We start from the raw sequence: 144,179 nt of genomic DNA, 5'->3' as shown, positions 1-144,179 counted from the left end.
GGGGGCCCATGCAGCTCTCTCTGGGGGGCGCGGCCGCAGGCGTGGGCGCCGTGCTGGCCGCCGGCCTGCTCTGGGCTTGTGCCGTCGGCCTCTACATGGGCCAGCTGGAGCTGGACGTGGAACTGGTGCCCGAAGACGACGGGACCGCCGCGGCGGAAGGGCCGGATGAGGCGGGCCGGCCGCCACCGGAGTGAGCCGCAAGGCCGCGGGGAACGGCCGGGCGCTGGACTGCCGGGGCCCGAGGACCGGGACATTAAAACCTGACCCTTCCCTCGCTCCCGATTCCGAGTGGTGGTTGCTTTTGCGGGGATGCTGAGCGAACGAGGAGGGTCGGGGCGGAAGGCGCTGGGGGGCACGCGGAGATACCTAAGAAGGAAGAAAAGGAGAGAGGAGCTCCTTGACCCCAGAGAGGAGCCACAGAGCGGGAGCAGGCGTTTAATTCACTGGGGCTGAGAGCCCTGGTCCCCACCCATCCCCCAGGTCCGGCCACGTGGGGGGCTGTTCCAGTCCTCAGTCCCCCTTCCGCTGCACCCTGGTGCCCAGGGGCCCCGGGTAGGGCAGGCCCAGCGCGGGGTAGAAGGCCTCGGGGAGGGGGGGGCCTGGGCCCAGCCTCTGCAGGTGCGGGTACACGAGGCCCAGCTCGGCAGGGCCGTAGCGGATGGTGCCAGGCGCGCACAGGCCCCGCACCACGGGGGGCAGGAAGCCGGTGTGCAGGAGGGAAGGTGGGGGGTCCCCAGGAGGCGCCAGGCCCCACGGCCCCACCAGGTCCTGCTTCAGGGCCCCAGCCCGGATGACCGACGTGAACTCGGGCCTCGTTGGGGCCAGGTGGCCAGACGGCTTCTCATCCCCACTGTCCTCCGGGTCTTCAGTCTCCCCCGGGCCGGGCTCCACTTTGATGGGTTTGCCCCGGGGCTGGGGGGCCTTGTCCTCCTGCGGGGGGACGGCCTGCTTTCCTGCCACTGGAGGCTCTGACACTGCAAGAGGAAGATTCTGAAGGGCTCCGTGTGTGCGTGTCCCCAGCCCTCAGCCTTCCCATCTGTGGAATAGAACGGCGCCCCGTGGTCAAGACCCGTGGATCTCTGCTGGAGGGGTTTGGTCCCCTTAGGGGACACTTGGCAAAGTCTGGAGGCATTTTTGGTTGTCACAACTGGGGAGGAGGATACTCCTGGATTCTAGTGGGTAGAAGTCAGGCATGCTGCTAAATGCCCTACAATGCATGGGACGGCCACCACCACAAAGCGTGACCATGCCCCAGATGTCAGAGGCTCTGGTCTGGACGCAGGCTGTCCAACAGGACTTCCTTCGAGGATGGAAGGAAGTTCCATATCTGCACTGGCCACCTATGGCCACCAAGCTCTTCAAACATGGCGAGTACAACTAAGGAAATGGAATTTTAATTTTAATCTTACTGTAAATAGCCACATGTGAAGCTAGTGGCTTCCGCACCAGACAGCACAGGTCCCAGAGGCCACTCGGAGCCTCCCAGGTGGGAGGCTGAGCTCACCTGTGGGTGCTGGCTCCGGGCTGGATGTGTCCTCATGGGCCACGGTGGCCGGAAGCTGGAAGGCGTCCAGAGGTATCTGGCCCCCCTCGGCTTGACTGGGACAAGACAGATGGGATTGGGAGCTTGAGTCCCGGGCCACCCAGCCTTTGGTGAGGGGAGACTCCCTCCTGCCCGCCAGTCTTGTGAGTGTAGACTTCCCCATACCCCTCTGAGTGTAGACACTTCCCCCCGCCCCCGCCCGAGGCACTTAGGACTCATCATTGGACCCCAAACTCCAAGTTGGCTTCTAGCCCAGCTTGGCCCAGTCTCCCGAGGCCAAACCTTTGCAGCCCGTGGCTGCCTGCATGTCACCACCTAAGTGTCCCCCGGGTACCTCATGCTCATCTGACCTCAGCATCTTTCTTCCAAACCTGCTGCTCCTCTCAGAGGCTCAGACCCAGGCCCCGCAAAGCCAGAGATGGCCAGACGGCCGCCTCCCCTCCTCCACCTGTGCTGCCTGGCGTTTCCCAGGACCTGCCCCTGGCCTCCCAGTCCCTGTCTTGTCCCACAGACCTCCCTCTACATGGCAGCCAGAGTGGTCTTTCCAAGAAGCAGATTTGACTGACTCCAGCCCTAAACCCTTCCATGGCTCCCCAGTGCCCCCACCACCATCCTAAGCTTCGTCTCTCGAGACTCTATACTCCAGCCCAGAGCACCCCCTGTAGTTCCTCGGACGGGTCCGGCTGTGACCCTGAGCCTTTGCCTGTGCTGGGCCTCGGCCTGGAACGTCCTTCCCTCCTCCAGCTTCTTCCCATCATCTGTGGTGGCCCTCCCCTGGTAAGAGCCTGCCATGGCTCCCCAGTGCCCCAGAAGCACCCTGGGCCTGAGGCCACTTCATATCTGCCTCTTTCTCCCTGGAAGCGCTTGTCACTCTGCCACCCACCCCTAGCCTCCTGCAAGCTCATTCCTCCTCCAGGCCTTTACTCTCACTGGACCCTGTTCCCCTTCATGTTTTCACCACCACTGCCTACATCTGTCCTTTTCTAGAAGCCCTCCCTGAAGAGCCCCCACCCGAAGGTGGGGAGAGCTGGCAGAATCTTCTGGAGGGAGTTCTGAGCTCCCCGTGGGAGAGGAGAGGGGTGCAACCCTCACCTGAGCACGTAGCTGACCCAGAGCACATGGCGCTCTCCAGGGCTCTTCCCGCTCATGGCCACGGTGGCCACGGACTGCAGCCACACGAAGCCCCCGGCGCGCTGCAGCCAACGGTAGTAACCGGTCATCACCTGGCCCTTGTCCAGCACTGGGCCCAGCCCAGGGACCGGAGACACCGGAAGGGATGGGGTAGGGGCGGGATGAGGTGAGAGGGGCAGAGAGAGACAGGCAGTGGGAGAGAGGTGGACAGGGAGATGGGCAGAGAGGGGGCAACAGGGAAACAGGAAGGGTGAGACGGTGTGGAGAAGAGAAAGGCAAAGTACAGAGAGGGAGGCAGAGAGAGCCCGAGTCAGAAAGACGGAGCGGTAACCCGGCATCAAGGCTCCTGGATTGTGAAGGGTGGGTCAGAGCGACCCCACGGTTCCCCTTACTCCCCACGCCCCCATCCTGAGCCGTTGCTCAGAATCTCCTTGCTGCTCTTCCTGTGCTGAGTGGAGCCCCCAGAGGTGGCAGCAGGAGGGACTGTGGTCAGCCCAGGAGAAGGACTTCCAGGGAGTGGGACAGTGGGGGTGCTCAGGTCTGGGGTGAGGGGTCCTCACGGTCCAGGTGGCTTTGGCGGATCCTGGTTGCATCCTGTCCATGGACAAACTGGTAGCAGCTGCGGCCCACTAGCTCCGAGGGCCCCAGGTCCATGTGGTCGCTGACTCTGAGGGCAGGGGGCAACAGAGAGGAGGGAAGGGGTCCCAGACCATGGGGTGGGGAGAAAGAGGCAGGGTTGGCTCTGGAATCCCTCAGGGTCCAAACCCTGGCTCTGGAGTGCTCTGGGTCTCAGTTTTTCCCTCTGTAAAATGGGTGGGAGAATATTTAAAATAGTAGTGTCCCTCCTCGGGCAGCTATGGGCATTCAAGCAGATGGCACTCCTGGGTGTGGGGTGGCCCGGCCACTCCGGAGGCGCTTGGTGAGTGGAGACTATTTCGCTATTTAATTTCCCCCCACTGCGTGGTGAGGGAGAGTGGATGAGAGATGAGAGGCCGGAGAGGCAGAGAGAAATAGGAGCAAGGAAGGGCGGAGCTCTGCAGAAGGGAGGGCCTGGGTCTCTCGGAATCGAGCACAGCCCCGCCTCCATCCCAGAGGCCCCGCCCCGGGCCCCGCCCCAGCCTCCGCCTTCATTCCCTCTTCCAGTTCGCCCTCCGCGGCTTTTCCTCCTCCCGCGGCTCCCCAGGGCCCCGCCCCCACCCCCGACCCCGAGCTCCTCTGACTTCCTGCCTACCCCCCTCTCCAGTGCGCCCCCATCCTCCCACCTCAGCCCCCAACCCCGGTACCTGCTCTCACAAGCAAGGATGGTGAGACCCAGGCTGAGTCGGAAGACGATCATGTGTCCGTGCAGCGGCAGCTCAGCCAGTGGGGCCGGGGGCAACGTGTGGCCAAGGGCCACAAGGCCCAGGGCGCGGGCCCGAAGGCGACCGGTCACATGGATGACCTAAAGGTGGCAGGCGCGATCGGAGGAGGGCAAGGCGGGGCCAGTGGGGCGGGAGGACCACAACCTGGCCACAGGGCCTGGCTCTGGCTGTCATCCCCAAGAACTGGGGCCCGTGGACAGCTGGCATGAATACAGGCGCTCTCCTCGGGCCAGGGAGGGGACCCGGGAGTCAGAGGCTGGGGCGGAGAGCTCACACCCACCTTGTACCCTGAGGCCTTGACGTGCAGCCCCCTCTTGGTGAGGGTGGATTTCATGCGGATGAAGAAGGAGCGCTCCTGGACGCGGGAGGAGGGGGGCACCTCGGTGGGGCTGGCCTCTGGGACGAAGAGTGAAGGAAGGTTATGGGGTCCTGAAGAGGACACACACGGGCCACCCCTGCCCTCTGCAGAGCTATCCAGACACAGGGTCATGGCCACAGTCACACAGACGCACCTACTGGTTCTACAAGCCCACTGACATCCTACATCAACCTCCCCTCCCAGCAGCACCCAGCCTGGTCTTTCTAAAGCTCAGATCTGACCCCATCCCTCCTCTGCTCTGAACCTGCCATGGCTCCCTAGTACCCTTGGGGGAAAGCCCAGCTCCTCCTCAACATGGCCTAAAACTTTGGCAAGAACTGCCTCGTCCTGACATCATCTCTAGCCACAACCTCCAGGTCTCAGATCAGACATGTCCTCCAGGAAGTCCTCCCTGACCCCCAGGCTGGGTCAGCTGCCCCTCGGGGGTCTCCTACCCCAGCCCTGCCCACTCTGGGTCATCACTGTCTGGGGACAGGGTCAGTCTCCCCCACTGGACTGTGAGCCCCGGGAGGGTGGGGCTGGGGCTCTTGTCACCACTGTGTCCCCAGCCCTGCCCAACAGAGGGCTGAGCACAGAGTGGGGGCTTGGGCTATAGCAACAAATAAGCCACACAAATACAGATTATTCTATAAACCCTGTGAAATTGTCTTATAAATATGCTCACACTCAGATGACCCTGTGCCTCAAACTGAGGTGTAAATATAATCACGCTCCCTAACAGACCCACACGTGTCACAAACATCTCGCCAAGCTTGCAAGCACTGCTGATAGCTCAGATGGTTTGGGTATTAAGCAAACCCCATATAAGAAAAGCCTATTTATGAGAAAGATAGCCTCAGTCCCCCAATATCTCAGAGCTAAAAGGGTAATCTCCAACACCCTCCCCAAAATGGAGTGGAATTTTCCACTGGAGAGAAGGACTGGAAGCACAGGCGCTGGAGTCAGACAAGCCTGGGCTGGAGTCCAGCTCAATCACTTACAGTTGACCTGGGACACTTACCCTCTCTATGCGGTGCCCCAGGTTCCTCCTCTATAAAATGGAGATAGTCATAGCTCCTGCTTTATGGGCTTGTGGTTAGGATTTAATAAAATTATGTACTTAAAGGCAGGGCACGTGTAAATGCCCAATAAGCACACGTTGTTATTATTATTTACCAAAGCCTGGTTCCATCTGTCACCCACAGGCACCCACCTCCACTCTGCAGCCAGAGGGGTCTTTCTAAAGTTCAAATCTTGGGGATCCAGGCAATCTTAGGGAGCCACGTTTCGCTACCTCAATTTAGACTCTGATTCATTTTACAAAAACTTGCTTGCAAAACTCTAACAAGAGTGTTTTTGTATAAAGGAGACATCGTACCCAGCATCCCCTAAGCTACCCTCAGGCCTCTTTCTTTGGGGATGCTGAGAATTACCGATCTCAGGGGTATCCGCAAGCGAGGAGGACGAGGAGGGCGAGGAGGAAGAGGAGGGGACGGAGGGCGGGGTGGGGGGCCCGGGGGTCGGGGCCCGCAACCCCAGTTGCTCCAACACCTCGGAGTGGTCCCCCGGATGAATGTAGTCGAAGAGGCTGCTGCCCGTCAGCTCCACCTGCCGGCGAAGGAGGGGGATGCAGGGGGCGGGTGAGGTGCGCGCGCAGTCACTCGCCCGCCTGTTCTGCCACAGGCTCACTCGCCTGCAAGCAGTGTGTGTTTTTATTAGGAAAAAAAAAAAAATATATATATATATATATATATATATATTTAAACCCTTTTAAAGGAGGATAAAAACTTAGGCACTTCCCGTGCCCTCCCACTTCAAACCCAGAGATTATTAAGGATTTTCTGCCCCTGCCTACAGTACAAAGAAGCTGTGTATGTGGTTGGGATGGGGGTGTCGTAAGCCTTCATATACGCAGCTCTTGCTTACTCACTCACCCCCATACAGCAAACAACTGCGCCCTGAAATGACTCACAGGATGGAAATCAGGACACAAGCAGCGGAATGGCTTTCAAACTCTTTAAAGAGTTAGAACCTTTTAATTAGACAGACTTTTACATTCAATTCATCCCTCAAATCTCTCACAGTAGTCCCCTTATCTCCACACCTCCCCAGTCCCTGCACCCATCTTCTCCCTGCTGTGTTTCTGTCCCAGCGTCCTCACTGGTCTTCTGGCCTTCAGTCCCCATGTACATACCTCTCCCTAAGTTACTCCCCTGACCATGGCCCTCCTCTCAGAAACCTCCCATGGGACTTCCCTGGTGGTGCAGTGGTTAAGAATCTGCCTGCCAATGCAGGGGATACGGGTTCGAGCCCTGGTCCTGGAAGATCCCACATGCCGTGGAGCAACTAAGCCCGTGTGCTACAACTACTGAGCCTGCCGCTCTAGAGCCCGCGAGCCACAACTACTGAGCCCACAACTACAGAAGCCTGTGCGCCTACAGCCCGTGCTCCGCAACAAGTGAAGCCACCTCAATGAGAAGGCTGCGCACCGCAACGAAGAGTATCCCGCTCACCACGACTAGAGAAAGCCCGTGCGCAGCTACGGAAAGCCAACGCAGCCAAAAATAAAAATAAATAAAAAAAATTTTTTTAAAAGAAAAGAGGGGCTTCCCTGGTGGCTCAGTGGTTGAGAGTCCGCCTGCCGATGCAGGGAACACGGGTTTGTGACCTGGTCCGGGAGGATCCCACATGCCGCGGAGCGGCTGGGCCCGTGAGCCATGGCCGCTGAGCCTGCGCGTCTGGAGCCTGTGCTCCGCAACGGGAGAGGCCACAACAATGAGAGGCCCGCGTACCGCAAAAGAAAAGAAAAGAAAAGAAACCTCCCATGGTTCCCACTGCCCTGGGCTTGGGGTCACATGCTTCCCTCTATCCCTCATTAAACACCCCCCCGCACACACACACACACACACACCAGCTTTTTTTTTTTTTTTTTTTTTTTTGCAGTACGCGGGCCTCTCACTGCTGTGGCCACTCCCGCCGCAGAGCACAGGCTCCGGACGCGCAGGCCCAGCGGCCACGGCTCACGGGCCCAGCCGCTCCGCGGCACGTGGGATCCTCCCAGACCGGGGCACGAACCCGCATCCCCCGCATCGGCAGGCGGACTCTCAACCACTGCGCCACCAGGGAAGCCCCACACACCAGCTTTGAGCCTTTCCCCCCACTCTTCCTCCCTCCCTTCGTCTTGTCCATATTCTCCCTTCAGGGTCTTCCTCCTCCAGGAACCTCCAACAACTCACTGAAGAGCTGCTCACGAAGGCCAAATACCAATGCACCGAATTTCCTAAATTTACCATTTGTCAAAATCTTTGTAAAAATGATAAAAGTTGACAGCAATTTGTACTGATTGGATTGGCAAGGCCTAAGGTGCTGCAAGGAGCCACGACTCCAGGGGTGGGGGCTTTTGGCTTCTCTTTGCCCTCCTTTTACCTTTCAGCCACCAGCTGCAGGAGCTGGAACAGAAACAGTGGGTTGAAATAAAGGCAAAATGAAAACTAGTCAACTAAAATGCCACAGAAAATCTTCCAGGCTGGAAAACCCAAACCCTTCCAGTACGAATTGCTGTAATCCTTTAAAAGTGTTAAGAATAAACAAGTTGTGGTAAATACGGTACAGTTGGCAACCACTCATAGGCAAATTTATCTTTCTGCTATTTTGCTTTCTCCAAATCGACCTCTTACTTTAATAACCCTTCTCTGCCTGGGAGGAGGAGCCATGTTAGGTGCCATGTGGGGTTCCAAGGAACATACTTTGGGGACCAAAGATCTGGTCCTTTTTTTTTTTTTTTTTTTTTCATGCTGGGATGGTGAGGCCAGGAGAGAGGAGGGCCGGCAAAGGAGATGGCAGCTGAGCCAGGCCAGGCAGGCTGCTGCGGGCCCCTTACCTGTGAGAGACCCAGATAAATGGAGACTGTCTCTGAGATGTAGAGGAACTTCCCTTCCTGGTTCAAGGCAAACACGAAGCCGTCCAGGGACTAGAGTGGGGAGAGACGGGGTCGGGGAGAGGAGGGCCTGGCATCTGTAAGAGGTTCTGAAATCTGGATCTCCGCCTGGGATGGATTATTCTGGGGTAAAGCGCTTCAGTGGCCCTGGGGGGAGCAGGAGGGGGAGCCTGAGCATTCTGCCTCCCAGTTCTGGGGCTCCCCGAAGGGACCGATGCTGGAGAAAAGGGTGAGGTTCTCCCGAGACGGCCACCAGGTGGCAGCAAGGAGCAGCAGGCAGGGAAGGGGCCTCACCTGCAGGATGTGTCCTCCCAGGTGCTGCTCGAAGACTTCGGAGACCAGCGCCACGGGGCCTCTGCGGCCTGGGGCTGGAGAAAGAGGGAGGGGTGAGGCCAGGGCCTGTTGGCCCTATGAAGAATCGAATAGGTGGTGTGAAATAAAGAAGCATGGGGGGTTTCCCTGGTGGCGCAGTCGTTAAGAATCCGCCTGCCAGTGCAGGGGACACATGTTTGAGCTGCGGAGCAGCTAAGCCCGTGCTCCACAGCTACTGAGCCTGCGCTCTAGAGCCCGCGAACCACAACTATTGAGCCCATGTACCACAACTACTGAAGCCTGCGCCCTTAGAGCCTGTGCTCTGCAACAATAGAAGACACTGCAATGAGAAGCCCATGCACCGCAACGAAGACTAGCCCCCGCTCGCCGCAACTGAAGAAAGCCCGCGTGCAGCAACAAAAACCCAACGCAGCCAAAATATTTTATTTATTTATTTAAAATGAATAAATAAATAAATAAATAAATAAATAAATAAATAAATAAAAGAAGCATGGGGTAAGGCCTGTTGAAGGAGGGGGTGTTTGAGCTCAGACCTGAAGGGTGAGAAGGAGGCAGATAGGAGACAGGAAAGGAGAGAGACAGAGAGACAGAGAAAGAGACATTGAGAGACAAAGACAGACAAATAGATGGACAGAGAGATATAAGGAAATAGAGAAAGAAATAAGGGCATTACAACTGAACAACAAAAGGATGAACAACGCAATTCAAAAATGCGCAAAGGGTTTGAACAGATATTCTTCCAAAGAAGATGCACAAATGGCCGATAAGCACATGAAAAGATGTTCAACCTCATTAGTCATTAGCAAAATGCAAATCAAAACCACAATGAGAGATCACTTCACACCCGCTAGGATGGTTCGAATTTTTTTTAAAAAATAGAAAATAAGTGTTGGCGAGGTTGTGGGGAAATTGGAACCCCCGTGCATTGCTGGTGAGAATGTGAAACGATGTGCCACTCTGGAAAATAGTTTGGCAATTCCTCAATAAGTCAAACATAGAATTACCATATAACCCAGCAATTCCACTCCTAGGTATACACCCCAAAGAATTGAAAACAGGTGCTCTAACAAATACTTGTACATGAATGTTCATAGCAGCATTACTCCTAATAGCCAAAAGGTGGAAACAACCCAAATGTCCATTAACTGATGAATGGATAAATAAAATGTGCTATATTCATAGAATGGAAGATTATTCATCCATAAAAAGAAATGGAGTACCGATCCATGCTACGACGTGAATGAACTTTGAAAACATTATGCTAAGTGAAAGAAGCTGAACAGAGAGGCTACACAGTGTAGGATTCAATTTATATGAAACGTTCAGAAGAGGCAAATCCAGAGATGGAAAGCAGATCAGTGGTTGCCAGGGGCTGGGGGAAGGGGCAGGAGGAATGGGGAGGGACTGCTAATGGGACAGGGTTTTTGGAGGGTGATGAAAATGTTTTGGAACTAGATAGAAGTGCTGGTTGCACAACATTGTGAATGTGCTAAGTGCCACCGAATTGCACACTGTAATATGGTGACTTTCATGTTATATAAATTTTACCCTAATAAAATTTTTTTAAAAAGAGAGAGGGGTAGAGACATATATAGACATAGAGAAACTGAGACAGAGATAGGTAAAGACAGACAGACATAAAGAGATGGAGGGACAGAGGGAAAGAGATGCACAGAGACAGATACAGAGAAAGTGGCAGGAAGACAGAGGTGGCGAAGTAGACAGAGACAGAGACACAGGCCGACCCAGCCCCCGCAGTGAGGAGCGGAGGGCTGCAGACATCCATGCTGCGCGTGGGCAGAGGCCCTGCGTTCCTGGGCTCTGTTCCCACCCAGAATGCCCTCCTTGACTCTGCAGAGAACGACCCCCGCAAGGGGTCCGTGCCCAGATTGGGGAGCCAGTGACCTCGAGGGTCCCCAAGCACCTGGCTCCTGCAGGGCTGAGGGTCCAGTTCTGGTGTTAAGCCCCAGGACTGTTCCTCCCTGGCTGTGTGCCCTGGGACCAGTGCCTTCACTTCTCTGTGCCTCAGTATCCTCCTCTGTCAGGTGGGTTTGACAAGCGAGCTGATCTCACAGGGGTGTTGAGCATTCAGTTGGCTTAGGGGACTGAAAGGGCCTACCAGGCGCCCGCATGCAGCAGGTGCTCTGAAACAGAGCTGGGATCAGTATTAATAGCGTGATTACTATTGTTATTTCCAGACCATCAAAACACCAGGCGGCGAAACGCCGTCCCCTCCCCCGCAATCAGGACGCAGCTCCCAAGCCCCGCCCCCAGCCCCTTAATGTTTGGTCACGCCTCCTCTCCCAGGAGCACCCCCAACATCCCCACGGCTGTTCACACCCTTTTTCCACCCCCGCCTGGAACTCCAGGAACAATAACTGGGGGGTGGGGTGATGGGGACCCCTCCCCCGAGATGCAGCGGGAACCAGCCGGGTGACAGGCGGGAACAATGCCGCCTGCTAATTGTCGCAATTTTCCCCTGTCATTTTTGCTAATTCCTTCATTTTCCCTCTCACAGGATCAGCCCAGGTCAGACTGAACGGCTGCAATTAACAGCCTTAATGGGCACGTCGGGAGGGGGGTGTGTATAGGGGGAGGGCTCAGCCACTTGCTGTTCCCCCATCCTTTCCCCGGCCTCTGTCCACATCCCTGACTGATGTGTCTTATTACCCCCGGCCTCCCCCTGCCCCAAATCCACCAACTCCCTGACTCCTCTCTCTGTGTTCCCTCCTCTCTCCCACAAATACCTCAGCTCCTGTGTCCCAGATTCAGCTGTGGGCGCTTCCCTACTCTCAGATCTGGCCCCTCCTCACATCCGGAGACCAACCATCATTCGCTCATTCAACAAACACTTGCTGAGTTTCTTATCAGAGCCTGCCTCTGCTGGAACAAAAATGTCCCAGTTGTCATCTTCCCCCACACACAGAGGGGGCGCTGAGGGGCCGAGGGGAGAAGCCAAGACTTCTCCCAGGGGTCCCCCTCCACCTCCCATTCTCAACTGCCCTGAGGGATTTGCTGCCCTGGGCTAGGGCAACTAATGAAGGGCTGGGACTTCATTAGCTTTGGAAGTCTGGGAGAGGGAGCCCCCTGCCATAATCAGAGTGCCTTGCTGCCTGGGAGCAGGCCTGAGGACTGGAGTGGGTGCATTTCTGCCTGTACTTTCCTCAACTGCATCTGTGAAATGGGTCTAGGGCTGGAGCTGAATGGGTTCATGCGTGCAAATGGCACACAGCCAGGTACACAGTAGGTGAGTCCTGCACTATTCTTCTTAGAATAAGCTCTACTTCGGGCACCTCTACCTTTTGGGGAGGCTTCCTTACCATCCACCTTGACCCTCGCTTTCTTCCACACCTTCACCCATATTCTGCAAGTCCTGAGGCTGGACCCTCACTGCATCACCTGAATCCGACCACCTCTCACCCCACTGCCCCCACCCTGGTCTAGCTGCCCCACCTCCCGCCTGGACGACTGCACTTGCCTCCTCACTGGGCTCCCAGCTTCTGCCCTCACATCCACCACCTCTGTGACTCCCATCTCACTCGGGGTAACAGCCAAAGTCCTCACCATGGCCTGAGAGGCCCTGCAGGACCTGGCCCCTGACCTGCTGACCACTTCCTGCCTCACTTACTCCTCTCTGGAGCCCCTGACCTCACAACTGTGGCCTGCATCTAGCAAGCTGATTGCTGCCTGCCTCAGGCCCTTTGCACTTGCTGTTCCCTCTGCCTGGAAAACTCTCCTTCCAGCTTTTCTCCTAGCTTTTTTTCCCTCACCTCCTTCCAGTCTCAGCTCAAAGGTCACTTACTCAGAGAGGCCGTGCCTGACCTGTGAATTGTGATGTCCCCCTCCTCTTCTCACGCAGTTCTATAGTCACCCAAGAAATATTTAGTGACCCCTTACTCTGCCCCAGGCACTATTCTAGGCTCAGCACACAAGGTGCTGTAGGGGGGAAACACAATAAACAACAGAAATAAAAAATATATAGTATTAGATGATGATTAGTACTATGGAAAGAAATAAGGCAGGAAAGGAAGATAGGACATGCTGGGAGCAGGGGGTTGTCTTTTTTTTTTTTAAGCACCTACTATATGCCACGTGCTATTCTCTCTCTCTCTTTTTTTAAAGTCTTTATTGAATTTGCCACAATATTGCTTCTGTTTTATATTTTGTTTTTTTTGGCCCTGGGCATGTGGGATCTTAGCTCCCTGACCAGGGATCGAACCTGCACCCCCTACACTGGAGGGCGAAGTCTTAACCACTGGACCACCAGGGAAGTCCCAGGGTTGTCATTTTTAATAGAGTGGTCAGGGAAGGCTTGACTGAAAAGCCCACATTCTAAGGGAAGGGAGTTCCTGGTGGAAGCCCAGCAAGTGCAAAGGTCCTGAGGTGGGAACAGGCTTCTCTGAACAGCAAGGTGGCTCATGTGGGGGAGGGGGTTGAAGAGGCCAGAGGGGTAGAAAGGTGATATCAGGGAGGTGGGGGGCAAGGGACCTACCATGTCAGGTGTGTAGGCCCACCTTTGAGGGCAGGGACTTTGTCCTGTTCCCTGCTGTGTCCCCAGCACCTAGAACGGTGCCTGGCACAGGGAAGGTATTCATTGGGCATTTGTTGAATGAATGACAAACACTGATAGGAGATCAAGGCTGTCTCCTCCCCAGACTTAGAGCCCCCTGGCTAGACTTCAACATCTGTCATCCCATTTCACAGATGGTAGAGTAAGGCCCAGAGAGAGGCCGAGACCTGCAACATAAGACCCATCCCTGGAGACCCACAAGCATGCCAAGGATGGTGGTTGAGAAGGTGGGCTCTGGAGCCAGGCCACTTGAGTCTGAATCTCAGCTGGGCCCCCTCTCAGCTGTGTGACCTTGGGCAAAGAGCTTCACCTCTCTGGGTCTCAGTTTTCCCCTTTTATAAAATGGGAACATAGCATTGCCTCCCTCCGAAGATTTTTGCGAGGATTAGCAAGTGAATTTGGATGCAGCACTCAACACCGTGTCTGACTGGTATATTACTGCTGTTATTTTTGAGGAGAACACGGGAGCCCTCTCCTTTACAGAGAGCTTGAGGCACAATGCTTTGCTCTCTGACGGCAGCTAAGTCACTGTCCTCAGTTTTCCCATCTGAACTATCGAAGCAGGTGCTTGGCCTCTTGTTGGGGACCCGGGAGAGCAGAAGATGCTCCGAATTTCTTAATTTTGTGGGTACAGGGGGAGTCCACGCAGTTCCTCCCCCGCGCAAAGTCCTGCCCCTCCCCCTTCCCACGAACAGGCAGGGAGGTTGCTGAGGTCAGTGGTCTTGAATTAGCCATCCCGGCAAGCACGGATGGGGGAGGCCGGACGCCGGTGAGGCTCTCTCAGCGTCTTCCCCCTTTCTCTTCCCGGGGCTTGGGGACAATAGACAAGATGTTTATCCCCCGCCGGCGCACATGTTGTTCGCGGTAATGACAGTAATCAGCGGCGCTAATGCCGCATTCTCTCCGCGCCAGTCAATTCGCCTAATTACCGCCTGGGAAGCCGGATTATTTAAATTTAAATGGTGATTTATTGCGAGTTTAATCAATGCTATTTTCTCTCCCCCCTCCCCCCTGAGACCAGGGCAGGAGGGGAATTGGAGCCCCTCCAACCCCACCTTAAGGACAACCCTTCTTGGGGGGGGGGAAGTAGCCTAGGGTGCCCTGTCCCTGTCACCTGCGACCTCAGATGAAGACAATTCGCTCTCTTCTCGTAATGAGTAAAGAAATAAAACATAAAATAGAAGTAATAACAATAACATAACACTTCTATATAATGAAGTCTGAATAATAATGAAAGTAGATATCTATCTATCTATATATATCTGTGTTTTACATATTCTATATTTTAACATATTACTGATTGCATTTCGTTATTGTGTCTTGGCCAGTAGGATGTCAGCCTGTCCAGGGCAGGCACTTTTATGCAGTTTGTTTCCTGCTGGATCTCCAGGGCTCAGAACCGTAGCAGGCACACAGTAGATGCTCAATAAACCTGCAGGTAACCATTGATAACAGTGCTTGCTAGACATTGATCGTTTACTCTGTGCCAGGTGTGTTTAGGGTCTTTACACATATACATATTACCTGGTAGATCTTCTTCTCTTCTCAGCCCTGCGGGTGGGGGAGGGGCTTCATCATGATTCCCATTTCACAAGTGAGACACAGAGAGGTGAGGCGACCTGCCCAGGGTCACAACGGTGGGGAGTGGCTGAGTGGGGACAGGGACCCCCGTCTTTCTGAAGCTCGCCATCTTACCTGCCATATTATCCTGTCTCCTTCCCGCATCCCAAACTGGGAATTCAGACTCTAGAGGTTCCCTCTGGGGTCCCTCAGGTCTGAGTGCTGGAGTTTCCTGCCCATTAGTGGATAGGAGGCCCAGGCTGGGTCCCCCCTGTCACGCCCATGGCGCTGTGATAATCTCCTTTGTGATAATAATGATTCATTTTCCCTGATAACAATAATAGCATTAACTGGTGGTATGATCCAGTGTGGCCAGGCCTGTGATTAGGCCAGAGTTCATGAAATCGTCCCTACCTGGTGAGCCCGTTTTAGAGATGAATAAACTGAGGCTTGGACAGTAGAAGCCGCCTGATAGGAACACACAAAAGGTCTGACTCCAAATCCTGTACTCCCTCCGGGTGCAGGAGCTGGGCGAGAGCTGGCGCGCACCCTCAGATAACGGGTGCCCTGCACCGGGGGAGCGTGCCTGGACCCCCACCCCCACCCCCGCGCATGCGCACTCACCTAGGCCAGCCTGAGGCCCCGCGGACCTCAACCCCCAGGGTGGCGCCCCGAGAGCGGCGAAGCGGCGCAGGCGGAGGTAGGTGACGCTGAGGCGCACGATGGACGCCTTGTCCAGCTGGCTGGAGATGGCTCCGGGCAGCGGGAGTAGCTTGGCCAGCTCGAAGAACTCCAGGTTCTCCTTTCCGCGCCGCGAGCGCGCCGCGTTACGGGACTTCTCCTTGCGCTGCGCCTGCAGGCTGGGCGGGCGGCGCGGAGGGGGCGTCAGCGGGGCCCGGAGACTCAGGGGTCTGGGGTTGGGGGACGAGCCTCGCCTCTTGGGGCCCCGGGAACGGGACGGGATGTTGAAAGTTGATTCAACACTCCGGAGGTGGGGCAGAGCCTGAGTGTGACTTCTACACCCGGCCGTGGAGCAGAACCTGGGGTGTAAATTCTGAGGGAAGGAGGAGGAAGAGGAGAGAGAGAAGAATGTTGGGTAGGAATTCCGAGGAAGGGGGCTAGGAACAGAACGCCAGGTGTGTGGGGTGGGTGTTACAGAACAACAGTTGAGCAACTCCGGGTAAGAAATTCTGGCCCGAGGGGGCGGGGCAGAAGGTGAGTGTGAATCCTCCCGGGACACCGCCTTGGGGGCGGGGCCACAGCCCGAGGGGCGGAGCTTTGCTCACCAGGGTCCGGGCGGGGTCTTGACCACGAACCCCGGCAGAAAGTCCCAAGGGACGCTGCCGCCGCGACCTCCCCCGCACCTGACCTCGCCTCCACCGCCACTGCTGGGGTAGGGGGCCGCCATCTCCGCGGAGACCCGCTCAGGCGGGCTCAGAGCAGCCTGCGGAACTCGAGAGCCGCGTCTCCTGCAGCGGGAAGGAGCGGGAGGCAGCGCTCAGCGCCCGAGGGGGCAAGTGGGGCACCTGCTAGGGAAACCGAGGTCCGCGTGGGGCGCAGGGTCCCAGCAAGGAGCTGCGGCTAGATGCTGCCTCAGTTTCCCCTCCCTGGGGGCCCCGCTACACAGTCTGCAGCTCTCACCGCGCCGGGCTCTGGGAGAAGCTCAGGACGAGGACGTGCCCCGCCGCCGCCTCCCCCGCGCCGCCCGCTAGAGCGCCCGCCTCACGCCCGCGCCGGGCCGGCTCCCGCATACCAATAGGCGCACGCGGCGCGCATACGGATCCGACCGGCCCGCGCGCTGCGTGCCAAGCATGCCCAAGCCAGGCGGGGGGCGGGCGCCTCGCCGGGGCCAGGGCGCGCCCGGCTGCAGCCCCCAGAGCCCTCTGCCCCGGGGAATCCGCCCCCAGAAGCCCATCCCAGGAGTCCGGTTCCTTGCATCTGCCGTGCGCCTATTTCCCGGGCTGGGCTAAGGAGGTAGGGGGGACAGAGACCAGGGACCCCACCCTATGCTCTGCCCAAGGATCAGCCCCAGCCCCTCGGGGTGATGCCACATGTCCAGGCAGCCAAATCTCCGCAACCACAACTTCCTCCCTGAAGGCCCGGACGTGCGAGCCTCAACCCCAGATGCAGTGGCCAGAGCCTCAGCCCGAGGACGCCCCCAGGATGGACCAGACACTCGGGGCCCAAGTGTCCTAGTTTCCAGATCCCCCAGAACAAGGAACGTGTTGAATTAGGTCTTCATTCCTCCAGGACTAGGCATTCAGGATCCACCCCCGCTCCCCATATCCACACCGTCCCCAAGCCTCCCCAACCAAGTGTCCCGATGCCCTAGACCTTGGCGTCCAGATCCCCCAGCCCCCTATTTCTCCAGGACCCAACATCTGTGCGCCCCCTCCCTCAGCCTCGGGATACAGGCGTTCCGATGCCCTAGCTCCCAGCACGCTGGAGTTCCGGTCCCCTTTTCCTCCAGGACCCAGGAGTTCCCTGTCCTCTCATGCCAGCCCCCAGGCGTTCCCTTCCCGCAGTACCCACAGCCTCTTTACCTGGCCACAGGTCAGGCTCCGGGCACGGCGTGGGGCCGGCCGGGCGGCGCAGCAGAGGAGCGGCCCCATAGACCCAGGGGCGGGCCGGGCTCGGCGAGTCGCGCGGGCTGTGGCGCTAGGCTCTCAGCGCCCACCGAGGCCTCGCAGACTTCGAGATGCGGGGACAGCGCTGGCGGGCGGGGGCGGGGCCTGCTGGAGCCACGCCCACAGACTCCGCCCTTGGGTCCAGCCCAGCTCCAGCCACTCTGGCCTTTTCCGCGGTAGGGGGTTCCAAGCAAGGGAGTCCCGGGCTGCTCTGATGTCCGAGTCCCCTCACACCACCAGAACGAGAACGTCGAAGTCAGCTTCCCCACCCCGAGAGAAGAACACCAGAGTCCGGGCACCATCTCTATACCCCACTGGGAGGGACTATCATCCCATCTTCCCCAAGAGAACCCGGCACCCCAGCAGCCCCTCGGGATAAGGCGGGCACCTTGCACCTGAGTCTCTTTTAGGGGTGGAGACCCAGACGTCGGTGCCCCCTCCAGGGGCACAAATCCAGGTGTTAGAGACTCTTTTCCAGGAGAGAATTTAAGGGTGTCAGCAAGACTCCCTGGACAAGAAGGTGACCTTGCACCCAAGCTCTGCCCCCCTCCTTATAAGAGCAGGATTTGACAACTGGACCTCCCAGGGACTGGGACACAGGTATCCGAGGAACTTCAGAGACCAGGATCCTGGGGTCTTATACCCACCACTGCTCCCACGGGAACCCTGATATCAGAGCTTCCCATTAGACCATAAATGGGAACTAAGGAGTTATAGCACCTCCCACAGAGAACTGGGGACCCAGGTGACTGAGCCAGGCCTTTCCCACTCTGGTAGGAGATACTACACCTCTCTCTCCCAAGCCCCTTCAGCAGCCTGGCATGGGGGTTTCCAGGTGCTTAAGTGCTCCTAGGAGACCACAATGCAACTAATGAAGGTGGGACAGGAGTCTTAGGAGAGGCAGGTGGGTGGAGGCTGGCAGAGAGCAAGAGTTCCTCTGTCTGGTTGGATAGAGGAACCAAGGCACACACCTTTGAACCCTCATGTGCACTGGCTGATGGGAACACTCTTCAAGTGGCTCTGGATAACCACACTGAACAACTTGGGAGCTAATCTTTTATGTTCTGCTAATTTTTTTTCCCCACAGCAAGGTTCTGAGCTGGGCTCTATTACTAAGCCCATTTTACTAGGAAAACTGAGGCATAGGGCTTCCCTCGTGGTGCAGTGGTTGAGAGTCCGCCTGCCGATGCAGGGGACACGGGTTCGTGCCCCGGTCCGGGAAGATCCCACATGCCGCGGAGCGGCTGGGCCCATGAGCCATGGCCGCTGAGCCTGCGCATCCGGAGCCTGTGCTCCACAACGGGAGAGGCCACAACAGTGAGAGGCCCGCGTACCGCAAAACACACACACACACACACACACACACACACACAAAACTGAGGCATAGAGAGACTAGATAGCCTGTTGGTGATGGTCTGTCAGCTAATAATATTTTCCTGTTTCTTCCCAGAGAGACTTGTTAGGGTATCAGGGTAAGGTATTCAAGCTCAGAGCACTGGCTCTTAACTCCTGATGCTACTTCCTGGCTGTGTGACCTGGGCAGGTGCCATGCCAGGCCTTGAGAAGTGCACTCATACTATACAATTTATGATCACACACACACACACACACACACAGATCTTGTTGAGGTTAAGAGCCTAATTTCTGGGGTTCAGACTGCAGCTCTACCTCTTACTGCTGTGTGACTTTGGACAAGTAACTTCACCACTCTGGGCCTTCTCCCTTGTAAATCAGGGATAATTTCATTTTAGTACCCACCTCCTAGCATCATTGTGAGCATTAAATAAGTTCAGCCAGCAGTTCTCAAAGTGTGACCTGGGCACTGGTTCCTGAGACCATCTCAGGGGGTCCGCGAGGTCAAATTTTCATACCGAGACATTTTCTGCCTTTTTCACTTCATTCTCCCATGAGTGCCAGGTGGGGTTTTCCAGAAGCTGCATGGCATGTGATATCACAGCAGATTGCATGCAGAAGCAGCCAGGAGGATCCAACTGTCTTCTGTTATGCTGGACTTTGAGGAGGTTTGCAAAAGTATAAAATAATGACATTATTCTCACTAAAATTTTTCATAAAATATGTTATTTATGTTAGCCTGTAATGTGTTTATTATTGCTATTTAAAAATGAATTTTGAATCATCTTTAAGAATTTCCAGGTTTATTTTTATAAATTTATTTATTTATTTATTTTTGGTTGCGTTGGGTCTTCGTTGCTGCGTGTGGGCTTTCTCTAGTTGCGGCGAGCGGAGGGGCCACTCTTCGTTGCAGTGCACGTACTTCTCATTGCAGTGGTCTCTCTTGTTGCAGAGCGTGGGCCCTAGATGCGGGCTTCAGTAGTTGTGGCACGAGGGCTTAGTTGCTCTGCAACATGTGGGACCTTCCCAGACCAGGGCTCGAACCCGTGTCCCCTGCAATGACAGGCAGATTCTTAACCACTGCGCCACCAGGGAAGTCCCAAAAACTTCCAGTTTTAATTTCTGACATGGCTTATGAAACAGAAATAAAAGCTCTTTGGTTTTCCCTAAGAATGTAAAGAGACAAAAAAATCTGAGAATCGCTGAGTTAAGCCATTTGAAGCTGAGAATAGAGCCAGGCATTAAATATGCTAGATGTGATATGTACATACAAAGACACATCGCCCTCATATAACCAGACGCAAATCATGTTACCTCTACACCACTCAGGAAGTCATTGAAAAACACACACCATTTGGGGTCTCAGCTTCCCATCAGTGAAATGGGTGGGCTGCTCTGTGCTGTCTGTGCCCTTCTGCAGCTCTGGTAATACAGTTGGGAAAAAATAGGACAGCTTCTGGGTCAGGGTGTGCATCAGGCGGGGCCCCAAGAGGAGACACCTGGGGCCCTCCAGCTGGGAACCGAGGGGCATTTCAAAAAGGACTCTATTGTTTTTTGTTTTTTGTTTTGCGGCACGCAGGCCTCTCACTGTTGTGGCCTCTCCCGCTGCGGAGCACAGGCTCCGGACGCGCAGGCTCAGCGGCCATGGTTCAAGGGCCCAGCCGCTCCGCGGCATGTGGGATCCTCCTGGACCGGGGCACGAACCCATGTCCCCTGCATCGGCAGGTGGACCCCCAACCACTGCGCCACCAGGGAAGCCCCAAAAAGGACTCTTGACAAAGGTTTGGGGGAAATCTAGGTGGGCTGGTGTTACCATCTGGGGCCTGAAGGGGTAGGGAGGGGGCTGTTAAGGGACCCTGGGACTGTGGCAGTCGAGATCTTCATGGTCTCATATCCTACACCTCCTGCCCTAGCCTGGGTTCTCAGCTGCTCAGCTGCATTCAGCTCTCCTTGGCCTTCCTCAGCTTTTGAGATGTTTCCCATCAAAGCTCGGAGACCCCACCACTCCCAAAGCTGCCTGGGTGGAAGAGATGGGGGAGGATGGTATATGTCCTTGATAGGTGGTGAGATCCCTGTAACCAGGGGGAATCAAGGAGAGGGACAAGGATTTTAGTAGGCAATAAAAATATGGATGTGTGTGTGTGTGTGTGTGTGTGTGTGTGTGTGTGTGTGTTTGGAGGATTCCAATGACTTCTCCTTAAACAGTCTCATTTTTCCTTATTAAGAGAGTATGCTTTTAGGGACTTCCCTGGTGGCGCAGTGGTTAAGAATCCGCCTGTCAATGCAGGGGACACGGGTTCGAGCCTTGGTACGGGTAGATCCCACATGCCGCGGAGCAACTAAGCCCGTGCGCCACAACTACTGAGCCCGCGTGCCACAACTACTGAAGCCCACGTGCACCTAGAGCCCGTGCTCTGCAACAAGAGAAGCCACTGCAGTGAGAAGCCTGCGCACCGCAATGAAGAGTAGCCCCCGCTCGCCGCAACTAGAGAAAGACCGCGCGCAGCAACGAAGATCCAACTCAGCCATAAATAAATACATTTATTTTAAAAAACTATACTCTTTTAAAAAATTAATTAATTAATTTTATTTTTGGCTGCGTTGGGTCTTCTTCATTGCTGCGCGTGGGCTTTCCCTCTAATTGTGTTGAGCGGGAGCTACTCTTTGTTGTGTTGCGCGGGCTTCTCACTGCGGTGGCTTCTGTTGTTGCAGAGCACGGGCTCTAGGCACGTGAGCTTCAGTAGTTGTGGCTCGTGGGGTCTAGAGTGCAGGCTCAGTAGTTGTGGCGCATGGGCTTAGTTGCCCCGCGGCATGTGAGATCTTCCCGGACCAGGGATCGAACCCATGTCCCCTGCATTGGCAGGTGGATTCTTTTTTTTTTTTTTTTTTTTTTTGTGGTACGCAAGCCTCTCATTGTTGTGGCCTCTCCCGCTGCGGAGCGCAGGCTCCGGACGCGCAGGCCCAGCAGCCATGGCTCACGGGCCCAGCCGCTCCGCAGCATGTGGGATCCTCCCGGACCGGGGCACGAACCCGTGTCCCCTGCATCGGCAGGCGGACTCCCAACCACTGCGCCACCAGGGAAGCCCTGGCAGGTGGATTCTTAACCACCGGATCACCAGGGAAGTCCCAGAATTCTTTTTAACTAAATTTTTTTTTTTCTTTTTCGGTACGCGGGCTTCTCACCGCTGTGGCCTCTCCCGTTGCGGAGCACAGGCTCCAGACGTGCAGGCTCAGCGGCCACGGCTCACGGGCCCAGCCGCTCCGCGGCATGTGGGATCCTCCCGGACCAGGGCACGAACCTGTGTCCCCTGCATCGGCAGGCGGACTCCCAACCACTGCGCCACCAGGGAAGCCCTTAACTAAAATTTTAAACCATGTATGCGTCTGATGAGAATGTATAAGTAAACATAATGCAATTCCTCAATCCTAAAAAAAGTATGAATACCTACTATGTGCCAGGGGCTGGGGAGACATCAGTGAACAAAACAGACAAGGTCCTTATGTGTGTATATGGGGGCCAAACAAGTAAACAAGTAAATTAAAAAGATGATTTCTGCTCATACTGAGTGCTGTGAAGGAAATAAAACAGGTGAGGCGAGAGAGTGACTGGAGGGTAGTTATGGCGACAGGAAGCCTTCTCAAGGGTGGTGACATTTGCTGGGAAGCCTGAGATGAGATGAATCTATAGGAAAAGTGCTCCAGGCAGGAGGAATGGCAAGTGCAAAGGCCCTGAGGTGGGATGGAGGAACTAGGGAGAAAAAATAAAAAAGCCTGCGTGTGTCTGGGTCAGCTGCGGTGGGCAGGGACTTTCGGGGAGGGCTTTGGTTTTCATTGGGACTGGAGGTTGTTAGGTTGGGGAGGGGCCTGATCTAATTCCATTTGTTTATTTATTTATTATTTTGGCTGCTCTTTGTGCAGCATGTGGGATCGTAGTTCCCCAACCAGGGATCGAACCCACACCCCCGGCATTGGAAGTGCGGAGTCTTAACCACTGGACCGCCAGGGAAGTCCTGATTCCTATTTTCTTTCTTAAGTGTGATGAAGACATTTATTTTTTATTTTTATTATTATTTTTTTTGAGGTACGCGGGCCTCTCACTGTTGTGGCCTCTCCCGTTGCAGAGCACAGGCTCAGGACGCGCAGGCTCAGCGGCCATGGCTCACGGACCCAGCCGCTCCGTGGCATGTGGGATCTTCCAAGACCGGGGCATGAACTCGTGTCCCCTGCATCGGCAGGCGGACTCTCAAACACTGCACCACCAGGGAAGCCCAAAGACATTTATTTTACCTCTAAGAAACTCACGTTACAACCTGATTTCGATACTATTCATTTAAATAGGGTACAAATTTAATGTAATAAAAATATGTCTGAATATATGAAAAAGACTGATTCCTTTTTTTAAAATTTTTGTTTTATCATTTTCATTTTATTTATTTATTTATTTTTGGCTGCGTTGGGTCTTCGTTGCTGCACGCGGGCTTTGTCTAGTTGTGGCGAGCGGGGGCTACTCTTCATTGCGGTGTGCGGGCTTCTCATTGTGGTGGCTTCTCTTGCTGCAGAGCACGGGCTCTAGGCACACGGGCTTCAGTAGTTGTGGCATGTGGGTTCAGTAGTTGAGGCTCACGGGCTCTAGAGCGCAGGCTCAGTAGTTGTGGCGCATGGGCTTAGTTGCTCCGCGGCATGTGGGATCTTCCCGGACCAGGGATCGAACCCGTGTCCCCTGCATTGGCAGGTGGATTCTTATCCCCTGTGCCACCAGGGAAGCCCCCCTGATTCCTATTTTTGAAGACAATTTGGGCTGCTGGGTGGAGAACGAAGTGTAAGGGGTGAGAGCAGAAGCCGGGAGCCCAGCTGAGGGGGCGACTGGAAGAGTCCAGGTGGGAGGTGATGGTGGCCCCCAGGGAGGCAGTGGGTGTTGGGAGAGACGGTCGGATACTGGAGATATTTCAAAGGCAGGGCTGCCGGGATTGGCTGGCGACCAGATGTGGCGATGACAGAAAGAGAGGAGGAGTCAAGGGGATGTGGTAGTTCTGGCTCCAGTGCCTGGAGGATGGAGCTGCCCTTGAATAGGTGAAGCAGGAAGGAGGGCGGGGGCAGCAGGTGTTGGGTCTGAGCTCCCAAGGGGGTTATAGCGAATGAAGTCCCTCAGAGCTGAGTCTCATTGCTCTTGAGACCTCCTGGCACAGACCTGTGACTCCCTGAATCTCCAGCATCCTCCAGGCTTTCAGTTTCTGGAAAGTCCTACCACACGTCTGATCTTCATCCTTCCTGCTTTCACTCCTGCACTTTGCAAGCTTATAGTGAGAGTTCCTGGAACCAGACCTTGCTGGAGGCCAGGATTCTGAGAGTCAGGCTGTCAAGGAGCTGTCTCCCCTGACCACCAGGGGTGCTAATGGGGTACAGCACCCAGGAGTGTATTCCGTCAGCGGAGGAGCTCGTGTTCAGGTCTGAGAGTAAAACTGTTTTCGTTTAAAGCACATTAAGTGGACAATGAAGAGTCATTGGAGAACTGGGCAGCCCAATGTGGCCCCAGAGTTGTTCTGTTTTTGGTTTTGATCCAGCCAGCAAACATTTATTGAGCACCTATAAATGTGTCAGAAGCTCCAGGGATCCAGCAGGGAAGAAACAGGCAGAGATTCTTGTCACTGGAGCTTGCATCCAGGTGGGGGTGTCGGACAACAGATAAAACAAGGAAATATCTGCATCAGATGGAGCTAAGTGCTAGAGAAAAATAAAGCAAGGGAGCGTGCGTGCATATGTGCACGCGCGCGATTTTAGGTAGGCTAGTAAAGTACTGACAATTACTGGGGAGAATAAAGGAAGGGGGAAATGAAAGAAAACACCACCCATCCACTTGATAAATAGCCCCACATCCAAGTGTCACCCAGCCTGACACTTGGGTGTTGTCCTGGGCGTCTCCGAATTTATTCCAGCCCGAGCTGCCCTTCAAGGTCATAAGCACAATACCGATGACAACAATAAGAATACTAGTGTCATGGGGAAGAGTTGTAGGGGGTTGAGAAGTGCCCCCACCCCACCCCAAGCGATATGTCCACGTCCTAACCCTGGAACTTGTAAACGTGACCTTATTTGGCAAAAGGGTCTTTTCAGATGTAATTAAGGATCTTGATATGAGATCATCCTGGATTATCTGGATGGGCCCTAACTCCAGCGACCAGTGTCCTTATAAGAGACAGAAGAGGAGGGAATCCCCTGGCAGTCCAGTGGTTGGGACTCCCTCGCTTTCACTGCTAAGGGCCGGGGTTCAATCCCTGGTTGGGGAACTAAGATCCCACAAGCCACCATGCAGCCAAAATAAATAAATACATAAATAAAAAAGAAGAGGAGACGCCCAGGAAAAATACAAATACACAGGGAGAAGGAAGAGGAGGCCATGCGAAAACGGTGGCAGAGATTGGAGGGAGGCCAAGGAACATCTGGAGCCACCAAAGGCTGGAGGAGGTGAGGAACAGCTCTCCTCTAGAGACTTCGGAGAAGCACAGCCCTGATGACACATTGATCTGGGGCTTCTGGCTGGTAGAGCTGTGAGGGGAGTCATTTCTGTTGTTATGACCAGTCTGCGGTCATTTGTTACAGTAGCCACAGGAAGAGCCGTGGGCTTTGGGGTTCAAATCCTGGCTCCCACTTACTAGCTTGTGATGTTGGACAAGTCACTTGGCTCTTTTGTGCCTTGGTTTCCTCATCTGGAAAGTGGGGATAAGAAAACAGGGCCTGATACCTTGTAAGTGGCCAAAAATTATTAGCTTTTTTTTTTAAAGATACTTTTTTCTTCTTTAATCAATTTTTTTTTTTTTTTTTTTTTTTTTTTGCGGTACGCGGGCCTCTCACTGTTGTGGCCTCTCCCACTGCGGAGCACAGGCTCCGGACGCGCAGGCTCAGCGGCCATGGCTCACGGGCCCAGCCGCTCCACGGCATATGGGATCTTCCCGGACCAGGGCACGAACCCGTGTCCCCTGCATCGGCAGGCGGACTCTCAACCACTGCGCCACCAGGGAAGCCCTTTAATCAATTTTTAAAAGTTGAAGTATGGTTGATTTACTGTTAGCTTTTATTTTTATTTTATTATTTATTATTTTTTATTTTTTGCGGTACGCGGGCCTCTCACTGTTGTGGCCTCTCCCGTTGCGGAGCACAGGCTCCGGACGCGCAGGCTCAGCAGCCATGGCTCACGGGCCTAGCCGCTCCGTGGCACGCGGGATCCTCCCGGACCGGGGCACGAACCCCTGTCCCCTGCATCAGCAGGCGGACGGACTCTCAACCACTGTGCCACCAGGGAAGCCCTTATTTTTAAAAATTAATTAATTAATTATTTTTACAGGAGGTCCTTATTGGTCACCCATTTTATTATTTATTTATTTTTGCGGTACGCGGGCCTCTCGCTGCTGTGGACTTTTCCGTTGTGGAGCACAGGCTCCAGACGCACAGGCTCAGCGACCATGGCTCACGGGCCCAGCCGCTCCGTGGCATGTGGGATCTTCGCGGACCAGGACACGAACCCGTGTCCCCTGCATTGGCAAACGGACTCTCAACCACTGCGCCACCAGGGAAGCCCTATTTATTTCTTTTAAAATGTATGTATGTATTTATTTTTGGCTGCGTTGGTTCTTGGTTGCTGCGCGCAGGCATTCTGTAGTTGCGGCGAGTGGGGGCTACTCTTCATTGCGGTGCACGTGCTTCTCACTGTGGTGGCTTCTCTTGTTGCGGGGCATGGGCTCTAGGCACGCGGCCTTCAGTAGTTGTGGCTGGCGGGCTCTAGAGCGCAGGCTCAGTAGTTGTGGCGCACGGGCTCCTTTGCTCCACGGCATGTGGGATCTTCCCGGACCAGGGCTCGAACCCGTGTCCCCTGCATTGGCAGGCGGATTCTTAACCACTGCGCCACCAGGGAAGGCCCCCCCCCCCCCCCATTTTAAATATAGCATTGTGTACATGTCAATCCCAAACTCCCTGTTAGCTTCTATTAATATGATTTGTCTTGCTAACATTTATGGCAACTGCACGCTCTTTAATCCCCACCTAGGAGGCAGAGTTCCGGTGAGCAGTATCTCTCAAATCCTCACTTTCTTCTCCCTCCTCAGCTCCTGCAAATCCGACGCAGTCTCTCCCATGCTCAAACTACCCCATGGCTCCCCAGGGCCCCCAGGACAAACTCTGAGCCTATTACCTCGCCCTGAATAAATGGATGGAGGGCTGGTTGGATGAGTAGCTCACCCCCCGCTTCTCAGCCTGCTCCTGGGACACTTCCAACCCCGTTCTCACCCTCGCTTAAAACGTCACCGACCCGGCTTCCAACACTTCCCAGGCCTGACCACGGCTGGGCAGGGAGGCGCTCTGCTGACCCCTGGTGGCCGCATGGAGTAACACGCCGCGTTCTCCACTTCCGGGCAGTCGGCCTGGAGCTGGTGAGAGCCTAGTAGCCTAGTAGGTGCTCGGTGCTGGCTGCAACTCGGGGAACAGACGGTGATTAGACACACTTTGTGTCAACCCTGGAGTCATCCCATATCCTCTCTCTCACAGCCACGTGCAATATTGAGCAGATCCTGTCGCCCTGACCTTTAAGATATCCGGCCTCCCACCTCCTCTCTCCATGTCCACTGTCCTGGCTTTGGTCTCATCCACCATCACTTTCCTCCCCACTCCAGGCTGTCTTATCGATTTCTCCTTTTGCCTGGGGCTTCACAGCACTGTTACTGAATCTGTTTTTTACCTAAAATTTTGATCATGGATTTTGGGGAGCTGACTTTGATTTTTTAAAACATGAATTGAAATATATTTTATCTTGATCACTGAGTTTGTGTCCCTTTAAGTTTTGTATCCGAGGCAAGTCATCCTGGTCTCTGCCTGCTGCAATGATGTCACGTCCCCAGAGAGGTCTTCGTGACCATCCCAAGTAACATCCCGTCTCCCCCTTAATACCTTATCTACACCCGACATTATGGCATACATTCATTTCTTTGCCTGTTTACTGTGTCTGTTCCACTAGGGGTCAACTCCCAGCTGTGTCTCAAGGGGCCTGGCACAGAGTAAACACTCAGGAAATATGGGTTAAATGGGCGAATACAATCTGAACGAGTAACAGAAAAGTGCTGTTGCAGAAGAGAACATTTTTTTTCCTTTGAAAGCAAAGGAGTTCATCTTGGTCTGGGGGGAAGGGGTGACTTTCCCAAGGAAGAGTCCATGGACCTGAAATCTAAAGGTTAGGGAGGGAGTTAGCAAGGAGGGGTGGGCAATGTTCCAGGAGGGAACAGCATGTGCAAAACGCCTGAGGTGGGCAGGCCCTTGAGGAGTCAGAGGGCTGGACCGAAGGGTGTAAGGTAAGACTCCCTGGGGGGTTGGCGGAGGCTTCACAGGACCTGCTGAAGAGTTTGCCTCTGAAGGCACTGGGGAACCCCAGAAGGTGTTAAGGGAGGGGTGGCAGGGCCAGATCTGTTTTGAAAAGCTTGCTCTGCTGCCACAGGGAGATGGAAGAGAGGGGGTGAGACTGGAGGCTGGGAGACCTGGGAGGAGCCCAGGGAGGAAGCTGGTGAGATTCAATCAGGATGGTGGCAGGAAATGAGGAGGAGGAAAGTGGGAGGGTCTGAGAGCTACGTGGAAGGTAAAATGGAACTTGATGGGTTGATGGGAGAGAGTAACACCCTGAGGAGGTCTCCAGGGTCTCTGGCTTTGGGGAAGCATGGGGGATGAACAGGTTTGGAGAAAGGGGTCCGGAGTGTGGCTGTGGGTATGTCACGGTCAGCAAGTGGAGTATCACAGGCAGGTGGATAGGAATGTGGCCCTCGGAGCGGAGGTCTGTGCTGGAGCCACATGGGAGAGGTCGGCTTATAGACTCAAGTCAAGGGCAAGGTTGAGACCGACCATTGCGTCCTACAGACCGAGGACCTTGGTGGGCGCCTTGTTCAGGGCACCTTGGTGGGCATTCTGAGAGGACATACGGGGGAGCCACAGGCCCTGCCCCCCCAAAGCTCTCCACTTGGGTGGATGGGGCTGAGAGGTATAAGTATACAAGTACACGTGACTTGAGACAAAGGTTTATGTCAGCACACATATTGAGTGTCAACTGTATAATTGTTTTGAAAAAGAACAAATGCTGAAGCATTTATGGGAGTCACACGAATCCCCATAGCAGGCAAATGGTTGTTGGGTGAGTCAATGTGTAAAAGGGTCTGGGAAGAATTTCTAGAGGAAGACTGGCTTGGAAGGACAGGCGAGGATCTGATGGGCAGAGCTGAGGTTTGGGGGTGTGTGGATAGAAGGAATTCCAGGCAGAGGGAACAGCACAAGCAAAGACTTGGAAGCCGGAAGGAGCCAAGTGCATTCAGAGGATATGATTTTGACAGATGCTGGGGGTCTGACTGGAGGAGTGGGAGAGGACAGGCTGGGTCCAGAGGGAGGGGCCCCTGGCTGGCCCGCGGTAGACCTGTGAGTGACTGCTGGCTCCTGTCCATGGGCAGCGACTGCCTGGAGGGGCGTGTAGGGCCTGAGCTCCGGTGGGGGAGGGTTGTGATCAATGACTGCGCCTGCCATGGGCACGGGAGGGGAGAGGCATCTCGTTCGGTGACTAGTCCCCACTGCTGCTGCAGGTAACGCAAAGCCAGGTCTTCCTTCTGGAGTAACTTCGGGGTACGAAGGCTGAGGACGGGGAGGTCACTGAAGGTGTGGGAGTGTCCATCAGAGTCCAGGTGAGCCAGAATTAGGACCTGGGCCAGAACGGAGGCAGTGGGAACAGAGAGGTCACGGCTGCAGGTGGCATCTGGGAGGTGACCTAGAGAGCCTAGAAGGAAGGAGGGGTGAGGAGGGAACAGGGATAGAGCGGACCGAGTCTGAGTGGCTCAGGTGTCTTTGAGGGGCAGTCAACCTCCATCCCTGGAGCTGCTGTCCTGAGAGGCTGACTCTCCTGGGTCACCCAGGGTAAACCCTGGCATCTGACCCCAGAGCCACTGGCATGGCCTCCGCTCAGAAAACGGGGAGTGACAGGGAAGGACAGGAGCTGCCGTTCGGTGTCTCCTTGGCCTGCTGGGTCCCCGTGGCCACAGGGGTCTCTGGGTGGTGCTTTGCATGATGACCTAAACTGCAGGGGTGACTGTAGACGTGGGGGGAAGCAGATCGCCCTGCTAGAGGAGAGGAGAGGAGAGGAGGTCAGCGCTGGCCCTGCGCAGGCGGGAGCTCCCGGCAGCAGTCCCAGGAATGGAGGCGGAAGGTGCCAACAGCTACCCAAGGGGCCCAGCTCTGCTGGAGAATGCCTGCTCCCAGGGGCGCTGTGGGACCCTCTCCCTCCACGGCCAGAGACCCACCGCGCTCCTCCTGAGGGTCTGAGGATGGAGCCAGTGTCCCCACAGGGCCTGAGGGGGCGGGAGCCTGGCCTGCTGGCCTGCTCGGGGTGGGTGTGCTGAGGGCCCGGGGAGGAGGGGCCACCTTCATCTCTCTCAGGTTTGGTTTTTTACAAGATTGATTTATTAACTATGATACATGTCACATAAGGCCTTTTCAGTTTTTTACACCATTCCCATTGAGACAAGTACAATACTCTGTAGCAAATACATGATTTTAAAAAACAAAACCAAACAAAAACACCTCAGTCAGAGATGCCTCAGCCTTAGTTGATGGCTGACCATGCACTAATCAGGTTGGAGCCTCAAAAAACCCACGTGTTTAAAAAAAAGTTTGGAAATTAAGCAAACATTCCTAATACCAACTAGAGGATGTCCTGGTTAAAGCCCCTAAAATACAAAGAAATAATTGTTATACTTTCTTTACATACAGTTCTTCACTTTTGCTGCGAAACAGAATTTTGGGCACACAGCCAGACTACTAACACATTTCAATACCATTGTTTTTTTTTTTTTTCCTCAGGAAACTCAAAATATTTGTTAATTCAACATATATAAAGATCATTTAACATGTGAAAATACAAGTACCAGAAAAATAAGCTGGCAGCAGCACTATTCCAAATTTTCAAACAAGTTTTATTCCCAAACAATTCAGACTTTTTAAAAATTTCTTTAAATGTACACAGGGAACATGATTCTTTTTTATGCAAACAATAACTTACGCCCTGTCTCGACTACATTGAAGTGTAACATCACTGCTGTTGGAGCTTGCCAAGGGGGGTGCTGCTGGGCAGGAGCGGCAGGCAGTCGCCTCTGACCCTCGAGGAGTCTGCAGGCGGGCGGCCGGCTGAAAGATGGCTCTCAGAGGAGGAGGTGAGAAGAATCCTTCCCTTCTAAGACAGTGGCGGCAGGCCCAGCCCGGGACCTTAGGCGAGAGTGGCCCTTCCCCTCATGCCAGGCCTTCTCTGGTGCGATCACCAGCAGTCACGGATGTGACTTAGGCTTCCGGCATACACGACTCAGTCGTCCTTTCACCTAAGCATGAACGAGCGGCTTGAACCTGCCCAGCAACTGGAGTGAGGGCAACTCTTCCATCCACTGTCTGCGGAAACCTGTCTCCAGCCAGCTGGGCCCGTTCCCAGGCCCCGCGGCACACCATGCCCATCGCACACGAGGAAGGTGGAGCGAGGGCACTTGTCCACAGCAACCCACCCAAATTCCTGGAGCGTCCTTCTCTTGGAAAAGCAGAGCCCTCAGTGGCAGAGCCAACACTTCCTCCAGCAAACATCCCCCCAGCAGTGCGGTTCTCCTCGCAGGAGAGGATTGGGGAGGGCACAGATGGAGATGACCTTGGATTACAAATGCAGCGGACTGGTTTCCGAGTTTCAGGGCTGAGGCCGGAACACCCGTGGCCTAGGGGATGGCGTGCCTCCAGGTCTCCCCCACCCCCGCCCCCCGGAGGAGCCAAGGTGCAGGGACGAGGGGAGTCGTGCTCCCCCAGCCCCTTCTGGCCGGTGTGCTGCCCCTATGCTGTCACCCTCTGTCCACCCTGGCAAGGACACACACATTCTGCTAGAAGAACTTCACCTGCAGCATGCATTCTGCTTTAAGCAGGAAGACCAAGATGGCAGTGGGATGTAGGAAAACCCAGGAAAACAGTACTCAGTATTTCACATTCCTCCTCAAAATGTCAAGTGATGGGAAGAACTTGACAGAACGCAGGAATAAATGCGCTGTGATACCCACATGCAACACAACCAACAACTGAGGGCAAATTCATAAGCCACGCCTCCTAACCCTGGACCACTTCCCTCTGCGGAAGCACCAGCGTTGCAGACCCGGAATCAGCCTTATACTTACAGTCGAGGGCTGTTCATTCCCAGCTCTGGGTGTCTACACTCTCGTGGATGTAGAAGGAACACTGGACAGAGAGAGAGCTTCCGGGCACACCGCTATTTTGCTGTGAGGCGCAGAACGAGCCCCATACCCCCACTGACATGCTTACCCATTTTGGCAAAGGATAATTAATGCCTGCCACTCCCTCAATTCCTAGAGCTGTGGTGCAGCTCACACGAGAATGACTTGTCAGAGAACTTTCCAGAGCTTAACACACTAGATGAACGGGAGGTGGGGGGAAGCATTCCAGTTACGGGTAGCCTGCCCCAACACACTGCCACACTCCCCTTCGTGGGGACCCTCCAAGTGCCCATTTGGTCCAAATGCTGACCACCACCACCCCACCCCCAGAAGCCAAAGCCTAGGGCCCAGCACTGCTACTGGTACCAATGCCAACTCGGAATGAACGTCCTCCAGCCCGAGAAGCAGAAAATGTAAGTAAAGAGTTAGCAAAGGAAACAAAGAGGAACCCCTGGAGCTTCCTGTCCAATTGTGGCTTTCGGGGCATGAGCCACCAGCCCGCACCTGCACAGTTAAAGCCCTGGCAGGACATTGGGGGCAGGCACGTGAGGGGGTCCCTGCAGCTGCCCAGGGTGGCTGGCCGGGGGCACTGTGGGACCGGAGGCTAACCTGTGGAAGCCTGGTCTCTGCTACTCCCACATGGGTACTGATGCAATGCACAGGTGTTCGCCCTTACTGTGCCCTTCCCCATCCAGAAAAATCACCTACCACTTACAGGACTGTGCAGTCTCAGGGATGGGGGTGGCCTGGGAAGGCGGGACAGCTGGGGGCTTGCCCAGTTCCTGGTGCAGAGCCAAGGCTGCAGCTGGCCCAGTGTGCCAGCACGAGGGGTGGTCGTGTAGACTGGGCAGTGGGAGGGGTCTGGGCCACTGCTGTGTTAGTTCACACATGGGACAGTGGCCCCAGGCCACCCCCACCCCGAACTGGGGCTGACTGGGAGGTGGGCATGACCGAGAAAAGGCAGAGATTAATGGAGTAATTTCCTCACCTGCCTGGGGCTCAGAGCTGAGGGAGTTGGAGGGCCAGAGAAGCACGAGTCTGCCAACCTCAGTCAAAACTAAACAGAAACACTGCCTTCCAGCCAAGCCCCGACCTATAAAGCATGAAGCACAGATCCACCAGAAGAGAAGAAATCCGGCATCCAACATTTACATAAGACATTCGTGTACCTTGGATTTGTTTTTCGACTTGTATCCCTAAGGAGGCAGTAAAACTTGCAGGGATGATTTAGTTTTCCCAAGCACCTTATTTTGTCAAACAAGAACTAGAAACAGTGAGATATCCAGCTTATCCGGAGGAAGAAGTCAGTGAGCAAAGGGCCTACCCCACCCTCCAACAGCCAACAGGAAGCATTTGGGGCTGGGAGTGGCTGGGATTGTTGCGAGGCATCTTTTACTTTGTCAGGTCACCCGGCTGAGGCAACCCAGGGCATCCTCGAACATACCACAGGTGCTGCTTCTTAAAGTGCAAAGCGACCCCAGAGGATTATGCAGCGTGTGGGCCTCCACCCCACGCCCAGGGTACCTTAGTGTCAGGCTTCTTCACTGCAGAGGCCATGGCCCAGCCACGGGAATGGGGGGCAGCCAGTATCTGTAGCAGCCTTAGCAGGGTTGCTGTGTTTGGAGGGCGGAGGTGGGAATGAGAAGGGTTCTCAGGGGCCAGTGGAAAGGCCAGGAAGGGCGGGGGAAGGCCACGGGAGGAGGATGGTGTCAGGCAGGCACGATGCCCTCCTCACGACTCTCACGGTCTTTGTACCTTTAGCTCCTCTGGGCTCTGACAGCCAGGGAGCGTGAAGGATGGCCCTACATGGCACCAACAGACCACCGTACTTCAGAGTTCCCCCCACACAACCCACTTCCCACAAATACCCCTGCTGGCGCAGTATGAAAATGATTCCACTTTAACACCAAACACACTGAACCAAACCCCAAGTGCACCCTGGCACCCTCCAGCTGCCCCACCCCCGCCCCCAACCTTGTGCGCGCACGCGCGCGCTCACACGCAGCAGCAGCCTTTCTGTAGCACTGTAGTGTGTTCCGAGGCAGACCGGTATCTAGGCTGGTCTCCCGAGCTCTTCCCACCAAGGGCTCAAACCGTCTTATTGGGGTGGTGGGGGACATCTAGTGACAGGACGTAAGTGGGACCCCAACAGGCTCTCGGGCAACCACCCCATGGCAGGAACCCCTGCTCTGCTGTCACCAAGACAGGGGTCTGCATCCACCTGTCTGCCTCTCGGCAGAGGTGGTGAGAGAGTTAAATCTCAACGTCTGTAGTTTTCTTTTCTTTTTAAAAATCATTGAAGGGGGTCTTCCCATTTTTCTTCGTGTTCCTTTGTTTTAAAGTGAACGTATCCCCAAAGCCTGTGAAGCGAGGAGGGGGTGCGTGGGGGGTGGAAGCGGCGACACCCTCTCTCGGTCCAGGCACGAAGCTACCCTCCCTTTGTTCTGATCTGTGCTGAGGGCAAATGCCCTCAGCACTGTACCTCGGGGTGGCAGAGCCGTGGCCTACATGTTCCCAAGGAGGCTGCTCGGGCAATGCGGGTGGGGTGCAGATACTTCCCACAGGTGGGAAGTGGCAACAGACGGGAAGTGTACTCTTTAGGGGCCGCCGGCCCTGCCCTGGGGCAGCCTGAAGCCCCAAATCTCCTCCTCCCCTGGCCAAAGCCCGTGCTCTGTCCAGTGGGCGGACGCCCTGAGGCTGGTGTGCGCAGACAGGTAGGGGAGGGGGTCCGGGGAGCAGCGAGCGTGTGGAGGGCCACAGGGCCACTGCCTGGCTAGTTCAGTCCTCAGAAGGGTCCAAGTCAAAGGGCAGGGCCCCGGCTGCGGCCTGCAGCCAGCCCCAGGTCTGCAGTGCTGGGCTCGGGGCACTGGACGGCCCAGCCTCTGGCGGACTGTTGGCTGGTGGTGCTACCACTGAGATGTCGAGAAGGTGAGAGGAGAGAGGGGACACCCTCCCCACCCCCGCCCCCAGTAGACCCGGTTTTGTTCAAGGCCAAACGCCACCCCGTCAAACAGAGAAGACCGTGTCTCCTTTCGCCCTGGGCCTCAGGGGCTCACAGCGTGTGTTCGGCTTGAAGCTGGGAGGGGAGCAGTGGCTGCATCGGGGACTGGGGGGTGGGCGGAGGAGACTGGGGCGGTGACGGCTGACTTGTGACAGGTGTGGAGGTGAGGAAGGGAACGGTGGAAGCCAGGGCAGAGGGGGAGCTGGGCGTGGCGCCGGGAGGCTCGCTGATGGGCCGGTTGTGGAAGAAGAAGGGGCACTGCTGGATGAAGAGCTCGATGATTGTCTGGTAGGTCCGGGTGGCCGTGAGGGCGTCCATGGTGCTGAAGTCGGGTCTCATCAAGGTGGGCCAGAAGCAGATGGACAGGTTCTCACTGGTCATGAGATTCACCTTGTTGTTGTGGCTGACTCTGTAGGCGACACCAAACTCAAGGTCAGAGCCCCGCAGCAGGCCTGGTCGAGGATCTCGACCGCCTGTGCTCATGGTCACTGCCGCACCAGCTGCTCTCCTGGCCTGCCCACCCGCAGCCCGAGAACAGAAAAGGCCCCAGCACAGCTCTCCAGGGCCCTGGCCTGCGAGTTGAGGCCCGAGCCCCTCCACGCCCCGTCCTCTGTTCCAGTGCCTCCACACGGCTCTGAGGCCCAGCTCACGGGAGGCACCCCGCCCCCCCAGCCCCATGGGTGGGCAGGATGCCTCAGGGACTCTCCCGCAGGCCCCCAAAGTGGGGCAATGCTCTGGCTGTACAGAGAAGAAGCGTGTGTATCCCAAGCCAGGGTTCATAAAACGCCACTTTGTCAGGAGAGGAATAGGTCTGGCTGGAAAACAAACCTACTCTGTGTGTGAATAAATGTGGGAACCATGCAGCTAACTGGTTTCCTGACTGTGGCTCCCTGCACTTGCTTGACTGCAGTTCACTCTTTTACACTGCATACCTGTCTCAGCCCAGCGTTCTGTCACGCCAGTCAGGAAACACGAATCCTGGAGAAAGGACTTTGGGTGTGCGGGGGGCCATGCAGGCCTCTCTCAGACAGAACCAGGACAAGAACCCGAGGGGGAGGAGCCAGCACGCCAGCAGGCTGAGGACGGAGCCTTGCTCAGCCGCATTCTACAGCCAACTGGCCCCGACTGGAGGTTTTCAAAGGAGGGAAGACCAAACAGCAAGCCCTGCAACGTACTTGTTCAGGTGAGAGATGACATATTTAAAGACTTCATGGTTTTCCTTCGGGAATCTCTTGAGTACCTCCTTAAGGGCGTGTAACTTTTGCTCCCGGTCATTGATTTCTGAGGAAAGAGAAAACCAAGACAAGGCTGGTGGGCCTGGGGCTCAAAGCAGATCCTGGTCCTGGGCAGTTGGTCAAACTGGTGGGTTGGCGGCCAGGGAAGAGTACGCTGTATACTCTACCTTCTCTGAGGGAAGCCCAACCCCATCCTCTCCCTGCAAGCCGGTGCCCAAGGCTGGCACACCTGGCAGTGGCATGGGGCTAGGGGTCAGGCCTACCTCTGTGTCCCAGACCCCTGCTGAAGGGGAGCACTGTACGCCTGGGGCTTCCTGGCCCCCCCACCCGAGACTCCACGATCTAGAGAGAATCTACCATAAAGAACACCATTCTTTGCTCATCCGGTTGCCCCTGGAGACAGGCATCCCAATGCAGAAAGCCTGCCTGCTTCCTGACCAGACGGGTGAGCGCTGCCACCCACCCACGCCAACAGACGGTCTAGGGAGGGAGTTTGTCACAAGACCAGGGCTCTGTCCTTTTCCTGGAGTCACAGGGACCCTCCACATATCTCCCTATTGGAGGAGCTGATGGAAGCAGTGGGGGAATTCTTATGTAGTTCATCAAAGGGACTACATACCCCCCTCCCCCACTACCACCCAGAGTTTGCCCATCACGGAATCCTAATGTACTGAGAGAGGGAAAATAAGCTAACCCAAATGAAATGCTTAATCCATGCCAGGCCTGGTTCAGCGAGTCCGCACAATCCTACGAGGCTGGGGCTGTTATCACCCCACTTCAAGGATAAGGAATCTGAGGCCCAGAGAGGTTGTAGAAATCAGCCTCTTGGTGTGGGAACCAAACCCTCTCCAGATGGCTTCAGAGTCCGAGTGAGGACCACTGTGCTCCCTGGGGCCCTGGCTCCCCATTCCTGAGTAGACCTGGCCTGCCTTGTCTGGGAGAGCCGCCCTGGGCTACTGAGACAAAAATGGTCCAGAGACCACTTGGAACCAGTTGGTCGAGAGATCTCTCTGAGCATGGAAAGATATCCCTGTGGCCACTTGTTGGAACTGCAGGCTGTCTCTAGGACTCCAGGGCTCATACAAATCACAGGAGGATCCCATGAAGAGATGGCAGTTCTCCCACAGCTGATGGCTGTGGGGTGGGCGGACAGGGGGTTCATTAAGAAATATGATGGTTCCTAACTGGTCTGGGGACACGGGCTCCTTTAGGATAGATGAAAGCTCTGGACCCTCTCTCACAAATAAACTGTGTACAGCCCTGTCTACGATTCCTGGAGCTTCACAGACTCCCCAAACCCATGTATTCTTTAGGAAGCCTGCGGCCTCCTAGCTAAGAACTTCTGTAGGAGGTGATGTTCCTAGAGGGTCACCACAGTCTGGGAGCCTCAAGCTAGACTCAGAAGGACAGATGGAACATAAACGGCTGGTGGGGAGGTGTGGGGAGGTACAGGGAGGAAGGGTTGTGTGGTGATCTAGATCTTGTCTCTGAGACCAACCAGCTGTGTGATCTCGGGGAAGTGACACGTCTGAGCAGCAGTCTCCCTGCCCATAAAAGAGGCTCATGACAGTGCTTCCTTTACTTGGCAACACCACACCATGAAATGAAGAGCTCACAGCCAGACACACAACAAGCACCTGGGAGCAAGTCTACGTTTCAGGGAAGCAGTGGAAGAGGCGGCCGCAAAGATGGCAGGCATGGAGCTACTGAGAGTGTCCGCGGGCAGGCTAATGAGCATGAAACCGGTGAATGTTTTGACTTGAGAGCGTGGCTTGATAAAAACAGTGTTTTGGTAACATCTGTCTGTTAGAAGATGACTACAAACCCCCCACAGGAACTAATTATGTGGCGCCATTGTCAGTTTCATTTCTCTGAACCCAAGACTTATTTTAAGGGTTCAACTTCAAGGGCACACTTTCTGTCTGGCCTTGAGTTTCAAAATCCTTTACTGTTACGTTTGAATAAAAAGTTTACTTAAAAGAAGGAAACTGCTCAGGGTGGGGGCGGGGGTCGAGGGATGATGAACAACTGTCCTGGAAAACACAAGAAACACGTGCATGCTGAGTCTCACTTAAAATAGCTGTGCCCTTCCAGACGGGGCTGGGCACAGGCCTCTTCTAGGCGCCTGCACGACAAGAACACAGCTGTGTACGAACGGCAGCGCCTTCACATAAGAGCCCAGCCTCACCCGTCCTCCTGGCTGGATGCAGGAAATGGGGCTGCTAATGGCACTGTCTGCCCGGGACGTCCCCTCTCCTTCCTATCCGCTGAGCAACAAGGACGGCTGCTCCTTCTCTCTCTTACGGGCGGTGGGCCGGGGGGATTACAGAACCTGCTCGGACAGTGATTCAAGGGCGACCCTCAGGCACGCCAGCCTCTCTCCCCCTCCCGGTGTAGCACACCAGCAAGGTGCCTAACAGGGCCCTAGCCGGCCAAGCTCCCCGGGCTTCATCTCCCTCTCCCCCTCCCCCGCTAGCTGCTCGGGGCAAGTGCTCGTGGGCGCCGGGCGCATCAGAAGACTGGCAGGAGGAGGGGAGGACGGTGAAGGGAACAACCGGAAGCCTCCCAGTGCAAAGCCCCATGAAAAACAAGGTCCACCTCGCACACAGCCTTCTGACCTGACCTGTCCTTCTGTCTTGATTTCCCTCCAGCAAGCAAACCACCACCAGTGTTGAGGGACCCACTCAAACTGGTAGTCATGACACCAGTGACTTTTTACCTCTGGAGAGTGCAGGAATGTCGGCGGGGCAATTTCACAGTTGCTGTTTGTGCAGCCCTCCCACCACCGGAGGGAAGGTGGGGCTGGTTTATCCCACATGCTGGCTGAGAAAACCCACTCAAGAGGCAACACCAAGGACACAAGGCTGGTGAGGGCAAGGAGGGGTGGGCACCAAGCTCTGTCTCCAAGTCCAGCACTCCTGCTCTGGATCACCTGCCTGCCACCACGCTCAGAGCTCTCACCAGCTTCAATAATCCTCTTTGAGAGGGGTGAGGGGCTCTATAGGGCTTAGGCCTCCTCAGCTGAAAAAACATACTTTTGTTTGTTTGTTTGTTTTTGCGGTAGGCGGGCCTCTCACTGTTGTGGCCTCTCCCGCTGCGGAGCACAGGCTCCGGACGCGCAGGCTCAGCGACCATGGCTCATGGGCCCAGCCACTCCGCGGCATGTGGGATCTTCCCGGACCGGGGCACGAACCCACGTCCCCCGCATCGGCAGGTGGACCCCCAACCACTGCGCCACCAGGGAAGCCCCAAAATCCATACTTTTAAAACCATGTGTCTGTCAACTGAGACATCAATACAGGTTCAGGAGAGGCATCTGAGGTCAGCTGAATCAAGACGAAGTCTGGGGACTTCCCTGGTGGTCCAGTGGGTAGGGCTCCGTGCTCCCAATACAGGGGGCCTGGGTTCGATCCCTGGTTGGGGAACTAGATCCCACATGCCGCAACTAAGAAGTCCACGTGCTGCAACTAAGAGATCCTGCACGCCACAACGAAGATCCCGCGTGCTGCAGCACGAAGGCCTGGCACAGCCAAAATAACTAACTAGATAGACAGACAGATAGATAATTAAAAAAAAAAAAAAGACGAAGTCTGGATACAGACCAGGGAACTTGGAACTGAGGTCCCAAGAACTTTGGAGCAAGAGGAGAGGACAGGACTTCCCTGGTGGCTCAGTGGTTAAGAATCCACCTGCCAATGCAGGGAACACGGGTTTGAGCCCTGATCCAGGAAGATCCCACATGCCGCGGAGCAACTAAGCCTGTGTGCCACAACTAGTGAGCCTGCGCTCTAGAGCCTGAGAGACACAACTGCTGAAGACCGTGCGGCTAGAGCCCGGGCTCCCAAACAAGAGAAGCCACTGCTATGAGAAGCACACGCACTGCAACGGAGAGTAGCCCCCGCTCGCTGCAACTAGAGAAAAGCCCATGTGCAGCAACGAAGACCCAACACAGCCAAAAATAAATTAATTAATTAATTTAAAAAAAAAAAAAAAGAGGAGAGGATAGCCAGAGGCCACTGGGGACCTCAGAGGATAGCTTGCTGCACCCCTCACAGTATACAGATAAACCAAGGCCCAAAGAAGTTAAGAATGCTGGTCCAAGGTCACACAAATTGGTGTCAGGGGCCCTAATCTCAAACACTGTTCTTGCCCTGGCTGTGTCACTCTGCTGCCATCTCTGGTACCCAGGCTGTCAACCAGGCTCTAGGCTTGGATCTGCTACCACTCAGCTCAGTGCCTAGAGGAAAATCCCTGATGGATTTTGACCACCTTGCACACCTGCACCACCAAAAAAGGAAACACCGGCTCAGGTCACAATCGCTCAGTGATGCATGCAGGCACACATGGCATGCAATTGCCACCTGTCCTTCTGGTGGGAAATGACTCCAAGGCTGAACTCTCACTCTGTTGGGCCCAGAATGGAAGTTTCAGGGTGTCCTTCTCCTGGAGGTACGACCTTGCAGCAACCTGTCCAATGTCTCCTACCCACCAGATGAAGGCAGGGACTGCACACTTGTCTGTCTGCTGCCATCTGTCCCTGTCCCACACAGGGCCTGGCACATGCTAGGAGATGAGGAACACCCCCGTGCTCTTAAGCAGCTAACTGGACAGACAAGAGGAAGCAGGATCCCAGAATTAGCAACATCACAAGGCAGCATGTGAACAAGCGCCCGGTGAGCATCCGCCTAGTGACCTTGCCAGTCAGTCATTTATTAATCTCTAGCCCTAAGCTGTCTCGTCTGTAGATGGAAAGGGTGAGACAATAAGCCAGCATCCTGGACCATCTGGGGTCATATATCCCTTTGACAATCTTTTTTTTTTTTTTGGGGGTGGGTGGGTGGGTGGGCCACACTGTGTGGCTTGTGGAATCTTATTTCCCTGACCAGGGATGGAACCTGGGCCCTTGGCAGTGAAAGTGTGGAGTCCTAACCACTGGACTGCCAGGGAACTCCCATCCCTTTGACAATCTGATGAAAGACCATGGTCTTCTCCGTAGACTTAAATGCGCACACACACAAGCAGTTTATGGGGGCTAACGAGGCTCTGAGGCCAAAGGTCCTTAGGCTCAGAGCCTCTGGACCAAGATGGAGGCAGCTCTAGGGCCTTTTCTGGCACAAAAGACATAGGACAGGGTGTGTGGGGACTGCTGGACCAGAGGGATTCTGGATAGGTGGTGGTGGGGTTTTGGGGGGGCCGTGAGAGGGGAAGAAGATGCGGGGCAAGAATAAATGATACTGTTTCTTGAAGGCTGGGGTGAAACGTGAGGACGAGACAGAACGGGGAATTCAAGCCCCCTTTAGCTGCCTCCTGAAATCCTGGTCCTCTCTGAAGCCAAGCTCAGGTGCCATCTCTTCCACGAGGCCTTCTACCTTCCTCTCTCCTTACTGCGTTTCTGCACTTCCAGCTCAGGTTGCTTCACGCTGTCTGGCAGAGAACTTAAACGAGCACCGGGGAGGGTAGGAACAATGTCTCAGCACCCAAGGCCACGCCCAGCTTGCCACGCCCTAGCAGTACGGGCTGCGCCTGCTGCTATTCATTTCTCAATCTCCCACGTATCACCTTGAACGTGGTAGGAAAATAACTGGTGAATAATCACAAAAATCTCAATTTGTAGGCACAATTTCAGCAATGTTCAATGTTGTGAAATTTTGGAGCTTACAAAACAATTTGATAGTGACCTTGATATTTGTTGTGATGGGATCGGAAACCATTTCCAAGCCCTTAACACACACAGACACAACAGCTCTTAGGTATTACATGGAAAGAGCTGGTCAAGTTGACGTTGCCATGGAAACCCAGCCAGGCTGAGAATAGCTACTTTTGGGCATGAGAATCTTTGTTCCATCATGTCCCTTAACACTAACTTTGGCACTGCCTGGTTGGTGTTTCTGGCTCAGTTAAGCTCTGACACACACAGCCCCACTCTTCACTCAACTGTTAAGGCCGTGAGAGGTGCCATGTCAGTGAGATACACTTCTCTCTACCAGGTTCAAGACAACGGAGCCCCAGCTGACTAGCTTGGGGCACAGGAAACACACAATGGGAAGAGGAAGCGGAAAATCTCCACCCTTTTCCAGGCTGCAGTAGCAGCAAGCAGCTCCCTTCCTCAGCAGGGGCAGGCGGCGGAAGCTGCTGTAGGAAGGCAGCTGATTCCCTATCAATAACACCTTCCTCTCCTGCCCCCTATGACCCTCCCCAAACAAAAAGACGCTATGTCAGCAATTCCCGCAGAAACAATGGGATTCTTTCTGCGGGGTGCCAGGACTCTACAAGCCTCTAGATGGCGCCAAGTGAAGATAAACACTGTCAGGAATCTCTGGGCTTCCAGCAAGCTGGGTACCAGCCCACACCTTCTCTTCCTAACTTCTGCCCAGAGACAAGCTTAGCTTAGATGGAAAGAAAGCTGGCTCTGGATGGAGATTTCCCATGTGTTTCTCATCTGAGCCAGCCTGGAGCCTGCTAGAGAAGTGACTGCCGGGAGGACCTCTATCTTTGGATGGTAGGACCAGAGCAGAAGCTGGCACCTGTCCCCACCCCCTAACTCATCTGGAGAAACCCAGACTCCTGTTCTGAGAAGGTAGATGGGAAAGGAGGCCAGGGAACCCTATGACAGTCCCAGAAGCTGCCAGTGCTTCGCCGTGGGCTTGGATAAGATTGGGGATGCGAACAATTTCAATCAGCTAAGAAGGTGTGTGTAAAATATGGTGGGGAAGGCGGCACCTAGACTGTGGAAACAAACATCACAGGAAAGGCAGACCACAGAACAGTGACTCTGGGGCTCTGTAGCACTGACAGCAGTCAGGTTCTGACAAGGACACTCCTCCACAGCTGGGCTCCTGTCAGCGCCTCTATCTCCCGAAGCCACTAAGAGTCCATGACCCACATCTTCAAGTCCTGCAAATTTGTGACAGCCCCCCGATTTTTGCCCACACCATCAGCTTTGTGAGTAAATCGTGTTTGCTTAAAACTCCCTCTTTTGAGTTGGGTAGTGGCAAGATAAGACTAATGTGCTGGGGTCCCAGGAACACAGCTCCCTTTCCACTTCCCCACCCCCTTGGTCGCTGGCAAAGACACTCCCTTCTGTAGCTGCACAGCAGCGGCTGCTTCTGGGGTCTTGGCCCACCCCACCAGAGGTACAAAGTAGAAGGCTGCCTTTGGCTAAAAAAGTTCAGAAATGTCACCCCGTGGAAAACTTGGAGAGGCCAGGCACCCCCCAAAGCACTACATGAAGTCCAGGAAAGGCTGCCCAGTGGGAAGGTTCCCACATGGTGGACAAATGCCTCCGGAGAGAGGCAAGCCAGGGCAGAAACAGCTCTCGGGGCAGGCAGGATGGCGTGAAAGGTGACCATTAAAATCAGAGATGCTAACTTGCTGCAGCCTCAAGTGATCATGTGGTCAGGGCCATCGGAGCTGTCCCCTTCCCTCACGAGGATGGCTTCCTCAGGGCCATCGGAGCTGTCCCCTTCCCTCTGGCTTCCTCAGAGGCCATCGGAGCTGTCCCCTTCCCTCACGAGGATGGCTTCCTCAGAGGCCATCGGAGCTGTCCCCTTCCCTCACGAGGATGGCTTCCTCAGAGGCCATCGGAGCTGTCCCCTTCCCTCACGAGGATGGCTTCCTCAGGGCCATCGGAGCTGTCCCCTTCCCTCACGAGGATGGCTTCCTCAGAGGCTATCTGGCTCCGCACCACACGTTAATTTCCTTCTACGAGAGCTGGGAGAAGAGGGGTGAGCGAGAGGAGGGCAAAGGAAGGCACCTACCACTTAACAGGTCTGTGACATGGCCTTGCCTCCAGACCTCTCCTAATCTCATTTAATAAATACGAGGAGGGATGGTAACAGTGGCAGCTAAGGGCCAGGGAAGGTCACGCTGGCCATGCACACACTGTGGACAAGCAACGGAGCAGAGATTTGCCTCAAGTCCGACATCAAAACCAGGCTCTCAGCTCACGGAGTTCTGGGGCCACCTGCAACTTTCTTGACAGAACCCTCAGAGAAGCACCTCTAGTCAACCAAGGCATGGGCCTAATGTGTCAGCCCCTTCGGTGCCACCTTGCTAGCTCCCTTTCCTTATGTCCTTCACATCTCAGTTCCAAGAGTCAAAGTGTCAGCTCTCTGAGGGCAGGACCCATTCTTAAGGTGCTGCACCGCCCCCCCTCAGTTTGCCCAACAGAGAGTCCGCCTGGGGCGCTGCCAGGGGCCCACAAGCTACACACGGTCGCCACTACTCACTGTGTGCCTCCACCAGGTCAATCTGCATGTTGTATGGGACCAGGGGGTCCGGCAGTTCTGAGAAAAAGCTCTTCATGGCCCCTGCCACAGTGTTCACTGTAAAGTCCTTCTCTGCCAAATCCAGGTTGTGATCTGAAAGGAAGTTGGGAGAGTGAGACCAGATCAATCTAAGCTGGGCAGAAGCAAGGAACACTCAGCGCTGGGGATAAGCAGAGAAACGAGGGCCCAGGGATGCTGCCCAGGGCAGGCCTGGAGCCTGGCAGGGACTCAGGATCATCACAGACTGGACAGAAGGTGGCATCCCTGGGTGCTGCTAAAAAAGAAGAAAAGAAAGTGCTGAGATTCACAGACAGAGGCTGACACCCAACCTTCCAAGGTCAGCCTTTGCGTAGAGGAGCTGCACCCCCCATTCTGTGCCATCCAACTCCCCTTGTTTGGCCTGGGTGTGCTGCTACCTTTTCCTTACACCCTCGCACTCAGGGGAAACAGGAGGAGGCTTTCCCAAAAGGCCAGCTCCCTTTGTCTGGAAGGTTACAAAAATGTTACCAACAACCGGGCTGCCATCTCCGTCCCTGCTCCTGTGGTGACCGGGCAACGAGGCTTATTTTCCCCTTGCTGGTCCCTTCCAGCTTATGATACCTTTGACCTCTGTCTCTAATTCTTCTTTACATACTTTATTGCATTTCTGATCCTAACAAATCATCTACTGATAGATATCAGCTGTTTCTAGTTGGGGGTTGTATGTAACCCATGTTACAGATTCTGGCATATAATCAAGTGTATACCCAAGGGTGGCTTTACCCTCACTTTGACCTCATGCTTCCTATCCTGCAAGACTAACGCACATTTTCCTTCTCTCCTGGGTCACCTTTTCCCGCTGCCAGCCAGCAGAGACTGACTGTGGAGTTACGCAGCGTTATGGGCCCCTGGGTGCTGGGGTGGGGTGCCTGCTCCCAGCACACCATGGTTAGCTGCTTGCTCCTGCAGGCCTGCACAGGCTGCCTGGCTTGGTCTCCTGAGGCCCAGTCACATGCTAAGTTGGACCCTACTTTGATCCCCAGCTTACTTTCCTCTTTGGTCAGTGACATCTGTGAATTTTTACTGCTTTGGCTCATTTGCTTCTGGCATTGGTGGGTGTTCAGTTCTAAGAGTTACAGTTTGGCTGTTGGGTTAGGGTGAAATAGATTTGGCCATCTGGCTCTAGGCCTCCAGACCTGATCTAGCTTAGGAGACCGAAGTCCCTGCCAAGAGCCAGTCTAACTCATGAGAGTTCAGCTTTGGGAGTCTGGGGCCCAAGGCTCAGCTCATCACAAAAGGCTCCCTTGCTTTGTTTCTCTCCTGCAGGGACTCTGTGAGGAGGGTACTCCTGTGGCCCTGGCAAAAGAGGACTGTCATCTCAACCCAACCTTTACATCACGTGCCTGAGATTAACCCCTGCACAACCCAGTCCAAGGGAAGCAAGGCCCTTTCCTGGTGAGCGAGGCGGTGCCAGAGCGGGCTGGAACAGTGCCTGGATGGTGGGGTGCGGGAGCAGCCCGGCTGAAGCACGTTTGGCGGGGATGACACTTCTGTTTGCTGACAGGGGCCAAAACACTTTTTCCTTCTCAGTCACCCAGCCAGCACCTCTTGGCTTTGGGGCTGCGTGGCAGGAGCACCCCCGAGGGGCTCCACGGGCAGTTCGGCTGTTGCGTCTGCCCTGACTGGCCTCCAGTGCTCGGCTGGGCTGCGGCCTTACCTTGATCAAACTGTCTTTGCAGACTCTCCATCTCTGACTTGTTCCCGCTGACCCGGTAGATGCCTTCAGTGCTCAATCCTGAGAAGAAACAAGCAGGTGTCTTAGGAGCAGGAAGTGGAGAGCAGAGAATGAGGAGGACTGCACTTGAGGAGAGAAGGGGCGAGTCCATGAGGCACCCACTGGGAGAGAGGAAGGGACAGGGCTGAAGCACTCCTGACTTACCTAGAGGCCTCAACCCACTTTTGCCCATTTTCTTTTTCACTTAAAAATGTAAAAGCATTTGTTTTTTGTAAAAATTAAAATGATACAGAAGCACATCAGACAAAGATATCTTTTGTCCACATTTTGATGTATACTCTGGAATTTTAGTTTTTTTTTTTCAAAATGGAGAGAATACTGTTTTAACCCACCCATTTCATTTACAAAGTATGTTGTGAACCTAAATCATTAAATGTTTTTTTACAACATGATTTTAAAGACATCAAAATATACAGTAATTTAAAAACAACCTACTGTTAATCATTTAGGTTTTTCCAAGTTTTCACTGTTAGGAATAACCCACAATTATGTTTTTTGATAGCTAGTTAAGTTTAAAAGATTCTTGGCAGTGTGTATTTCTTACTCTGTGAATTTCCTATTCATGTTCTTGTTCATTTTCCTATAGGAGTGGTTCTTCTCATTTTGTACTTGAATATTAAGGAACTGACTATGTTAATGTTATATATATTTACATTTTTTCCCTTTTGTTATCTGTTTTCTAATTTTGTGTACTGAATTTTTTGGAAGTACATAATTCAAAAATTTTAGGTTTTCAAGACCCATCAATTTCTTTATGATGTCTTCATTTGTTTTTATGGTTAGAGAGGATTTTCCTGTTCCTAGATCAGATATTCTCTATTTCTTCTATTTCTTCCTTCTTGTTCTTTTACAACTTTTTTTTTTACGTTTAACTCTGCGATTCTTTTGGAACTTACTTGGTGTACAGTGTTAGGTAAGCAATGCTAAAATTCAATTAAATAATAACATGGGAGGATATAAAGTACCAAGTGAGAGAATGACTCCCTCCACCCTTCACTCCCCACCCCTTGGCACAGGAAGTACTGTGCAGCTTGCAGTGGACTCCAAGCACTGTCTCTCAACTTGGTTCTCTTTCTCTCCAGGAAGGAAAGTCCACTGTTGCGCCCCTAAGACCATGGGTCTAAAGGACAATGACGTCACCATGAAAACCAAGATGGGATCTCATGGCCAAACCAACCCTGGTTCCCTTCTGAAGATCATGGTTCTGAGCAACTCTGACCAGCTGAAGGGGCACTGAGGAAGCACCCTGGAGCCACTACTGAACACCAGAAGGCAGTGCGGACAGTGGAGAGAGGACTAGGCCCTGAGGTCCATTAGGAGGCTCTTGAGAGCCAAGTGTCTCAACGTCAGTTATCACCGTAATTGATGCCTCTGGAGAGGCACCCATCAGGCGAGATAAAAGCAGTCAGCCTGTTTCTGGAGCCCCAGATTGGTGGCAGGTGAACTGTGAAGAACATAAAAGCAGAAGTCATCAATTCCCTAGCCTAAAAGCTGTTAACTGCACATGGGCCCTTTCACCCCAGAGAAAAGGGGGTTAACAGACCAGCCTCAAGGACACCCTACTGTGCAATGCCTAGCTACAAAGGAGCTGCGCCATCACTGTACTCGGCACAAGAAGTGCAGACACTATCCAAACTTGAGGCCCTGGACACACCCCAGCCCAGTGGTGACCTTTCCCACTGCCCTCCCTTTTGGAGTTAATATTTCCTGCATAGTCACCATGTTGTGCACTGGGCTACATGCTTTCCCACATCCACCACTCATTTATTAGATGAATGATGATGCCATCGAATCTTCAACCCCTTATGGTGGGGCTACTGGATGGAGAGAGAATACAGATGAGAAAAGGGAGATTCAGAAAGGTGAAGTCCTCACCCTAGACTGCATAGCTGCTAAGAGGCAGAGTGGTCTAAGTCCAGGGCCTCTGCTACTCTTCTGCCTCCACACTGTTCCAGAAGATGCCTGACATTCATCCACCATCAGGCTGGGGTCCAGACCACAGTCTCCCCCCGACCAATCCCCTCAAAGAAACACCACATTTGAGTGAAACCCACTGGCCCTCAGTATTCTGGCTAGCCAATTTTGAGATGGTCCATCCCCTCTATTGCTGTCAACCTCCAGAAGTTAGAGGTCAGGGTGGCCCCTGTTCACCATCCCTAGTTAGTAATTTTACAATGGTCTCTTTCCTCAGTAACTTTTCTAAACCATTCTCAGACATATTTAAACTTTCTACCTATTTCACATCTCGGGTAACACGTCACATGCTTACACATGAAATCACCCACGTTTTGACAAGCCCTGGGTATGTGTCAACAGATTCAATCTTCACCCCCTAGGTTTAAAAAAATCACTACACTTTTCTCTTTACCTGAATATCAGCCCCCTCTAATACAAAGAAGACAATGATACAAACGGCAGGAGCTTAAAAAGTCCTCGATGAAGTAGCAATGTCCACAGATCCTGAGCTCCAGTGTGGAGAGGCACTCTCTGAACTGGAGAAGATCCTGACAGCTTCAGGCCATTCATCATCTTCTGGCAACCCTGACCTTCAGCACGGACAGAGGAGCCCTCTGCATTGTCTCCTAATGACCACCTGCCCCGGTATCACAAGGCAGAAAACCAACTGCAAATTAGCTATCGGGAAATTACCAGAGGTGTGGGCCTGCTGAAACCTCACTAGATGGATGATCACAAAAATGGAAGCATTTGAAAGCGCAAGGCCAGCTCCACAGCATCAATTAATCATCAACTTAGTATTTCCTGTAATCTGGACACGTGTTTATATTACAAAACCCCACTTTAAAATAGCAATTCTGCCACTGCTCTACACAACAACATGGCATAATTTAGGAAAGGTATCATCTGCTTGGCCAGTACAATTTTTCACAACTATTAATTAGACATCAATTAAATAAAAACAAAAATCTTAGAGCGGACTGCAAACTGCAGGCTGCGCGTGAAACAGAGAGCTAGCAACACAGGTGAGAACTAGGATGCCCGGCAGAGCAAGGGCAGCTTGCCAAGGAGCCCAGGACCAGATCAGGGAAAGGGCTGGGGGCCTGGAGCAGGCCCCTAGGCAGAGACGCTGGATTCCAAGGGGTGTGCATCCTGGGACCCACAGACCCACACAGAAACACTCAGGGGCTGACTCGGGCTCACACCTGCCAGCAGAAAGCAGTACCCCCTAGCCACAAGATCTGTTCCATGGCTAGAGGTCCCACTGAGAAAGCTTCAATCTTAAACTATGAGGCATCTCTACATACCAGAAATCTCCAAAGACCCATTACCATAGCAGAATCTCGGCAATAGGTCTTTTTTTTTTTTTTTTTTTTTTTTTTTTTTTTTTTTAACAGAGCCCTACTGATTTCTTTGGGAATCTTTTAATCTTTGGGAATAGAACAAAAGAAACAAGTTAACATGTGGGAATAGAACAAGAGACAGTTCAGAATAGCCAAGGCTGCTATCTTCAAAAATCTAAACAATTTCTATGTAGAACAGTCTTGTTCCAATGGCTCTAGAGAACAGAGCTATGACTAGAATGGGAATGACAGGAAGGCAAATATTCTCTCAATATATAAAATAATAATAGCTACAGCTGTCACTCATTATAAAGGGCCAGAGCTTTTGAACTCCCTTCTCACTGCATAGCCATCTGTCTGGGATGCTGTTTAAAAAGATTAATACCTGGTCTAAGAAGACAGCTAATAACACCAGTAATAAAACCATTTATTGAATGCTATGTGTGAGGCACATAATGGTAAGTCCTTACCATGCATTTTTACATCAGTTCTCACAATAGCTCCTTCAGAGAGATTATTACTAATCTCATTTTACAGATGGGAATGCCGAGGCTAAGAGGTAAAGTCACATGCACGAGGTCAGAGAGCTAGTGAATTGCAATCTGAACCCCATCTGCTTCCAGAGCCTGTGTTCTTCTACTACTGCGTTTTAAATCACCAGTTTTCAAACTTGAGCGTGCAGCAGAATCACTTGGAGGGCTGGTTATAATATAGGTTACAGGGCTGCAATTGTAGGGTTTCTGATTCTGTTGGTTGGGAGTGGGCCCCAAAATTCTGCATTTCCAACACATTCCCAGGTGACGCTGATGAGGCTGGTCCAGGAACCATACTGTGAGAACCGCCACCACTCTAGAAGATGGTCCAGGCCTCTAAGGTCCGTCCCTCTGACTCTTAAGATCTATGATCCAATAAAACTGGGGGGCAATACATAAGGAAAAATAAATACCAGATACTTCAGGAAAAAAGCATCTCCAAAAAGTATTAAAACTGGTACTTTTTATTTGTTAGCAAGCCTCTACACATTATTTAAACCACGGCCATGTGTGATTTTTCAAAAGGACATTAAAAAAGAGAAAAGCAAAGAGGCCTTATTTTTTCTTTCAATAAATATTTACTGGGCTTCCCTGGTGGCGCAGTGGTTAAGAATCCACCTGCCAATGCAGGGGACACGGGTTCGAGCCCTGGTCTGGGAAGATCCCACATGCTGCAGAGCAACTAAGCCCGTGTGCCACAACTACTGAAGCCCACGTGCCTAGAGCCCATGCTCCGCAACAAGAGAAGCCACCGCAATGAGAAGCCCGCGCACCGCAACGAAGAGTAGCCCCAGCTCGCTGCAACTAGAGAAAGCCCGTGAGCAGCAACAAAGACCTAACGCAGCCAAAAATAAAAATAAATACAATACAATAAAATAAATAAATTTAAAAAAAATTTACTGAGCACCCAACATGGCAGATAAGATCCTTCACAGAGCTTTCAGCTGTGGTCTTCCTCAAAACTATTTTGGTGACAGAAGGCTAGATGACCCAGCAATGCCAGCCACGAGGCGTTCCTTATGGGCTAAGAACTGGCATATTTTACCCTTGACTTCCCCATCACAGCGGCCGAGAGATGCCTGTGGCACTTGCCACACCAGGGGCCCCAGGAGAATGGACAGGTGACCTGTAGGAGCTTGGAAACCGAGAGGAGAACCACCTTCTGCTTTGGTACATGTCTGATTTTCTGAAACGTCCAAAAAAGCTTTTATTCCTGGATCCCAAGCACCACTTCTCGGCACTGGCATTCTTGGCCTGAAGTCTTTCCGTAGTCTGCCCCGGCCAGGCTTCGCCCCTGCTCGGTCACACCAGGACTCAGTTCCTCCTAAGTTTCCTTTCTAGCAACAAATCAATACTTCCTCCAAGACAAACCCTGACTTGTTTATTTTTCACTTTCTATATTTAGATATAAAACTCAGCACTTTAGTCCTTAAAAATGTTTTCAATTGGTGCTGCCAGTGCTGTAAAACGCCCCACATCAGACAGGCTTTAACTACTAAACTACTTTTTGTCAACTTTTAAGGAAACGCATCTAATAGACCATTCTCCTTTTCTTTCCTGTATCCCAGAGGTAAGTCTCAGGCAGGCTAAGTTTCAAGGCCAGAGGGGTGCTGAGAATTCTGGGAGAAAAGGAAACCCCATCGAGCATAAAGTCCAAATTGTCTTGAAGGGGGCCGACCTCTCTGGGTCAAATGCCAACAGTGTCACTGCAGTCCATCTCCTCCTGAGGGTCACACTGCAGCACCCCCGCCACGACGGAAGGTGAAAGGGCTAGGGTGTGGCTGAGCATTTAGCGTGGAGTCACAAGTCACTTACTGGCTGTAAGATCCTGGGCAATCGCGCTTCCTTTCCTTTTCTGCACAACACAGAACAGTCCCCACCGTACACCCTGGTGGGGTGCACTGAACAAGGTCTTAGCACAGGGCTAAGGGAGCGGCTATTATCCTAATGATCTAAGTGGAAAGCAAGCTGGCAAGTGGAGGAGCACCTGAATTTTGCTGTCAGGGAGATCCGGGTTCGGATCCTGACTCTTAACTTCTGCACATCTGACTCTACAGTGAATTAACCCCCACCTTCTTAGACTACTGCAAGGAACAAATGAGATAACCTACGTAAAGCCCATAACATAATGCCTTCCCCCTGCCCTTTCTTTACATTTTAACAAGCTTCAACAGCAGCGCCTCCCTGTAGGCATGGCCTGCTCTGAGGGCTCGGCCAAAACAGGCCAGTTGGCAGAAAAATATTAAAAACACACACAGGCTTTGACACCAAAGTAACCTCAGTTTTGATCCTGGCTCTGTCTTACAGCTGCTGGGTGACTGAGGACAAATCACTCCACCTCTCAAAGCCTTGGTTCCTCAACAAATACAGGGTTGTTTATTAATGACTATTGAGATGTTGTGAATACTGAGATTACACATATGAAAGCAAGTAATACAAATGGCTGGTATGCTGAAATAATAATGATAATAATAAAACAATAATAATAACAGTTAACTCTTGCTGAGGGCTTACTATGTGCCAGGTACTTTCCTAAGCTCTGCACTAGAATTATCATAGTGAATCCACCCAATAATTCCTTGAGGTAAATATTATTATTTTTATTCCCATTTTACAGAGAGTAAATAGATGCTCAGAGAGGCTAAGCCCAAGGCCACAGAGCTGTGTGTACATGGTGGGGGCAGCAGGCTCTGAACTGGCTCACTCGAGTCTCTGTCTTGGATGACTGTGCACTTATTTTATTTTTTCACATCTTTATTGGAGTATAATTGCTTTACAATGGTGTGTTCTTTTCTACTGTACAACAAAGTGAATCAGCTATATGCATACGTATATCCCCATATCCCCTCCCTCTTGAGCCTCCCTCCCACCTTGACTGTGCATTTAAACATCACGCTACTCCCTCCAATGTTAATTCCCTGTTCCCTTATCCTTTAAATATTACATGTAGGCTTTATCCTATAAATGCCAGATTCATTACGGGTTAGAAGGATTTTCCATTCCTCCCTTGTTTACTTATACGCATTCATCTCTTCATTCACACCCCACTCAGTGTTCTCATCTGTCAGTTGGATAAGCAGGGAGAGCCAGAGAAAAAACGCTGCCTCCTCTCTCGACAGACAGCAGCCAATGGACAGTGTCCGTGCTTTATTCCTATGATGAAGTTCTACTATTGATAACATTAAAGAATCCCCACTAGGTCTCCCTGTTGCCTTCCTGTTCTGGATGTGCTTGGAATGATTTTCTGGCCCTTCTATTACCTGAACACTAGGGTCACTCTGGCCCCTCCAGTGCCCCTTTGTTAGCTGTCTTCCCTTGGTAATTCCCTCGCCAATCAAGATCTGTTTCTGGCAATGCCAGACCTCCTTTCTCCCCATGACAGAATGCCACTAGCACTCTATTATGACTGCCTGACCGGGTGTTAGCCCCACAACTAGGCATTGTGGCTTTATACATTTCCAGCGCCATTGCATGTACACACAGCCACGTCATAAATCTCAAGGCTGAGGAGGAAGGGAGAGAAGAGATCTGAAAGGGAAGAGATGGAAATATCACACCAAGTCTGGGGCATCATATGGCTCTAGCATCTGGCTGATCCTTTATAAGCTACCCATGTATTTACTGTCATTAACTGTGAAAGAGGGCTTCTGGACCCTGCTCTGAGCCAAATGAGGGGCTCTGTTTGTTTCCTGACTTTCAAGGAAACGCATAGCCCAATATATGTGTTTAAGAAAACCACTATGACAAAGTGAACCTTAGGCCAGCCCAGAGTTAATACTGCTCTTTCTGGGCAGCATGGGATGGAGGGGAGAGGAGTGTGACCTATAACTGAGGTGAGACTGTACTCTGTAAAGCAGCAACGAATGTTCAAAGCCAAGAGCAGCTGGGAGACCCTACTGCCAAGAATGTGAGCATCCTTCGGGCTCCAAGTGTGACTTCGCCAGCACACTCAAGCCCAGTGGCACGGGGGTGATGGCAGTGTGACTCGGAGGTGAGCTAGTGTCACTGCCATGGGGGAGGGTCCTCATTGACTAAACAAAGAGCCACCAACAAAGAAACAGTTAAACTAACACACAGGTACAATACACCCCCCATGCATACAATGCCAACCTCCCTTCCACAGCAGGCCCCCAAGTAAAGCCCCTTGAGGTCACAGGCAGATTCCTCTCAAGCATTAGTGAGGGCAGAGGTTAACTTCTTTCCGGTTCCTCATTCCCAATGAACCATGAAAGGCTCTGTGATGTCACCAATCACAGCCCAGTGTCCCTCCTTTCCTGGCCTCTCTTCCCTCACTAAGAAAGTACACTTCATAGGTTAGAAGGCTGTTAACACTCTGGCATTCAATCTGGTCGTGGTCCCCACCAGCCACCAGCCCACAATCTGTACTCTCTCTGCATCTAGGATACAATACAAAGTTGTCCACATGTGGCCTGGGTGGCCGCATCAACACCTGATCCTGCTGCCCTCCCCCAAGCCACTTCACTCCAATCACGCTGGCCTTTCAGAGTCTCGAAGCGTGAGCCCCTCCTGCCCCCGAGCCTTCCTATAGGCTGTTCCTTCTACTTCCACCTCCACCTTCTTGGCTGGCTAAACACTGCTCCCTCAGAAGTCTCCACGGACCCCCAGAACTAAATTAAGTCAGTTATGATAATAAAAACTGCTTACATTTATGCAATCCTCATATTTTGGGTCAGGCACAGTGATAAGCGTTTTACATGCATTGTCTCCGAAACGCTTACGACAGCCCTATGAGTTGTATACTACCATTATGACTATTCCCATACAGACGCCAAAGCCTCTGTCTAACCACCGCACTACACTACCCCCATACTTTCTCTATATAGCACTGGGCAAAACGTGAAAGTTACTGTACAGCTGTGTGATTATTCGCTGCATGCTGGTCTTCCAAGGAGAGAACAGGCATGTTTTCCGATTACCGTTCTATGTACTTGGATTTGGCACAGTTAACTCGTGCCTGGAGAAGGCATTCAGTAACTATCCACAGAAAGGAGGGAAGGAGGAACACATGCCTGAAAATAAAAGTGCAGTTTCTCTGGCTGAAGAGAGGAAGGAAGCGGACTGAAGTAGTTTGTTCTCAACCACCCTCGTGCCTCAAGGCATACTGGCAGGCCTCCCAGCCCACAGAATATGGGAGAGAGAAAGCCTCAGGCCTGGCCAGCACAGAAAAGGTGCTTCATACACAAGCGCACCCAACTCCTACCTTCCTTTATGGACTGGTTTCCCTGCTTCCGCTGCTCCCTAGAGAAGCCATGGGGACTGAGTGAATTCCTGCTCTCACCAGGGCAAGCCATCTGCTGTCTACGTGTGGTCTCTAGATCTGGCCTGCTCACTTTTCCAGAGCAGGGCAACAGCTTCGCTCTGCCTGGGATCCCCCACAAGAGGGTTGCACTCTTTCCCAGAAGCTGGACAGACACACACACACACACACACACACACACACACGCACACGTGCACGCCCCCCATGAGGGAGAGGGAGGGAGACAGTGAGGGCCCTCAGTCGAGAGCGGGTGCTGCTCCCCAGGGCTGCTGTGACAGGACAGCCTGCTGCACTGCCTGTCGGGGCAAAAACTGTCTCATCTCCTCTCCGCTGGCGAAGGGCAGAGCGGCCTGTCCACCAAAGCTCACTGCTGTGGAGAGGTAAAGTGCAACGGCACAGCCAGGCAAGGCAGGCCTGCTGGAACTGTCCTGGGGACTTGGGCTTCCACCCAGATGATTTCTGTCTTGGATGGAAGGGCGGGATTACTCTGTGAAACAGGCTTTACTTCGCTTTGGTTGCTGGGCTCTCCAGGCAGCTTGCCAGGGCATGCTGTTCCGATCAGGGCACTGGGTCCCAAGGAAATCTGCTAGTACTGCCGAGTCACAAGCTACATGAACGCTGCTTATCTGAAAGAGCCCAGAGTGGAGCTGACTGTCTGCTTTTATGGCAAGAAGGCATTTTCAGAATGCAAATGACTTGTGTTTAACTTATAAGCAAGCAGAATACAGGAGGGTGGTGAGAAATGGGCACATGGGAAGTAGTCAAAAAATGTGGAGAAAGCTTTGTTTAAAAACTATTTGGATAACGAGGAAGCAACAAGCTAACCTAGAATTATAGGGGGAGGGAGAGATTAAGTAACACAGAACCCCCATAAAATCATAGCATATGAAACCACATACCTCATATTTTAGCACTTTACCATCAATTCAAAGCAGCATAAATATGGCAGTTACTCACATAAAGCCCGTTGGTATATTCGAGCTGTAACTAACAGCACCTATTAAACTATTATAGTGATAGATGGGGGTATCTCTACTGAAATTAGCTGCCTTTTCTGAAAGAGGATCACAGAGACCTAGGCTGAGTGCCGGGAAATAACTGACTGGATTTAACAGCTCCAGTCCCAGCAGTAATCTTCCACGATAACTGCAGAAAGTGGCTACGATAAATGAGGATGCAAATATGGAGGCTTTTTTGGGGAGTCCCAAGTGGGAAGGAACCTGGTAAAGTTCTGAATCGTTTTAGTCTGATGCTACAAAGCTCACAGCTTCACCAGCCTGAAGCACAGAAGAAAGGGCTGGAATGTGGGTCCTTTCCATTCTGATGGCTGTGAGTGGCCTCTGCCCAAAGAACTCGAGGATTTGTTCCTTCTCTTATAAAAAGGGATTAGTGCTACTTTGAGATTAATGCTGTCCTCTAAGCCACGGGAGAGTAGCTAAGAAAGCAGGCAGGGTGCTCCAGGAAGAAACGGCCCTGCATGAGCACCGTCCTCCCGGCACGACGAGAGGCACACCGGCCCAGGGTTGGGCTCCTCCTGCGGCTCCTTCCCAGCCTCAGAGGCCACTGGCCAATTCAGCCCTAGGTGTCCATAGAGGGGCTAAGGAAGCCCACTGGCAAGGTTTTAAACGCAGGAACCCTGCAGGGAGGGCAGGGACAGTGTGGTATAAAGGAAATATATATCTGGTCTTTGTCCCTAGTTCCTGGTACAGAGGTCCGAAAACCCTCAGGAATTTCCTGAGTGATAGGAGCGTCTTTTGTTATTCATAACAAGCCCCTTGCCACCCGATACCTGAGTTTATGATAATGAGGTGGACCCTTGGCAGGGGGGTGGGGCGCCCTAGATAGCTTCAGGATGGGGGCTAGTCACCAGAAAGACCCAGACTTGATGAAAGAGTAAAACTTTCAGCCCCACCCCCACCTCCAGGGAGGGTAGAGGGGCTGGAGACTGAACTCAGCCACCAATGGTCAATGATTAATCAATCATGCCTGTTTAATGGAATCTTTATATAAAAACCCTAAACAACAGGGTTCGGAGAGCTTCCAGGTTGGTGAACACATCGAGGGTGGCGTGCCCAGAGAGGGCATGGAAGCTCTGTGTCCCTTACCCCATACTTTGCCCTAGGCATCTCTTCCATTTGGCTGTTCCAGAGTTGTATCCTTTATAGTAAACTGTAATAGTAAGACAGTTGAACCCTGAACACGGTGGGGGTTAGGGGTGCTGAATCTCGACACGGTTGAAAACCCGCCCATAACCTATAGTCGACGCTCCACGTCTGCGGTTCTTCCGTGTCGGTGGTCCAGCATCCACAGATTCAACCAACCGCAGATGGGGAGGACGGCTGTACTTACTATTGAAAAAGATTTGAGTATAAGTGGACCCACGCAGTTCAAACTGTGCTGTTCAAGGATCAGCTGCATAGCATTTTCCTGAGTTCTGTGAGTTGTTCTAATAAATTATCGAACCTGCGGGGAGGCTGTGGGAACCCCCGACTTTCTGGCCAAGTCAGTTTGTGCACAGCCCAGGGACTTGCAACTGGCGTGGTGAAGTGAGGGCGGTTCTGTGGGATTGAGCCCTGAACCTGCAGAGCCTGATGGTAACTCCGGGTGGTTAGTGCCAGAACTGGGTGGCAGGACACCTGGCTGGTGTTGGAGAATTGACGTGGTATTGGAAAAGACCCCACACAGCTGGTGTCAGGAGGGAAGAAAACCCTCCCATGCAGTTAGAGAGGGGGTATTGGTGTAGGGTACCAGAGTCCGACATCAGCTGCCTGATCCCACTGCTCCATTAGCTGGCAGGGCCCAACTTATCTGTCTTCTTTGGGCTTCAAATTACCCCAGTGAAGGGAGGCGATGTGGCCAAAAGGGTAATAATGGCTCTGGGTTAGAGTCCCAGCTCCAATCCCCATCTTTCTGAATCCCCTCTTCCTTTTCAGAAAATTGGAAATTACACCCTTCTCAGAAGACTGCTATGAGAATGGGATGAGACTCATGGAAACACTCAGCACCAGGCCTGGCAACGTGAGGTCCTAATCGGCACTTGGCACGTGTTGTCTCTTAATATGCACAACTACCCTTGCAAGGAAGCCAAGGAAACACAGACTCAGAGAAGGTAAGGAACGTACTGGGGGTCAGGCCTGCCTCGCTGCCCACAGGTGCCGTAGAAGGCTCTGTGCCGCATGCTAGGGCTAAATAAAGAGCATTTCCCAATTAGATTAAGCAGCCTGGGAGTTCACCAACAACTGTAGGAAATCAGCTCGAGGAAGAGTCTGGCCTTTTGTCCTGCTGCCTCCCATCAGGGCAACACTGTAATCTGCTCTCAGTTAGTTATAAAGCCGAAATATATGCATATTACTTATTCCGAACACTTAGCAGCCATTTTCCATTTACTAGCTTGGCGGGGTTTTTTGGAAGGCAGTTCCAGGAAAGACTGGGTTGGTGTCCTCTGAGGAATGGTACACCACACATCAAAGTGCTTGCTGACGCTGGGCGTCTGTTTCTCGCGGTCACTGTGAACACACAAGGGAGACAGATGTGTGCTAAGCCATCTCTCTGTGGGGAGGGATAAAACCGAGGGAGTTACTAAACTCCAGCACCCAGGAGGGTTGTTTATTTTCAATCTGTAATATGGAGGTGAGATACCGAAAATAAAGCCAGGAGCGAACATTACCACATTAAAAGCTTTATTAGCTGCTATTACTGCTGTTTGTCATGAGTATACGAGATCAGTGACTCTCTATTTGGAAAGGATCCAATGGGAGGGGATGGGCACACAGTAAAACTGGAGGTGGACTATAACCAATTTGGACCAGCAAGTTGCATGGAATCACTGGGAAGCTATGAGGCCTCCTGTCTTGGAGAGCTGGGAAGAGAAAACTATTTGATCTAGTCTCAGTCACTTCAATGCTACTCATCCTTCAAGCCTAACAAATCTATCTCCCCGCCCTCACTGATCTCTCTTTTGCCAGCTCTAAGAGGTTTAGGATCAAATCTTTTAACCTCTATTGGATCATAAACTCCTTGAGGACAAAGGTGTGCCATCACCCCCGCTTGCTCCGGATCATTTGGTAGGTATTCCACCAACACTTGGCTGCACAGTAGTCTTTAACCTTTTGGGAGGAGGAGACTCCTCTTGCTTTGATAACCTAATGAAGGCTGTAGATTCTGGTGCATCCACATTGTGCGGTGCACGCACACACACATACAATCTCACCAACAGCTGTAGGAAATCAGGGGTTCACAGGCCTCCAGAAGCCTACCCATAGTCCCTAGGTTATGCGCCCCTAAGTAAAAATAAACCCACACAGTTCTTCAAGTCACAGTTTCCAGGGGTTTGCGAATCTGCGTTTCCCCAATTTCCCTGCTCTAACCATACTAGGTCCCTTAAACAACAAATATTTACGTAAACTCCAAAGATAGCTCTTGTGGCAGCAGCACCCTACAGCATTCAAAGGGAAACAAAATTTTATGCAATCAATTTAAGAGCCTGGGCAGGGAAAAAGAGAAGCAAAAAAAGCAAAAGTGTAGACAGACTTACCAAGAAGAGATCTTTAAGTGATCAATCCTCAAGAATTCATCTTGCATCTAGTGACTATTTCCTATCTGCCTTAATCTAACTAATTTAGTACTTGGGACAAAAAAAATCACTTATTCCTTCAATGAATACCCAAGTGCCTACTGCACGTCAGGTGCTGTGCCAGGTGATGGCAAAGCAGAGGCAGTCTCTGCTCTTGAGTTCCTTAGTGTAGCAGCGTTGCAGGAAACAAAGCAGCAAAGTGACAAAGACAATGAATGCAGAGTGGTAACAACAGGGCTGCACACCAGTAGTAGACAGCCTACTGGTTCTGCCAGTAGGGACACCTTACCTTGCCTTCGGCAGGTGGGAGGGTGGGTATTCAGGGAAGGATTCCTGAAAATGGAGATAAACTCAGAAGCCAAATCCAACCCAAGAATACTTGTAGCAAAGAGATCTAACAATGGCACAAGTAGATCTTTTTCAGAGGGCAAGGAGAGAAAATTGATTGCTTCTTTGAGGCTGACAACACCCCACAGACAACAATTCATTCAACTGTTATTTAGACAGTCAAGCTCTCTGTCTTTACATCCTTGAAGGAAGAGTGTTCGCTAACAGTCTGCCTGTTGCTGCTCAGATTAGCCTGGATGTAAATGTTCACTTAGAGTCACGGAGACTCCAACACTGTCTCCGCCCAGCCTCTGCTTGCTCCCGGTAGCTGAACAATAGCTCAAGCAGTCCCAGGGTGCATCAGGGAGAAGAGAAATCACCAGGTAATGAGGAATCTTTGTCAGAGCAGGTCTCTGCTCTAAGGACCTCTGAATTGAGACAGGCTGCAGTGGACTGAAAAATTTTAAGTGCCAAATCCCCTGGGGTAAAACATCTATCCACCTATCCCCCATTTAGTATTATCATCATAATTATTATAACAGCTTTTTTTCTTTTTTTTTGGCCGTGCTGCATGGCTTGCAGGATCTTAGTTCCCCGACCAGGGATCGAAGCCGGGCCACAGCAGTGAAAGCGCCGAGTCTTAACCACTGGACCGCCAGGGAATTCCCTTATTTTTGAACTCTAAACTCTAAAGTGATTTATAGACAATTCTCCCAACTCAGAAAAGGTGCACCTGAATCCTCATGGCCAGCCGCACCCTCGGGACACCAAGTCTCCCGTTAGCCCAGGCAGCCTGATCCACTCGCTTTCTTTCCCCCTGCTCTGCTGACTCGCAGCTCCCTTCCTTCTGAGACCCTCTATTTAAGTATCCTACCTCGAAAGTTTCACATTCCCTGGACTGTTAGCAATACACCCTCTACCCCTCACACTAAGAACACAGGGAAATTAGTTCTCACTCAGATGTTGCAACCTTGCTCAAGACCTTAGTATTATATGCATCTTTTTACTTCTCCCTTTCTTTAGGTACAATTCCACGTTTCCACTGAATGGCACTTTTGAGGAAAGAGGTCTTCTGAATGTCTCTACACCATTCATTCGTTCATAATCATTTATTAGAGCCCTGTGTCTTGGTTTGGAGGATACAATGATGAAGACCCAGTCCCTTCCCTCGAGGAACTTAGGATCCATTGAGGAAGGAAGACAATCAGAGTCCAGAGTGTAAGTGTTCACAGAGCACTGCACAGAGCACTACAGAACACAGGGTGGTGGGCACTGGCTCAGAGGGTAGGCCAGGGAAGGACGCCAGGAGGGGACTCTTGAAAGGGAACGGCAAGTAAAGGCACCGCGGGTGAGAAATAGCACAAAAGCTTAAGAAGCGGCATGCCGCTCTAATCTGTGCGGCTGAAGTTTATCATCGTGGATGAAAATGGCAAGAGGTGAGGCTAGATGATGGACAGGGGCCGGTTTTGCTGGCAACAGCCTTAAACTTTATCCTGGAGGTAATGGAGAGCCACTGAAGAATTTTTTTTTTTTTTTTTTTTTTTTTTTTTTTTTTTGCTGTACGCGGGCCTCTCACTGTTGTGGTCTCTCCCGTTGCGGAGCACAGGCTCCAGGCGCGCAGGCTCAGCGGCCACGGCTCACGGGCCCAGCCGCTCCACGGCATGTGGGATCTTCCCGGACCGGGGCACGAATCCACGTCCCCTGCATCGGCAGGCGGACTCCCAACCACTGCGCCACCAGGGAAGCCCAGGAAGAATTTTAAACGTGGTAAGGTGATGTGATCTCATTTATTTTACAAAGATATTTACAGCAGTGTGGCTAAAGGACTGAACGGACATGAGACCAGAAGGAGAAAGACCAATTACCAAGAGGCTACGATCATAAACCAGGAAGAGAGTGAGATTAATTGCAGTGGCAGGGGCCAGATTCAAGACCCACTCAAGTGGTAAAAACAACAGCATCGATTGACTAGGTTGACTGATATGGGAAGGTAACAAGGGAGTGCCCTCCGAGAGCTTCAGTGAATTCTCTCAGATAAAAACCTTCAAACCCTGCCTTCCCACTGATGATAACAAGGGTTGATAACCTTTCTCAAGAGCACCAAAATCCTTTTTCCAAATAAAATCTTAAACTGAACTTTAAGGGTGAAGGACCCAGAATCCTAGTGGCCTGCGTTCCCCGCTTCCACACAGAAAACCTTCCTTAGAATCCTAGGGATCTGAGACAGACAAACTGAAAACCCCTGTCCAAGTCTAAATGCCAGAACCTGACATTCAAAGGATTCTAGGGCAACATAGCTATGTGGTCAACAGCACCTCTCACCTCTACACCTGAATCTTGTTCAGTCCACCTTCCCTACCTAGAAGATTCTTCTCCATCCTTTCTTTGTTACAGAATCCAACTTATCTTTCAGGCCAAGCCCCCAGCCCAGACAAGTATCAAGCCAGCTCAGAGGATTTCCTTCCTTCCCTGACTTCCACGTAACGTTTCAGCCTCACGGACTTGAGGCAAACTCACTGCCGTGAACTATTAATTTCCTCTTCCATGTAGCTCTCTTTCCAATGGGACCTGGCCTTAGGCTCAGGATCTCCTCAGCATTGAAAACGTTTTGTACTCAATAGGCCCAGATATTTACAGATTGACAAACATTCATTACACTTGACCTCATCAACCTTAGAAAGTAAACACAAACAACTGCAGGGCTTCCCTGGTGGCACAGTGGTTCAGAATCTGCCTGCCAATGCGGGGGACATGGGTTCGAGCCCTGGTCTGGGAAGATCCCACATGCCGTGGAGCAACTGGGCCCGTGAGCCACAATTACTGAGCCTGCACGTCTGGAGCCTGTGCTCCGCAACAAGAGAGGCAGTGATAGTGAGAGGCCCGTGCACCGCGATGAAGAGTGGCTCCCGCTTGCCACAACTAGAGAAAGCCCTCACATAGAAACGAAGACCCAACACAGCCATAAATAAATAAATAAATTTAAAAAAAAACTACAGTGACTAATTATGGGAAAAATGAAGAGAAAAGAATACACAGAGACATCATGACCTTGAATTGAAAGACCATACACTACACAAAGATGTTGAACTGCATTTTAAACATAAACCAAATAAAAATCTCAATGGCATGAGGACTTCCCTGGTGGCACAGTGGTTAAGACTCCATGCTCCCAATGCAGGGGGCCCAGGTTGGATCCCTGGTCAGGGAACTAGATCCCACATGCATGCCGCAACTAAGAGTTCGCATGCCACAACTAAGACCTGGCACAACCAAATAAATAAATAAATTAAAAAAAAAAATCTCAATGGAATGGTTAAATGCACTAAAGAAAATAATTCAAAAAAGTCATATTAAGATACTTTGTAAAAAAGAAAAAAGTAGCAAAACTATCTTTAAAAGATCCCATAAAAAATATCACACAGAGGCAGGCTGGAAGGTTACCCTGTAGACCTCGGTGGCTGCTGGGCGTATAAGCTAGGCAATGGGGCTGTAGAAAAATGGAAGCTTTGCTGCCAACTACTTCCTTTACTAACTTGGTCTTGACTCTAATCTTCACTAGACTGAGAGCCCTGCTAGGAAAATGTGAACTGTCTTATTCATCGCTGAACCTCCAGCACCTAAGTAAGGGGAACTGGCATATAACAGGTTTTTAATTACTCTTTTAGGATACTGTGAGGCTATAGAATATTCTGGTAAAGAGTTGAAAATGATTAATTCTACCAGTTATTAGAACACATTATAAAATAAGAATTCACGAACCATGATTTTGGTATAAAAACAAGAGAGTGAAATCTGTAAAACAAACATCTTAGAAAAGACCCAATTTTTAGGATTTAATGGTTGATAAAGTAATTGTCACAAGACACAGGAGATGATACAAAAGGTAGTACTATGATAACTGAATAAAAATTTAGATCCATGCTTCATATTTGGACAGGCTACCAAAGACTTAAAGACTATGCATTTCTGCAAGTTTTTGAGACTTTTATAGTCTCACCCTGGGTTCATGTTGGCTTATGCCTATTCTATCTTTTCAAAGAATTCACATATTGATCTTAAAACCCAGGTAAAATCTTCTTCCACTAAGCTCCAACAAACCACATCAACCCTTCTGCTGAACTGAAACTGCCCTGACAAGCAAGTACTACCCTAAATCCAGAGGGTCAGCTGAGTCAGTCGGAAATTGAAAATAATTTTGTCACACAGTTTTTCAGTGGAGATTGACCTATGGTGTAAAGGAAGACAAAGAAAGATGCCACCTGCTCAAGTTTGCAAAATAAATTAGCAATTGAATTTTCTATTTATAGTAATCGCATCTCTGATGATATGACACATGGTGGTATTTGGGCAACAGGGTATCACAGCAATAAATCATTACTGAAAGCATACTACCTGGGTGACACTACACTAGGGATATAAAAATCACCAACACTGTCATATCCTTTCAGGAGGTGACAATTTAGGCAGACAAGGTAAAGATGTGAAAAGTGTAATCAAATTAAAGATAATAAAAGAAAAGCTATAAGGCAGAACATGTGACTGCTAAGCAGAGTACACAGACAATACTGGCACAGAAGTCCAGAAGAGGGAGGGCGAGGTCAACAGAAGTAAGGATGGCCAATCAGTGAGAAGGCATAATTCAAGCTGGATCTTTGATAACAAATTGATTCGCTGAGGCCAGAGTGGAGGAAGGAAGCAGAGGGTGAAGGGAAACAAAAGGGCAGAAAGTAGTGAGGTGGGGTAGGGGCTTGGAGTGAAGTCCAACATGAGAATTTTCTACTGAGCGGACCCACTTACAGAAGGCCCCGTCTGGTTCAAAATAAGGACTTACCAATCTGGTGTCTCTTCAATATCATATCTGGAATGTCTTACCCCAGCATTGTATTTACCAGTGCCCCCTTTAGAATAGATCAGTAACTACCTTTAACATTTCCTCCATGTGTCAGGGATGTTTAAGATTTAAGAGGTGGCCATGCTGGACTTTACATACTTACCTAAATTTGCATAAATCAATCTCTTGGTATTGTCAGGACATGGACTCGGCCATGATAGTAAGACTGTACTATGTTAAGAGGGCTGGCTGGCTCTTGTAATTTAGCCATTATTTCTAACTCATGATCAAACAGGACATCCCACACAGATGTGCTACTAGCACTAGCAAAGTCAATAGGTATGTGCATGCCAGCAAGTGCTCAGAAGACATCTTAATCTCCGATCAATTTTTTGACCACAAGGAAAATTTCTGACCACAGGAAATGCTCAAACAACCCAACTATGCTTTGACTCACAGAAAGTTTCCAGATAGAATCTCCACAGCAAAATAAAGGAATCCTGGATGCTGAAAATCCTGGAGTCACATACCACACAAAACAATTCCTTGGAATCCACCACTCCACCACCCTCCTAAAGCAGGCCAGGAAGGATACAACAGAAATCTGTTTCTTTTTTACTTTAAACAAACAATTTTACTGAAAAAGATAAAATGATCTAAAATAGGGACTGGCCTGAAAACAATCAGAAATAAGCAGTGGAAAGTACAGATTAGGATGCAAGGAGAAGAAGCTCAAGGAGAAGAAATCACGAGGGAGAGGCGGCTGGCATGACAGAGAACTGGACTTCTCCTCAGCTCTAAGCCTTCTGAGCTTGTCTAATCGACTGGGTGTGTGAGGCCTGTGCTAGGGTATTCCCAAACACAGCAGCGTGCGCTATAAAACCAGAAACTCCATTTGACACAGCAGCTGGCTCTCAGACACACCATCATTCTTCAAGGGCCTCAAGGTGAGAGACTCTGTCACACATTCACAGCCTTTCCGAGTGCCAACAGCATCACTAGTCCAATATTGGCAAGACAGGTCGGGGCTCCAGAGCCAGCATGAGGCTCTCAGGAAACCTCATCTGCATCTGGCAGGAGAGGGAGGAAAGCCTTCAACTCTTGGGGTCTTAATCTATAAAACCAGAGGTGGACTAGATGCTTTGAAAAACAAAAAACTCTCACTGAAGTATAATACACATTTATAAGTTTATAGAGAAGTGTAAAATGATAAATTTTCACACACTGAACACACCATGTAAACAGCACCCAGACCAAGATACAGAACATTTCCAGCATTCCAGAAGCCCCCTTCTAGTCTCTATTCCTCACCAAGGATAACCACTGTCCTGATTTATAATAGCACAAGTAAGTTTTTCTGTTTTTCTTCTTTATATAAACAGAATCATACAGTATGTATTTTTTTGTCTCTGGCTTCTTTTGTTCCACACGTTCGTGAGATTTACCCATATCGCAGAGTTGAATTACATGAGTTTTTGAAAATAAATTTATTTATTTCTTTATTTTTGGCTGCGTTGGGTCTTCGTTGCTGCGCGCAGGCTTTCTCTAGTTGCGGCGAGCGGGGGCTACTCTGTAGTTTCGGTGCGCGGGCTTCTCATTGCGGTGGATTCTCTTATTGCGGAGCACGGGCTGTAGGCGTGCGGGCTTCAGTAGTTGTGGCTTGTAGGCTCTAGAGCTCAGGCTCAGTAGTTGTGGCAAACGGGCTTAGGTGCTCCACGGCATGTGGGATCTTCCCGGACCAGGGCTCGAACCCGTGACCCCTGCACTGGCAGGCAGATTCTTAACCACTGTGCCGCCAGGGAAGCCCCTGAACTACATGATTTTTAAGGCATCTTGCAATTCTAACGTATGACCATTTTAAAAACATGTGCTACCCTTATACACTGAACAGTATTTTGGCAATATCCATCAAAACACAAAACGTACCCTTCAGTCCACTCTGGGGTATTTATCCCACAGATATATTTGTACACCTGTGTTTGAGTGTGCATACACATGCCTATAGACAGATATCCACTGCAGTACTGTTTGTAATAAAAGACTAGAAAAAATGTCCCTCAACAGCAAATAAATGATGATATATTCAGACCAAGAAATACTATGCAGTGAAAGGGAGGAGGAGGAAGCAGAAGAGGAAAAAGTAGCGGTGGTAGTAGTAGTAAGTAGTTTATACCTACCAATATGGGAAAATGTTCACAACATGTTTTTTAGGTGGAAAAAAATAAGTCATAGAACTGTATGTTTAGTGCTGCTCCAACTGTGTATAAGCACATTGTGCCCGTGATGCTTATTATGTATATGTATATGTATATGCACAGAAAATAAATCTCTGCAAGGGAACCATTCGAACTCCTAACAGCAGATATCTACGAGGAATGAGAAAGCAACTTTACTTTTCCACTTCAAACAATTCTATACAGTTTAATTTTTTAAAGTAATATACATTTATTGCTAAACTTCTTTTCATACAATATAGCAATTACGTATAGAGTAAACAGTAAAAGGCCGATTTTCCAACACTACCCCTATCAAAAATCTCCCTCCCCTCCCAGAGCCACCTGGGAGGCACTCCTGAAACCCTTGCCATTTTCAGACATCTTTCACACCAAGTCATAAGAATATACCTTGACATAAGCATAGGTTTACTCCGCCTTATAATGGGATCACACTACACACATAATTTTGCAACCTAGTCTTCTCACCTTACAGTAAATGACGGACATACAGTCCCACATTGGCTAGATAAACCTTATCTTTTTAACATCTACCTAGAACTCCACTGTACAGATGCACTATTCTATTAACAGACATCCTTGTATATACCTTTGTGTGCACATATACAAACATTTCCATAGGACGATAAATTCCCAGAAGGGCCAGTGGCTGGGACTGAGAACGTAAGAGGTTTACATTTTTAACAGATACCGCTAAACTATCTTTCTTAATGGCTATGTCTATTTATATTCCCACCAACAGTACACGAGTGCACCAAATTCTAAGCATTCTGCCTTTGATTATTTTTAACAAGGAGTACCTATTTTACAACAAGAACAACAAACACTTTTAAAAAAAAAGGAGTAGAAACCTTTAGGTTTAGGGCCTAGCGAAAAAAAGCCTTAAGTTTAACCTATTTTAAAAGCTGGTCTCCCAACTGCCAGATTTACTTAGAAGGCCAAAGCAAGCACCTGACTTACTGCTATGCACATATCCCCACCCACGAAGAATGCTGGCCCTCGACATTTTGATCAGAAACTATCAAGCCACCATGACTTCTGGCTGCCAAGGTCCATGCTACAATCAAGCAAGAGAAGTATAGTTTGTGTTGCCATGAATCGTGTTTCTCTGCCATATCAAGACTTCCACTGTAAAATTATTTGGGCTTTGGTTCCTTGCTTCTAGGAAATGCCAAATGTTGTAAACAGGGCTAGCATTTCAAAGCACAGACAACCAGGGCTGTTATGCTAGTTTTAGGAAGGCAGGCGTTTTTTTAAGTCAGCAAGGCCGTTGTAGACAAGATAGTCTAATAAGCCTCCCATTTAAAAGTTGGGGACACTCAGGTCTTAAGATATAAAGATTAAGAGCTTGAGTTCTGGAATTAAGTAGATCAACATTTGAGCTGAATCTTCTATTTATGAGTTAAGCCACTTTTGGGCAAATGACTTAATTTTTCTCAATACCAGCTCACCATTAAAATAGGAAAATAATAGTCTCCGCCTCATAAGACTCTATGGGGATTAAGTAAGGTCATGCAGAAGAGAGAAAAGCTCAGAACCTTTTCCCTCTGCAAAATCACTCAGGAAGTTCTATGCAGAGCTGGGCACAGACATTCCAATCCACTGGTATGCTAAAAGAAAAACGTACAAATTCAAACACCAGAAATTCTAAATGGAACGCTTGCCAACTCTGCTGATACAACTGACAGGTAGCCATGGTTGTCCTTAATTAGTACTTCTGTCATTGTCCCACTCCCCTTTCCTGGGAACAAGGAAGACTAAACTCCTTTGCTCCCACTGTGGTTGGGTAAAGTCATGTGACCAGTTCTGACCAGTGACTTGTGAGCAGAAGTGAGGTGAAGCTGAAACATTTAATTGCTGGAATGAGATCCTCCATAAATTTCTTTCCCTTCGCACCTAGCGTCGTTCAAGAGGGTGGCTGCTCCATCAGTGGGTCCCTGAGTGAGGACAGTGCAGAGCAAAGCTGCCAGAACAAATATCATAAACGAGTGGAAAAAAAAATCTTTGCTCTTTTAAGCCACTGAAATTGTAAGCTGGCCTCATCTGACTGATACACTATGGCCAGCTGGAAAAGAAGAATTTAGCTAAAGAAATGACAGTAATAATTAAGGCTGGGGTGAAAAATAAAATCTATTCTCTAAAAAGGATCTTTCTTTATGTAGACTAAAGAATGAAAACCTACGAAATTCTCCATACTACAAGACCTAAGGAAGCCACAAGGGTCTGTGTGGGTCTGTTACCTACAAACTCACAGAGCTTCCTGTTTTGGTGACGGGACCGGCCGGCATTTACTCCTGCTGCACACGCTGCCGGATCATAAAGGAGACATAGCTTTCTCAAGTTTCTCAGCAGAGTGATAAGAAGATGGGTAACCGAGCACAGAGATCTAACTGAAATGCTCATAAAATCAGAGGGAGACAGAAATAGGCTAATGGAGAGAACACGGGAAAGGGTCTAAACACATCCCTCTCGCTAACCCCTCAAGCCGCTCCCTCAACAAGATCAGATTACCTTTAAATGACACAAAAGCAGCAATTTCCCAACCAATGGTAGTGAGGAAGTTCTCATGAGTAGGCAAAAAATAAGGACTGTTTAAAAAATGAGTTTTTCAGAAAGCTAAATTTATTAAAGTTAGAAGACTGTACTTCATTTTAAAATGGCAGAACGAAGACTTTACCCCTTCTCCACTAGAGAACCACACAAAAGCAACCAGGAGAATGAGAAACAGAAACATCACGTCTCTGACAAAACTAGAGACATCTGTGACCCCAAACCCCAACATGTGAGTAACAACCACCAAATGCTGTAAAGGTCAAACGAGGGCGTGGGAAAGCGATGAGAGAGAACGCCTGTTGTTACAGATGTCAGACAAAGCATGCAAGTCCACTTCTAAAAAGTAAATGCTTCATTCTAAGGGGGCAATACCAGCAATCCATTGTTTCTAACAGTGGGAACTGGCTCAGGGACTGGTGACTGAGGCTTCCTCAGACCCAGTAAGGCATGAAGAATCATATACACAAGTCAAACCTACAGGAAGCAGTCTGTCAAGGAGGCAGGGTGACAGAGAATGCCTGGGGCATTACAACTGCCATTTCCAGATGTCTGAGGGCAAGAAAGGCTGCTAGTAGAATATTCAAGAAAAACCCCTGCTAGGCTAGCCCCTTCCCAAAAGAATTTTCTACAGACTGCTAGACTGGAAGGAATCACCTCATTCAAAGATGAATGACAATTTTATAAAAGGAGTTAGCACATATTGAACTGTACATTTAAAAAATGATTGATGGTAAACTTTGTTATATATATTATCACAATTTAAAAAAAAAGGAACCAGCACAAAACTACCAGCAAAAACACAAAACAAACAAAAAACCTCAAAAAACCCCACAAGAAAAACCAATCGCAAAGAACATTCATCCAAAAATGCTTCCATTAGGGACTTCCCTGGTGGCACAGTGGTTAAGAATCCGCCCGCCAATGCAGGGGACACGGGTTCAAGCCCTGGTCCGGGAAGACCCCACATGCCTTGGAGCAACTAAGCCCATGCACCACAACTACTGAGCCTACACTCTAGAGCCCGCAAGCCACAACTACTGAGCCTGCAAGCCACAACTACTGAAGCCTGCGCGCCTAGAGGCCGTGCTCCGCAACAAGAGAAGCCACCGCAATGAGAAGCCTGGGCCCCGCAATGAAGAGCAGCCCCTGCTTGCTGCAACTAGAGAAAGCCCATGTGCAGTAAGGAAGACCCAACACAGCCAAAAAATTAAAAACCAAAAAACCCCCCCAAAATGCTGCCATTAGTAAATAAAAATATATTCCCATGAAATAAAAAACAAATGAACCACACAATCTCTTCTATGAAACAATGTGTAAAGCAGAGATACACTAAGAAAAGACAAGAGACAACAAAAGTAGATAAAACACTTAAGGGCAGAGCTAGGGAAGTAGAAGAGAAGAATAAATCTTTTTCCATTACAGAAACCAAAAACACATGGGAAAGAAACGACATTGGGCTTCCCTGGTGGCGCAGTGGTTGAGAGTCCGCCTGCCAATGCAGGGGACACGGGTTCGTGCCCCGGTCCGGGAGGATCCCACATGCCGCGGAGCGGCTGGGCCCGTGGGCCATGGCTGCTGAGCCTGCGCTCCGCAACGGGAGAGGCCACAACAGTGAGAGGCCCGTGTACCACACAAAAAAAAAAAAAAAAAGAAAAAAAGAAACGACATTGCTGAAAACCCTGTAAGGGACACGTAGAACCAAAGTTAGGATGACTTCAATATACAGATTAAAAGGGCTCACTATGGTTCCAGGAAAAATTGACTTAATTCAATTAATAAGGTATGTCCTGGTAAACTTATTAAACTTTAAAAAGAGAGAGGGGAGGGAGGGAAGGGAATCTTCAAGGCATTTAGGCAAAACACAGGCTGACCTCAGTTTTCTCCCATGCATAGCCCACACTAGAAGATAGCAGAACTGTGTCCATAAAGTCCTCGAGGAAAGAAAGGCTAACCCAATTTTATATACAGCAATACTGCCCTTTAAATATAAAGACACTTAACATTTTTGAACATTCAATAGGAAAAAAAAATCTCTATAGAATGACCGCATTTACGAACACTAATGCAAAAACTATTAGCAAATAGCATTCAACAGCACATTTAAAAATAATATTCTATAACCAAGGGACCTGTTTTTACTCACAACACTTCTGACACCAAATGTGTGTGGGTTTTTTCTCATACCAACCAGTTCTCCAACTCTCTGCACACCAGCTAGATGTCCAACAATTCAATTCAATTCTGACACTAACTACACCTGGAGTCAGTGCAGACCTCCAGGTTAAGGGTTCAGTCCCAGCAAGACTGGCCCCCACTTCGGGCACGAGTCACAAGTCCCAGGCCTCCTGTACTTCTGACCGACAGGCTATAAATCAGGAGTTCCCATGACCCCCTCCTCAGGTTTGATAATTTGCCAAAACAGCTCACAAACTCAAGAACACATTTTACTTAATATTACTAGTTTATTATGAAGGATACAACTCAGGAACAGGCAAATGGAAGAGACACATAGGGCAAGGTGTAGGGAAAGAGGCGTGGAGCTTCTATGCCCTCTCTGAGCACCCTCCCAGCACCTCAACCAGGAAGCTCTTTGAACTCCATCATTTAGGGGTTTTTATGGAGGCTTCATTACATAGGTATGACTGGTTAAACTTACTGGCCATTGGTGATTGAACTCACTCTCCAGACACTTGCCTCTCCCCAGAGGTTCAGGGGTGGGGCTAAAAAATTCCAACCCTCTAGTCGTGCCTGGGTCTTTCTGGTGACCAGCCCCATCCTGAATCTATATAGGGGCCCTAAGTCACCAGTCATCTCATTAGCCTACAAAAGACACTCAGCTGTCCAGAGATTCCAAGGGTTTTAGGAGCTGTGTGCCAGAACCTGAGGACAGAGACCACATAATCTATTTCCCAGTATATCACACCAAGTATGATTTATTCTAGGAGTCCTGGAGTGGGTCAACAGTAGAAAATTATTAATTTAATGTATTTCCAAATAGTTCAAAAGAGAAAAATTATAATGACTACATCTTTACAAAAGCTCAAAGGATATTTGATATAATTTAACTCCACTCTCGATAAACCAAAAAACTCTTAGTAAACAAGGATGGATGGATAAGTAAGTCCTTAAAAATGAAAAAAAAAATTTTCCTGTCTCATCCCAAAGCCAACAAGGAACAAAGTAAGAATATCCACTATTACTAGCATTATATAATATTGTCCTGGAGGTACTACTGGCCAATATAATTAGTCCAAAGGCGGAAAAAAATCAGAGGAATAAACATGAGGAAAAGAAGTTAAATGATAAATATTTATAGGTGTCATGATTTACCTAAAAAACCCCAAGAAACTCTATATCTTGACTGTGGCAATGATTACAAAACTATACACATTTGTCAAAACTCACTGGGTGGGACTTCCCTAGTGGTCCAGTGGTTAAGAATCTGCCTTCTAATGCAGGGAACACAGGTTTGATCCCCGGTCAGGGAACTAAGATCCCCCACTAAGCCTGCCTGCTGCAAGTAGAGAGCCCACGTGCCGCAACTACAGAGACCATGTGCCACAACTAGAGAGAAGCCCGCACACCACAGTGAAAGATCCCGCATGCCACAACGAAGACCCTGTGTGCCGCTACTAAGACCCAACGCAGCCATCAATCAATCAATCAATATTTAAAAAAACAAAACTCATTGGGTATAAACTTAAAATTGGTGAGTTTTATTATATGTATATTACATTTCAATAAACCCAACTGAATCATTTGAAAAATTATTACAAGCAATTAAATATTCAAGTAAGGAGTCTGGATACAAAATTAATATGTAGAAATCAAAAGTCTTCATCTATATAGACACACACCTATTAGTCCATTTCATCGTGCAACCAAAAGAAAAAAAAAAAAGCCACCAAGAGCTACATGAAGAAAAGTTTAAAATACTACTGAGAGACAAAAAAGAAAATGTAACATCATAAAGATATCAACAGTTAATGTATGATTTAAGGGTTACAAAAGGCTTATTTTAAAAATTAAACAGATTCTGAAGTTCATATGGAAAATTAAACAAGAAAAGCCAAGATAATTCCTAAGTGGCTACCTATAAAACTCAGTCATTAGAACAGCGTAGTTCTGGCACATGAATGGATGGATAGCTAGTTTGCTAGATCAAAGAGATGAGAGGGTTCAGAAAGACACTCCAATACATACTGGAATTCAGTAGTGTATACTGTAATATATACAATTGGCTTTCAAATCAGTAGAAGATGCAATAAATAATGCTGTCACATCTGAAATAATGTTGCATCTTCCACAAAATAAATTTCAGATAAAAATAAAACCATAAAACACTAGAAAAAAGCTATGGTAGACTTTCAAAAATAATCTTGGAGTGGGGTAACCCTTTCTAAGTGAGTATATCAAAAGCCCAGAAGCCAAAAGAAACAATAAAAAAACTCAACTGTAAAAACAAATAAATGAATCCTATAAAAAACAAAGATTATAAATAAATCAAACAATTAGGTATCTGCAACTTATACACAGACAAAGGGAGTTTGCTAGTTTAGGGGAACGGGGATAGAAGGCTAAGAGGGAGACTTACGTTTTCACTGCTTACTGTCCCGCATTTTACACCAAACACATGATAAAAAAAAATTAATAGAAGGCTAGCTTGTATTTTGAAATCATCTTTCCTACTACTTCGAGGTTGATGAAGTATTCTCACTTTTATGAAATAACAGTCATAAAAGATATTTTTAAAAAATTTAATATCCTTGCTTGGCAGAACAAAAAGCTGGCAACCCTCTGTCAGCCCCAAAATGCTGAGGGTAACAGTACTAGTCCACCAAATCAAAAAGTCTGGGAGCTGCTGTAGTTCTGGTCATGATTAAATTGACAACCTCTTAATAGGCAAGATATGCAAGATGTAAGACCAAAGTTGTGATAACCCTGCTCCCTACCTGGGAAGGCACAGCTACCAATCACCTCTAATCTTCTTTTTTTTAAAAAAACTCAATCATTCATTCATTCATTCATCCATTTATTTATTTATTTATTTATTTATGGCTGTGTTGGGTCTTCGTTGCTCCACTTGGGCTTTCTCTAGTTGTGGGGAGCAGGGGCTACTCTTTGTTGTGGTGCGCAGGCTTCTCGTTGCGGTGGCTTCTCTTGAAAGAAGAGCACGGGCTCTAGGCGTGCAGGTTTCAGTAGTTGCAGCACACGGGCTCAGTAGTTGTGGCTCACGGACTTAGTTGCTTCGTGGCATGTAGGATCTTCCCGGACCAGGGCTCGAACCCGTGTCCCCTGCATTGGCAGGTGGATTCTTAACCACTGTGCTACCAGGGAAGCCCCCAGCTCTAATCTTTATGGCATTATTAGATGGTCTACCTCACAAGGCTGCTGTAAAGATTACATGAGATACAGCACCTAGCACATACCTATTCAAGAGTAACTGACGGCCTTACTTCTACCTTTCAAATTATAAGACCAACACACCTCAAGACAAGAATAGCTGCAAAGTTTCATATTCTAAAAATACTTCTATGTGTCTCTTCTTTGATCTTCACGATCACACGCCATGTAGCATAGTTGTAAGGCAGATATTACCTCCATCCTGCACTGAAGAAATTAAGGATAAGAGAAATGCGGTGACTCCAGCTCCCCTGTTGGGTTCTCATAGTCCTGAACACAGGCATACCCCTCCCCCATTCTCATTTCCTGACTCCTAATGGCAGGGGGCCATGTTCTAGTCACTGTCTTCTGGATTACTGAACATGTTTCAACATCCTCATGGCCTGAATGAGTGAGCAACAGATCCAGAACCCAGAGTCAGATGTTCTGATGCCTGCCATCTATCACCTTGCCACCATACCAAAATGGTTACTAGGCCCAGCTTCACAAGTTTGAAGCAACGGAGAAAGCCTATTTGGATGAATAAAACATCTAAGCTAGTTTAAATCAGACTTTTGGGGGAAAAAAAAGATGAAGCATGGTACCATCTGAATAGCAGTGTTAGAAGGTCTGTTTTAAGAACAGCTAAAAGTCACTGGTGATTAGTATGTTGAGAGCTATAAATAAGTACTTCTCAAATGCTCAGCAATAGTTGGTTAAATCTAAGAGAATATTTGGATATATCAAAATACTGTTTTTATCAGCACCCCCATTTAACAGATGAGGAAACTAAGGCTTAGATAGGGTAAGTAACCTGCCCCAGATCACAGAGCTAATGAGGTGGCAGGACTAAGCCTGGCATCCAAGCAGACTGACTCCAGGGGGTTGTTCTTTCCTTTTTCTGGGGGGGGCTGCGTTGAGTCTTCATTGCTGTGCGTGGGCTTTCTCTGGTTGCGGCGAGTGGGGGCTACTCTTCATTGTGGTGTGCGGGCTTCTCATTGTGGTGGCTTCTCATTGCGGTAGCTTCTCTTGTTGCAGAGCACGGGCTCTAGGCGCGTGGGCTTCAGTAGTTGTGGCACACGGGCTCAGTAGTTGTGGCGCACGGGCTTAGTTGCTTCGCGGCATGTGGGATCTCCCCGGACCAGGGCTCCAACCCTGCATGGGCAGGTGGATTCTTAACCACTGTGCCACCAGGGAAGCCCTTGCTTATATTACTTAAATGCTATGTAAGTCCTTCCCTTCAAAGATCACTCTGAGGATAGAGCTTCCTTACCCCAAACACAGGAAATATGAAATAGTGATGTTCAGATTAGAAAGATATTGTCGGCCTTACGTAATTGCTGCCAAGAAGGCTGCTGAAAGGCTGGCTGTGTGTGGACAAGGGACAACTCCTCACCATGAGGGAGAAACGAAATAATGCTCATGAACAGCTTGGGACCGGGCCTCCTTACTGTTAATTACCCTCCTCACTACTGTTGTTAAAACAGCCATTACCACATTCCTTCCCTCTGATGATGTGCACCTCGGCCCGTTTTAATGTTTTCCACACTAGGCTAACTTACTGTTAATACCTACACTTACTGTACTGCCCCACAATCCTTCCCCCAGTAGCTGTTACCACACGGATGGGGGCAGTTTAGAACAAAGGGGCTTCTTAGAATCAATAATTGTTATATTTAATTCAATTCAGATTGGCTATTTTCACCTTTTCTTCATTTGGTCTTAGTGCTATTAAAACAGTAACAACAACAACTACTACATAACCTACATTTTTCAAGGCTCAGAAGAATTTTGAATTTACCCAGATTTGGGGTCCTTCACCCCTTCATGGGTTATCAAGGCATACATGCTCTTCACAGAGCGCCCGGGCCAGGAAGTGGAATACCTCATTACGGATTAAGTTTCCACAAAAACACTCTCTTGCTGCCACAACCCAAATGCTGGCTCCTGACAACCACAAAAGAAGAAAGAGTTTTCTGTTGTGGCTTTTGAAACACAAAAAATAGATCACAAAACAGAAACACTGATTGTAGTTGCAGTTATCAGGAGCTACATGCTAGAAAGGTCTTGTTTCAACCAAATTGCAGCTTCCCCGAAAAGATAAATTGTGCGAGTTTGTTTTTAAACTGTTGGGAGGCCACCAAATTTAAATAGACAAAGGATTCCAGCCAAGGGTGAAAGAACGCAAACTGGGGTGAAATCACAAGGCCTTGCACCATCTCTGTTTGAAAAAGGGGGATTCAATTGTCTGATACGCAAGTCATCTTACATTTCAAACAAATAAACCACCTGAGAGCCAGGTACAACACAAAAGAGTGAGCTTATCTTTTTAGACCAGGATTCTCAAGTGATACTCTTCCACGTCTTCTTCCACCAGCTTCAGTCCTTCTGACTTTCTGTTGCCTCAATTCCCATTCCTACTGACCCAATTGTTCTGTCCTGATCCTGTGAACACAAAGATCCCTGACTGAGGTCTCTGGAGAGCTAGGCCCCATGGGGATGCATAAATGAAGGAAGGATTGGCCCATACTTAAGGATCTCAGGAGTTTTGATGCCTGCATCAATCAATCACCTTGCCACTTGTATTCTTCTGCTTGGGCTACCATGACAAAACACCACAGACTGCAGGCCTCCCTGGTGGCGCAGTGGTTGAGAGTCCGCCTGCCAATGCAGGGGATACGGGTTCGTGCCCCGGTCTGGGAGGATCCCATATGCCGCGGAGCGGCTGGGCCCGTGAGCCATGGCTGCTGAGCCTGCGCATCCGGAGCCTGTGCTCCGCAACGGGAGAGGCCACAACAGTGAGAGGCCCGCGTACCACAAAAAAAAAAAACAAAAAAAAAACACCACAGACTGGGCAGTCCGAGATCGAGGTGCTGGCCAATGTGGTTTCTGGTGAGACCTCTCTCATGTCTCCTCTTATAAGGACACTAACCCTATTAGACAGGGCCCACCCTTCTGACTTCATTTAACCCTAACACAAGGGAAAACCTGCTGTGACAGAGGCATGTTTAGAGAGGGAAGGTTTAGAAAGAGTGGGGATTTGTCAGGTGGGAGGGGAAACAACATGTGAGTCAGTAAGAACAGTGATGAGCAAAGACATGGAGGCATGAAACTGAAAAGTGCGAAGAAAGATGAGTTAACCCATCTGCTTACCATTTCTTGCATTCTTCCAGTTTTGGCTCTAATCCAGGCTGCCCTCCTATGCCGAGTTATACACCTCTACCCTTTCAGGTTTAAACGAAGGGTCTAGGTGAACCCATGCCAGCACAATGCAAGACGGGGTACATATGCAGAGAAAGGAAGGGCAGAATGGAGGAGGATTTGCAGAAAGGCAGCTGGATCAAGTGCATTTCAGTCTTCGAGGGTCACAACTGTTCTCCACACAGTGGTCAGAGTTATTTTATTAAACAAAGGCCAATTACTGTCCCTTCACTCAAAACCTTCCAATGGCTTCTGACCTCACTCAGAGTAAAAGCCAAGGTCCTTACCAGGAATGCTCCAGGCTCAGGAATTTTACACTTGCTGTCCTGTCTGGAAGATTCTTCCCTGGGTAATCGCATGGCTCCCTCCGTCATTTACTTCAGGCTCACATCAAAAGGCACTCTCCGCCAGCCCTCCATCTCTAAAATTTTAACACTCGCCCCAGACGTTTCACATACCACTCTTCTGCTTCATTTTTTTCCTCTCAAGCACTAATCACTAAGATTCTTTATATTTTGTTTGTCGTTGTCTCCCCCACAAGACTGCAATGCACGGTGCATGAGGGCAAGGATTTTTATCTCGTTTTTCCAATATTGTATCATCAGCATCTTGAACAGTGCACGGCACACAGTATAGAAGGTGCCCGATTATCTACATACTGAATGAATGAGAAAAGGACAGGATCCTCACAGTTCGACGCACTCCAGTCCTCTGGCACTCTGGAATCAGGCAGAAAAATAAATGCACAGAGTTATCAAAAGAGTGAGGTTATATGGAGGTGAAGATGGCTCTGTAGAAAAAAAGATTCCCAAGGATTTATCACAGGCCGAATAGGCATGGAGAAGATCTAAAACATGTAACAAACATCCCTGACTGTAAGGGGTGAACATCTAAACAGGGAATCAAAACCAACTCATGAAATAATCAGAGGACAAGCAAGAAGTTAATACTGAAGATTTCACCACAAAATGACAAGGTCTCCCCTTTCCTGAGTGTTCAGCATGTGCCAGGCCAAGCATCTTATACACGATCTCCTTCACCCCTCACAGCCCTAACAAGGTGGGTATTATCGTTAGCTGCATTTTGCAGAGGAAGCACGGAGCTCAGAGGTGTGAAGCAGTGAAACTGAGAAGAGTAGCAGCAGAGCTGGCACTCTGAACGGGGTATGACCCGTTCCAAAGTCTATGCTTGACCCACCTGGCTATCAAGCTCTTTGAAACTCAGAAAGGGGAGGGAGTCAGTGGGCTACTCTTCCTGGAGGGAGAAGCCTGGGCTGGACTTTGAAGGTGAGGGGCCTCTGCACAGGGGGAGGGGAACCAAGTCTAGCGGACAGCAGGGCTTGGCAAATGAGGCTCCAGCAAGCTGAGAGGCCCAACTAGAGTGGAAGATGCACTTTAGTGTCAGTGCTAAAAGCAGCAGCAACCAATGCTAATTGATCATTTACAACCTGCCAGGTACTGTTAAAAGGTTTTTAACATATTGAATCACCACAATGATTCAAAGTACTATCATTATCCTCATCTTACAGTCAAGGAAACTGAGTCACAGAGAGGTTAAACACTTGTTCATAAGCAGCAGAACAGAGATTCGAATCCAGGCAGTTTGGCTCCAGGTTCATCCTGCACAGATTAGTCAGTAGCAAGAAAAAAGGGGAAAAAAGGCCATCAAAACATATGCAACACGTATGTGCATAGTCCCCACAGGCACATGGCAGAAGTTCTCACTTGGCTTCTCCGAGGACCGTCCCCCACTTACTAATAACAGTTGCGCTCTGTCCTCTCCCCATCTCTACCCTCGCCTTAATCTGCCCTGATGTGCTTGTTGCCAGGCTGTCTCCCAAAAGGCCTCTGATCTAATGGCAAGCGCTTCTCCCCAAAGATGCTACCCTCAATTAGTGGTGAAATTTAAATCTGCCACGCAGAAAGCACTCTGCTCATTTACCCGGGCAAACGAGCTCAATCAGGAAGAAGGTCACAGCTCTAAGTATTCTGTCAAAGAGCATTTTTACAGAGGGCTTCCATTTGCGCAGAGGAGCCGTGGGCCACCTCTGACCTGTGAACAAAGCAGACAAGCTGATCTCCAGCCACGGCTGCAGGGCTCCACACTCACACTCAGACCCACTGGGGGAAGAGCTTCGCTTCCAGACTCTGCCTCACCCTTCCTCCCCTCACAAACTGCCCACAGGGTTGAACCTCTCATTTTAGAGTCTCACTGGTAGGTGTCAGTAAGAACACCTATTTATCTGTGCTACAAATGGCCAAAACTGAATCAGAGAGCAATGCCCCATGATAGCCCAACAAGTAAAAACCATAGGGTTACCAAGATCTGTGCTAACCACAGTCTCAACTCAGAACCACGAGGAGAGCCCCAGCAGAGAAAAGGGCTACACCACAAGGTACTGGAAGAATTCAAGATTCTTCCAGCCAGGCACACTTTGCAAGCGGGAATGATCTAGCTGCTAAAATAATGTATGACACAGCTCTGTGCACCCACATACACCCTCGCCAGAACGACCCCTCACCCCTTAAAAGACAGGAAACACAAAGCCATAAACAGGTAGCAGAGATCCTCTTACTGCTTTAGCTCTCAGCCTCATAGGCTTATTGCCCCTTCAGGAACGGATATGTGCTTCAAGACATCTTTTAAACCAACATGTTCAACATGTTAAAATTAATTATTAAAAACTGCCTCACTCCTGGGTATATACCTGAAATAGATGAGTGCACATACATGCACCAATATTCATGTACAAGAATGTTCACAGCAGCTATTCACTATTCCTAAGAGCCCCCAAACTGGAAAGTGCCCAAATATCCACGAAGAGTAGAATGAATAAATAAATTGTGGACTAGTCACATGATGGAACAGTATACAGCAATGAGAATAAATGAACCACACAACCACGAGGGGGTTTACAGATCCACCTGCAGATGAATGTCACAGACGTAATGCTGAGAGAAAGAAGCTAGACCACAACTATGCATCTGGTATGAGTCCATTATTAAAGTACAAAAGCAGGCAAAACTATTCTGTAACTGTCAGAAGCCAGGGGCAGAAGCCAGGGTAGTAAGTTTTGCAGGCAGCTGGTCATCTTCTGTTTCTTGCTCTGGGTACTGGTTATACAGGTGTATTCAGTTAGTGGCTATTCATTGAGCTGTACTTATGATGAGTGCAATTTTCTTAATGGATACTATACTTCAATGAGAAGTTTTTAAAAACTGCTTACAGGGAATTCCCTGGCGGTCCAGTGGTTAGGACTCCGTGCTTTCGCTGCTGAGGGCGCAGGTTCAATCCCTGGTTGGGGAACTTAAGACCTTGCAGGCCGTGTGACCAAAAATAAATAAATTAAAAAATAAATAAAACGCTTGATTCTGTTGCCTCCTCACCCGGTTAAAAACAAAAAAAACAAACAAACAAAAACCCCTGCCTACAGACATTGTCTAATGTCATCCGTTACTGTTCTGGGTAAGTGTCCTATTTGGATTTCCACAACCGCAGTAAATCAGTAACATGAGCCACCAAAATAATGGCTGACATGGACTGAGTGATTACTACGTATTAGGCATTATGCTAAGAACATTACAAACAGGAGTTCATTTATTTCTAAAAAATTCCCTTTGAAAGAGCTATTATTTTTATGCCCAATTTGAAGGAACAGGAAAATGAGGCTTAGACAGTTTAAGGCCAGCTACTGTGTGGGAAAGTCAGGACGCTAGAGGTGACTCAAAAGCTCATGGACTTAACACCTGGCTACTTGAATGGGAAAGGGGTTCGGGTTATAAACACAGAAGTTGCACTAGGCCCCCAAACTTTTTTCTTTTTCATGACACTGACCTTTTTATTGAGTCCACGCCAGTTGTCTTGTAAAATGTATCACATTCTGGATTTGTTTGATTATCTACTCATGATAAGATTCAGATTAAATATTTTTGGCAACAAGGCACATAATGTTAGGCTGAACAGCTACTGGGGGTGCCAGTCCTGATCACCTTCTGTTAAGGTGGTAACCCCCATATCTCTCCATTATAAAGGTACATTTCTCCTTTGTAATTAGTAATTAATGTGCTGGGTGGTATTCTGAGACCATGCAAATATCATGTTCCCTCAACACCTTTCCTCAGTGATTTTTAAAAAATCAACCATTGAGGCATAATTTATAAACAATAAACTGTATCCATTAAAAGCATTCAGTTTGGTAATTTTGAAGTATGTGTACATGAGTAAAATCATCACCACAATCAAGATAAGGAATATTCCCATCACCCCCCAAAGTTTTCCCATGACCCTCTGCAAGCAATTTTTCTTGCCACTCCCAGCTCCCAGGCCACCATAACCACTGACCTGCCTCCTGTCACGATAGATTAGTTTGCATTTTCCAGAGCCATGTATAAATGGAATCTTAATTTGTAGTCTTCTGTGTCTGGCTTCTATCACTCTCAGCATATTGAGACCTGACACTGTTGCTGTGTGTAGCAGTAATTCATTCCTTTTGGCCCCTGAGTAGTATTCCAGGGGATGGATGGACCAGTTTGTTTACTCACCTGAACAGCAGCGGTGAGGGTTCTAACTGCTCCATATCGTCACTTGGTCCTGTCAGTCGTTTTATTCTCCAGTGATTTTTTTTTATTTTTTTTATTTTTTTTTTTGCTGTACGTGGGCCTCTCACTGTTGTGGCCTCTCACGTTGCGGAGCACAGGCTCCGGACGCGCAGGCTCAGCGGCCATGGCTCACGGGCCCAGTCGCTCCGCGGCATGTGGGATCCTCCCGGACCGGGGCACGAACCCGCGTCCCCTGCATCGGCAGGCGGACTCTCAACCACTGTGCCACCAGGGAAGCCCTCTCCAGTGATTTTTAAAACCCAATAATGTTCCTTGCCTGAATTAATTATTCATTCGTGTGATTATGTCTATTTCCCCCACCCCTGGTCATCATGAGGGCAACTTTAGTTCAACACAATGCCTAGCATTAATTAATATATTAATAAATTAATCCAATAAATATCTGCTGAATGAACAGAATCTGCCATCCATCCATCCCCCCCACCAAAAGATGGTAAGCTAAATATTTGTAAACCTACTAACGACTTATCAGGACATTTCTTTCTCTCTACAACCACTTGGTGCTGTATCTGGATTCTCCCACTACATCAGAGATGAGAGGTCAGGCTTGACCTGATTCTGCTGTCCACCAAGAAGTGCCCCTGGAAGGCAGACAGAAGAAGTCCCTCTCAGGACTTCCCCGGCAGTCCAGTGGTTAAGACTTCGCCTTCCAATGCAGGAGGTGTGGGTTCGATCCCAGGTTGGGGAGCTAAGATCCCACATGCCTCGTGGCCAAAAAACCAAAACACAAAACAGAAGCAATACTGTAACAAATTCAATAAAGACTTTAAAAATGGTCCACATCAAAAAAAACTTAAAAAAAAGAAAAAGAAAAAGCCCCTCTTGCAATACAAATCCCGCTAAGTGCAGGCACTGAAACCCCAATGCAGGGTAGTGTGGTTCGATTCCAGGCCCTCCAGCAAAGGGCTTTTGAAAATAAATGTGAACTTCAGGGGCAATGTTGTGCCCAGGCAGGCACGGCCTTGAAAGGCAGGGTCCTGGTTCTGTTACCAGACTGTGGGGTAGGATTCCTCCCAGAGAGCAGGGGAGGAGAATACAAATGCTGCCACCTTCTCCCCAGCCAAGCCAACCCTGCACTTTATTGACACCGAGGTCCTCCCTGCAGTGATAAAAGACCGTGATGTACCCTGACTGCCTCCCAAGGGCCACCTTCCCACATCTGGCTTCTTACAGCAACAAAACAATCTCTTGTGAAATGAGATCACACACGCCAAGTGCCCAGTTCAATGCTTGGATCATAGCAAGCACTCAATAAATGTGTCAGGAATAGAAAATGGGGAAAGTTAACGTGATGGCAGACCATCTTTGGCATTATTATTTTAAACAGCTGCAGGCCTCCTTGACTACAGGGAGCTTTTCACTCTACAGGGACCAAAAGAAAGCAAGATGCACTAACAAAACCATGGTCTACCAATTATTTATATGGTATGGTCTGAATACATTGTAATTTAAGATGCAAAAGAGGGGCCTTCTGTCCAAATGAAACTACTTCTCCCTGGGAACAATTCCTATTCTCAGCCCTCTGTGGCACTTGCTAGAGGTGCTGGGGATTGGTCACCTCTCAGTAAGCAAAGCAATTAAGAAAAGGATGGCTGGATGTGAAATGATTTTTGCCACTGTCACCCTGCCCCCTCTCACTGCCAAAAGAAAAAGGTTAAAAATCACAGAAAGAGGGACCAAGGAGGTTTGGTCTCACACATTATTCAAAGAAATCATTCCTAGAGAATGTTATTCTTAGTTAAATGGCTGACAAGCGAGGCTGCGGGCCTGGGGAATACATGCAGCAGAGCCCAGATGAGTAGGGCACTAGGCATTCAGCCTCCAGGATACTAGACCTGCCGGGATGGGGAGGAGTGACACTTGGAAGAAGCTGCTTCAGGGAGTTTCTATGCTGTAGGACGTGGATACTTCCCCTCAACTTCGGGAAGGAAGCCTTGACTCAAAATTGGCCCAGAGGCTCGGTGTGTAAAACCTTACTTTTGTGGCCATGGTGAGGTGTAAAGATAGCGTACTTATCCTGAGAAATTATTCTCAGGAGGATTGTGAGTAGGCTCTAAAAGTAAGTCCTTACCCCAACTCCAGTGAGATAAACTGTCCAGAATTGAATATTCCTACTTCCTGCCACACATCAGGGATCTCAGATTGGCTCGGCCAATGCTCTCCTTCACTGAGGAGTCACACTGCTATCACAGGGGAGCAGTGACTCTACTGCCCTGACCAATTTTCCACATGGATGAAAACTGGAAGAAAAAGCTTTCTAACCAGAAATACAAAGTCAAATCTGACCCCCAGTCAGTCCTCCCACCCCGCTGCCATGGTGACCCCAGAGCAGCTGCAGTAGTTACATGCCCTTTTCCAGCCTTCCCATGTAACCAGAGCTGAGAAAGTGAAAATCTAATATCTTATTAGCACAGAAAGCACAGAGGCTGTCCCTGAGCCTGGGCTGGGCTAAAAGCATCTGCAAATCAATCTGAAAGCTGTTCTACCTACTGGCCATTTCTTGAACACATTCCAGTTTCAGAAAATATGGAAAAAGGATAAATGAACCGGTCAGAAAGCTCAGGAAAAAAAACAGGTGCAGGGACTTCCCTGGTGGCACAGTGGTTAAGAATCCACCTGCCAACGCAGGGGACATGGGGTTCAAGCCCTGGTCCGGGAAGATCCCACGTGCAGCGGAGCAACGAAGCCTGTGCGCCACAACTACTGAGCCTGCACTCTAGAGCCCACGAGCAACAACTACTGGGCCCACCGTGCCTAGAGCCTGTGCTCCGCAACAAGAGAAGCCACCACAATGAGAAGCCCGTGCACCACAATGAAGAGTAGCTCCCGCTCTCTGCAACTAGAGAAAGCCTGCGCGCAGCAACGAAGACACAACACAGCCAAAAATAAATAATTTTTTAAAAAATTTAAACAAACAAAAAACAGGTGCAAACTAGAACCAATCTCCACCCACAATGTTATGAGCTAACCTAAGAATGTGGGGGAGGAGCTCCAACAGACCTGGTAACAGCAGGAGCGGCACATTCTGAGGCAAGGCAGCAATCCTTTCTTTGTGATTCATGTTTAGGAAGAGTCAGCAATTTACTCACAAAACATGGGACAGGAACCGGCCACCCCTGGAAGGCAGAATGGCTGCAAACAAAGCTTCTCCTCCCAGACTCCCAGAGACCCCCTGTGAGCCCAACGCTTGCCACCCTCTTCTCAGGTCAAAGGTTAAAATGCAGTTGGCTTGGAGATGAAATTTTAAAAGATGATGCACAAGACACACAGCGTTAAATTAAAACAAACAAAAAACAGGCTGTGGAACCGTAGTACATGATCTCATGCTTTTAAACATTTTGGGGGACAGTATTAGCAGGAAACATAATCCAACTATTAATGCAGAGTACTTCCGGAGACTTGGGATTATAAGGGACTTTCACTTTGTTATATACCTATATAACATCTACTTATGTTTATAATGATTAAATTTTTTACAGTGAGCAAGTATATTACTCTTATAATAAGATTTTTTTTTAAATTTTCGGCTGTGCTGCGCAGCACATGGGATCTTAATTCCCTGACCAGGGAATGAACCGGTGCCCCCTGCATTGGAAGCACAGAGTCTTAACCACTGGACTGCCAGGGAAGTCCCAGAAAAAATATTTTTAAGGTGATGGGATGGTTTAAGTCATCCCAATTCATAACGGTCACACCATTTCCTCTCTACTGCAAGGTTTTGGTTCGATTTCTACTGTGACACTGGCTGTGAAGCGGCAGGTGGGTAGCAACACAGGCCCCGAGGCATGAAAGGCCTAGCCATGGCTGGCAGGACTATGAACTCCCAAGCACTGCCCTTGAAAGTGATGATGCAATATTTTATTTGCCAGGATGAGCACAGTGCCCAGGTGCATGAGATGGACACAAAAACAGGGACACAATGACTTCTGACTTTGAACTGCGTGGGGCAGTCCTGACAAACAAGTTTTATTTGGAATATCATCTCTAATTGGTTAGAAGTGACTGCCGGGACTACCACATGGAAACTGGGTCCTGTGGCTATTCTACCATGAGTAAGAGAGGGAAAGATGGGATGGGTGGTCAGGTGGCAGCACAGGCTTTCCCTAAGAAAAGCACAAGTTCAGCAGAAAGCAGCCAGAGCTGGGGAAAACACCTGACGGACTAATTCATTCAGCCAGTCACCAGAATCTGAGAGAGTCCCGATGCCCAATTCACAGATGTGCTGTGTCCAGGGAGGGAGGCAGCAGTCCTGCTGCCCTGGGCACTGTGTCTGCAGCCCCAGCCCTCGGCTCAGACAGGAGCCACATGAGGAAGTGGCTACGGGTGGTGTCAGAAGGGGGCTGAGGACACTGGAGAGGTACAGACAGCACACCACACAAGGGTACAGTCTATACGACAACTGTCTAGACACTTCAAAAAAGGTCATCACTAAAAAAAAAAGGCAGAGAGAACTGTTCTCGACTGAAAGAGACTAAGGAGGCAATAGCTAAATGCACTGTGAATATTGATTGGATCCTAGAACAAAAGACTCAGCTATAAGAGACAGTTTTAAGTCAACTGAGTACATTTATACATAGATCTATATGAAATGCTCTTGAATTAATGCTAATATTCTTAAAAGTGATAATGTTATTGTAGTTATAGAGGAGAAAGTCCTGAAGCTTAGGGATATATGCTGAGATTTTTAGAAGTAAAGTGACATGGTGTCCGCAGCTCACTTTCAAATGGTTTAACATCAATACAGGGGGCTTCCCTGGTGGCACAGTGGTTGGGAATCTGCCTGCCAATGCAGGGGACATGGGTTCGAGCCCTGGTCTGGGAAGATCCCACATGCGGCGGAGCAACTAAGCCCGTGAGCCACAACTACTGAGCCTGCACTCCGTAATGGGAGAGGCCGTGACAGTGAGAGGCCTGCGCACCGCGATGAAGAGTGGCTCCCGCTCGCCGCAACTGGAGAAAGCCCTCGCACAGAAACGAAGACCCAACAGAGCCAAAAATAAATAAATAAATTTATTTTTTAAAAAAACAATACAAATTATGGGGAGAAAGAGCAAATGTGGCAAAATGTTAACCACTGGTGAATACTGGGTGATTACTGTAGTACTCTTTCAATGGATTTTACCACTTTCAAATTTAAAAGTTAGGGAGAAAAGAAAAAGGTCATAACTCGGTAAAGTCTGACCGGCAATAGGAAGAAAGACCGAATGTACCACGGGTGAAGCTAACCGTGATGACCAGCAGGCACTGAGCACTTCCGTGTGCCAGGCGCCACACTCGGCGCCCGATGTGCAAGTCCCCCTGAACCCTGGCAGCCCAAGCAGGCAGGTCCTGTCATCACCCTCAGTTTGCAGATGAGCAAGTGGCAGAACAAAGATTCTAAATGCGGTCTAATTGCAGACCTGAAGCTCTATATCACTCTTCCCAAATGCCTCTCCTAGTGAATGTTTTATTTTAAGTACATCAGGAGAAAATGCTACAGGGGCCTAAGAACGGGGAATGGTTAAATAATCTGTGATACAGCCATTTAATGGAACATTGTACAGCAATTAGAAGTCATATTTTCACAGAGTAATGACAGGGGAACATGCTCACAAAATAATGTCTGGTTTAAAAAGTAATGGTTCTCAAAAAATGGTCCTCCAACATAACTCTTAGTTACTGAGTTCTTTTTTCTGCAGGAAAACGGGAGTAGGTAAGCTGGTAAACTCAGGGCTCTTTAGCCTCATCTGAGTTATGCTAAAATTTTTTTGAGAACTATAATACCTCATATTCTGAATTACGTAAAACTAAAAACCTATACACATGCAGAGAAATAAGACTATAAGGAAATACATCAAAATATCAACAGTGGTTTTCATTAAGTGGAAGATAATGAATCTTTAAATTCTTTTTCAGTTTTTGCCTTTTGTTGAATTTCTACAATGAACATGCTTTAATTTTATGAAGAGGAAAACAAATTCTTTTAGGAAACTGAGTACACAAAAGACAACTGCCCCCAACATACACATTAAGCTCACAGATACCACATCTAATTATTTTCCTGAAATTCTATAAAAGTACAAACTAATGCCAATAAGGGGAAGCATATGACCAGAATTTAAAAGGAAAAGGAAAGAAAGAAGAAGAAAACAATGGAATTAAGGTATTCCAGGTTGAAAACCAATCATTCCATCAACAACTAATGTGTACTGTGTGCCAGGTTCTCCGAGACAAGGAGAACAGAGAATCCTGTTCTCAAGATTGAAATGTGCCGGGAAGAACTACCAGGAAGGTTACATTCAAAGTGCTGCTGGGGGTGGAAGAGTCCTGAAGAATGAGGACAAGTTCCAGAGGCAAGGAAGAACGTGGGACACATTTCAAACCACACGAAGGGTATATGCAAAGCAGAGAAACACAAAGAAATTCTGCTCTGGCCATATCCTTCTAATACATGGTGTGTATTCTTGTAAAACAATTTTAAAATTAATGCCTGTGGTAGTATAAAACAGAAAGAATGGGGAGGGAGGGTTGGAGGGAGGAAGAGAAGGCAGGCAGACAACCACAGCATAACAGTACTGCAGTAGTGCGCGTAGGAGGGAGGAGTCGAGAGTGCGCCGGCATCTGGTAGGCAGTGAGGAAGCAAGAAGAGGTTTATAGTGGAGGAAATGCCACGTAATCAGGATGGACTGAGAAGGAGGGTGACAGTGGGGCAGTGGAAATGAAGTGGAGGAGAGAGCCAAGAGATGACAAAGGACAGCAACACACTTGGGGATGGATTAGATGAGTCAGAGAGGACCCTGAAGTTCCAAGCTTCTGGGTGTCAGGGTGAGCAGTGGTGCAATCTAACAGAGCTTTAAGAGAAGCAGCAGCTCAGCAGTGGCTGGTAGTGAACTGGGGGCAGGGTTGAAGAGGTCTTCGCACCTGAAAGGATTCACAGGTAGAAGAACACCTGTAGAAGCACAGGTAGAGGAGAGGCAGTGGACATAATAAAAAGCTAATCACAGGGCTTCCCTGGTGGCGCAGTGGTTGAGAGTCCGCCTGCCGATGCAGGGGATGCAGGTTCGTGCCCCGGTCCGGGAAGATCCCACATGCCGCGGAGCGGCTGGGCCCGTGAGCCATGGCCGCTGAGCCTGCGCATCCGGAGCCTGTGCTCCGCAACGGGAGAGGCCACAGCAGTGAGAGGCCCGTGTACCGCAAAAAAAAAAAAAAAAAAAAAAAAAAAAAGCTAATCACAGTCTAAGAGTCAGAGAAGCAAGGTGGGTATGGTAGATCAAGCCCACAGATGTGCTCAGCGAGAGGGGCATGCAGGTAAAATTCAGGCATTTGGTGCTACCACAGGTGAGCCAGTCAAGGAGCCCACTGAAAAGGGAAGCTCACCCTGACAGGAGAACCCTAACTAATAAATGAAGAAGGAATTAGCATGATCATTGTCTCAGGGAAGAATCATCAATGGATGCTAAAACTAGTGGGTGAAAATATTAGGAGAAAACAGATACTTACACAGTCTGAAAGCATTTTCCTACAAAATACTTATTCATACAATGGGGGAAGAGTAGCTTTACAGTGGAGAAGCTTGGCAGACACCACTACCTTAATCAAGGGATCAAAGAGAAAATCTCCAGTGATGGGACAAACTGACAACACAAGCCAATTGGTATGACGCACTGAGAAGGACACAGCCTCGCTTCCCTGCTGTTACTGCCACAAGTACAAACATGAACCTATCGTGAAGAAACATACAAAAAAAATCCAAGTTGAGGAACCTCCTACAAAATAACTGATCTGTATTTTTTAAAATTATCAAGACCATGAAAAACAGATAAACTGAACTGTCCTAATTAAAGGAGACTAAAGAGACTTGATAATTAAATGTACCATTTAATGTGGTCTGAGATTAGCTCCTGGACCAAAAAAAATCTTGTCTTTTGCTATTAAAGAATGTTAATGTGACCAATGATGAAATGAAAACGTCTACAGATTAGATAGGTTAGTATTGGGTCAATGTTAATGTCTTAATTTTGATAACTGCATAGTGCTTACATAAAGGGAATGTTTTTAGTAAATACCCACTGAAGTATTTAGAAGTACAGGTGCATCATACCTGCAACTTCCAACCATTTCAGAAAAAAAGATACACATACACACACACACACACACACACACACACTCACACGATACAGGGAATGTGGTAAAATGTTAACATTTAAGGAACCTGGGAATTGTAACTTTCAATTTCTTACAACTTAAAATTTTGGTAACTTTCCTATAAATCTGAAATCACTTCAAATTAAAGTTAAGGACCCCCCAAATGATATAAACTATCTCTTGAAGTGCTAGGTCAACAAGGAGAGGCTTGAGTCACTCAAACCTTCTTCCTGAAGATTTCCTCCTTGCCCAAGGCAGAGGTGCCAGGAAGAAACGGATATAAAACCAATGTCAAGAAGATGGACACTGACTAAAGGCTTTGGCTACAGATGGTCTAAACAAACTACAGATCTGCTATGATTATGCCAAGTGCTTACTGTGATTCAATCCTGGTGTGCTACTGAGAAAACCCTGGAAATAACTACAGAGTCTTTAGAGAGCTTCAATTTGAAACCCATTTCCCCTGATTTGGCACATCCTGAGTAAATATGAACACCACCACTCAGCTTAACATGATGCTGCTGAAATTATTAGCAGAGCTTGGTAGGCTGTCCACACCACACAATACTTAATATCATTGCAGGTAATAGCGGAATTAGAAAGAACACATAGGGAGGTTATAATCCCTACCTTGGTTTCAAATTAGTAGCAGCCTATATCCTTGAGCTCACCTCTTAATGCTCAAGGGTCCACATAACCATGTGCCCACTACACCACATCCTCAAAGCTCATCAGCTTTGAAAGTATCCAGGAGAAAATCAAGGGAAACAATGACATGAAACTGGAAGCTCCGGGGGTTACAAAAGAAATGCCAAGGATGGGAATTCCCTGGCAGTCCAGTGGTTAGGACTCTGAGCTTCCACTGCCGGGGCCTGGGTTCAATCCCTGGTCAGGGAACTAAGATCCCACAAGCCATGCGGCATGGCCAAAAAGGAAAAAAAAAAGAAAAAAAGAAAAGAGAAATGTCAAGGAGACACGTTATGGGAGCTCTAAATGAACAAAATAAGTGTTTTTAACACAGGTAAAATTTTAACATTTCAAGAGCAATACAGAAAATTTTAAGACAGTCAGCCTTTGTGATAACACCAAGTTGCCAATGGAACTGAAATGCAGCTGCTTGACTAGATGATATCTAAGCATCTTGGCTGGTTTTTTACTGCAGGAAAAAAATTCTAGCAATATATGAATTTCAGGCACCTGATCGATGGCCATCTATCTACACATTCCTTTTATTAAACCAAAATGTGTTACCATTTGGGTCCAGTACAGCGCTGAAGTCACTGATAAATAAAACCCTTTCCCTGCTGAGAGACCTGTAGGGGACAAACAGGCTGCATGCTATGACAGGGAGCTGCGGGACCATAGAAAAGGTATTCTAACCAGCCACAACTGCAGTCCTGACACAGGACTGCCCCCACACACTGAAAGGCCTAACACATCTTGCACGACAGCCTCAAAACTACATGAAGATGGAGGATCCACAAGTCTGACAGCTCTCGGGATTACTCAGCTCCTTCCCAGAAAGCATCTCACGGAAACAAGAAATAATTCCAGAATCTCCAGATGGCTTAGCCCTCTAGAAAGCGTCCTGTAAACAGAGAAAGCTGTAATCGGCTCCGAGGTAACACTTACCTGTGGCTTCAATGTACTCAATACATCGCTCAATAAATACAGGAATCGGTTTCTCTGGAGTCACCACGGTTGTTAAGGGCACCCCAAAATAGTTACTCTCCCAGGTTGCCTTTGTGATGGATGGCCGGGGTTTGGGCTTTGGTTTCTGTCCAGGAAAGAGAAAAGAAAGCACAAAAACAAAGTGATTCTCAATATACAACTCAAACTTCAGTAAGGCTTCCAGAGGGGAACTCTCAGTGGTGTGGAAACTGTTAGAAAGATTCCAAGCAGGATAAAGAGACCCACTTACTCATCTCATTCCTCCAAGTATCACACAAGATGCCAGCAAGCTGCCACATAGTCACACCTTGGGTGTGAAACTGCATTATCAGAACAAAGGTGTTTATAAGAAGCAGGCCATGTTTATTTAATAACAATGAGATGACTGTCCAACATCCTTTATCAGAGGTACAATGGAGTAAACAGGAAGCTTTCCAAACATTCCGTACAGATAATAGATACTATACACTCAAGGATGGTTAAAATCTTTTCAAAAGATTTAAAAAGTGGAATTGAAAACTAATAATTTCCTCCTTTGAGAAAAGAAAGCATGCATTCTGCTGAAAGCCCAAGAGAAGAATTCCCTTTGATACATCAGCCTGGGGTTAATTCCCAATGGCTTCTGCATTAGGAAAGGGTAAAACCAACTAATCAGACATGACAAATAAGATAATTCTTTGTCTTTTCCTTCCTAGCAGTCACCTTCCTCATGTAGTAGGAGTAGCAGCAGCAGCAACAACTACTTGAGCGCTGCTACGTACCAAGCCAAGTCCCAGATACTGTTTCTATTAAACCTTATGGCATTCCATTTTACCAAGGAAAAATGTCTCACGTGACACAACTAACAAGTGACAGTGCCGGGATTCAAACCCAGGAGGGTCTGTCTCCAAAGCCCACGCTCATAAACATTACTGAGATATTTTGCTGCAAAATTATTCAATCCTTTTATTTTGAAGATCACATGAGGAGGAAAAAATGCTCTAAACCAATGGTAAATTTCCTAAAGCTACAGAAATACACCTCAAATTTTGGGCTTTTGTTAAAATATCTACTAAGGAGGAGGATAACCAAATAGAATCAAGGTAAATGGAGCAGGTGTATCTCCAGCAATTCAGTTTCATTTGCAAGTTAATGAGACTAATTTAGAAGGGCAGGTTTATTTACAAATATGCCCAACTTAAAAGTATTGAGGGATCTCTGCATAAAATCCACTAAAGAGGACAGCTATCCAGCTTCTAGGTCGGGGTCAACCATTCCCTTTCCTTATCCTGCTCATCCTCATTCCTTTTGGTACCCCCTTTATATGAGAACAAATCACTTCCTGTTTAGTCTGAAATTCGCTGAGGACTTCCTGTGCAAACAAGTGGCAAAAAAAAAAAAAACAGCTGAGAATAAACTGTACATGAAAGAAGGAACGAGGCCATGTCTGGACTGCTGGTTGACACTATCTGAAATGACAACCCAAAGGCAAAGATGATCCGGTCCTCACACAGCCCGCTAACTGATCTGGTATGGAGGACTGTAATGCAATGTGAATGGATCCGAGGGTCCCAGAGAAGAACATGCACTCCACAAAGCCTGTCGCTGCAATATGCCTGCTCCTGGTAAAACCAGTGACACAGCCTCTCAGGCTGCAGGGAGTGTCCGCTGCTCTCTCCCCTGTATGGACTGCCTGAGGCAAACAGGCTCTGATTTCACACTTTTTACCCAAGAAGTATGGAAAAGCAAATTAATGATTTATCTTTACACGAAATAATTTAACCAATCTAGACTCTCCCTAGCATCTTCTACTTACATGAAGTACAACATAAAGAATTTAAGCTTTCAAATCTAACAGACCAGGGTTTGAATCCTGACTGAGAAGTTCTCTGACTTTGGTCAAGTAATTTAGCACCTTGGGGACAGTACCCTCCTCACGAGGTGGTCCTGAGGGTGAAATGATGTGATGTACTGGAAGTGGCTCAGTGCCTAGAGCGCAGTAGTTGCCCAACAATGTGAGAAGGGCTGAGTGTTTTCCATTGTTACACACTGTAGCAACCGGTAACAATGCATCAAGTGAGGCTCTCCCTTAAAAATGCCATACCATTTAAACTGTTAGCTGAAGAATCTGAACACACAAGGAAGACCATCCGGATTTAAGCGACAATCTTTTGGCCAACCCCAACCAGGCAGCATTTGCCAGTCAAAACTAACATAATAGCACTCTTCTTCAATAAAACCTTGAAGCTTCCAAATAAACTGCTGTTATGGAATTTTAAAAAATGGGAACTTTAAGAGAGCTGCCAGGAAGCTACTTCCAATCACTATAATGCCTTCTGACCATAGTTCTAGTAAACAGACAATAAATTTTAATCTCATACTTCCTCCACCCTCTCAATACTAGAGCAAGATAATGAGGTGTGTTCTAACAGTCTAAGTTAGCTAGAAAATTTAGCCTCCATCAACTGAATACTTACTAAGCACCAGATCCTTGTTTAAATTCTTTTTTTTTTTTTTTTTTTTTTTTTTGCGGTACGCGGGCCCCTCACTGTTGTGGCCTCTCCTGTTGCAGAGCACAGGCTCCGGACGCGCAGGCTCAGCGGCCATGGTTCACGGGCCCAGCCGCTCCGCGGCACGTGGGATCTTCCTGGACCGGGGCACGAACCCGTGTCCCCTGAATCGGCAGGCGGACTCTCAACCACTGCGCCACCAGGGAAGCCCTGCTTAAATTCTTTATATGTATTATTTCATTCCAGATTCACAACAGATTTGTAAATATGGGTGTTAAAACTCCATTTTACAGATGAAGAAGCTGAATCCCAGAAAAATTCAGTTACTTGCCCAAGTCAGTTCTGACTACAAAACCTGCGTTCTTAACCATTATGGTTCATTACCTTCCTCTGAAAGTTCTTGGGATATGCGGAATAAATAAATGATTAAGGGTACACTGAGAATCGGAAGAACTTCTAAAGGTAATAAAGACTCACATAAAATACCAGGGGTCTTTAAGCTGGGCAAGGGAAGAATGGGGCATGATGACAGCTATTTCAAATAGCTACAGGACTATCTCATGAAAAGAGACAGATGATTTTGTATAGTCCTGTTGGGAGAGATAAGAGGAAGACAAAGAGGCAATTCTGGCCAGAGAAATCTAAAAAACAAAAAAACCCCAGCTGTTTAAAAAGGAAAGGACTGCCCTGTAAGTATTCAAAGCAGAGGCTGCAACCTACCTGCCATACTCATTGTCAAGGAGATGCTGCTGTCAGATGGAAGGCTAAATGAGAGAGCTGCTCTTTTTTTTTTTTAAAGGTAACTTTAAAAAAAAATTATTTATATATTTTTGCCTGCGTTGGGTCTTCGTCGCTGCGCGCGGGCTTTCTCTAGTTGCGGCGAGCAGGGGCTGCTCTTCGTTGGGGTACGCGGGCTTCTCACTGCAATGGCTTCTCTTGCTGCGGAGCACGGGCTCTAGGCGCGCGGGGTGGGGGGAGGCTTCAGTAGTTGTGGCGCATGGGCTTAGTTGCTCCGCGGCATGTGGGGTCTTCCCGGACCAGGGCTCGAACCCGTGTCCCCTGCACCGGCAGGCGGATTCTTAACCACTGAGCCACCAGGGAAGTCCCAGAGAGCTGCTCTTACCCCTCTCACCTCAAAGAGTCTATCTAATAAGATCTAACCTAGTTCAGCACTTCAACTTACAAAACAGAGAGTAAGCTTTGGCAACGGCATCAACTCCCGTTGTTGAATGACATGGATATTAATTCTCATCCTCTCTAAGATTTAAACAAACTCTGCTTTACAGAATGTCAAAATACTTCCTTGAAATAACTGAAGGCTCTCTAGGGTGTCACAAAATCAGGCAGGGATTCTTGCACAACTAATTCTAAACCTTCCTAGGAAGGAAATCAGACTTTGTGGTGCATGCCAAGAACTGGACCAGATTGTTGACATAACAAGCAACACCTCAGGCATCTGAAGGGTTACTGGGCACATGTCAAGATGGAAATGCCATTCTTCTGAGTGGCCTGCCAGCTGTCTCAGTCCCAGGTCAGATATGTGTCACTCATTAGGGAGTCAGTGGCGCACTCTCAGCAGCAGGTCCTTGGAGAGAAGAAAAGAACACCATCCCAGCATCTGTCTTCTTTTGGGCTCACTCATTAGCAGGCTGAACTGAAAAAAGCATCTAGCCAGAGGAAACCAAGCCCTGAGAACAAACGACACATCTGCACGTCTAAGTTCAGAGTCTGACTGGGCGCCAAATGGAAAATAACAGTGATTAATCACGAGCGGCCGCGTGCTAGACACACTGTGCTAGGTGCTCTGCACGGTTACGTGAAACCTCACAACCACCCTTCGAGGGAAGGGTTATTAACCCCATTTTACAGATGAGAAAACAAAGGCTCAGACAGATTCACACCCAGCACTGAGAGAGCCAGGATTCAGAGTCCAGTGATGTATGAATGTCAAAGCCCCACGTTCCTCCCCCTACATGAACTATCTCCATGATGAAACACACCGCTGACATAAACAAAGGACTGGGTCGGCTCAAATCATCTTCACCTTGTCCTCTGGATAGATATTTTTTGAATAAATAACATAGTCCATTGTTCTTTACTTCACAGTTTCCTTAAAAACATGCCTGATTCTTAGTCTTGATACTAACCAGGTGGCAAAGGAAACAAAGAAATAAACCAATAGCTTATGCCAGTGTTGCACTGGGGAGAAATGGTGACTGGAATTTGCCTCTGGCCTCTTGGCCTTTCTGAAACAAGAGCATAAAGGGGAAACTCCTGCTTATGGGACAGTACGCCCACTCCACAGCTCCTCCAAGTCCACGCGGCAAGAAAATGCTTAGAATGCCAGCCAAAGAATAAGTAACAGCCGAGAGAAGGACCCCTTCTATCAGCCTGTAAAATGACTGGGTTCCAGAGCCTGATGTGCAGTTGACACTCAATAAATTTCTTGAACAAAAACAGCTTCCAATAATGTACAAGGCCAATGTTTCTTTATATTTTTTTCAAGTTTAGCTGAGATGATGACTATCTCTGTGGGTACCAGAGTATTTTTTTTCATCTTCTAACATTGGTCTGCTCTTACTAGGATGTGAGGTGAGGTTCAGAACGTCATGTTCATACTGACAGTAGTATATCACAGACTCCGTTTTAAAAAACAGATGAGGTCATGAATTGCCTGTATCACTCTGTGAGCACTGAACAAGGGATAGTCATCTACATACACATATGACCATTTTCCTAATGGGCTAAGTTTCCAGTGTGCAGGAATCTAGGCATTTTTCCTTTTTAATGAATTATACCCAAGGTCACCTAACAGACTAGCAGCAGAGCTAATACTAAAGTCATCTCTCGCCCTCAATGAACTTACAGTCTAATGGGTATTAGAGAAGATACACGTCTACAGCAAGCAAAGGTGATCTAGATATCAGATAAAAGCCAACTGAGTCACAAAGAAAAAAAAGTCTCCCACAGCCTCAAAGGAGAGGTCAGCCACTCTTTCTGGATAAAGAATATTCTATCTTCTATGGAAACAGCAGGTACAGCTATTCAGTGATCCTAAACTGCCAACTGCAAATATTCTCTCCCCGTCTACATAAATATCCTTATCCATGTCAAATTACTTAGCCAGATTTTAGGGTCAGAAAACGTGGTCACTGGAGTTGTACCACCTAGCACAGCCTTTTAAATGCTTGGTAACATACCTAATAAAGCAAATAAAAAAACAGAATCCAGTCTGCGTTTCTGTTTTTAAGGAGGAATGCCATGTACAGAATGTAGTCTGGAACAGGGACAGTGTCCTCTGAATGGGGCAATTCTCCCTCTTGAGAGTGAAACTGATATAAGCAAAGCCCTAGAGGGTCACACACATGATTTGCCAAGTTGTAGAGTGGCACACCCTGAACTAACTGTAACTGGTAGGAATCTTAGAAAAACCAAAAGATTCCATAAACTACATTACTCTAGGTTTCCCCCGAAGTGTTTGCTTGCATTCTATATTCAACATTACAGCTTTCTGATTGGTGATGATTCCCTCGTATTTCCAACACAGCTTCAAAAGGACCTTTTCAATTAAGTTACTCGCTCATGTCCCAAATGTATTCTTGGCTGACTGGTGCTCCCCCTTCTGGCTCTGAAAAAATCTAAGCCCAAGTTCAAGAGAAAACCTGGGGATGGATCCGTTCTGACTGGCAAAGTCTATTATGAAAGCACAAATGCTTAGCCTTGTCTCCTTCAAGCTGGCAGTTAGTACTATGACCCGGTCACCCTCCAACTTGGAACATCTTTATTTAGGGATGAACCAGGAAGTAGCACGAAGTCTCCTAGCATCCCTAACCCGCCCTCTTGCATGGTGGGAAAAGAAAGGCATGTTATCCCCTCATAGGCACCCAAATAAACTGAGACCACAGCTTTTTGCCCTGTAAAGGCATGAATCTGGGTCAATCCCTGTTGCCTTCTCAGGCTGAATGGCCAATGCAGTAGGGGGCTAAGCAGGGAGGAGGGTCCACTAGTTCCAGGAAGTGTTTATAAACATTCCTGCCTGGTTCGACACCCACTGAATCTGGACTTTCCAGAGCTGTGGGGGTCAGTTTTTACCTGCTAGCCTCCTCTCAAATACTGTATAAAAAGTACTCAGAAGGCCTTTCTCTATGGAAGTAGAGGTGATCCCTGATTCGAGCTGAAATAAACTGAGTTCCTACAAAGATATTTCAGTATCACTAGGTGGTAGGGGAGAACAAGTTGGCCCAGTGAAGATCAGAGCAATTCTCTGTTCTTTGAAAAATAGATTTGGGTTGCCTATTGTAATTTTTTTTTTTTTTTTAAAGAACAGGTGTGCTCTAAGCTAAAGCAGATAGTTAAAGATAGCCTATTTTTGTCACCAAAAACAAACTACAGCAGTTCTTTGGGCTTAAAATAAACTGAGAACCGAGTGACACCAGTTCAAAACAATTTCTCAAAGTTCCAGTTGCTATTTCAGTGTCTCCATGCCTTTTTTGTCCTCTACTCAAGTGGACACTGAAGCTAGAAACAAACAGCACCATGCTGTTCTTAGGGGGCAGTGTGGGGAAATAGATGTTTTTAGATAATAACCAAAGTCCTTTGTCTAAAATGAACAAATTGACTGGATTGATTGAGTACTCCAACTGTGTGCCTGGCTACTGAATATTACCATCTTTCTTGGAGACGGGACTCTAAAAACCCACTGGAAGCAGAAGTCAGAAGACTGGGGTTCCAAAATCTCAACTCCTCCACTCAGTAACTACACTAATTTGGGGGCACTGAGACTCAGTTTCCTCATCTCTAAAACCAGGATTTTAAAAAATCACTTCCTTAAGATTGTTCAGAGAAAAAGATGAAAAATTGATGTGAAAATGCCTGGTACTGTATACCTGGCATACAGTAGGTATTCAATAAATGTAGGAAAGTACAAAATCTTTCACATGGGACCCATAGCCCTCTGTTATTCTGCCCAGTTCTCCCTCACCCTCTACAGTAGCCACTCTAGGTCTTTCAAGTCTTAGCACATGCCACTTTTTTTTTCAGCTCCAAGTTCCACACTGTTTTCTCAAAAGCTCGACCCAGGAAGCCTCCATCTTCACTGATTTTGCCTGCTTCACCCTTTAAGTCTCAGCTTTATGTATCATTTCCCCTGGGAGCTTTCCCAGATATCCTAGGTGAGGGTAAAACTCCTTGCTATACAATTCCTTAGCACCCTGTACCTCCACTCCGGCAACATTCAAAATGCACGTAAATACATGTATAAAATCTATCATTCTCTGTTAACGGTAAACTAGATGAACGCAACTACCACACATATGATACTTAGCGCAACACCAGGCACACAAGTGCTCAGGAAATGCCCGTGCGTGGAGTTGAATGTTTCCTTCCTAAAAGAATGAATGAACATGTGCTTTGGAGCAAGAGTACTTCTTTTAAAAGATAAAATTCTTTCGGGGATCAGAAAATCCAAGGTCAAGTCAGCGCCCCTACCCCACTTTTAAGACCAAGGTATTTATCTGCACTTAGAGCTCATGGGGCAGGGCTAGCCTTTTCTGAAGCGCACACTGAGAGTCTTTCCCGAGCAGGTTACAAAGAGCTCATATTTCATACCATTCAGCTTGTCAAAATGCAACATCCCTCCCCGTGGAGCGAGCAGTCCAATTCCCCAGCTGGTTTTTATTCACACTAGAAACTTTAACTCCGTTCTAGGCCTCACAAAATGAGAGCTGTGTCCACACAAAGCCACAACAACCAGCCAATTCACTGAATCCCATGAAATAAGCCAATTCACTGGGGGTGGGGGGTGGGGGGGACACAAACTGTCACACTGGTTACTTGGTGCCTCATAGACCAAACAATGCGCGATTGAATTGGTTTGCGTTTCAATAGGTTGTCTTGTCATGTGGTAGCTAGAGTGAGTGAAAGATTTTCTTTATCATTCTGTTTTTGTCTTTAAAAAAAAAAAAAAAACACACAAAATAAGAGCACATCAGATAGAAGGGTAAAATAGCCAGTAATGTCTTCTCTAAATCTGTGGTCAAGCACAACGAATTCAGCAATTTGAGCTTGCCCAAACAGCACATTGTGTGGAGCAAGGCACCCCAGCCTGTTTTTTGGCTTTAAAATAAGACCCTGCTGGTCCTGATCTCATCTTTGCAAACGCATGGCACTGGGAGACAGAGACCATGTGCAACGACAACTCTTTACAGACAAAGCATCTATTCATGGACCCCACTGAAGTGCAAGCGTAGATTTTCAATTTCATTCAGCTGAGTGCGGAAGGCTCCCACTATGAGGGTGGGTTACTAAATGGTTCAGCTGGGAAAAGGACCCAGAATGAGAGTCAGCTGCTTTACAGTTTGCACTTTCATTAGTAGAAATGAAAGCCATTCCCTCACTCCAACTCCAATTTTACAGTAAGGAGCTAATCTAGCATATTAGCCAAGGGCACTGAGCAATTTCTCTTTCTCCACATCACAACAGGTACCCAGAGCATAGCTTTTTTGGTTGTTGTTAGGGCTGTCGCTAGGGTAAGGGCGGAGAAAGCAGCCAAGTAACACACAGGGTTAAAACTTATACAAAAGGGAGGGACAATGCTGGTCCCTCAAGCTCTCAGCTAGACGAGACCAGTTTTCTCCTATCCTTGAATACAACATGCATGTTTTCACCTTCAAGCCTTTCCCTAGTTCACACCACTTCCTCAATTCTACTCATTCTTCAAGGTCAAGTTAAATAACAATAACTAATGCTTATCCAGCATGCACTATGCTCAGTGTTTTACAGGCACAATCTCATTCCATCTCTCACACCGTATGAGAAAGGTGCTACTAAGGTTGTCCCTTTTGCAGAAGGGACGTGGAGAGGTGGATCAAGTGCCCAAAGGCCCAGTAAGGAAGAGGAGGAACTGGGTTTTGACTTAGGCCCTCTGATTCCCGGAGCTCCTGATCACCACACGCTGCACTACCTTAGCCACCCCCAGCACAGGATGTCTGCTCTGGCCCACACAGACCCCCGCCCCTCACCCTCTTAGGCAGACCACCTATTTTCAGAAGCTGTGTAGGTCTTGCTGCCTCAACTGGGTGCTAAGGTCTGCGCAAGACGGGTCTGTGCCATTTCCCCAGTGGTGTGTGGCATGCAGGAGGAACTAAGTGTGTTTTCCATTACCAAATGGCTCTCCCCTCACTTCACATAAATACTGTACTGCTTTGTCATGCCAATAAAAATCAAAGGCCAAATCCCCCATGTAGGGGCTGGCTTGGCATTCGCTGCCCCATGGTACCTTGCTTTTCCAGTAAACAAGTGTCAGTCTGATTTCTTAAAGGCAGCAAATTTTAATAGGAGGTTTGCTCCAACCAGGAACAGAATGAAGACTTTGCTTATCTCTGCACTAGGATGACAAAGCAGCTATGCTCATTTTAAGGCACCATTTTCCAAGGCAGGAAAAGACAATTTCACCTTTTACTCACTCTTTCCAAAGGATACTCCTAAATGACTTCTGGCACGCTATTGCTCTTGGGCCAGAGGTATCATTTTTATTTGACTAGGAGAGGTGTGGCCCACATAACCAAGATAGACGGGAAGTCGATCACTTCTTGCATGCTGACCCAGCAACCCAGCGTGAGGCAGTTCTAGGTTAGGAGGCACTCATTACCAGCATGGAGGTGGCTATCTCAGAGGCTCCCTGTAACCAGCTGTTCTCTGCTGAGCCTACTCTTTAAAGCACAGCTTGTTTGGGAATGTGTTTTCAAAGCTTTATTTTCAACAGTATTAAAAATGTAGCTTGAAGTCGGAAAACCCGTTATGATTCGCAATGTGGTATTATGCTACCTTCCTAACTCCCAGGTGTGCAGACACCTCCACACTTAAAAGACTGTCAGCGTTTAGATACGCTGTGCTGGCAACAGTCTTCCCTGGGAGTGGAGGAGGAAGAGAAGAAAGCCAAAATGTTCAAAATGTTTGGATTCCAGTATCATCAAACAGGAGAGCTCCGGGGAAATACTGGCAGGCTGGTCAGGCTACTTTCTGGCTTCCTAATAAGAACTGCTTTCCACTGGTCTGCCTGCTAACTTGGAGAACAAAATACTGCAGGCAGATAAAGGTATAGAAATGTAAAAGCAAACCATAGGCAGAGCAAACAGAAGAATGCCTATGATATTTATTGATATACAGCTCAGAATGGGAGGGGAACAGAACACACAATGATACTGCCCTGCCCTTTCTGAAATTCTATAGGTAAGAAAATTCTGGAAGCTCTGGCCAGTGGTGATCGAGAAGCATGCTGTATGCTATCAGGGAACACAAAGTGAGTAGGTTTTCCCTGTGAGGGCCATGGCGCCATGTTCCTCCATCTCCAAGGACCCTCTTAACCAATATGAGCTGCAGAACTGGCCTCCAGATAATACACAATGCTGGGGGCGGGCCCGCATGTAACAGAGTCTGTTGACAGAGTTCTGTTGTGGTGGCTCACCAAGATGTCTTTCTCTGGACAACAAAAGTTATTTCCCCTACTCTAAATGGGGAAAAAATAAAGTTGAGAAATACCTTTTCTATCTCAAAGCCTAAGCCCAAGAGGACAGGGCACACTGCCCTGCACAGCGCAATTCCACGCAAGATAAAGAGACTTCATTTGCTCCCACATTTGGGGCTGTTTCCTCTACATCCGACAGCAGACCTGACATTCCTAACACACATGGTTTACTTTTTCTTTCTTTTCCCCTTCCTGCCCCACCTGTGGTTCCTAAATCAAATCCGAAGCTCTCACTGACAGCAGCAGCAACTCACTCAGGGAGCTGGAGGGCACTCCAATTTTACAAACACGGGACAGGTTTATAACTCACAGAGACAAGATTATTTTTCATTTAGGTACTTGAAGACCCGTCACTGATTTATGTGTGCAAATAAAATAACCATCTAATTTTTCCTGATCTAAAATGCAGCAACCTTCACAGATCAGCAAGGGGGAAAAGGAGCACTTAAGAGATGTACGGATGAAATGTTTGTTTCTCAGTCAAAGACTGAGGACTGTGATTCTGGGTTCTGCTGTTTAAGTGAAGAAAGGCCAAGCACACTGTCACTGGCTTGGCTGTTTGTCAGGACACTGACAAGTTCTGCATGATCTGCTCATTTTGGTAATTACCTAACTATTGTTTTGGACAAAGACAACTAGGGCTATCTATCCCAAGTCCTTACCACTTGAGAGCCACCAGTAGTAGCTATCTGAGACACTGCTTATTTTTTAATGCTAAGTCAGAGAGTAAAGACACACACACGCACACACACACGCACGCGCGGCAGTTTTTTTACCAGAGTAAGCTGTCCAGGCTACCTACCCAGAGCCCTTACCACTTGGGAGCTACTAGTAGCTATCTGAGACACTGCTTATTTTTTAATGCTAAGTCAGAGAGTAAAGACACACACACACAACACACACCCACAGGGCAGTTTTTTACCAGAGAAAGCTGTCCTTGAAAATCTTCATCATCATCAATGAACTCTTACCAAGACACTGTGCAAGCCACTCCTATAACTCATTCCCAACCTCATGTCTTACCTTAGTGTTCCTTCGTAGACTGCGAAGAATATTCCTCCTCCTTGGGTCTTCATCTGTCTCATATGGAATGACGGCACTGTCCCCTTTATAACCCTGGGATGCCTGATCCTCCTCTTTTTTTCGGATGGGCCCAAGCTCATCGTCGCTCCCCACGGTGAAGCTGGTTCGATAACTAGCAAACCTCCCCAGCCGGCTGCATCTCGTCCTGTACAGCACTGGCTTGCTCACGATGGATACCTTGCGTCCTCGCTCTAGAGAACTAGTGTCCATTTCGCTGTCGGAACCATTCCCACTGCCATTGGACTGGGCTTTGTTGATATTCCGAATGGTGATGATTTTGCCTTGGGTGCTGTCGTGGGGCACTGAGTATATGTTTTCTTCTTCATTCCTTGGCTTGACCACAGCATCCATGGGTTCGGCGTAATCAGAAGGATCGAACCCATCTGGGGGCAGCCAGGCGCTGGAAGACACAGACTTCCTCTGTCCATCCCTGTGGCCTTGGTCTAAATAAGACAGATCCCCCTTTGTAATTTCAAAATGGACAGGAGGCTTTGGTTTGACTGGCGGAGGTACTTTGTTGTTCAGTTTACTCTCAAAATTGCTCATGATGAAAGACAGCCCATCATTTCCCTCCAGTTCCATAGAGAGCTTAGAATGGTCTTTGGACAGGGAGGGCAGTGATGTGTCTTCTCGAAACAGGCTATAAGAAGGGGGCTCGATATCTTCTTCAGAATCCTGCAGGTTTGAGTTGCAGAGCGGAGAGCCTGCCCGGGGGGAGTTAAACACCTCTTCTGTGGTGCTGCAGGCCTCGGCAGCATTGTCGTACATATGAGTAGCCTCGATTATGTTCTTTTTGTCCACCACATCTTTAAAAAATGGGTGGAAGATCTCAAGTTTATGCTGGGGTTGGCTACAGGGGATACTTGTGAACTTTCCGTCGATTTCTTGAGCGATCTCCTCCCCCTCAGTCAGCTGTTCCCGACTTAAGTCATTATCCAGGACATCTATAGCGCCGTCAGTGAGTGCAACCAGCTGGATGGGGATAATATCCTGCACCTCACAAAGAAAGGCACGTAACATAGCCAAGGAGGCCTTACGTTTGGCTGAATAAAAAACAATGTACCCATGGACCAATCGGCTTTTTCTGATGCTAAATGAGGAATGGTAGGAAAGAAGAGACAGTTCAATGCGCCTCTTGTGCAGTCCGATTGGTAGTTCAAGTAAAACAGAGTTGTTGCTTCCGCAATGGGAAGACTTACAGGTTTGGGACTGCAGGACAGGGAAGAGTATGTCATCTGCACTAAAAGGATCTCCACACATCAGACACATGACAATTCGCAGGTCAACATCAGCCAGATCTTTGATGCTAGCAGTAGAACTGACCAGGTTTAAGTTACGCTTGGAGTCCAGGAGTCCTTTCAAAACTTGACTGATTTGCTTTTCGTTAATGTTGCGTCCGTAACCAATGCCAGCGGAAGCAGGGTCGAGAAAGACACACTGAAGTTTGCTAGCAATCTGCTGACCTTGCTGTATTAAGCTATGCAGGGTCTCTCCACTGGTGTCTCCTCTTTTGTTAACCAAAATTAAGGTCAGGGGGAGATGGACTAAATGATTATCTCGCCTGCCCAGTGTGGACTCTCTGCTCTTCTCTATACTCTCCACCACATAGGATAGAGATTCCTTTGAATTGTAAAGGCAGAGACAGCCATGGGGCTGAAACGTTGGTGTCTGGAAAGAGTTCACAGGAAGCCTGACATTCCCTTCTATTGGCCTCAGGGAGAGCTCATACATTTTACCGTCTATTACATACTTATCATCATTTGTACAAAGAGCTCGAATCTCATTGGCCAACTCTCGTGCAAGGCCATCCTTGCCCAAGATCACCAAGTTGATTCTATCAATGTTGGGGTCAGAAAGTGAATTTTTCTGATTCCGGTCAGATGGTCGGATAAACCGAGAACTAATCAAGTGCTCGATCTTAGCATCCACACAGGCGGGGCAGCTAGGGCATGTTTCCTTTGTTGGGTGGTACACAAAATGAATGTGCTTCAGAATAAGGGCATCACGCTCCGCTTGGAGCTTCTGTAACGCCTTGAATCGCTGTTCCTCCCCCAGAACATCCTGAATGACACCCATCTTCTCCTTGCTGGGCTTAGCATCCAGCTCCAGCTCATAAAACAATTCCGAATATTCCAAAAGCAGCTCCTGAAACTCTTCCTTTGCTCTGTCTATAATTTGCTTTTGGTGTTTGCCATAAATATCCATGTATACAGATTCTTCTAGCCACTGATAGAAATCTTCATTCATAATAAAACTGCGGGCCTCTTCCCAAGGCTTTCCAGGAGTTATGAAAGGAGAGGTCTCCAGGTTTTCCTTGAATGCCCTTCTCATCTCAGCTCTTTTCCTCTCGTTCCGCAGCTTCTCTAAGTGGGCCTCGTACAGCTGCTCTGCAGGGACCGTATCCATTAAGTCAAAGGGAATCCGCTCGTTCTCGATGTTGTCAATGTGGCTGGTGGCATCCCACGGGGTCTCTTCAAGCACAACAAACCACTTCAAGAATTCTGGCTTGGTCTCCAAGAGCTTTTTGGCTTTTATGCAACTTAGGTGGTCTATTTCATCTAGATTGGGTATAAGAGCTTCAAAAGCTAGTGGGAGGGCTGCCAGGTACAGCTTCCTCCTGCGCTCAATATGCTCATGCTTGAGGCGATGGATGTGCTGGAGAAACAGCTTCTTGGCTTTCTGAGTCCCTTCCAGGTAGACATAGTCCTGGTACTCAGGAGAGGCCTGCATCTTTCGGCTGACACTCAACCAATTCTCATTGTGGTTTTTTACAATGCGACTCACCAGCCACTCATACTTGTCTTTTGCTGTAGCTATCTGCTGACTCTGCTGCTTGAGAGCTTCAAAATAAGGAATGATTTTCGTCTTTCCCCGACTCTTATCAATGAGTTGCACTAAGGTGCTGAAAGCTAAGTCCACATTTACATTGGATCTTGCTGAAGTCTCCACAACCTGGAGGTTCTTTTTGCTTAAGGCAAAAGTATGTGCATCTCTAATGTACCGCTCCACACCCTCATCACACTTAGTCAGGACCACCACTATGGGCTTTTTTGTTTTTGCAAGCTGATTGTAGAGATTAGAGACAAACTTGAGCTGGTCATCAAAGTTTCTATTCATGCCCCTGCTAACATCAATACCAAGAAGAAAACCATCAATTAGCAGCTTTCCATCTGGCATCTGTTTCTGCTCAAAGTCCTGCTCCAGCCCCAGCTGGTCAGTGCAAAAGTACATGAGTTTTTCCGCTGATGCGAGCTTGGTCGCAGCAGCTCTCTTGATATAGGGCTGCAGGGCCGTGCTCCGGTGAGGCTGAAAAGTCTGATCGTCGATGAATTCAGTCTGCTCCACAACGTGCATCTTACATTCCACACAGTCCTCCAGGGAACGGCTAACTTCTCCCCAGTAGAGAAAGTGGTCATTATTGACCACTCGCCCACCGAAGTCACTGGTGCTGAGGACAGAGGTATGGTCCAAGTGAAACTCGTCAGCACTCGGGCGCACAAAGCGGTTGCACAAACAAGACTTCCCAATGCCGCACTGGCCCTTCTCCTTCTCCGTCCCAGACAATCCCACCACACTGATGTTGTAGGTGGGAATGCGGACATCTTGCTTTCTTGCCATCATCATCGTCGACACATCCTGCCACAATCAGCTACTTCCAAGATCAGATTAGTGTTTTCCAGTGGACCCAATGGCTTCCCCACATTATCAGTGGGGGCCGGCTGCCCACGAAGCAAAAGTGTCAGATCTCATCGTGCTTGTATACCAGTACGAGGTGAGTTTTTGCCACTTCTCATCGCCAAATAGCCAACATTTCTTCCTAGGTGGGGGAGGAAAAAAGAAAAACAATCAGCATCATAATTTTGAAACCAATTTTAATCACCAAACAATAGGAAAAATCAATTTGATTATTCAACAAATAATTATAGTAAACATCAAATGTACGAGGCCTTAAGCTGGGTAAAGACATAAGAGCAAATAAGACTGACATCTGGACTTCCCTGGTGGCGCAGTGGTTTAGAATCCGCCTGCCAATGCAGGGGACACAGGTTCAAGCCCTGGTCCGGGAAGATCCCACATGCCGCGGAGCAACTAAGCCCATGTGCTGCAACTACTGAAGCCCACATGCCTAGAGCCCACGCTCCGCAACAAGAGAAGCCACCACAATGAGAAGGCCGCGTATCACAACGAAGAGTAGCCCCTGCTCGCCGCAACTACAGAAAGCCTGTGCACAGCAACGAAGACCCAATGCAGCCATAAATAAATAAATAAATAAATAAGAGAATCTGCCAACAGCAAAGAATGTAAGAAGTGGTGAAATAACCAAAGCATTTGCACTAAAGGCAATCTACAAAGCAAGGCAGTTTACAATTATTTTTAAAAAAGAAAAAAAAAAAGACTGACATCTGTGTACCCTCAGAGGTACAATGTCATCTAATGGAGGAAGACACATAAATAAGCAGTGTGCTAAGGGCTAAAACAAGGGCTTGCAAGCTCCTTGGAAAAAATGGCTGATTCCAGGGCTAGGGCAGGTTGGTACAATATGAGCCTGGAACATTTTATTGTGCAAGAAAGGAAGGAAGTGCTTGAAAAAATGATAGGGTACCTCACAAGGACACAGGGGCCAGTTTGAAGGGGCACCCACTGGTCAAATCTGGGACACTTTGAACATCAAAATAATTAAGTGCAGTAATGAATTACAATCCACTGCAAAAGTAGGAACTTGAGTTCATAATACTGGATCAGACAAGAATCATCACTTGATGCTGATCTAGGGGGGGAAATTTTGATGAGGAGCAGGATTTTGCACAGAAATGAGGTCTCCTGATAGACTACTTATTAGCTGCAAATGGAAGAAGAAAAACAAACCACACTAATTACACAGTGGAGATACTGGGCAACACTTTGGGTAATGAAAATTATCACCACCAAAGAGCCAGAAGGACATCATGGGCCTCCAGATGTGATACCCCAGGAGGATACAACATCACCATGCAGTATGATGGCCTAGAATGCACCACCTCAACCTAATCACAAGGAAACATTAGACAAACACAAAATGAGCAAGATTCTACTACAGCCGGGGGGGCGGGGGGTGCATTTCTGTACTTAAAAAAAAAAAAATCAGTGTCATAATAGACAGAGAATGGCTTTGTAAATAAATATTCCAGATTAAAGGAGGCTACAGAGACATCCTAACTAAATGCACTTATCTGACCCCAGACTGAATTCTGTATGGGGCGGGGGTGGAGGGGCAGGAGGAGGAAGGCTATTCAGAATATCATTAGATCAACTAGTAACACTGGACTATGAATGGAATTAGATAGAAGTATTCCATCAGTGTAAATTTATGAAGTTTATAACTATCATGTGAGAGAAAAGCCCTACTCTTAGGAAATAAACACTGAAGTATTCAGAGGGAAAAGACCATAATGTATGTGACTGGTCCAAAAAAAATCACACCTATATATTGAGAGAGACTAAGAATGCAAACAAGGTAAAATATTAACAACAGGTGAATCTGGGTAAAATGTACAGGATATTCCTTTGTGCTATTTTAATTTTTGCAACTTCTCTAAGTCTGTAATTATTTCCAAATAAAAGGTGTTTTTGTTTGTTTTTTTGAAGGGTACGAATATGGGGTGGTTCCCTGACAAGAACGTAAGCTCTGTGAGGGTAAGGCCTGCCCCTGCCTTCTTCACTCTGTGTCCTCAAGCTACGAGAACATGTCTGACACAAATCTTTACTGAAGGAATGAATAAATGAATGACTATTAGAGCTTATTAAAAAAGGGTCTCCAAACCCAGCCTTTTAGATTTAGGAAAGCCTTGCTGGAGGAAGTTCCATCTCAGGTGAGACCTAAAGTAGAGGGGCTGAAATGTGCAGACTCCTCTCTCTCCAGAAAAGGGCATTCATTGCCCATGGGAGAACCAGCTGAACTTAAGTGTGTATGGGGAGGAGATGGGTGAGATGCATTAGCAAGTAAGCAGGAACCAGATTAAGCCACTTTCAAAGAGCTTCGATTCTTCCCCAAAGGCTATGGGGAGTCACAGACTGTGGCTGTGAAGTGGCACCTTAAAGGACCTAAAGTTTGAATAGCTGAAGTCATAAAATGTAATGATGATGTCTTACAAAGTCTTTAGCAGCTTTCCAGCTGAAATAAGTAAAATATGTAGTTTTTGGCTGCCGCTACATAAATGTTCTTCTGGTTGCTACAGTTTATACTGCACCGCAGTCTACTTACACACGTAAATATAACTGTGCAATTGCTGAACCTGTAGCCAAATGAACAGTCTCCTGAGACACTCCAAAGAGAATTTAAAATAAACAGCAATTTTCTTTTGAATCTCATTTATGCTTGGTAGGAACCCAGCATTTCCACAACCTTAATATTTTTTTGTGAGCCTATCTCACAAGAAGTGCCACAGGAAGTCAGACCACCATACGTTATTCTGACTGATACAAGGGGGCAACAAATGGGAGAGCACAACTGTCCCCTATGAATGATAACCCTGAAGGTCAAAGACCTTTCCCAAAAATCCGTGTCTTCCTTTGATAACCCAGAAAGCCAAACCCTCTATGGAGACAAAATGTGGCTAGATGGTATGTAAAAATTCTTTGACCATTTCTCAAAAGAGAAATCTCAATGCCTGTAAGTAATCGCCTCCAGATAACCTAGTGGCATGCTCCTATAGAAGCCAAGCTCCAGACTTCAGGAGGAGCAAGCAGGATAGCTATGGGAAAGAGAAAAAAAAACAACCTTCCCCATCCCCCACTTCCCTAGGTAATTATGTACGTAAGTAAAATTATAAGACGCTTATGAACATCTAAAGCATGTTTACACACATCCTCTGAAATACCTGAAAAGGAAAGATTTATATGAAATCAAAGTGCTTTTTGCACATTATTCTGTAGTATACATATACAATTTTTAAAAATTTATTAATTTGTTTATTATTTATTTTTGGCTGTGTTGGGTCTTGGTTGCTGCACGTGGGCTTCCTTTAGCTGCGGCAAGCGGGGGTTACTCTTCGTTGCGGTGCGCGGGCTTCTCATTGCGATGGCTTCTCTTGTTGCGGAGCACAGGCTCTAGGCGCGCGGACTTCAGTAGTTGTGGCATGTGGGCTTCAGTAGTTGTGGCATGCGGGCTTCAGTAGTTGTGGCTCGCGGGCTCTAGAGTGCAGGCTCAGTAGTTGTGGTGCACGGGCTTAGTTGCTCCGCAGCATGTGGGATCTTCCTGGACCAGGGCTCGAACCCGTGTCCCCTGCATCGGCAGGCGGATTCTTAACCTCTGAACCACCAGGGAAGTCCCTACAATTTTGTTTTAATGAGGCTTTAACAGAGTCTCAGGTAGGAATGCTGACCAAGATTTAAGGAAGTCAAGGGTGCTCACCTAACAGAGCCCTTCTCTATCATTCCTCATCCCAGGGTCTGGCAAGAGTCAAAGGCCACCCACTTGACCAATCTTGAAATGCAACTTGGCGACACAGGTCCTACTTCAAGCAACTGCTGCATGCAGCTGGCAAATCATCCCACTTACCCTCTGTAAAGTGGGCCGAATAATCTACCTCTTCACAGAAATCTCAGGAAAACAAAACCCCAACCTGCTCTTAAACCTCAAGAAATAAAGATATTGGTTTAATTTTGAACTAAACTAAAATGTATAGTCCATTCAACACCTTGTTACTTACAATTTTTTTTTTATGGCAGGATATTCTATTTAGTCCATTCAAGCCAAAGTCTCAGTTATCTGAAGGATGCTAAAGAAAAGAAAACAATCTCAACTCTCAAGAATGTAGCAACTGATATTTTAAACTCAGAATGCTGCTGGCTGAACTAAAAAAGCTACAAGAAATGAGAATTAGGTGGCATGGGAGTGGTTAATTTTTGGACACCTGGTAACTTTCCACTTGTTAGAAACCTAACAGTTTCCCTGGTATAAGTATACTCTTCTTACATGTCTGTCTTTGATGTCTGGATAATGCAGTTTTACTAGTTCCTCAATTGGACTGAATTACATGGTAAACAAAGACTGTTATAAATCTAAAAACGTCTCAAACACTTGGTTTAAAGGAAATAACCTTAAGTGCTTGGTCACAAACGCGTTCAACTTTTCTAAGAGGTGGGTAAAAAAAATTAGCTGAGTCACTAAATTTAATGATCTGAAGGCCACAAAGAAAGAGAAAGTAGAAGACAGGGCATGTCCAAGACTTCGCAATGTCTTCAGAGTGTAAACCTGATGGGAACTGGTGTTCTTAGTGGGCAACTGAGCTACTCAAACAGCAAAATCTGAACACCCATTCTAATAATTTGCCAATGCTAATCCTTTTAAAACTGAAAAGTTACAGTAGAGGAGGAAAAAGTATTCTTTAAAACAGTAACTCCGTGCTTCCCTGGTGGCACAGTGGTTGGGAGTCCGCCTGCCAATGCAGGGGACATGGGTTCGAGCCCTGGCCTGGGAGGATCCCACATGCCGCAGAGCAACTAAGCCCATGCGCCACAGCTGCTGAGCCTGTGCTCTAGAGCTCATGTGCCACAACTACTGAAGCTCACGCTCCTGGAGCCCGTGCTCTGCAACGGGGGAGGCCACTGCAGTGAGAAGCCTGCGCACCGCAACGACGAGTGGCCCCCGGTCGCTGCAACCAGAGAAAGCCCACGCACAGCAGTGAAGACCCAATGCAGCCAAAAAATCTAAAAATTAATTTTTAAAAAACCAGTAACTCCTTTTATCTTTAAGCTTTACTGAGCTACTTGTATTAGAAAAATAAAAACACAGAACCTAACATTTAGCTTCACATTTGAAGCCATAAGTCCACTTCTTCAGGAAGGAAAATACTCCAGGAGTATTTTCAATTCTTTGTCACAAATATAGGCTGAACATAATGCAGGAACTCCCCTGGCGGTCCAGTGCTTGAGACTTCGCCTTCCCATGCAGGGGGTGCAGGTTCAATCCCTGGTCGGGGAGCTGGGATCCCACATGCCTTGAGGCCAGGAAACCAAGACATAGGACAGAGGCAATACTGTAACAAATTCAATAATTTTCAATTTTCACTTTGAAACTGGTCCACATCAAAAAAACAAACAAAAAAACAAAGCCATAATGCAAACATCTGAGAGCCTTTTTAGAACCTGTCACCAAGGTTCCGGAGTTATTTGACTTGTTTAACCAAGACAGTAGCTCCACAAAGAGCACCTCAACTGGAAGGTAGGAGGAGGGGTGTTTTCTTTTTTAACACCTCTACAAAACACCCAGGGCAAGAAGTGGTAACATTCCCAAGATAGTACACATTTCATAGGACACAGAAATGCCACTGTGATCCAGCATTACTATGACTGCTCAAGTTCAGCAGCTCAGTGTGTTTCACCCTTCCATCCACAACCTCACACCCCTACCCCCACCCCCAAGAGGAAATGTTTCTGGGCTCTGTGATCTAGAATGCCCTGTTAAGACACAGATCTACATACCACCAGTTTTCACAACCAAAACTACTCTCTCTGCCTGTGAGACTAGCCAACAAATTCTGAAAATGCATTTCATTTTGAACCACCATATACAGAACACCACCAAACTAATAATAATATAACACTGTATAATAATTATATATAGGATAATATAAGGAAATAATTTCATAGTGAGCTACTAGCAAAGGAAGCAAAATCCTTGTTACCATAATTTTTCTTAATTCCAACAGGAGAAAGGAATGGAAATATGCATTTTAATTTAACAGAAAGCAGAGCATTTTCTAAATGTCCTTAATACCTCATACTTCTGAACACATTAAATTTCTGAATGGATTTTCAAAACTATGAATTACCATCAAAAGCTGGTTTAAATGTCTGCATTAAGTAGATACATGGTAAGACTCACTGCTCTACAGACGGGAGGGGAAGAACAAAAGGAAGGGATCTAACCAGGAAGCATTTTCCCTGTAAGAAAGATTCCTTAAGAATTTTTCAGAGGAATTTACTTTCCAAACAGGCCAGGAAGGATGCGATATAAAAGCTCCAGTAAGAAGAGAATACAACTCTCTGGTCTACTGAACCACTGAATTTAAACAAAATAGTCTTTAAAAACCCAGTGTTTCTATTTTCACATTATTAAATGTTAAAGTAAAATTTCCTAAGGTTTTTGTTTGTTTTCCTTTACAAAAAAATTAAAGTTGGAAGTGGAATCCAAGGTCCTTGTTTATCCAATTCATTCATCTGTGAAATCCAAATAAATTTACAGAACCTTAAAGTTAGTGATGTGCACAAATGATGTATCAGAGTATTCAGCTATAAACAGGAATTATCACACTTATAAATCTGACACCAAAATACAGAGGGAGTCTTCACTTCCTCTGTGATTTCTATTGAAACGTGAAGAAATGCCCTTGTTTTGCTCATCTCTTTACCGCATGAGAAGTATCTTGAAATGACTACATCTGAAATGACTTACATCAAACTTAACAAGCACAACACAGCCTCTAACACTGAACAAAAGAGAAAGGTAGGCCATTTGATGGCCCCAGTTACAGAGCAGCTAAATTCTCTCCTTCCTTCATAATATTTCAGAGACGTTAACCATTTTTGTATCGCTCTTGTCTCTAATCCTTAGAATTAAGAACTGAACTGTCCATCAACCAAATCAAATACATATTTATATCTAAGACAATGTGATGAAACAAAGAAGAAACAGGACCCTGTCCTTGCTGGTGAGAATCTAATAATTTACTAGAGATACAATATTTTAACTTAAAAAATAACTAGATCACAGACAATAAATGGCATCGATCATTTCCTGGGATCCAGAGAAAGAAGAGGGGATCATTCAGATCTGGGATAGACTGGGAATGGTGAGATAGACTGGGAATGGTGTCAGAGCAGAAGTAAAATCTGAATTGGTACATAAAAGACTGGCAGGGCTTGGAGAGATGGCCCAGGTATTCTAAAGACATGAAAGGGTATGAATGACGGTGACCAAAATGGAACAGCAGCAGATACGTTTTGGGACATACTGACTGGCACAGAGTTTTCGTGCATGGAAGGTAGAAGACAAGAAGGTCAGCAGGGCTCAGACTATGAACACACTGTATTTTTACTGTGAGAATCTAATGTGAAAATAATCTTTTATCCCACCAGTGTTACTTACTGTTGGTAACACTGCTACCTCAACTCCTCAACTAATAAATTAACACGGTCTAAGGAGATGATCATCTTACGTGAAAGAAAACACCATTTGAATATGGCAATTATATTTCTACCGTTCAGTCCAATGCAAATTCAAGTAACATGGTAGGGAAGGGGCAGAAAGCCACGGATTTTACAAAGGAAGCAAACGCAAATATCTGCCCGGAATAGTACTGGTGGTTGCTCCCACTAGCACAGGCTACATACACCTACTCCTTTTAGCGTAGGAGGGAGGATTTCCTCAAAGCCACAGAATCTTACTATATCCCCAGGGCTCTGGGTACAGGAAATCTCTGAAATGGGTCATCTGGATCTTTGGAAAGACTGATGTAAGTGTTTAACCATCTGGTCTTGAAACATGTGATCTCATACAACAGATGGGCCATTCTTGGACAATGGGTATGTATGTGCACTCAGCTCTTACTATGTGCTATGCAATGGACAGCACTCTCCAGAGGGCCCAATGAAGAAAACACAAAGGGGTCAAAAACAATTTTCAAGGACTGATAACTCAGATGTCTATTTTGAAAATAATTTGGCCCAAAGTTTTTTTTTTTTTTTTTTTTTTTTTGCAGTACGCGGGTCTCTCACTGTTGTGGTCTCTCCCGTTGCGGAGCGCAGGCTCCGGACGCGCAGGCTCAGCAGCCATGGCTCACGGGCCCAGCCACTCCGCGGCATGTGGGATCTTCCCGGACCGGGACACGAACCCGCGTCCCCTGCATCGGCAGGCGGACTCTCAACCACTGTGCCACCAGGGAAGCCCCCCCAAAGTTAATTTTTTAAAGAACAGCTATGAAAGATTCTCTGACATTACATATATAATTTTTACAAATGTCTCTTAATGCTCCTTTTTTTAAAAAGATTTATTATTTACTTATTTATTTTTGGCTGCATTGGGTCTTAGTTGCAGCATGCGGGGTCTTCACTGCGGCACACGGGATCTTTCATTGAGGTGCACAGGCTCTTTGTTGTAGGGCGCAGGCTTCTCTCTAGTTGCGGCGTGTGGGTTTTCTCTTCTCTAGTTGTGGTGAGCAGGCTCCAGGGCACGTGGGCTCTGTAGTTTGCGGCACGTGGGCTCTAGTTGAGGCGCAAGAGCTCATTAGTTGTGGCGCGCTGGCTTAGTTGCCCTGTGGCATGTGGGATCTTAGTTCCCTGACCAGGTATCAACCCATGTCCCCTGCACTGTAAGGCGCATTCTTTACCACTGGACCACCAGGGAAGTCCCAATGCGCCTCCTGATTTATTTTCCCCCCAAACCCTGGTAAAGGTACCTCAAATTCCAGCGTAGAAAAACACAGCTACGTTATCTTACCATCATAGCCAGCCCACACAGAATAAAGCAAATAGCCCATTTTCCACCATGACACAGTTCTCATGCAGAACTCTACAAGCCGGTCCCAAAGAAACAAAATTTCTAAGCCAAGTTATTCACAGGATGAAATCAAATTCCCCTGATGAATGAAGGGAGCTGCTTTCAGCAAAAGCACTTCCTTAAACTTTATCCTCAGCAGCTTTCTCTCAGGTAACTCTGGAGTTCTGATCAGGGTATCTGATCAAAGCAACTATAAACAAAGACAAAAGTGAAGGCTGAGAAATCTTTCTCACTGATGCAGCACAATTTCTCTGGGTTACCTATATTAAGAACAATAGCAACAACATACAATTTCTGATAACCCGCAAAAATATTCCACGCCAAAGGAAATGCAACACCAAGGCCAACTGGAAACTGAAATTACTCGAATCCACCTTGGTATCACAGCCTATCTACAATTAATACAGTGAGCTAAGATTCTTACCAAACCAAGATACAAAAACACAGCCACATATATGTATAGCTGATTCACTCTGTTATAAAGCAGAAACTAACACACCACTGTAAAGCAATTATAATCGAATAAAGATGTTTAAAAACAAACAAAAAAAAACCCCACAGCCACATCTTACCTCTGAATTTCCTGGTATTCGGGCCAATTTTACATTGATTTTTGAAGTGGTAAAGAAAACCTATAAAATTATCTCAGCAGTTGCTTCTGAGCACTTCTGATCTATTCAAGTTTTTTTAAAAGTTCAGTAGAAAAAAAAAAAGTTTTTTTGAAAGAACATTCTCCAAAAAAATTTATCTGAATATACAAGAGTGGAGGTACCGTCCAGCCAAATGTGTCTTGCAGAGGAAGAAACAGGCATTTCTGTCAATTGGGAAAATAGGTCGGCTTGTTTTCAAGTCCAACAGTAAGCCTTACTATTCTGTTCCCCTGGTGGCAGTCTAAGATGACATGAGGATTTCAGCCCATTATCTCTAATTATTCCTCACTACTCATTTGCATTATTCTATAAATTGCCAGTCCTAAAGCAGACTACTGCTAGTAATAAAAATTATGCCACATGTATGAACTTTTTAAATAAGAACGGTTGGTCTTATTTTATTTAATTCACCTGTACTGAAGACAAGAACAATGGTCACAGAGAAGCATAACAGAACAACTTCTAAATCCAGCAAATCTTAGTAGGGAACAATTTGAATTCACCGATTAAAGAACTTATTTAGGACTCACACTAATAAACTGATACTTATATTTCTCCTTTCCATTTTCTAGCCTCCACACTTACTTATATACTTGCCTTGCTTCAAATAAAGTTAAAAGCAGAGGTCTGAGAGAAATGGAAAATGAACAGTTACAACAGAACATGGGAAGGAGCCTGGAATTAGCACAAAATCACGCCTTAGGCTCAATTCATCATATTTGAAAATCTGCTAAATTGAGGTGTTTATCCCTATCTTCTAGAGGTGATGGATTTATGAATTAATACATTTAACACAAAATGGATTTTCTGAATGAGAAGATGTTACACGTAGGCACTATTAACAAAAAGGTGTTATGAAAAATATTTCTTACTCAAATATTTATCACCTCACTATCTGAAAAGCATATTTCAGGTTCCTACTTTGAGGCTAGGAAAGGAGGTATGATAGAAAAAGGATACGAGCAGAGCTTCTGTTCTATTTCTTGACCTGGGTTGGTTACACGGGTAGGGTATTCACTTCATAATTGTTCAGACTGTACATGCTTTATACACTTTTCTCTACAGTTTTTAAAAAAGGATACAATTCAGAGAAATGAAGAAACACAGGTTCACATAGCTAGGAAGCAGAGCTGGGATTTGAACACACCCCTCTCTCAACCACTGGGATACATTCTCTTCCTTGTATACTAGGCCTCTGCCTGGGGTCCGTCCTGTCAAACAGGTGACTCTAATCCTCACGTACCAATGAGAAGAACAGTTAAGGAGCAGTGCCCTGGAGGGCCCCGGATGTAACTGGCAGATCTTCAGGGCTATGGAGAAGGCTGAACAGGTGGAACACCAGACCTTCCGGCCTTAAAACAGGGCAACTCAATTTGATCTATTTTATATGTTGGGATTCCACATATAAAGAAAAAAATTTTTTCAACTTCTGTAGTTTTTTAAAAAGCTCAAAAAACTTCATGGTTCAAAAACCAATTTAATAAACAGACATTTGGTGGTCTAATTCCCAAGATTTTGCCAAGAGACAAGAGTCAAAAAGAGTCTCCTGTCCGTCCCCCAAAGGCTCCCTTCTCTTCTCATTCAGGAAACTTATGCAGATTAGTGACTACCTAGACAGAGAGAAGGGAAACAACTCGGCTAGTAAGGGATGGTGCCCCGTCTGACAGGCCCAGGTCAAACACCTCCCCAGTCCCCCAGGCCTGTCCTCCTGCTCTAACATGCTCTCCTGGCCAGAGAACTGGAACGGCAAGCATAAGGTATGTATGGTGGGAGAGGTCGGGGGCAAACCTGTTTTGCGGTGGGCCCTGTCACAATAAGGAGAGTCTAGACTTCATCCTCCGAGGAACTCCCAGGATTCTGAGCAAGAATGGCATAGTCACTCTGGGCTGAAAGAGGGAATTCTGAAAGCAATCTTTGTACTCTCCCCCTCCCTCCATCTCTCTCTCTGCTATTTTACCCTCACCCTACTGGGTAAATGCTTTCCGTGTAAAGGCCACTTCAAACCTGGTCATAATAAGCACCATGAAAAACAACTGCTTATGACGGAAACGCTGACACAGTGGTGGTGTAAGATGCCCCTTTGAAAAGCCTTGTCAGGGCTCCGTCTTTGTAATTTAGTGGTGGCTCACAGGAAGTGCCTGAGAGCCAGATTCTTTCTGACTGTGCTCAAGGCCATAATTTCCTTCCCATACTTAAACCGATGACCCTGTGTCTCACTGTCAAGGGAGTCGGCCAAGGGGAAAGGGCAGATAAATAAGAAGCAAAATCTGAAGAAAACTGGCCAAAAAAAAAATTCCTAAGATTCTTCTTGGGATTAACAACTAAAAAGACTTCTAGATGAACCAATCTGTTGTCTCTCCAAATGAAAGCCCCTTGAATGCAGAGCTGTGGAGAGCTGTCAGCCAACTCCTTCAGGTAACAGATGAGGAAGCTGAAGAGGAAAAGGGACGTCACAGAAGCTGCCATCAGACCTGTGCTAGGGCCTCTCCCGCCTCTCCCCACTCCACCCCACCCCAGGGCTGTTTCTACACACCACTCTCTGCCATGGGTGGTGGCAGAGACGATAAGGTTAATGAAATCCGAGAATCAAAATGATCAGGAAGGGGACAAAAACAACCTCTGTCCCTCATCATATGTATACTTTCATGAGCTTCTGCTGTATGTTCCATATAGCACCTATCTACTACCCATTACTTCAAGATAAATTTCAAACTATAAAAGTAACATGTCCTGTTGAGGAGTCCAAAAATAACTAAGAAAACACTTGTAGTCATATAAGGAATTTAATAAATGGCATTTTCTATAAAATGCTAGCTTCATGATTTTCCCTTAGATAACAGACCAGAATAGTAACTAGTTCCTCCTTATCAACCACCATTCCTTGAAAGTCCTCGGCCAGTAATTTTCATGAAAACTAATGAGTCATCTCTTACCACTACTTCAGCCCTCATACTTAAGAAGGAAAACAGGTTCAACCTACTCTTCCATGACAGCTGTCCTACCTACAAGAGGAAATCACCTTGACCTCATGTATTTGGCTGCTATTCAGAAAACAATGTCTCTGAATTCAAATTATCAAAAATATACTTACATTAGGTAACAACATACCTTTCTCAGTTACCTGTGCACAGAACCCTCACACTGTTTCATCCCAACATAAACCCACTGACTGTTTCCCTCATTGACCTCACCTCCCACTCCCCAGGTTACACATGGCCCTGGGAACATATCACAGCTACTTTCTTTTGGAAAAGTCTTAAAATCGGTGTACAAGAAATAGCTACTGATTTCTAACTCACACTAGAAAGAATGGAATAGAAAAATATACCACCATTTTAAAATCTTGTCAGCAGACTGACTTTAACTACCTAGAACATCAGCTATGCTTAAATGAAAGCTTCTCTAACATGGCTAACGTGACTACTATAGTCTGCAGAAGAGAGAGACGGTTTGGTAACAAAGAGAGGTGACTCACCCAAGCTCCTTCACTTTCTGCACGTATCTTCCCAACTCCTCAGACCACTCACTTGCTCCTGCAATCCAACTGCTATTTCACCTTTCTGCTCAGAAAACCCACTGTGTTTAAGAGAGCCTGTCAGGGGCTTAATTTTGGTGTCCATACAGGATGATCCCTCTGGCTATCAACTCCCCTAAACAGCACAGGTGTCAGCCTGTAAGCTTATATAACGTGTCTATACCAAAATGCTCTGTCAAACACACCAGCCCTTCAGGTCTTCCTCATTAAGGACATCCCGAGTTACACTTGGATGAAGAGATGATATACACTTACCTGAGCCTTTCTGCCCAGTGAAGAATCTTACACAATACATATACAGTATGGTGGGATTTCTCTCACTGTTTTTTTTTTTGGATGGGGGGCGGGCGGGGGTGGTTGTAATAACTTGTCAGTCCTTGAATGTATATATTCCTCCACTGTCTTATTTAAAACATTAGAGCAGACCATTTCAAAGATGACGATTAAAATCTATGTAATCATGGCTTGCCAAGTCTTATAATTACATGAGTTAAAAAAACTTAAGCTACTGAACTCCATTTTCCATATTGACTATCTAACAAAAGCTCAACTCAACCAGTTGAATCATGAGAACTAAAAGCCTAGTCAGGAGCAATCAAAAGGCAATTGAGCTTGAAAGCTGTATGTCCACATTCCACACAGTTAAGGCTTCAGTAAGCCAATGGCCTGGACAGGGCTAGAATGTGTTTGATACAGCCTTTTCACACCCCTTCTTGATTCCTCCTCCAAAACCCATATTCCTACAGGCGCAAACCACACTCTACAACCTAATACAGTAAAACCAGTGTTGTCTGGAGTCACAAAGTTTTATATGTGCTTGCTTCTAATTAAAGACCATTCGATTTTAAGAACTTAATAAAAAGGCCATAAACCTGTATCATTCCACAAGAATGCCAAGAATGCTAAGTACCTAAATAATATTCTTCCAAAGTAACCTTTATTAAGGGCTGCCTCTACTACTTTGCCAACTAACACGTCAGGAGGCAGAAACATTCCTACCTATCACAGGCTACTCAACTCCGTTTTAAAAAGCAAAGTCGGGGCTTCCCTGTTGGCACAGTGGTTAAGAATCCGCCTACCAATGCAGGGGACACGGGTTCGAGCCCTGGTCCGGGAAGATCCCACATGCCACGGAGCAACTAAGCCCGTGCACCACAACTACTGAGCCTGCGGGCCACCACTACTGAAGCCCATGCGCCTAGAGCCTGTGCTCCGCAACAAGAGAAGCCACCGCAATGAGAAACCCGTGCAACGCAACAAAGAGTAGTCCCCACTCGCCGCAACTGGAGAAAGCCCGCTCACAGCAACGAAGACCCAACGCAGACAAAAATAAAATAAATTCATATATATATGAATGAGTCATCTAATGAGTCATCTCATTAAACAGCAAAGGCAAGTGAAAAGGCCTTCCTCAAGTAACCAAAGCAACTCAAATTCCTACAGCGAAAAGTACTAGTACAAACAGTCTTTAAAGTGGCAAAATCAAAGTTTAAAAAACCACTTACAGTGCCTGCAAATGATTCAGAAGAATTCTGAGAAAGGTAATATCAACATTTTAGTGGTAGAACACTTGGAGAGTAGCCAAGAGGCCTGGACTTTCTCCCTAACTAGGTCATTAAATCTCACAGAGGAGAGGGGAGGGGAGGGGAGGGGAGGGGAGGGGAGGGAGGGGAGGGGAGGGGAGGGGAGGGAGGGGAGGGGAGGGGAGGGGAGGGAGGGGAGGGGAGGGGAGGGGAGGGAGGGGAGGGGAGGGAGGGGAGGGGAGGGGAGGGGAGGGGAGGGGAGGGGGAGGGGGAGGGGAGGGAGGGGAGGGGAGGGGAGGGGAGGGGAGGCACACACAGACACAAACTAGTTAAATGGCATCTAACAGCCAAGCTGTCTTGACAGCTTTCTTCCGTCAGCAGGATCCCTGGACAATGATGTTCTTCAAGGAGACAGGTAGGTCTCTTGGGGCTAATGATAACCTAAGTGCATGCAATTATAATCAGACTGATAACAATCAACCCCTACCCTTGGAACAGACACTCAAATTCAACAGCTGAGAAAGAAAACATATCTGCATCCAGGGAAGCTACATCCCTACAGCATCAAGTGTTCCTTCCCACCCTACCCTTGCTCTCTGCAATCCATACTCTGTAGAGCAGCAAATTATCTTTTTAAAGTACAGATCTGTTCTTGCTGATCTCCTGCGTACAACCCCTCAGAGCTTCCCTCTGCCCTTCTAATAAAACCCCAAATTCTTATACATCCCTATGTGATCTCATCTCCACCATTCTACTTCTTTCTCACTGGACTCTAACCACTGTGGCCTTTATTCAGTTCTCTGGGTGCCCCTATTCACTTATTCTCATTCAACCATTCAACAAAAAAATACTAAGCCTTTGTAAATTACCTACTATTGTGCCAGGCACTACACTAGGCACTACACTAGGCACTGGGGATACGGCAACGAACAAAAGAGACAAAGATCCTTGCCCTCCTGGAGTTCATATTCTAACAAAGGGTAACAGACAATATACTCTTCTCTGTATCACCAGAACTGAAAGCCTGCAAACTACATTTCCCAGACTCCTTTGCTAGCTGGCTTCCTGTTAAGAATCTGCCAAAGGCTAGAGACCGGATGGCAGGAAGAGGGATACAACACTTTTCCTGCTTCTGGTTATGTCTGCAGCAGCAACGAGCAACTGTGGAGGACTGCAGGCAGCTGCACACACACCACAGGTTCTAGCAGCATCAGCTGAGCACTGGTTTCTGGGTTCCTGCTGAACTGTGGCAATATGGCTCCAAGCTCACCTGTGAGTGCAGACTCCTGGGCTCCAGCCCAAAGGCAGCTTTCTGATCTTTGGCTAAGAACCCCCTTCTCCCTTGTGCTCCCCCACACACACCTCCTTTCCTCCTTTTGCTCCTCCAGCCCTTCCACCACCTCTGTAACAAATCCCTCTCTGCTTGAAGTATCTAGAGCGGTTCCCACTTTCCCGATTGGACAATAACTGATCCAACAGCAGATAATGAAGAAATAAAAATAGTAATATCAACTAAATGAAAAATAAAACATAAAATGGTGAAAGAATGAAGACCACCGATTTTTTTTAATTTCATAAAATGAAATCCTAGAAAATGTCTCCCTAGGTATATTACAGTGTCATTTTTGAGTTCTAAAGATTAAAATGCTAGGTCTTCCCTGGTGGCGCAGTGGTTGAGAGTCCGCCTGCCGATGCAGGGGACACGGGTTCGTGCCCCGGTCCGGGAAGATCCCACATGCCCGGAGTGGCTGGGCCCATGAGCCATGGCCGCTGACCCTGCGCGTCCGGAGCCTGTGCTCCGCAACGGGAGAGGCCACAGCAGTGAGAGGCCCGCGTACCGCAAAAAAAAAAAAAAAAAAAAAAAAAAAAAAAAAAAAGATTAAAATGCTAGTTTAGCTGTATATTTATTTAGGTGTACTTTTTTTTTTTTTAAAGGAAGTCAGTATCGCTTCTCTCGTTGACTTACTGAGTTTCTAGGGAATAGAGAGAATCCTTCTATGTGTTTCCTTCTATGTCTCCCCAGAACCTCACACACAGGAGGTACTTCTTAGATGTCTGGTGTCTGACTGATGTCTGTTATAGAGCTGTGGGATTCACAGAGACTGGGGGTGAAGGCCAAGCAAATAGCCTAGTTCTAAAAAGCAACTTGAATACAAATCTCATCCAAAGCACTCAACAAAGGATTCCAAAGCTCTTTCAAGTCCTGAAATGCAGCCACTAGGGAAGGAAGGCGGAGGAGTTCAATTGGCACATGAGGCAGGGACTTTTGCCTCCTCTTTGCCGAAGCCACCCTCAAACCTCTACTTCTAATGAGGGTCTCTATTTTTTTGTTAAACATCTAGCCTGAAAACCCCATTACAAAAAACTGCCCAGAACACAGTTCACCTTTCTTAGCAGGATGAAGAACTGAATCAATCCAGAGCAGATGCAAGCCTCCAGCTCCTGAAAGTCCGTGTTTTCAACCTGCTCAGAGGCCACTTAGACAGCCCTAAGTCTTATCTTAAATTCAATTTCAGGTATTACTTTAAACCTAGATAAGGGTAAGAAGTGCTAGAGAGTGTACATTTTTAAAAAGGCTAAATAAAAACCCGCTAACTCCAGAGGTTAACAATTATTAAAACCACACCTATGGCCCTTCATCACATCATCTGCTGACCCAGTTTTCCATTAACAAAAAAATGTTTCATGAAATGGAAACCTTAGAGAAGATATAACCTCCAACCAGAGCACAAAGAAGCTTGATTCTCACTGATTTCCAGGCTGACTGATGAAACTGGGCCATCAGCTGTTGTCATTTTCATACTTCATCTGCCAACAAACCTAACAGATAAATGCTTTAACATTTTTAGCTAGTCCATTATTACTTCTAACAACCTTACCACAGGAAACCATGCTGTACAACCCAATATAAACATTTTCCAAGTGTTAGGCACAATAAATTCCTTTCAGAGACTGGAAAATGAAAAGGCCTGATAAAATGGGATTTACTGAATGCTTCATAGATAATCAACTCTCAACAAACTGGAATATACAAAAATGTATCTAGCAATTACCACAGGAAATCACACCTTTCTCTGATAATTAAGCCAGAACTTCACAGTGAGGGGCTTCAGGTTCATCACTTATTTAACATTTACTGAAGGCCTTCTTGGGGCCAGGTGAGAAATAAAAGGACAGCGCAGGAGTCCCATGCCAACATGAAGTCTTCCCACTGCACAGTATGTGGCGTAAATGATGGAACAGAAAATGCACTAGAATTGGCTTTAAATACACACACACGCCTACACTAGTTGTTTTCCCATTTAGTCATCTCTCTTTCATAAAAGTAATAATACCAAATATTCATGAGCCAGGCACAGTACCAAATCAACAACATACATATGTGATTTCATTTCATTTTTCACAATAACCCAAGTCAGGTACTATTATAATCCCCATTTTACAGATGAGAAAACAGCCTCAGAGAGGTCAAGTGACTCATTCTAAATCACCCAACTTCGTGTGGCCCTAGCTGCCTGCTTCTGAAGCCTATGCACATGGCTTAACCCCCAACACTGCAGTGTTGCAAAGACTGAATGAACAAAAACAGCTGTGCAGCTTGAGCTTCCTGGAGAAAAGAGAAGCTACGATCGCTATAATCCATTTGCTCTTTCAGCAGAGCTCTCCACTATAAGAGGAACAGGCTTTTATCTACCTCGAGGCAGAACTTTAATAATATACTCCCCATAAAAATGTGTGTGCGCCTTATGTTGCTCAAAGTACTATTACATACCTTGTCTCACGGCTTCTTAAACCCACTGGGGAAGGGAAAGTAGGTCAGGATTCAATATGCTGTCTCCTCAATGGGCACACTGATGTCACCCAAGACTCAGAAGAAACAGAATGTCTCTCGTGGTTTTAACCACAAAGACCATTTCCAAAATGTGACTTGATGGAAAATGGTTGTCTTTAAACTTCAGTAATTTGCAATTAAGAATTAATATGACTTCAGTCATCTGAGCATTAAATTGTGAGAAAACACTAACTTGCACCTTTCTTCAGTTCTCGAACAATGTAAGGGAGAAGATGCTATAAGTTTCTGCCCTTGAATTTAATCTCATTTTTTCCCCCTCAACCCACTGCAAAAATTGATTTCTACTCACACAGCAAGTACACCTGAAAAGTCACCAAAAAAAAAAGAAGTAATTATGTGACTCCACTATTTATAGAAATACTCCTTCAAGGCTCTGGAAGAAGCATCTTTCTTACTGATCAGACAGCTGTGTTCATATGAATCCTGAGGGGGTTGGCCCCCAATAAGGACAATCATAAAATTAAATTCTATGGAAAGAAAGCCAGTCTCAAATTTAAAGGAATTAAAATATCTATACTAAAAAATCAGTGGGTAGGTAAAAATTCATCTTTTATCTCAATCCCAAGAACTCACAAACAGCAGAATAAGACGTAACACAGGAGACAGCAGGAAAGGATGGAAGTCTTTCCTTTCACCAAAAGCGAAAAACAACAGAATAGTGTAAACAAAATCAATTCCATTTAAAGTTTCAAGGAAAAAAAGAATAGAAACATCTCAAAGAATGAATCAGAAGTGACATTTTATTCATAAATCAGAGCTCTCTTAGAAATTTCACAGCATTGCTTAACACTCAAAAACTCTAACCTCACGGTAAGAATCTCACCTTATCAGGTCATTTTTGACAAAATTCACCAGATATAAAAGGAATCTTGGGCTTCCCTGGTGGCGCAGTGGTTGAGAGTCCGCCTGCCGATGCAGGGGACACAGGTTCGTGCCCCAGTTCGGGAAGATCCCACATGCCGCGGAGTGGCTGGGCCCTTGAGCCATGGCCGCTGAGCTTGAGCGTCCGGAGCCTGTGCTCCGCAACGGGAGAAGCCACAACAGTGAGAGGCCCGCGTACCGCAAAAAAAAAAAAAAAAAAAAGGAATCTTGACTTTATCCATGAGCTTCCGAATTGTGTAGAAAATGATTTCCCTTGAAACCCACAGGCAATGGATTGCATCCTAATTGCATCATTTGCTCTCTGTTTTGAGGGTTCTGGGACAATTTTAAAGACAAGGGAGTTGTGCTTTAAAATTTTCATCCTAGGGGTTTCCCTGGTGGCGCAGTGGTTGAGAGTCCGCCTGCCGATGCAGGGGACATGGGTTTGTGCCCCGGTCCGGGAAGATCCCACATGCCACGGAGCGGCTGGGCCCGTGAGCCATGGCCGCTGAGCCTACGCGTCCGGAGCCTGTGCTCTGCAACGGAAGAGGCCACAACAGTGAGAGGCTCGCGTACCGCAAAAAAAAAAAAAAAAAAAAATTTCATCCTAATCACAAAATGCAAGCACTTGAAGAAAAACTGTCTCCTGAATTTATGGTCAAAAGCCCCATATCGTAGAGAAGTTTGATTTTCCCCAACATGCAGCTTTCACCAGCATGAAATTGCATTTAAGAATTTAAGAGACAGGGCTTCCCTGGTGGCGCAGTGGTTAAGAATCCAACTGCCAATGCAGGGAACACGGGTTCGAGCCCTGGTCCCGGAAGATCCCACATGCCGCGGAGCAACTAAGCCCGCGCGCCACAACTACTGAAGCCCGCATGCCTAGAGCCTGCACTCTGCAACGAGAAGCCACCACAATTAGAAGCCCACGCACAGCAACAAAGACCCAACACAGCCAAAAATAAATAAATAAAGAATTTAAGAGACAGCCTGAAATCTTCAGGGGGAAAAAAAACAGAACTCAAATAAAAGGCTGAAGCAAACCTAATGTAGAAAAAACTCAGAAACATTTATAAGTAAATGTACTCTCCTCAAATACATTTTTAGTTGGGGAAGATGGTATTACAAATCTATATCCCAATCCTGTTAAGGGATTCACTTATAATGGAAAGAATTAAGTGCCTGACTCTACCTAAACCCTGGGATCATTAGTTCATACTCCTACTGGTGCAAAAAGCTTCTATTCAATCTTCCTATGTTAATGTGCTTACAATATGGCATGAAAACCTCACTGGGGATTGGCTAATGTAAAAATGCTGGCAGTGACCTTCATACACATTTTAAACATTTTTAATCTGTTTAAGTTATAGGTCAAAGACGGGGGGGTGGAGGGTACTCAAAATATTGATAAATAAGAAAGAGCACTTTATAATCTTCACAGCACTTTCTCATTTAATTCTCACAACAATCCCGAGCAGAGATTGGTGCCCCATCCTCCTGATCACAGAATTTTAAGGCTGATGAAGGGACTAACCCACCCAATACATTCTACTGGAACAGAAGCAGGGGGCCTTGTCTGGTTGTTCCCTACCATATTCTCATAGCAGATGCTCATCAACAGCATCACTATTACATATTCAAAAAGCCCAACCCACTTTCCAGAGAAGATAACCCCAGTCCAGAAGTGATATGACCTGGCCAAGGCCATAATGCTGGCTACCTATTCCCCACACTCCTGCTTCCTAATTCAGGGTGGGTTCTTCTCCCTACCCAGGCTGTCACTGAGGCTATAAAAGGGTTTCTCAAACTCCCTCCCAGAACTCAGAACTCACACTGGCATCTGATCATTTTTTCTGTTTTCAGTAATTTTTTTTAACATCTTTATTGGAGTATAATTGCTTTACAATGGTGTGTTAGTTGCTGCTTTATAACAAAGTCAATCAGTTATACATATACATATGTCCCCATATCTCTTCCCTCTTGCGTCTCCCTCCCTCCCACCCTCCCTATCCCACCCCTCTAGGTGGTCACAAAGCACCGAGCTGATCTCCCTGTGCTATGCGCTGATCTCCCTGTGCTATGTGGCTGCTTCCCACTAGCTATCTATTTTACGTTTGGTAGTGTATATATGTCCATACCACTCTCACTTTGTCACAGCTTATCCTTCCCCCTCCCCATATCCTCAAGTCCATTCTCTAGTAGGTCTGTGTCTTCATGACCTTTTTTTTTTTCCTTAGATTCCATATATATATGTTAGCATACGGCATTTGTTTTTCTCTTTCTGACTTACTTCACTCTGTATGACAGACTCTAGGTCCATCCACCTCACTACAAATAACTCAATTTCGTTTCTTTTTATGGCTGAGTAATATTCCATTGTATATATGTGCCACATCTTCTTTATCCATTCATCCGATGATGGACACTTAGGTTGCTTCTGTTTTCCGAATTTTAACCTGTATCTTTTTCCTCCCTTTAGCAGATATAAGGTTCCATCTTATGCATCATTCTCCACTTTAGTGCCTAACTCCATACAAAGGACTGTGCCTCTGGAGGACAAAAGATGAATGAGAGTGAGTGCTTTCAAGGGATGTACAAGCTGATGACAATTAAGAAAGGCAGCATCAGGAAGGAGCTCTGAAGCACAGAGAACTGGACCTGCAAATTATGGTAGAAAGGAGAGTCTAGGCAGAGGGACCAACATAAGGTGATAAAACCTTAAAACATGTCTGGAAGAAAACAAATGATTCAGCCTCATTGGAAGTTACGGTAGAGGGAAGAGGAGGCTGAGTGATGACCTATAATCAGTCTGTGGAATATGTGGGCAAGAAGCTGGCATTTAATTCTTCAGGTGGATTCTTACTCCCTCTGATACCTCTCTTCCTTTCCTACTTGACCCAGTTCCTCCCAGCTTGAAGAATAAATAAATAGATAAGGGTAGCACCCAAAAGCTTTTGAGTATTCACTCTATATCCTCATCACGTTCTTTTTATTTGGAAAAGTTCTCTCAGTAATATCTTACTATAATGGATAATTTCAGATCAAGGGTACCAATTGTGACTCTATACTGACCTAATAGGTCAATTAACCAATTCTTAATCATTTGGCAGTTAAGGATCCCTTTGACAATCTGATGAAAATATGGACCCTCCCTCTCAGAAAAATGCACTTACACAAAAAAATTCAGGAACCCAGGTTAAGAACCTTTCGCTTGTAAAAATTATGGAACAGACAGGACTAACCAAAAAAAAAAAAAAGACATAATCGCAGTTTCTAATACTAACCAGGAGTACCCAATTCCTCCCATTCACATATGTAGAATCTCTCTTCTGAGTGATGTAGTAATTATCCTTAGTGAATAAATAAAATGAGAGAATTTCTCCAAGTTTTATAATCTCCATCAGCTAGTAACAACACAGCTTCTACTTACTGGGCTTGACTACGTCGTGACAGGCCCTCGGCAAGGCGGCTGATAGGCAGCATATAATGCTAAAGTCCGACATAATAGTTATATCTCAGAGGAAACCGAAGCTCAGAGGGATCAACTGACCTGACTCAAGGCTACTCAGCTGGCAAATGGCAGAGCTGGGTTTAGAACTCGGGCATTTTGACTTCCAAAGGCCATCTATACTGCCTCCCAGCAAAAAGGACCTTGTCACCATATTGATTATGGGGAGTGATCAAAAGATACTGCCCTCTCCTACTACGCAAACAGTCCAGTCAAAGGTTCCAGTCCAGTATTACACACCCTACGTACAGGTGGCCAATAAATGCGTGCTGAGTGACTATGGGCAAAGAGAACCTTGTCCACAGAAGGGGGGAAACGGTGTCAACAGTCTTTAAAAGAGTTCCACGTGAATGCGTGTGTCACAGCTTGGACCTCAGTCACTGTTGTATTTCCAACGGCCTCTCCAGCTCGTCAATGACCCTAAGCACCTCATCTATGTTACACCCCTGCATGCAATAATTGCGGCGAGCAGGGGCTACTCATCGTTGTTGTGTGCGGGCTTCTCATTGCGGTGGCCTCTCCTGTTGCAGAGCACAGGCTCTAAGTGCACAGGCTTCAGTAGTTATGGGTGGCGGGCTCTAGAGCGCAGGCTCAGTAGTTGTGGCACACGGGCTTAGTTGCTCCGTGGCATGTGGGATCTTCCCGGACCAGGGCTCGAACCCGTGTCCCCTGCATTGGCAGGTGGATTCTTAACCACTGTGTCACCAGGGAAACCCCAATGGTGAAATTTCAATAAAATAAAGTCTGGATAATTTTCCCTTCATGTTCCTATCCTACCCCGTACACATCTTCCAAGACTATAGCCATGACACTACACGACAGTTGTTCCCATGAGACTATTAGCTACCATTTCTGAGCGCTTACGTTGTATATCACTGAAAGCCTATTTAAGGCCAGAACCTAGTCACTTTCATCTTTTTTTTTTTTGCGGTATGCAGGCCTCTCACTGTTGTGGCCTCTCCCGTTGCGGAGCACAGGCTCCGGACGCGCAGGCTCAGCGGCCATGGCTCATGGGCCCAGCCGCTCCGCGGCATGTGGGATCTTCCCGGACCGGGGCATGAACCCGTGTCCCCTGCATCGGCAGGCAGACTCTCAACCACTGCGCCACCAGGGAAGTCCCCATTTTCATCTTTATATGACCACGGCTCAGCTACTTAGACCTAGCAAAGTAGTAATCATATTTCAAATACAAAGACATTTTTACTAAACAATGAGAGAATACATGAAGGCTTAAGAGCCATAAACCAAGCTTCCAAAAAGAAAACTTACACACTCCTCCCTCCCTTAGATGTTCAACAGTAGACGCCTCCAAATAAATATCAGGGAAAAACAAAACGCAGTGCCCAATCTAAAACGGTGAAATAAAAGGGAGACAAAATGAGGCCATGGGTGTCAGTGTTACTGTAAACCAGTAGTTCTAATCTTTTTTGGGTCAGGGATTCCTTTGAGAATTAAAAGAAAGCTACAGATCCTCTCTTCACAGAAAATAAACAGAACCAAAATCCAGCACATACTCTTGACAGCATCATGGATATTCCCCGATCTCAATCCCTTAAGGGTCCACAGACCCTTGAGTTCGTAACTTTTCCTTAGAATCCGCATCTCTAAGCCCCATCTAACTAGATGCAACCCAAATTCATCAACCTTTTTGTTCGTTTGAGGTCATACCGACATAAGGGAAACTGAAGACAGAGGTAATAGCTTTAGCACTGGCAATGTCTCACTGCGCACCGCAACAAAGGGCGCTACTCTCACTACCTGATTCATGTTATTATGCCACAGTAAAAAACTGTGGGGTAAGCATGTTCATTCTCCCCCAAATAGAATGTAAGAAATTCAAAAGCAGGTGTCGTATCTGACAATATTAATTATCTAGATAATGGTTTACTTAAAGAACAGATTTAAAACAACCGACGTGTTATCTCTTAGTGTAAAGTGAGATATAAATTAATGTAGTACAGGAAAAGATAGTCTGGTACATAACTAGCAGATTTTAAAACAAAATATTTTCCTGAATTGGACCCCTGGGAGCTTGAAATACAAGACTAAGTTTGTTAAAAATGTGCTTTCTCATCTCTAGAGTCCTGATTTCTCTCTCTATGGCAGGGATTTGGCCATCTATGGTATATATGCCACTATACAGCAAAGTACAGCCACCATTCCCCTAAAGGAATGAGGGAAACTGCCAGTGGGGTCTGAGAGGGTGATGGGGTGTGAGTACGAGTCTTGTTTCTTGTTGTAAAGATATTTATTCAAGAAACATTTCCTGAACATGAATGATGCCTAGATTCCTGGGTTATATGCTTAGAGATAAAATGGCGAAAAGCACAGCCCCTGTCTTCAAGGTGTTAAGACGTAGTTGGATAAAGAGAGAAGAAAGCAGACAATCAGAACACAGAGTAGTAAGTACCACGTCAGGGATGAACTCAGGCAAGGGGCTGACCACGGCAGGTCAGGGGAGGCTTTCTGAGGGAAGTGAAATCTAAGGCAGGCCTAAAGAATTAAAAGGAATTCGTTAAGTTTTGTGTTTTTGTTTTTCTGGTTTGTTTGTTTGTGGGGGTTGTTTTTGGTTTTGGTTTGGCTTTGGTTTTGGTTTGGTTTGGTTTGTCTGGGGGTAAGGGGCGGCAGGAAAATATACCATGAAAAAGAAAACAGTATATGAAAAGAGTCAGAAGCAAGGACCTCTGGAAGAGCTACAGTCATCCAACGTGGCTGGAACACTGAGTTTAATGAGGGAAGTGGACAGAGAAGCAGAGCTCCCAGAAGGCCCTGATAGAATCTACATTTATGCAAACCCCACCCCCCTTAGTGAACTCACGGCCCTTAAACGCTCTTGCTCTTCCTGGCTTTTTCTTTAAACTTATTTCAGAATAATTTTAGACTTACACGTGTCAAAACAAAGAAATTATCTCCAGTACAAAAAACTAAACTGCAGACTTTATTTGGGTTTCAGTTTTTCCATTAATTCTCTTTTCTGTTCCAGGATCCAATGCCACATTCCACTTAATTCAAAGACTTTAAAAAATTCCTTCCTTTACTCCTGAGCACCACAGTTTTATCATTTTTCATCACTCTATCCATGCCTCGCTAGGCCCCAACATCACCAGCCCACTTACAATGTAAATACTACATCATTTCAGAACAGAATGGAAGTTCCCAAAAACAAATGATTTGGAGTAGGGAAAACCATTAGGGATTCAAGGAAATTTAATAAAAACTAAATCAGTGACATCTTTACATGGGAAAAGCGTATGCACGTGAGCACACACATACACACACACCCCCTAGCCTCCCCCTTTACAAAAAGACCTTGGCCTATGGTGCTGCTTCCACTATGGAAGAGAAAAGAAATGACAGCAGATCCGTTTCTGCTTCTTTAGTCTTGCTAGCAAGTAATAAATCCTTAAATCTCTCTCTCTTCAAATACCCCAATCATCTCAAGAAGGAATCAAGCCAAAAACACCGGAACACCCGACTTATCCTCCAAACAAAATGCCAGCAAAATCATCTGGGATATGGAAGTGGAAAGAATGATGATTCATCCTCTTAGATGTTCACTAAGGACTCTAGTCATTAGGACAGAATTCCATTATGTCACAACAATCTTCATAAAGCTACCTGACCAATATTAGTCATACTTCTATTAAATGTATGACCCTTTCTATTATATTTATTTTAAGCCTCCATCTCCGAAAATTCCCAAACCTACAACAACCCTGGTGAATTTCAATTTGTAGAATCAAGGATGAATTCTTTGCAGAAATCACTGAAATGCCAATGAAAACTGGCAATTTTTTCTACAACTATAACACAATTCTTAAAAATGGCTATTCCTAGGAAGTAGAATTTAAGGAATATTTTAACTTTCTTTACATATTTCAGCTATTTATCTGAGGGCTATTTATCAAACATTCATTAAATACATAAGAAGTATGGTCCTATGTCAGAGTTAGGAGAGGGAGGAAAAGAAGAATCTCTCCCTTGTGGAGGATACAGTCTACATCTGCACTCCCTAATGCTTTGCCCATTTAAAGTTTAATCAAAATTAAATACAATTTAAAATTCTGTTTCTCATTCCCACCAGCTACATTTCATGTAGAAACACGCGGCTGGTGGCCGTTGTAAAGGACAGAGGTGATTAGACAGGGCTGATCTAAAAGAAGCCCTGATGCTGATTCAGAGCTTGGAAATAGAGAAAGGATCTGGGCAAGGTTTCTGGGAAGACATGCATCTGACATGGTTATTAAAGTGAGCATTCCAGGCTGGCTGATGACACACAGCACATGCCACTGGCTTTCCCCCTGAACATCATGCAATACCAAAATTCCCAGGGCTATTCCCCAAAAATCAAAAGCAAATTTTTCAAGGAGGCATAACAGAAAGAATTGGGTAACAGGCTTTGATTGTATTTTGCTAAGACAAGATTAGATGAAAAAACTAAATTATCAAGTCCAATTAGGACCTCACTAAAAAGGAGGCGCAGAAAAGGGAACTGGAATTAACTGCTAGATCATTCTGGAAATCTTTAACAGGTAAGCTGAACTAGGGATCAAGGGGACAAACGAAAGAATGTACCATGTTCATCCAAATACCCTTCAGTGGGAGAAACATTTCCCAATAATCAAGGTCAATAATTAAGGTGAAACTGCAGAGACAGAGAGAGAAAAGAGAGCACACACACAAAACCAGCCTGGTAAAACTGTGTAACAATTTGGTACTTTCTAAGGGGCAGGTATTTTTTTCTTCCTCTCTTTTCTCTGAATCCACCTACATTACCTAAACACATGCTGCCCTCAGTTCCCTCATCTGTAAAATGGGCACAGGAATAGTACCAGTACCTATTTCCGAGGTCTGTTGACGTGGATTCCTTGAGTTAATACATGTAAAGTGCATAAAACAGTGCCTAGCACATAGAAAGGACTCAAGAAGCACTGGCTATTATTACTGCAGGAGTCTCTGAGGACCTAGTTTCATTTGGTGGAGAGTAGAAGGATTTCCCTAGGGGTGAGCTCACAGGAGAGAGGGATATTGTATTGACTGTCATATTGGGAGAGGGGTTTTGAAAAGTCACATCTGTCCCAAGCTGAGCGAGCTACACAGACATCTTCCAACCATGTCCTATGGGCTATTATAACACCCAAAGCCATGGGGGACAGCTGCCAGAACTTCGGCAAGCTTTAGGATTTAGCTGTGGACCCCTGATATCAGGACTTAGGATATCAAAGTCCAGTTTTTTTCAAAAATCCATCTTGGCTTACCAGCTGGACTATTCTATCCTTCATTCAGGCATTAATTAGGCACCAGTGACAAGTTAGGCACCTTATGAGGAAAAGTGAAAAACAAAAAAGAACAAATTCCTAGCTTTTTTTTTTTTTTTAAACAAATTCCTAGCTTTAAGAAGCAAAAGACAGGAATTCTCTGGTGGTCTAGGGGTTAGGACTCGGCGCTTTCACTGCAGTGGCCCGGGTTCAATCCCTTGTCAGGGAACTAAGATCCCACAAGCCATGGCAGCCCCCCAAAAAAAAAGGAAAAAAGAAAAGAAGTAGTAGTAGAAGACAACTATTCTACTTCTAGGAATTTCTCCTCCAGGTATAATCTCACACGTGCAAAATGACATATATTCACGTTTCCCCCTACGGCACTGATTGCAAAAGCAAAGAACTGGAAACAAATCCAATATCCATCAACAGGAGACTGGCTAATTACAGTGTATCTGTGTAGTGGAATACCACGAGGCTGTAAAAAAAGAACAAGGAAGCTTCCTTTGTGCTAACACTGAACATCTCCCAAAATATTAAGTGGAAAAAAGGAAGATGCGGAACAGTAATCATAGTATGCTACTATTCATGTAAAGGGGGTGGGGGGAATGCATACATACTTCTATTTGCTTGTTTATATGTGCATAAAGTATCTCTGGAAGGAAAAAAAAAATCTCCGGTAGAACACTGATGTCTCCAAAGGGGACAACTGGGTGGCTGGGGGACAGGGATAAGGGAACAGTATGGGTGTTTTGTGACTGCTGATTCAGAACCATACAAACATATCACTACACACACAAAAAAAGTGATGTGTATAACATCACCAGCAAAGTGCTAATGGAACAGAGCTGAGGAAAAACCCCAGGAAGAAAGGTCTCAATAGTGTACACTTGAGAGGATGCTGAAGAATGAGCAGGAAATTCACCAATCAGAGGATAGGTAAGGGAACTCTCAAGAGGAACCAGCTTCATCAAAAACACAGAGGCAGAGCTTCTCTGGTGGTGCAGTGGTTAAGAATCCGCCTGCCAATGCAGGGGACGTGGGTTCGAGCCCTGGTCCAGGAAGATTCCACATGGCAGCAGAGCAACTAAGCCCAGGCACCACAACTGAGCCTGCGCTCTAGAGCCCGTGAGCCAAAACTACTGAGCCCACACACCTTAGAGCCTGTGCTCCACAACAAGAGAAGCCACCGCAATGAGAAGCCCACGCACCACAACCAAGAGTAGCCCCCACTCCCTGCAACTAGAGAAAGCCCGCACAGCAACTAAGACCCAACACAGCCAAAAATAAATTAATTAATTAATTAATTAAAAAAACACACAGAGGCAGAAAAAGAACAGAGCGTGTTCTGGAGACTGGGAAGGCACGATGGGCCAAAGCGTATAAAGGATTCCATAGAACACACTAGTGATCTGGACTTAACCTTACAGACCATAGAAAAGCACCAAAGGTTTCAAAGCAGCGGAGCAACAGTCAGGTTTTTGTTTAGTGTCTCCAGTGACTTGTTGAGAATAAATGAGAGAGGAAAGAATGAAGAGGACACCTTTGTAGGAAACTTCTGCAATCAAGCACAATACCCTACTTCTCGGAATTCCCAGTGGCACAAAGCACAGGGGATTTTGCTTAACTGGCTTAATACTCAACTAATCATTTGAGAATAACAAGCTCTATCAACTGAACACTTACTATACGCCAAACATTTTTCATACATTACACCGGTTTCTCAAAACAACCCTGTGAGATAGCTATTAGTATCTTTACTTTACCCATGAGAAAACTAAGGCTCAGAGAAGAGCTTAAGGTGACAATAAATGGAGGAACTGAGACAGGTATCTGTCTATTTAATACCTGTCCACATACTACTCGTGTTGGCCTGTGGCAGTTTCCTCCAGTCTATGTAAAAATGAGAATTAGAAACATACACCTACGTATGTCCACGTAAAGCTGCCAACTTCCATGAAAATGGCTATCTTTTGGGAATTTCCTGGCCGTCCAGTGGTTAAGACTCTGCGCTTCCACTGCAGGGGTCCCTGGTTGGGGAACTAGGATCCCGAAAGCCTCGTGGCCAAAAAAGAGAAAATGGCTGTCTTCTATTCTAATAGTGGGTCCTTTTTCTTCAACGAAGTAGTTTCCCTTTCTTTCTTTTTTTTTAATGTCCTCCCTGATGAAACTAAAAATTGGTAAATTAATATTTTTTTTTCCCACCGCCATATTGTCAACTGGTCTGTAAAAGCCAAGTCTGGAACTACTGCACTAATAATGACATTACAGAGCATTTACCATGACACAGGCATGATCTTAAGCTTCTTAAATACACTGTTTTAATTTGCACAGTGACCCTATAAGTAGACACTATTATATTCCCCTTTTTATAGATGAGGTGCCTGAACGCACCAAAGTTTAAGTGTGCTGTCCGAGGGTGCAGAGCTGGCAAGGGGTGGGACTGGGACTCGACCCGAGGCCATGCATCGTGATGGGGGAAAGAGTAACTGAGGCCTCAGTGCTAACACTGTGAATACTAAACAGACCTCAACAACTGCTACTTGGCCTATGACCTACAACATTTAGATGTGTGAGACCCTGCTAAGACCCTAAAATTGGCTGCTACCTGGGGTGAGTTACAAGATTACAGACCAATAGCATGTGCTGTTCTACTGATTCAAAACTTCATCAGGCTTCCTCTAACATGCTGGCCTACCTAAACACTTTAATTAATCAAACTGTGCTTTTTCATCCTCCCAGAAAACTGAAAGAGCGTCCAATGTTACAGAATTCCACATCCACTGTTGGCATTTAGCTCTCCAAAAAAAATCTGGACACAAAAAGCCTTTATAGCAGGCAGAATAGGTATTTAGGCCTGTTTTATAGACAAGAACTCAAGATAAATGACTTGTCCAAGGTCACAAAGTTGGTAAGAAGCAAAATGAAAATGGCAGAAAGGGTTTTTACATCACTTGAAGAAACCCAAGAATTTAAGGACTAAAAGATTCCAGAGACTTTATTTTTCCTGGTTTCTCTCAAAAAATCGTATCTTTAATTCAACAAATACTGTGCTCCTACTGACGTGTTCTAGGACAAATGTGATGGGTTCACAGAATAAACAGGGAAACAAAACAAGAAAACCCTGTGGAGCTTCTAAGCTACTTTGCAATTTCTTCCTCATGTCTAAATGTAAACATCTCACACTGCAAATGAACATCAGGTCTTCGATGCTCTCCCTTGCGAAAGAAAGAATGACCAATAAATAAACAGATATATGTGTGTGCAAATGTCCTGTTAATAAAAACGAAGAAGGGGCTTCCCTGGTGGCGCGGTGGTTGAGAGTCCGCCTGCCGATGCAGGGGACACGGGTACGTGCCCCGGTCCGGGAAGATCCCACATGCCGCGGAGCGGTTGGGCCCGTGAGCCATGGCCGCTGGGCCTGCGCGTCCGGAGCCTGTGCTCCGCCACGGGAGAGGCCACAACATTGAGAGGCCCGTGTACCACAAAAAAAAGAAAAAGAAAAAAGAAAAAGAAAAAAAAAAAACCGAAGGTAAAATTTTTAATTTCCAAATTATTCCGTATTCAAGATAAAACTTGGACCACTTTCTTTCTCATAATAAGATGATACCTGTCTTCCTAGTCAACGCATTCTTGTGTTGAAATGTTAAGTTGCACTTAATTCTTTAAGATAAGATCGGGAAAAAAAAAAATCAGGCCACTGGCCTTCTAAATTTTTTACTTTCTGGTACAGAAACAGGGTGTTCCTTGTGTCACCTGTAAGGGAAGAATTGCTTTTGTTTTATAAATGGCATATAAACTCTCAGAGAGGAGGAGGCATGTTGTGTACAGCTGGTACTCTGAACAGTGTAGACACCCAAACACTGGTTGAATGGGGAGGAAAAGGGAAAAATAAAACTTGTCTCCATACATCTCTAGCCTCTGGAGCTCAGAGAACCAGTTTGTTCCCTCTTCTGCTTAATAGTCCTTAATTATTTAAGTTATTTAAATATTTAAGTAAAATTAATCAACTATATTAAATAAATAAAATTATTTAAATCTGATCTAAAGAATTTTTTGGCCCATAAAAGGGAAGATATAACTAGTTCCATGTCCATTCCTGATTTTGACCAAGAAAAGGAAAAAGTAATGTACTAATGGCTCCTTTAAAACAAGCATGGTTGGGGTGGGGGACACCTTGGTATAGCTACAGCTATCAGCCATGAAGTAGACTTTTATCTTCCTCATCTCTGGGGTAAAATCAGTTCTGTAAAGCGTACAGCACACCAGAGAAAGTGGCAGAAAGCAGGGGCTCCAAGCAAAGGCTCTGAACCGGACTGCCTCAGGGACCTATCAGCCCTGTGGCCTTGGGTAGGTTCCCTCAGGAAGCCTCAGCTCCCTTACTAGAAAATGAAATACCACCTACCTCAGAGCAGAGGATTGCGGTGAGGAGAACATGAGGGAACGCTCAGGAGTCTCCCGGTACTCAGTAAGCATACTGTTGTTGTTAACTGGTAATACTGCTATAATTAATGCAATTATTGTGCTAAGAAAGGGTAACTGCCTTTCCTTCAAAGGTACTAGAGTCCAACAGACCTCACTATCACTAATTTCTCGCTTTTCAGCTCAATTTTTCCTTCATATGTTTTCAAGAAAAACCAAACATAATACTACTGCTCTGCCAAAAAAAAAAAAATTGTTTAACCTTTATTTCCTCTGAATAAAAAACAGTAAAATCATTATGGAAAATGGGAAAACTCAGAAAAAAAATTTAATCACTCAAAATTCTACAACATAGAGATAAATACTAACAGCACTTTGGCATATTTCTTCCACTTTTTCCCATATATATTTTAAAATAACTGGAACCACACCGTTTTATAGTTCTATATCCTGCTTTTTTCTCATACTTAATTTTATTTTGTGTGCACTTTCCCATGTCAAGAATTCTCCAAAAACATCCTTTTTACATGACTCCAGACTTTTCCATAAAGTGACCATTCCCTTAAAGTGAAAACATTTAGATTGCTTCTCTTCTTTCCAATACGCATCACTATAATTAACATCTTTGTATAAAATCTTGGTCCTCATCTCTAGTTTTTGGTCCATATAGATACCTATAACTAGATCAAGGATTGTGTCTCTTAAAACATTGCCAAACTGCTTTCCAGAAAGTTCACACCAGTTTGCGTGCCTGACAGTCCCATCATGATGTCACAGCAGTGACCATACCTATTTCCTTTCAATTCCAAGTAAACAGAGACCCAAAAACTCTGGAATTACAACACAAATAGGAAAGATCTGTTATTACAAGATGCTTTCGACACTTGTAATCTGTACGAGATCACGATTATCCCATTCATTACCAGGTATATGACCTCAAACAAACTTGGAAAAGTTATAAATATGATCCTACACATTCACATTTGTATATTAAAGTCATGACTGAACTGCCTTACAGATAGAGACTCTCGGACAGTTTCCAACTTATGAAGAACTGTGTGGAAAGGAAATTATGCCCCATCATATGAAAAAGGGGTCTGTACAAGATGTAGAAAATTCAGAAATGTACACTTAAGATTTATGTACTTTTCTACATGTAAGTTGCTCCTTAATTAAAAAAAAGTAAACAAAAAGAAAAAATGTTAAGGGAATCTGTACATAAGAAAATATGTATTCCTTGTATATACACGTATAACATCAAATCACAACTACTTTAGCTCAACTGACCATTTTTTTTTTTTTTTTTTTTTTTGCGTTATGTGGGCCTCTCACTGTTGTGGCCTCTCCCGTTGCGGAGCACAGGCTCCGGACGCACAGGCCCAGCGGCCATGGCTCACGGGCCCAGCCGCTCCGCGGCATGTGGGATCCTCCCAGACCGGGGCACGAACCCGCGTCCCCTGCATCGGCAGGCGGACTCTCAACCACTGCGCCACCAGGGAAGCCCCTCAACTGACCATTTTTAAGCCTTCATGGCTCTTGACTAATACCAGGCATGTGCCATAACCCACTCCCGCAGCAGTCAGGGTCCATTTTCCTCATTTATCAAAGGTTTTATGTGCATTCCTCAACTGACTGACCAATCAGTGGAAGAAATTTTCTATAGGTCAGCAGCACTAAAATATTCAATGATATCAGTCCGTTAAAAATGATATTACAAAAGCAGCATCTACCAGTCTTCCACCTAGAAACTTAAGCATTTCTGAAACATAAAGACCTAGTGATACTTTTTTTATTCCCCAATAAATTTATTTATTTTTGGCTGCGTTGGGTCTTCGTTGCTGCGTGCGGGCTTTCTCTAGCTGCGGAGAGTGGGGGCTACCCTTCGCTATGGTGCACGGGCTTCTCATTGCGGTGGCTTCTCTTGTTGCAGAGGACGGGCTCTAGGCACATGGGCTTCAGAAGTTGTGGCACGCGGGATCAGTAGTTGTGGCACATGCGCTTAGTTGTTCCGTGGCATATGGGATACTACCGGACCAGGGCTCGAACCTGCATCCCCCGCAGTGGCAGGCGGACTCTTAGCCACTGCGCCACCAAGGAAGTCCAAGACCTAGTGACACTTTTAATCACCAAGCATTTAGGTACACTACTCCCAGTGACACAATTCCCTTGAAGTGAAAGCCACTCTAGCTGAAGATGCTGATTTCAAGAATCTAATAATCTTGTATTAATGCAGTGCTGACTTTCATTTGTACACAATCAATTTGTTACTGAACAAAGAATCCTTTTTAATTGCCCGTGGCAATTAACAGTAATCATTTTCGTTGTCTTATTCCTAAGCAGTGCAGGCTGCAACAGATGAAGACTCGGTTTTGACCTTTCTTTTAAATGGAGATGGGAAGAAGTACAATGCAACAATATTTTTTTTACACTTCAGGAGGCTATTAACTGTAGCTGGAAAACACTCTCTCACCCCAACATTATTTAATAACTTTCTGAATTGAAATTTAAAAAAAAAAAGTATTATAGGGAGCTCCACACAAACAAGGGGCAAAGTATATTTTTATCTATACATTTGTAGTTGTCCAGAGAGTTTTCTCAGAAGAAAATCAATTAAGAGCTATTCAGATACTTTTCTATTTGCCAAAGAAAATATAGATTTTTTTTTCTTGGCTGCGCTGGGTTTTCGTTGCTGTGCGTGGGCTTTCTCTAGTTGCTTCGGGGGAGGGGGGGCTACTCTTCGATGCGGTGCGTGGGCTTCTCATTGTGGTGGCTTCTCTTGCTGCAGAGCACGGGCTTCAATAGTTGTGGCTTGCGGGCTCTAGAGCGCAGGCTCAGCAGTTGCGGCGCACGGATTTACTTGCTCCCCTGCATGTGGGATCTTCCTGGACCTGGGATCGAACCCACGTCCCCTGCACTGGCAGGCGAATTCTTAACCACTGGGCCACCAGGGAAGTCCCGAAATATAGATTTAAGGCTATTACGTGACCACGCATTTCCA

At 47.4% G+C, this 144,179-nt stretch overlaps 3 protein-coding genes across 3 annotated transcripts in view; 1 reads left to right on the top strand and 2 right to left on the bottom strand.

Annotated features, from left to right (window-relative positions):
* TMEM160 (transmembrane protein 160) overlaps positions 1 to 276 on the top strand; it is a 2,339-nt gene extending 2,063 nt beyond the window's left edge. Inside the window, exon 3 of the mRNA XM_079724329.1 lies at positions 1 to 276. This exon is cut by the window's left edge and continues 72 nt beyond it. Within this exon, the coding sequence (XP_079580455.1) occupies positions 1 to 194 (194 nt within the window). The 3' untranslated portion in view covers positions 195 to 276.
* Positions 277 to 510: 234 nt separating this feature from the next.
* NPAS1 (neuronal PAS domain protein 1) lies at positions 511 to 16,201 on the bottom strand (the record flags this gene model as incomplete). Its single annotated transcript, XM_079724237.1, has 11 exons — positions 511 to 974; positions 1,505 to 1,599; positions 2,636 to 2,783; positions 3,235 to 3,341; positions 3,958 to 4,115; positions 4,316 to 4,431; positions 5,827 to 6,001; positions 8,274 to 8,363; positions 8,625 to 8,698; positions 15,418 to 15,653; positions 16,080 to 16,201. 11 exons carry the CDS (start codon positions 16,199 to 16,201, stop codon positions 511 to 513), a joined length of 1,785 nt encoding a protein of 594 aa, XP_079580363.1.
* An 18,886-nt stretch (positions 16,202 to 35,087) lies between these two features.
* On the bottom strand, positions 35,088 to 108,657 carry ARHGAP35 (Rho GTPase activating protein 35; the record flags this gene model as incomplete). Its single annotated transcript, XM_079723613.1, has 6 exons — positions 35,088 to 35,445; positions 36,212 to 36,317; positions 44,500 to 44,631; positions 46,235 to 46,312; positions 92,899 to 93,043; positions 104,974 to 108,657. 6 exons carry the CDS (start codon positions 108,655 to 108,657, stop codon positions 35,088 to 35,090), a joined length of 4,503 nt encoding a protein of 1,500 aa, XP_079579739.1.
* Positions 108,658 to 144,179: the final 35,522 nt, after the last annotated feature.

This window comes from Hyperoodon ampullatus (assembly GCF_949752795.1).
Source record: "Hyperoodon ampullatus genome assembly, chromosome: 18".
NCBI lineage: Eukaryota > Metazoa > Chordata > Mammalia > Artiodactyla > Ziphiidae > Hyperoodon > Hyperoodon ampullatus.
The sequence above is the reverse complement of the archived record's forward strand: the minus strand, read 5'-3'. Positions and strand labels throughout refer to the sequence as shown.